General features: G+C 42.1%; 1 protein-coding gene across 2 annotated transcripts; it reads right to left on the bottom strand.

Annotated features, from left to right (window-relative positions):
* Nucleotides 1-43100: 43100 nt before the first annotated feature.
* Nucleotides 43101-130493, bottom strand: PCF11 (PCF11 cleavage and polyadenylation factor subunit). Of its 2 annotated transcripts, XM_030200099.1 has the most exons (17): nucleotides 130114-130493; nucleotides 126353-126478; nucleotides 123848-124036; nucleotides 123046-123240; nucleotides 110324-111435; nucleotides 108912-109098; nucleotides 107453-108107; nucleotides 106558-107359; nucleotides 105030-106518; nucleotides 84062-84167; nucleotides 77363-77482; nucleotides 72811-72931; nucleotides 71011-71194; nucleotides 60304-60459; nucleotides 46159-46251; nucleotides 44457-44492; nucleotides 43101-44222 (listed from the first exon to the last, which is right to left on the bottom strand). In XM_030200099.1, the coding sequence occupies exons 1-17, from the start codon at nucleotides 130279-130281 to the stop codon at nucleotides 44001-44003; spliced, it is 5961 nt and encodes a 1986-aa protein (XP_030055959.1). In that variant the 5' UTR covers nucleotides 130282-130493; the 3' UTR covers nucleotides 43101-44000. The 2 variants fall into 2 exon arrangements, with proteins under 2 accessions (XP_030055959.1, XP_030055958.1); XM_030200098.1 differs by having other exon boundaries at nucleotides 105030-107359.
* Between the last annotated feature and the right edge of the window lie 12364 nt (nucleotides 130494-142857).

The following is a 142857-nucleotide window of genomic DNA, read 5'->3' as shown; positions in this document are numbered from 1 at the left end:
TGTGGCGATGCCGGTTGTTAAAGTGTTTCTAAAGCATCTAATTCGAACAGGTAAGATAGGCAGGGTCCAACTATAAATTGCTTTCCTTGCGCTCCTCTTCTGGCTTCCGCCGTGCAAGTGGGGGAGGGGGAGTTAGGGAGGAAGTGGGGGCTGGGCAGAGTTCCAGATTGGAAAAGGAAGCGCGGCTTGTGGGAGGGAGGAAGTCAAACAGGAGTGTCGTAGAAAACGGCAGGAAGAGGACCTAGAATGTATTTGAATCGTATCTTAGCGGCTCTTCCTGGACGGCAGAGTGGGCAGAACTGAGATTTGACCCAGGCTGGAGGGAGGGGGAGTTTTCCAGATTTCCAAGCTCCGTTGTGAATAGTTCACAATTAGAACAGCATTTGCGTTATTTCATGTTTAGTGAATAAAATACTAGTGGCATCTCTCGCTCCAAATGTTAGGAAGAAACAGCCCCCCGTTTTTTCTCCCAGTATGCTTTTGCTTTAATAAATTGTCAAGTTTAGTGCATCTTCTTAAATTGAGTAGCATAGCTTAATTTGAACAAGGCAGTTATTTTCTTAGTTTCATTAAGCTTGCTTTCACCAGGGAAAATGATGCCTCTTAGTTGTGACCGTTTAGCTGCCCTGTCACTGTGTTGCAATGCTCAGATCCATGATGCATGTGTTCTGTGCTAGAAAAAAAGCAGCTAAAGCCCTTTGTCAAAAGACATTTGCAGAGCCTGGGCTAGCAGGCAGCAGAGGACTGTAAGATGGGTGCTGGCAGCCAGAGCCAGCTGGCCAACCCTAAGCAGCAGTTTTACTGTGTGTGTTATACAGTATATAAGAAATAAATGAAATTAAGTGTAAATATAGTTACAGAAACTACTAGAGGGTGCTGTGGCAGCAAGATTAGCAGAAATCAATGGAGGGAGAGGTTTGGGGGACACTGGTCAACACACTGCCAATTCTGACAAGCAGCACAGTAGATGAAGTTCTGTGCCAGAGCTCTGTACTGCTAGAGAATACTGTCAACCTTCCCACTGATATGTTACAGGGAAAGAAGTCTGCTTTTATCTGTACATTGTTTGGCTTTATAGCCTTCTCAACTTGGTTTTCGGAGTGGCTGTAATAGCTGGTTTTTACCTATGCCGGGTTTGCTTTCCAGATCCAACTTAAGTTCATTTGTTGCAAAAGGCTGGGAATATAGTAGAAGCAGGATTTTATGTGCACTTCAGTGCTAATGAAGATGTTAAATCCGGATGCTAAGAAATGCACAGAAGACGATGAACTGTTTTCTCATGGATGGGTGATATGAGGCAAAATAAAAATCTCATTCTGCTAGGGCTAGCAGTAGTAGCATATTGTGTTAAATTCTGGTCACTTCATCTCAGAAAAGATATAGTGGAATTAGAAAAGGTACAGAGAAGGGTGACGAAAATGATAAAGGGGATGGGACGACTTTCCTATGAGGAAAGGTTAAAACATCTAGGGCTCTTCAGCTTGGAGAAAAGATGACTGAGGAGAGATATGATAGAGGTCTATAAAATAATTAGTGGAGTGGAACGGGTAGATGTGAATCATTTTACCTTTTTCCAAAATTACTAGGACTAGGGGGCACGCAATAAAGCTACAAAGCAGTAAATTTAATATGAATCAGAGAAAAATTTTCTTCACTCAATGTGTAATTACCATTCGTTGCCAGAGAATGTGGTAAAGGCAGTTAGCTTGGGGCTTAAATAAGGTCTGGATGGCCTCCTAAAGGAAAAGCCCATAGACCATTATTAAATTGACTTGGGGAAAATCCACTGCTTATTTCTAGGATGAGCAGCATAAAATGTGTTGAACCTTTTTGGGATCTCATCTGGTATTTGTGGCCTGGATTGGCCACTGTTGGAAGCAGGATGCTGGGCTTGATGGACCTTTGGTCTGTCCCAGTGTGGCAATACTTATGTACTTGTTCTTCTTTGTGTGAGCATGAAGAATCCGCAATTTATTTTCTTGATTTGAAGAAAAGAATGGGTTAGGAAAAATATAAACAGGAGATGAAGAACTGAGGTGATCACTTTGTCAAATGCAGAATTAAAGGGGAGGTGCTGTAAGGAAAAATAAAACACTTGATTGCAGACATTTAAATGACATCACACAATAGTAATTGTACACAGATACACATCATACATGTGCTTGGAATTCAGCAGCCGATTCAGTATTGTGTGTCCATTTCTGCAAACGCGCACCTGTGTGCAATAGTATCTATGGTGATCAGCCTGCTGTCTTGTTTGATTTTTGCATGTTCAGATTATTCCTATATTCACTATTTTGGTTGTTTGAGCCAAAAATGTTATTTTTATGCATAATGAGATAAGGTCCTATGCTTCACCACATGGCTCTAATGCACATTGTACTGGTGGTAGGGAAATCCCTACTACTATACCTGAATTTAACTCATTTGGGGGCTCATTTTCAAAGCACTTAGACTTATAAAGTTCCATAGTTTATTTTGCAACTTTGTAAGTCTAAGTGCTTTGAAAATATGACAGTTGACGTACTAATGAAAAATCATGAGCGAAATCATAATAACTGAATTTGACAGCTTTCTTAAATTGCATAGCACTGCATTGAATACAGTAGCCATTATTTGTGAACTGTTTAAAAAAAAGTTCTGTTTTAGGGGAGTTAGTGCATTGAGTTTCATCTTGTTATGAACAGAAAAAACATTTAAAAGAAATGGGATCCAAGATCGAAATGCTAACTAGTTAATTGTCTGGTGCTGTGTATATGTCTAGAGCTAAGGAATTGTGCTTGATAGCACATTTACAGAAATCCATTGTATATTTATATTGATGCTTAGCCATTTTTATTTCAGAGCATACTTTCAAGTTTGCTTGATATTTGTGGCATACCAAATCATATTTTGCTATGTCGTCGTATTTTCTGTACCCTTTAGTCACTGGCAGCTGGTTACTTGACTGTGAGAATACCAGAAAATGTAGGCGTTGATATTCAGCATGCTTTTAGCAAACAGGAGAGTCTCCTGTCTGTTTAAAGCACACTGGGCAGGCCAGCTGCCAATATTCACTGTCATTTAATCAGGCACTACTGCTGAGTATCAGCGCTGACCACCATAACACTGTCTGGTTAGTGACGGGACGCTCTTGAGGGCAGAATCAGAGAGGAGCTGATGCACTGGCCATGTTTACTGCCAGCACCCCGCATAGCTACACAGGCAGGTAGAACTAAGTTTGTATGGTTTTATCATTGCCTGCTTAGTTATGCAGGTGCCAGTACTCAAAAAGCACTGACAGTTGCAGGCAGAATATTGGCTTGGCACTTAACTCATTTGGATGTCTTAGAAAGCTTTATATAAGAAAAATATCGGCATCATGTCAAGATCTTACTCCTGGAGGAATTCTGTGCAAAAATATTTTAAAATTCTGCATAGTTTATTTGTAGTCTATTTGTGCAGCATTCCCTCCTGCCATTTCCCTCCTCAGGGTTCAGAATCCTCAGTTCCCCCTCTCACTCCAGCTGCAGTTTTCTGTCCTAACTACCAGCAAGACCCTTAATTCTGTCTGCCCCCAAAGCTTTCTCCTGCATGCAGTACCCCCATCTCATTCTCCCCCCCCCCCCCCCCCCCCCCCCCCCACCACACACTCCTACCTCTTATTCTTCCTCCACCCAGGCACACACTCCAAAGTCTTTCCATTTCTCCTCCTGAGCTATCGTATCTCTCCCCCACCCTCCTCATGGCACACCCTCAAGCTTGATCTCTCCTCACACCAGTGGTGCACTCAGCTTGTTTTATTTTGTCCCCGCCCCTATGACACAATCTGTTTTCTCCTCGTCTCTCTCCTCCTCACCATTAGAGATCCTGTGGAAGAGAAGAGGGAAGTGAACTTCTTCACATCGAGTTACCTTGCTCTGCACCCACCCCCTCCATTTCCATGTCACACACTTGCTACCTTGCCCTGCCAGCATCAGCGGCTGGCTTCAATCTCTCTACCTCTGTCATGCAAAGACTGTGCAACAAGAAGAGAATGAAGTGAAGGACTGCCCGTTGGGCCAGTTCCTTCACCTCTGTCATCCTAGGCCTGATTATTTGAACCTTGTGGGCTTCCATACAACGCTTGCACATTTCAAATGAACTGTAGGTCTAAGGCACAGGTGAAGGAAGCAGGTTGGAATGCAACCCTTCACTTCCTCCTCCTGTCTGCAGGAGTGGGGGAGAGAGATTGAGGATGGTAGCTAGTGCCTGCGCAGAATTCTGTGTAGCTGGGGATTTCTGCACAAATTTTGTGTTCTGTATCATTTGCCCATTCCTTTGGATGTTCAATAACTGATGGTGAAGAGAAAAAAAAATCACCTTTACTCACATGAATAGATAAAATAACTAACATAGCCCCCTGTTTACTAAGCTGTGCGGCAATGCCAACACAGCCCATTCAAGGTGAATGGACTGTTGGCATTAACATGCAGCAGCTGCTAGCGTGGTTTAGTAACGGGGGGGGGGGGGGGGGGAGGATAATAGGCAGGAGAAGGAGTAAGTAGAACAGCACCACCCTGTGTAATCTCACTGACTGGTTGTGTGCAGCCTCTCTTTTTTTTAAACTACACAGCCTGTCCCTAGTAATCTGTAGCCCATTTAACACACAGCTCATCTTACCTTTGGTTAGCATTCCCCTTCTCTCTCAATCCTGTCCAGTACCAGTATCCTACTTTCCTTTCTAGGCTCAAGCAGTATCTCTTCCTCTCCCAGAACAGCATATCTCTGTCACCCCAACATACAGTCAGCATGCTCTTTTCTCTCTCTCTCCCTCTCCCTCTCCCCTCAAATATACACAGCAACATTTCTTTTACACACCCTCATTTGAAGACATTACTTTAAAAAAAATCGGTCCTCTCCTCTTTTCCTCACCTCCCAAACAGCTAGCATTTCCCTCTGTCTTCTATACCCATAGCCAGCGGCGTTTTGTTATTTGACATTTGATGTAACGCCCTTCTAGATGGGAACCAGATCAAAGCTGTTTACAAAACTTTTCCAACTATAAGTATAAACGTTATATAAGAATTGTTTTGTTAACGTTCATAAAGTTAGCAGTTGACACAAACTAGTCAGCTATACTGTAGACCTGGATTACTCCAGCCTTGCTATTACCCCTAAAAAGCTAGTCTAAAGAAATGGTTGCAATAATTTAAAAAAGAAAAAAAAAAAGGATTGAAAACACGTCTGGCTGAAGGTAATTTAGAAGAGAATTCCATAGCATAGGAGGAAAGAAGAAAAATGCTGATTCTCTTGTGGAATCTAGTTATTCTTCCCACTGCCTGTGCTAGATTAGTCTATTCTGAGAAAGTAGTTCCTTATTTGGGCAATACAGAATTAGTAACCTAGACAAGTAGTTTTGTAGTCCAGAGTAGAAAGCCTTACAAGCTAAAATTAACACCACCTATTTCACAATATGAGCAGGGTAGCCAGGGTGTTTCTTTCAATAATGGAGTCACGTGATGAAATCTCTTGACCCCTTTGATAGCTGTATTTTGTGAAGCAGGACTTTTAGACGCTGCCATTTGGGTATAGCCGTTTTGAAATCTACACACATTGGCACAACTTTTGCGTGCCAAAATGCTGATATCTAAAAGACCTCTACTGGGGATGTCTCTGTGAGGGGTCGTTGTGGAGGCATTGTCTCCCTCCCCTTCACCCCAAATGGCAGCATGCGTCTAAATATTATATGTTGCCCCCTCCCCCCACCATGAGCTTGTGTTGCTCCACTGCTCTGGGCCAAGGCTATGGCTTTTATTTACCTGGCTCGCTGGATCTCCATGCCTGTGTTCAGAGCCCTCTCCACTAGTCATTGTCACTGAGGGGCAGGGCCTGGCCTTGATGTGACATGCCAGAGCGTAGAGCCCTCTCCATTAGTCAGTGGTGCTGAGGGGCTGGGCCATGATGTGAGTTCAGAGCAGCACTGAACAATGGAAAGGGCTCCCAGCTCAGACATGTCATAGTCCCAGTCGCTGGAAGCTGTTTCCCCACTTGCACTACACCAGTGATTTCTACTTGGTTGCCAAGAGGGTAGCAGGCTGAACCCCCGCCCAGGTGCTCGGAGCCTATGACCTGCTCTCATGTCTTCCACACAACCCAGCAGACAGGAGCAGGGCAGAAGAGCTCAGCATTCTGCAGCGCACCAGGCAGGGGGGTGCTGTCACTGCACGTTCGCAGCGCTGACGCATGGAAAGACAGGTGAGGAGAACAATTCACTGCCATTTGGGCCCCACTGTGGTGCAACACAGTGTCAAAAGAGACACACTGGCCAACTGTATGTGCGCCCAGACAGTGGAGTCTAAATGGCAGCACCAAAAAGGTATCGCCCAAAAGTTGCATTCCCCGTATTTTGAACAGACTGCAAATGAGTGATGGTACATCTACGTAGTCCATTAAACAAAATTTCCATAATCAAGTTTGCTTGAAACTAATGGGTGGACTAATTTGTGCAGCGATGGTTGATCAAGATGTGGCCTAATTGGATAACGCAAAGGGAGTCAAAACAACCCTTAATGAACTGAAGAAATATGTGGCTCGGGTGACAACCTTGATTCAAAAGTGACCCCTAAGCTTTTTATAGATGTGCCAATGGCAAAGTGTGCCCTAGTAGTGTTGAGGTTATATTCAGAGTAGCAAAATCTCCTGAAATCTGAATTGGCTGAGATTTTGTAGGGTTCAGTTTTAATGGGTAAAGGGGCATGGACTTGATATAGCGCCTTTTTATGATGCAGCCAAAGCAGTTTACATATTCTATGCAGATGCTTTCTCTGTCCTTACTGGGCTCACAGTCTGTTTTTGTACCTGAGGCAATTACGTTAAGTCTGTCGTTGAAAGTAAAAAGACCTGCTGGTTTATAACCTGCCAAATTGTATGTTACCTGCAACGAAATGAGCTGTAATTCCCAAATCTTGTATTAGAAGTTCTAGTAGGCTAAGATACAATTAAACAGCAGTGGTGAAAGAACTGAGCACTGTTGTACTCCACAGAACAAAGATTGGAACGTAACTATGTGAGACGTTAGAATGAATGATTTATGAGAAATAATCCAAGCCAATAGTATACGTGGCCATAGATACCGATGCTCTTTAAATGAATAGTAATCCGTGGTTAACTAAGAAGCAGTGGACAAGTCTAGAGAGACTATAAGAGCTGCTTTATCCTTTTTCAAATGTTGCATGGATATCACTGAGCATTGATACCAATACAGTATCTGTACTACGTAATTTTCTAAACCCAGATTGATGTGGGTGCAAGAGACTTCTTTTATCAGTAAAATCCTTCAATTGTATAAATATTGCTGTTTCTACAAGTTTAGAAATAAAAGGTAAGTTGGAGATTAGTCTATAATGGTCAGGTAATGATGTGTCAAGAGAGCTTTTCCTCAAGATAGGTCTCACTACAGCTGTCTTCTATTGCTTATAAAAACACCTCTGTACTAAGACTGTTATTAATCATAGCTAAAATATAATGATGCAAAGAACAAAGAATGTATAAAGAAATTCGAAGATACAGAGTCAAACACAAAGTCAAATTGACCTGTTGTAGTAACTTTCTGAAAGCAGTATTGGGCAAAGTAATAAGGAGCTCATTTTCGAAGCATATGGATGTGTCAAATGCCGAAATGGATGTTCGTGTGCTTGAAATGTCCAAATCCTGATTTTGCAAGGGCAGAAGAGGGACATCCAATAGTGCAATATGTCCAACTAACCGGAGGATATGTTTTGGGCGGACAAAGGAGGGCCTAAAATCAGGACATCCAACAGCAATTAACAAACGGGAAGAAAAGTCCAAGTCTAAAAAGGACATAGACCTGGTTCAGTCATGAACCAGCTGCTGTGATTGAACAGCTGACCACAGGAGAGATTAAGGCATGACACCTCCTTAATCCCCTAGTGGTTGCTGACCCGCTCCACCCCAGAAAGGGGATACAAGGCTCTGGTAACTTCAGGTGTTGTGAGCATTCTTGGCAAAGCAGGAAGCAAGACTGAGGATTAGCCTAATGGTTAGTGCTGTGGACTTCACACCAAGGGATCCATGTTCAAATCCCACTTTAATTCTCATATTTTTATTGTGAGACCTCCAGAAGCAGAAAAATGCCTACTGTACCAAAATTAAGCCATCTGCAATCCTGAAGGTTATTGAAGTGATGTACATTGAGGTACAGTAGGTATTCTGTTCCTGGAAGGCTCACACTTATTACAAAAAAAAGGAGGGGATTTGAACCTGGGTCTCTTGATTTTAAAATTCCCTGCACTAGCCACGAGGCCGCCCCTCTTCTGCAGGGACATTCTTCTAAGAATGCTGCTAGACACATCCTTATGCCTGGAATAGGCTTCCTGAGCCATTACGTCTAGCTCCATCCCTGGCTGCCTTAAAATCCGGGCTAAAGGCCTACCTGTTTGATGCTGCTTTCGACTCCTGACTTGTCACTTTTATCTTATCCTTGTGTCCTTCTGTCTGTCCTTCCCTTATTGATCCTGTCTGTTTGTCCTGATTTAGATTGTAAGCTCTTTTGAGCAGGGACTGTCTTCATGTTCAATTGTAAAGTGCTACGTACGACTGGTAGCACTATAGAAGTGATTTATAGTAGTTTATAGTAGTAGACACACATCCTTGTCCTTGCTTTTTTTGCTCATAATATATTGGGACATTACAGTTCGTAAAGTGGCTGCTCATACTGGATGTCCTCACCAGATGGCTGGTCATCTCACATATTTTCAAAGGGGAAATCCTGATGTATTTCCTGTTTGAAATAATCATGAGATGGATGTCTGTTTTCAATGAGTTGGACATCTCAATGCATCCTTTTAAAAATGCCCATCTAAATGGGTTAAGACTAGATCTTCATCTCCAGTGTTCCAGTTATGAGGTGGAGAAGAGAAGGATCCACAGTGGAGGTAAAGGAATCCTGTAGGTTTGTGTTTGTTTCTTTGTGGGGGGGGGGGGGGTTAGCTTTCTCGGAAAAATAAAGAACAAGTTGATCTGCTGCCATTGAATTGCAGTTGGCCTCTAAATTGCTTGACCATTCTCTAGTAATTTGAAAAAACTATTTTAGCTGGGTAGTGACTTTTTAATTTGGGTAAAAGGACCTATTACTCAATTCTTTTAATAACTGTTAACATTTCTTGAGAAAAAAAAAAGCTTTGCAAAATCTGACATTTTCTTTCACCCTTCCTGGCTTAACTTTTTAACATGGTCAGTGCTCACCTGTCTTCCTCTTGATTCCCTTCTCCAACAGACTACCTATTTTTCTTATTTCTGATGGCTCTTGGTTTATGGGCACATGTTATCCACTGGCTCATTTTTCAACAAGAACAGCGATGGTAGCTCCTGTGCTGGCAGCAAGTGTGGGGCCAGCAGCTGCAGAAACTTCTAGCATGGCTTTCTCCATTAGCTGCACTAGTAGCTGTGGTATGATGGAAGGGAAGCTTTTGATGTCCTCTTTATTGTCAGTGGTGGTGGCTCTTCCAGAATTGTTCGTTCTTTTCTCTGGGGGAGTGGGAGGTCCTCTGGTGCCTTAGGACCGCAACAGTGATAACCTGCCAAGGATGGGGGGTTTTTTTTGCATGCAGTTCCTTCTTCCACAGTCATTTATGTACCTGCAAACCTGTGACTAACCTACAGGATTGTTGCTCAGAAGCTGAAGGAAGAAAATAAGGGAGATAGAGATAAATACACCTAGAGAACATCAACTAGTATTCCAGACAGTTCTGTATGACATAATTCATAATACAAGAGACCAGTTTGACTCCTGCCCTTGGTTCTTCTTTCTCATACTGCGGCAGTATCACTTTCGGATTTAAGTGAGACTGCTAAATATACTGATGCTAGAACATTCTTGAGAGAGCATTCGTCTCGGGCCAGAGAAAATGGTATGGGGAAAAATCATGGCTAAAAGCCAATGCTGATATTCTGTGAATGCTTACTGTAAAAGGATATGGGAAACAGGAATGACAAGATGTTCAGTAATCATGAACAGGTTGTAGTTTCATCGTCTGCAAGAGTTAATTGTTTTAAAGAAATCCTGGAATTATAGGGACCAACAGTCAGAGGCTAGCTAGGTGTATTGGAAGTACTTCCTCACCTCAGGCCCTTCATCCCAATACTGCACCATATAGGTCCAAATTCAGAGTCCAAGAGAAATATTCCAGCAGCTCCCTCCTTTTCTCAGGAATGAAGTTCTAGACTGAAGATTGGACTGGGGTGGGCCTCTCCTTGTTATAAACTGCTTGTTTTGTTCTAGCTGTGCTCCATCATGGGAATGTGAAATCTTCTCACTGGGTGGTTAGACACTAAGGGGGACTTTCAACCTTGTGGTAGGCTTCAGGGACAGTGTTAGGATGGTGATGGATCACAGGGTTTTTGGGCTCAAAAGAGAGCTGAGTCTACCTGTTCTTGGAGTCCCCTATCAAAATGGCAAAGATGTTCTTACATAGTTCCCTACATAGATACACAGGGTCATTCCCTCAAAGTGTTACCACCTGGTATTCCCAGACCATTATCTTACATCCCTCACTAAAGCTTCAGGCTCTCTTCCCTTGAGCTAACTGTGGACCCTCTACTGAGTCAGCCCAGGAGAATTTAACAGTAGCTGGATTCTGTAAGCGTGGAACCCCTTACTAGTCTCTGGCACATAGGGAAAATCTGCTTTCTCCTAAGAAAAATGTGGCCTTAGCAATCAGGGGCTCAAAACCTTACTCCCACTGTCCAAAAATCCTGTTTCCATCCCATCCCTGAGAATGGTCCTTTCTGCAGGTTTAGGCTCCAGAGCAGTGGACCTGTATGTTGCACATTGGGCTTAGAGCTATGTGTGTCTTCCCCAGTTCAAACTTCTTTCTCTAGGGAGACTGGAAGAACTAGCCTTGGAAATGGTTATTTTGCTCTACAAAAGCACACCTGATTAGACTGTGAGGGAAACTGTGGTCTAGGGCAACTGGAGTGGTGACAGTAGCCTTGATGGAGTACCATCAGATCTAAGCTATCTAGTAGTCCAGTAATCCTGGCCTGAAGCTTGGGACGTTGAAGCATGAAGTCCAGGTGATTGCCAGCTACACTATTTGCTGATAGAACAAAGCTGAGGGAAATAAACTAGCTTTGTGGTGCCTGGTAATATTTGTCATATTTGGTCTGAGATGGCATTCTCCTGCAAGACCTGATAGCAGCACACGTTGCTGACACCATTATGGGTCACGCATTTGGGACCCTGAAGTGTAAAGACCAGAAGTGGCTGTGCCCATACTAGAGGCCAAGTGGAGCACCTCCATGAGTGGATCTCGTAGCTTGGCAAAACTCTAAAACCAGCAAGCCAAAGAAAGAAAAGCAACAGCTATTGGGGGGGGGGGGGGGGGAGAGAATGCTGAATATCTGGGATTGACATCCAGCCTTTTGCACATGTTCCTGCTGGGAGCCTGGATCTGCTCTGATCTGTTTTCTGAAGGGGCTGATCAGGAGAGATTTCATTTAACTGGGGGGGGATTCCTGGAACATCCCTTTCATTCTCACATGGCTGTTGGAAGAATAGGGCAATATAGCAAGGATACTAATTTTCAAAGCACTTAGACTTACAAAGTTCCATAGGTTACTATGGAACTTTGTATAACTGCTTTGAAAATACACCACTTAGTGTTGGGTAATACAACTTTTTTTTAAATTTATGAATTTTAATTTCACATTCATGTATATACATAAATTCAGAAACATGGAAAAACAATTTGTTGTAAATAAAGCATTGCAAAGACCACAATACGGTTATCCAAGATCTAAGCAATCAAATATTATGAAAAATCAAAGTAAACAAAAGTAGAAGGCAACTTCTATGAGTACAGCTGATACATAGCATAATATTCAGGGTCTAACGAGACAAACTCTAAAAGTTTCTCAGGCTCAAAGAAAATATAATTTTGGGAGTTAAAGGCAACTACACATCGACAGGGATATTTAAGTAATAAAGTTCCACCTATATTAAGCAATCTGGTTTCAAGCTGTAAAAAAAGCTTTCCTCCTTTTCTGAGTATCCCTGGATAAGTCCGGGAAAATTTGAATCTTTGCTCCTAATAATTCTTCATTAATATGGTGGAAATATAACTTTAAAATATTATTTCGGTCTAACTCGAATGCAAATGTCACTAGCATGGTGGTTCTCTCTGTAATTAACTCTAGTGAATCTTGAAGAAATTCAGTCAAGTTCATTTGTGAAACAGGTCTCCCCGAATTCCTGCAATGTATTGTACTCTAGTTATTGGTGGCATATTCTCAATCGTGATTAGCAAAATGTCTTTCAAATATTTTTTGAACATCTCCAATGGTGGCAATAAAGGACTCTTAGGAAAATTCAAAATTCTTAAATTATTTTTCCGCATTTGATTTTCTAGATACTCCATTTTTCTAATATGAATAATTTTTTCTTTGGAGACAGATGAGGAAAAAATTTGTAATGTTTGTACCTCAGTATCCAGAGCCTCCAGCTTAGTGTCATGAGTTCCAAGTCTGGCCGAGAAATTTTCTTGATTTGATCTCCGCCATTTCTTCTTGTGTAGCTTTTGAAGTCTGTTTCAGGATAGTATGTAAGCCCTGACTAGCAGCCCACATTGTTTCAAGGGTCACAACAGCAGGTCTAATCTGATCTCCAGGTGTCTCTGGATGCGTCTCTTGCGATAATTCTGTCAGGGGTAAGACTCGCTGCCCTGACCGCTCTGATATCCCCGCAGGAGATGAGGTGGCGACGGGGCCTCCTCCTACAGCACCCAGGAGCAAATCCTCTTCGGGCGTCCTATGGTGCTGTTCAGCCGGCGCCACAACTCCGCCCCCAGGCCTCAGAGGAGCTGCGTGTGAGGGAGGACTCAAAGAGACTCCCTCAATGCTACATTCCAGATTTCCTACTGGAGTTATCAAGATATTCACAGAAGGTCCCGGTGTGCGCAGAAACCGCGTCCAGAGTCCCCTGATGCATCAGAGAAGGTTCCAGCCGAGTCGAGGAGGTGAGAGCGGGGGGGCTTCCTCTTTCATTTCCCCATAATGGGCTCCAAAAGGTTCCGGTACACCGAGGAGGCTACTGGCATTCAGGAGCTGACCTCACACACTTCTACCTCAGGTGCCATCTTGGATATGGATGTTGCATTCCTTCGGGTAATACAACTTTTGATGGTCAAAAGAGGACCACATAGGTGACTTAAGTTAGAGTTTGAAGCCTCTTTAAAGTTCAGGGTTTTTTTTTTTTGGGGGGGGGGGGGGTCACCTTGACAGATCTATTTCTTACAGACGATAGGAGGCTGACTGGGACACAAGCACAGAAGCTCCCTCACTATCGCAGATGGGATACTTTCAGGGAGTTAAAACTGCTATTTGGAACTCAGGTATAGTCCTGAAGTTCAGTCGTCCCTCTCAAGCCTTGTAGGGTAGCATCTATTGGGTCTTGGGTCAGAGATTGGCTGTCTTAGGTAATTTTAAAGTGTATATTTGCCTAACATTCTTCCCCCCCCCCCCCCCTTTGAGGACGTTCAGATGGAAGCAGATTGTTCTTCTGAGGTCAGTTGGCTGTCTGCTGAGACGGTTGTAAATGCCCAGCTTTTCCTTAATTTTGGGATTTTTTTTTTTGTTACATTTGTACCCCGCGCTTTCCCACTCATGGCAGGCTCAATGCGGCTTACATGGGGCAATGGAGGGTTAAGTGACTTGCCCAGAGTCACAAGGAGCTGCCTGTGCCAGGAATCAAACTCAGTTCCCCAGGACCAAAGTCCACCACCCTAACCACTAGGCCACTCCTCCGGATGGGTTTTTTCCCCTATAGATGTGTTCTAATAAAGTTCAGTGGTCTTTTAAAGCATTGATTCCAGGAGGAGTCAAGAAAACAATCACCCTGGACTACACTAGCAAGAGTTGGCAAGTCCCAAAGGGCTTGCTAGCCCACTCAGAACATTAGTCCTCAGGCAGAATTAGACTATCTTCCAGAGTATACTGGTATGACAGTGCCCTTGTCTCTATTGCACCCCTTCTCTGCAGGGGTATGCAGGTCTGGAGGTTTGACACCTTTATAGGAGTTCTGACAGCTTTTGTGGCTTTACTACTACTACTACTTAACATTTCTAGAGCGCTACTAGGGTTACACAGTGCTGTACAGATTAACATAAATTGACATAAAGGACAGTCCCTGCTCCAAGGAGCTTACAATCTAAAGGTTTCTCATGCTTGGTCTGGGTAGAGCTTGGGTAAATACCATTCATCTGGACTAGTCTAGCATGGACAATAAGGAAGGGGAAATGTGGACTTACCCATTAATTTACTTTTGTTAATTCCTTCCAGACCAGAACTCACCTACAGCAGTCAAGGGTTCTCAGTCTGACAAAAATTCAGAAAGCTAACAAAGAGCATGTTGTAGCCCACTCTAAACGTGATTGTTTCCTTGGTGTATGGAATTCTCATGCCTGGGTTAGTGACTATAGACTGATGATTTTGACTGTACCAGGTTTGGCTTTGTAAGTGAATTGGAAACCTAAATGATAAGAATTGCTTTCAGTAATCTTAGTTTTGATGTAGGATACCAAGGAGCTGAGGGCAGCACAACCCCCTCTCCCCCCCCCCCCCCCCCCCCCCGTAAGGGGCATGAGGTCATCTCCTGAGCTGTTTTTCTTTGGATGCATCTGCTGGCAGGGCAACATAACCCACTTGTCTGGACTGTTATGGCAGGACTCAAGGAAAGTAAATTAATAGGAAAATCCAAATTTCCCCATGTGAAACAGTGACAACTGATTTTATGTGGGGCTGAGGTTAACGTGAGTGGACACAAGGCAGTGTGGGTATTGACACCACCTCCCTTGGTCTATATCACCATTGCTAATTGGGTGGGGTTCAACATCAAAGTGATGTGGGGGGGGGGGGGGTCAGCTACCCCCATCCATGGCTTTGTCCGTGGTGTGAAATATTCAGATTTTCTATTTATGTATTTTAATTTGAATGGTGACATTACCAATGTAAGATTTATGGCCATACATACTAAAAATGTTTCTACTGCGGTAAGCTTTCCATCAGGAACATGTCAGTTGAATTCAGAGGCCTTGTACCATCAATTGGGAGAACTAGCATTACCATTCCTTAACCTTGCAGTCAAATGAAGGCTATAATGGATGCAGTACATCACTAATTACAAAAAAGGGGGGATTTGAACCTGGGTCTCTTGATTTTAAAAGTCCCTGCACTAGCCACGAGACCGCCCCTCTGTTCTGCAGGGACATTCTTCTAAGAATGCTGCTAGACACACATCCTTATGCCTGGAATAGGCTTCCTGAGCCATTACGTCTAGCTCCATCCCTGGCTGCCTTAAAATCCGGGCTAAAGGCCTACCTGTTTGATGCTGCTTTCGACTCCTGACTTGTCACTTTTATCTTATCCTTGTGTCCTTCTGTCTGTCCTTCCCTTATCCTTATTGATCCTGTCTGTTTGTCCTGATTTAGATTGTAAGCTCTTTTGAGCAGGGACTGTCTTTCTTCATGTTCAATTGTAAAGCGCTGCGTACGACTGGTAGCGCTATAGAAGTGATTTATAGTAGTAGTAGTACTAATGAATATTGGCTGTATAGACAACCAGAAGCAAATGGAATGGACAAGATGTATGTTCCTCCTACTTGACTGCAACTGTTTATGTTGCATAGGTGGTATTGTTACGTGGGATTTTTAATAGCATAATGTTAGTCTTATGTTTAATGTGTCCTGGCTCACAAGCACATCTCACCTAGCAAGAAGTGTGCATCTCATCATATGTGTACTGTGTTACAAGTGATTACTTTTGGGTCCTCATACAGGTAAAAATTATGAGAGTAGGAATAACAAATTCGTTTAGCTTCAGTTTGGGTTGAGTGAAGCACCACTCAATGTGCTGAACAAATGCTAGAGATTCTTCATCATGCCAGTATATCTATGTTGAACCTCAAAAGGAGGATAGTTAACATCATTATTGCATGTTGTAGACAGAACTAGTTAATTACAGTTTGCAAATTAGTCTGTTCTTGGATCAAAGATTTGCAAGTATATAATAGTGAAAATCCTGAAAACCAGAACGGTTTGTGGCACTTAAAAGTTTGCTGTTTTTCTTGTGAATCTGTTCTATATATTGGTGACCTGAGGAGGCAGCTTTAATATGAAGATGAGGAGCATGGGGTGTACATAATGATGCAAGGAACATGTAACGCCACTCATCAACACAACCTACATCCAAGAAATCTTTACCTATACAAGATGGTGTCCTATAGCGAAAATTAGGTAGAAACTACTTGTTTCAATAACTTGTATTTATGTTTATTAATACTTTATATACTGCCTTTACTCAACAAGACAGGTCAATGGATTTACAAACAAAGGCAAAACTGAAAAGAACGCCAATATTCATGAAGGAAAGGTAAATAATCACACTATGAATGGGGCCAAAGGCCCAAATAAGTTAAAACAACAGGCTGTAACATCCATCAGGCAAAGTGCCCATTGAACACCACAGCTATCTGCCTGCTGAAAACAGTAAGTCTTAAGAGCTGCCTTAAATTGGGCACAGAAAGTCCCCCCCCCCCCCCCCCCAATATAAGGAGGGAGAGTATTCCAACAATACTTAGCAATTCAGACCTGCCCTATAGGATGTCTGGATTTGGTTCTTGAATCTGATTTCTGTTGCTTGGGCCTAAAAACTTGGAAGAACTGAGCCATTCTTAAACAAAGCACAACTTACAAAAGAAAGGAGACTTCTTGTTGGGTCTCTCTGGCAAGGAATGTTATTTCTATTATTATAGAGTCCTCTATTTTGGCATGGAAAAGGTAGGGTGCTAGAGAACTAATGGGTACTGGAGGATTTCAAACATGCTGATTTTGGTAAAATGGGGAAGTACCTGAAGAAGGAGCTGATGGCATAGATAGGCATAGAAGTGGAAGACAGTGGTCCAAGCTGAAAGCTGCTATAAATATGGCAACAAGGAAAGTGAAAGAAAAACAGAAAGCCAACATGGTTCTCCAAACAAGTGGCTGAAAAAATATGGGCAAAAAAAGATGGCATTCAAGAAATTCAGTAGAATGTAACAAGAAGATCATGGAAAAGATTACCAGATTAAACTCAAAGAAATGAAGAGGGAAATATGACTAGCAAAACCACAGAAGAAAAAATGGCTAAAAAGGTAACGAGAGGTAGCAAAACTTTTGTCAGATATATTGGGGGAAGGATAGGAATGGAATTGTAAGACTGAAAGATGCCGAGAACAGATATGTGGAGAGAGATGATAAAGCAAATGTGCTAAACAAACATTTATCTTCAGTGTTCACAGAGGAAAATCCTGGAGAAGGACCGCAATCGGCTGTTGAGGGTATATCTGGGAATGGTGTGGATATTGCACCATTCCTGGAAGAAAGTGTTTATAAACAACTTGAAAATCTGAAAATGGACAAAGCTATGGGGCTGGATGAGATACAGTGGGGGAAATAAGTATTTGATCCCTTGCTGATTTTGTAAGTTTGCCCACTGACAAAGACATGAGCAGCCCATAATTGAAGGGTAGGTTATTGGTAACAGTGAGAGATAGCACATCACAAATTAAATCCGGAAAATCACATTGTGGAAAGTATATGAATTTATTTGCATTCTGCAGAGGGAAATAAGTATTTAATCCCTCTGGCAAACAAGACCTAATACTTGGTGGCAAAACCCTTGTTGGCAAGCACAGCGGTCAGACGTCTTCTGTAGTTGATGATGAGGTTTGCACACATGTCAGGAGGAATTTTGGTCCACTCCTCTTTGCAGATCATCTCTAAATCATTAAGAGTTCTGGGCTGTCGCTTGGCAACTCGCATCTTCAGCTCCCTCCATAAGTTTTCAATGGGATTAAGGTCTGGTGACTGGCTAGGCCACTCCATGACCCTAATGTGCTTCTTCCTGAGCCACTCCTTTGTTGCCTTGGCTGTATGTTTTGGGTCATTGTCGTGCTGGAAGACCCAGCCACGACCCATTTTTAAGGCCCTGGCGGAGGGAAGGAGGTTGTCACTCAGAATTGTACGGTACATGGCCCCATCCATTCTCCCATTGATGCGGTGAAGTAGTCCTGTGCCCTTAGCAGAGAAACACCCCCAAAACATAACATTTCCACCTCCATGCTTGACAGTGGGGACGGTGTTCTTTGGGTCATAGGCAGCATTTCTCTTCCTCCAAACACGACGAGTTGAGTTCATGCCAAAGAGCTCAATTTTTGTCTCATCTGACCACAGCACCTTCTCCCAATCACTCTCGGCATCATCCAGGTGTTCACTGGCAAACTTCAGACGGGCCGTCACATGTGCCTTCCGGAGCAGGGGGACCTTGCGGGCACTGCAGGATTGCAATCCGTTATGTCGTAATGTGTTACCAATGGTTTTCGTGGTGACAGTGGTCCCAGCTGCCTTGAGATCATTGACAAGTTCCCCCCTTGTAGTTGTAGGCTGATTTCTAACCTTCCTCATGATCAAGGATACCCCACGAGGTGAGATTTTGCGTGGAGCCCCAGATCTTTGTCGATTGACAGTCATTTTGTACTTCTTCCATTTTCTTACTATGGCACCAACAGTTGTCTCCTTCTCGCCCAGCGTCTTACTGATGGTTTTGTAGCCCATTCCAGCCTTGTGCAGGTGTATGATCTTGTCCCTGACATCCTTAGACAGCTCCTTGCTCTTGGCCATTTTGTAGAGGTTAGAGTCTGACTGATTCACTGAGTCTGTGGACAGGTGTCTTTCATACAGGTGACCATTGCCGACAGCTGTCTGTCATGCAGGTAACGAGTTGATTTGGAGCATCTACCTGGTCTGTAGGGGCCAGATCTCTTACTGGTTGGTGGGGGATCAAATACTTATTTCCCTCTGCAGAATGCAAATAAATTCATATACTTTCCACAATGTGATTTTCCGGATTTAATTTGTGATGTGCTATCTCTCACTGTTACCAATAACCTACCCTTCAATTATGGGCTGCTCATGTCTTTGTCAGTGGGCAAACTTACAAAATCAGCAAGGGATCAAATACTTATTTCCCCCACTGTACATCCCAGAATACTGAGAGAAATCTTGATGGGACCTCTTAAGGATTTATTTGATAGATCTTTACAGAAAGGAGAAGTTCCGTACGATTGGAGACAATTGGATGTGGATCCTCTTCACAAAAGCAGGGACAGGGAAGAAGTGGGAAACTACAGGCCGGTAAGCCTCATGTCTGTGGTAGGAAAAATAGTGGAGTTGCTACTGAAAGAAAAGAGAGTTAACTTTCTAAAATCCAAGGGGTTTCTAGGATCTGAGTCAACATGGTTTTACCAAAGGAAAATCCCGCAAAACAAATTTGATTTGTTTGGGTGATACAAGAACTGATTAAAGGACATGTTGCTAGATGTAATCTACTTGGATTTCATCAAAGCCTTTGATACAGTTCCTTACAGAAGACTCATGAATAAGCTGAGAGGGCTGAACTTAGGAACCAAAATGGTGACCTAGATTGGAAACTGGTTGACCGACGGGTAGCAGAGGGTGGTGGTAAATGGAATTTGCTCAGAGAAAAGGATGGTGAGTAGTGGAGTGTCTCAAGGGGTCAGTACTGGAACTGATTCTATTTAATATATTTGTGAGAGACATTGCTGAAGGGTTAAAAGACAAAGTTTGCATTTTTGAGGATGACACGAAGATTGCCAGCAGAATCCAGAGGGAGTAGAAACCATGAAAATATCAAAGGTCTGGCAGTTAAAATGTAATAAGAAGAAGCACAGCATGATGTGCTGGGGTTGCAGAAATTCAAAGGAGATGTATTAGAAGTTTTATTTATTTCATAAATTTCTATACTGTGCAATCTGCCATTCCTGGCAGTGTATTAAGAACAGATATCAATCTTCTCTATACAAACTCAATAATATCAATATGACAAACCTGAACTAGTAAAAGTAACATACTCTTCCTTATCATTAAATACCTGAGACATCTGAAAAGGCACATTGAAACAAATTAGTTTTTGCATTCTTTTAAACTGACTCAAATATCTAAGCACTCACAGTGTTGGAGGTAAGTTATTCCAGAATTCTGGACCTGTAAGTAATACAAAACATTGAGGCTCTATATTCTTCAAGACTCACTATCTGGCAAGAACGAACATCAAATAAATTGGCTGTTGCAGATCTCAGAGATCTAACTTGCTGATGTAAGTGTAAATTGGCAGAAACAACGCAAAGAACTGTGTAGTATTTTATATTGAATCCACAATTCAACAGGAACCAATGCAACTTCATCAGCATAGAAGAGAGATGATCAAAATGACTTAAACCAAATAGAATCCGGGCAGCAGCATTTTGAGGTATTTGCAATGCTTTCAGTGTTATTTTAGATAAACCAATCAAAAGCCTATTACAGTAGTCAAAAAGTGGCATAATAATACTTTGAATTAATAATCTAAAATTTTCAACAGTTAAATTTATTGATTTATTGCATTTGTACCCCACATTTTCCCACCTATTTGCAGGCTCAATGTGGCTTACATAGTACCGTCAAAGGCGTGGATAACAAATTACAAAGTTGTGCATATGCCTTGTAGCGCTATAGAAATGATAAGTAGTAGTAGTATAGTGATCATATGAGGTATAAGTGGAGGGTCAGAATGGATGAAGATTGCGTGTTGTCCTGTTCGATCATAGTCATGCTGTGTTGGTAGGTGAAGAGGGTTACGTGGGGTCGTTGGGGTAGGCCTTTTTGAAGCGGTTGGTTTTTAGTGATTTCCTGAAGTTCAAGTGGTCGTGGATTGTTTTCACAGCTTTGGGGAGCCCATTCCATAGTTGTGCGCTTGTGTAGGAGAAGCCGGGTGCGTAAGTTGTTTTGTATTTCAGTCCTTTGCAATTTGGGTAGTGTAGGTTTAGGTAGGATCTTGATGATCTGACTTTGTTTCTTATTGGTAAGTCTATGAGGTCTGTCATGTATTCTGGGACTACGCCTTATATGATTTTGTGGACTAAGGTGCAGATTTTGAAGATGACCCGTTCTTTGATTGGGAGCCAATGCAACTTTTCTCGGAGGGGTTTGGCACTTTCGAAGCGTGTTTTACTGAATATCAGCCTGGCTGCTGTATTTTGGGCGGTTTGGAGTTTCTTTTATGAGTTGTTCTTTGCAGCCAGCGTAGATTCCGTTGCAATAATCTGCATGGCTTCAGACCATTGATTGTATTAGGTATCGAAAAGTTGCTCTTGGGAAGAAAGGTTTTAATCATTTGAGCTTCCACATTGAATAGAACATTTTCTTTGTTACAGAGTTTACTTGGCTCTCAAGGGTAAGGTTGCAATCGAGTGTGACACCGAGTATTTTCAAACTGTCCGAGGTAGGGAGGGTATGTCCTGGAGTATTTATGGTTGTGGGTTTGTATTTGTTATATGGAGAGGAGAGGATGAGCCAATGTGTTTTTTTCGGTGTTCAGTTTCATTTGGAATGAGTTTGCCCAGGAGTCCATGATGTTCAGACTATCATTGATTTTGTTGGTTATTTAAATAATCCCTCAGTTGTCTGATCAGCTTCATGTCAATAGTACCACTCATCTTTTTGACATGATCTTTCATACTCAGAACTGAATCGAGAATAATACCTAAAGTGTGTATTTTCTTTACAATTTTAATCTTAAATCCATTAGTTGAAAAAGTTTCAGGTACATCTGAAATGTCACATCTAGTAAAAAAACATCACTTGCAACTTTGACATATTCAATTTTAGATGGTTTCCTCTCAACTAACATTTAATAGATCTTAAATATAAACAGAGTCCCTCAATACTATCTGATACTGATTTGTCCAATTCTGAAAAAGAACTTATATCATCTGCTTAGATTCTGTACTGAAGTCCAAGACCCCCCCCCCCCCCAAGTAATACACATAGAGGGGCATAATCGAAAGTGATGCCCAAGTTTTGCTGAGGATGTCCTCGCAAAACATCCCAATGGAGGGCTGGGGAAACCCATATTATCGAAACAAGATGGACATCCATCTTTTGTTTTGATAATACGGTCGGGGACGCCTAAATCTTGTAATTTAGGTCTTCCTTAGAGATGGTCGTCCCTAGACCTGGTCGTTTCTGATTTTCGGCGATAATGGAAACTGAGGATGCCCATCTCAGAAATGACCAAATGCAAGCCCTTTGGTCGTGGGAGGAGCCAGCATTCATAGTTTACAGGTCCCCCTGAAATGCCAGGACACCAACCGGGCACCCTAGGGGGCACTACAGTGGACTTCACAAATTGCTCCCAGACACATAGCTCCTTTACCTTGTGTGCTGATCCCTCCCAAAACCCAACACTACCATAGCCCTAAGGGGTGAAGGGGGGCACCTAGATGTAGGTACAGTGGGTTTTGGAAGGCTCACATTTATCACCACAAGTGTAATGTAGGGGGATGGGCCTGGGTCCGCCTACCTGAAGTGCACTGTACCCACTAAAACTGCTCCAGGGATCTGCATACTGCTGTGATGGACCTGAGTATGACATTAGAGGCTGGAACAAAATATTTTTAAAGATTTTTTTTTTAGGGTGGGAGGGGGTTAGTGACCACTGGGGGAGTAAGGGGAGGTCATCTGGTCATTTTGGGCACCTTTTTGTGCCTTGGTTGTAAGAAAAACAGGACCAGGTAAAGTCCAAGTTCTCGTCAGGGACGTCCTTTTTTTCCATTATGGATCTAGGATGTCCATGTGTTAGGCACGCTCAAGTCTCGTCTTCGCTACGCCTCCAACATGCCCTCGTGAACTTTGGTCATCCTTGCGACGGAAAGCAGTTGGGGACGCCCAAAATCTGCTTTTGATTATATCGATTTGGGTGACAGTGTGAGAAGGACGCCCATCTTCCGATTTGTGTCAAAAAATGGGCGTCCTTCTCTTTCCATAATAAGCCTGATAGTGGGTGCAAAGAAATATTAAATAAAGTAGTAGACAGTGCAGATCCTTATGGAACACCAATATCAACTTCAAAGAATGATGATTGTTGCTTATTTCTAACTATACAAAATTGTCTATTTGATAAGAAGGAAGAAAGTTGAAGATTGATAAGAGCTCAGGAGAGAAACCTTGGGGTGATGGTGTCTGAGAATCTCAAGGTGATGAAACAATGTCACAAGGCAGTGGCCACGGCTCTAAGGATGCTAGGCTACATAGGGGTATAACCAGCTGAAGAAAGGAGGTATTTATGCCCCTGTACTAGTTGTTGGGGAGACCCCACTTGGACTATTGTGTTCTGTTTTGAAGTCTGTATCGTGCTAAGGATGTAAAAACACAACGTGGTTCAGAAAAAAAGCAATGAAAATGGTAGGGGATTTGCAGCACAAGATGTATAAGAAGAGAGATGACCTGAAGATTTATACCTTGGAGGAAAGGAGAGAGAGAGAGTTGATATGATACATTCAAATATTTGAAAGGTATTAATATACAAACAAACCTTTTCCAGAGATGGGAAGCCACTAGAACTAGAAGACATGAATTGAGGTTAAAGGGAGGCTGACTCAGGAATAACATCAGGAAGTACTTTTTCACTGAGAGATTGGTATATACCTGGAATGCCCTCCCATGGGAGGTGGTAGAGATGAAAACAGTAATGAAATTCAAAAGGGTGTGGGATAAACACAAAGAAATCCTGTATGGAAAAGAAAATGGAACCAAACAAAATTAGCAGTACCTAGATAGCAACTCCATAAATTGGGCAGCAAATGCAATGCCAGCAGACTTCTTTGGGTTGTGCTCTGATCACACCCCTTCCCGTGCACTCCGCTCCATGGATAAATCCTTCTTATCTGTTCCCTTCTCCACTACTGCCAACTCCAGACTTCGCGCCTTCTGTCTCGCTGCACCCTACGCCTGGAATAAACTTCCTGAGCCCCTACGTCTTGCCCCATCCTTGGCCACCTTTAAATCTAGACTGAAAGCCCACCTCTTTAACATTGCTTTTGACTCGTAACCACCTGCCTCCACCTACCCTCCTCTCTTCCCGTTCACATTAATTGATTTGATTTGCTTACTTTATTTATTTTTTGTCTATTAGATTGTAAGCTCTTTGAGCAGGGACTGTCTTTCTTCTATGTTTGTGCAGCGCTGCGTATGCTTTGTAGCGCTATAGAAATGCTAAATAGTAGTAGTAGTAGTAGATTTGGATGGGCTGGAGTGGCACCACCAATTACTGAATAGCAGTCATTTCTAATATTGTTTTACTTCAGACTATGCAAGTGATTTGATTCCCCACAAGAACAGCACAAGTATGTCTTCTACATGTCTCGTTGTAACTCTAGATCAGTTTGATTCTAGTTAATGCGGTTTAAGTAAACTTGCAGTGCATTTGTGCCCCTTGATATGTACTTTATGTCCCCTCAATGATCACATCAAAGGTGGTTCTGAAAGTAAATGTGACACCATTGACCTTCCCTGAAAGGCATAAAAGCGTAAGATCCTATACTTTTTTGTGTGCACATAAGCAGGGCCGGTCTTAGCAAGTGCGGGGCCCTATGCAAACCAATTTGGTGGGGCCCCATCATAGCCCCGCCCCCAGCCCAAGCTAAACTTGTACAGAAAAACTGATTGAAATAATAAGCACAATGCTATCATGAACCCCCCCCAGAAATTATTCAGTTCAAGTCCACTACAATTAGTAGTTCCAATTCTCATAACCCCGGGGGGGTCAGAGGTGCGGACACACAATCTCTCCACTGCAAAACACTATACACAAACTTGTGCAAAAACACACTCATAACCTTACCAAATCATAACAGCACTAATTCCAAGGACAGGACGAGCTACAACCTTATGCATGGAAAGACAGCACTGTAATTACACCAGGCTCTAAAACACCAATACACTACCTCGTGAAAAAAACAAAACAAAAAGGGCTGCAAATGCTACACACTAGCAGGATACTGCACCTTGATCACACATGAAAAACATATGACACAACAGATATGAAGGCAAAATACTGAACTGGAAAATTACCTCAAGAAGTCAGACTCAGCATGCAGCAATACTAGAAAAATTGAAACTTACATGCAAAATATCACAGATGCACATTTCCAAAAGCTGACATATTCCAATTAATACATTCTGAATAAAATACTTTTTTCTACCTTTGTTGTCCGATCATTTGTTTTTTTCTATTCGCTTTGGTCCCAGTGTCTTCTGTTTTATGCAGTGTCTTCTTTCCATTTGATATTTTTCTCTCACCATGTCCACCATCCTCCTGTGTCCTGTCTACCATCTCCATGTGCATCTCCTTCCTTTGTCTTTCCTTCCCTCCATTCCTGCCCAACATTTCTCCTCTCTCCCCTGCCCTCCATGTCCAGCAATTTCTCCTCTCTCCCTGAGCCCTGCCCTCCCATCCATGCTCCTCTCCCCTGCCCCCTCCATTCATCATTCCTATCCAGCAATTCCCCTCTCTCCCTGAGCCCTCTCCCATCCATGCTCCTCTCCCCTGCCCACTCCATTCCATTCATCATCCCTATCCAGCCATTACCCTCTCTCCCTGAGCCCCCTCCCATCCATGCTCCTCTCCCCTGCCCCCTCCATTCATCATCCCTATCCAGCCATTACCCTCTCTCCCTGAGCCCCCTCCCATCCATGCTCCTCTCCCCTGCCCCTTCCATTCATCATTCCTATCCAGCCATTACCCTCTCTCCCTGAGCCCCATCCCATCCATGCTCCTCTCCCCTGCCCCCTCCATTCATCATCCCTATCCAGCCATTACCCTCTCTCCCTGAGCCCCCTCCCATCCATGCTTCTCTCCCCTGCCCACTCCATTCCATTCATCATCCCTATCCAGCCATTACCCTCTCTCCCTGAGGCCTGGCATCCATGTCCAGGTCCTCTCTCCCTTATCCTGCCGCTCCCACGTTCAACTGCCTGCCCGCCCTGGCGCCCTCTTTTTCACCCCCCAACCAAGGATGGCTCTTTGTTTTTTTTTTTTTTAACTTTACCCGCCTCCAGCGCCGGAATCCGAGCGTCACTAAAAGCGCTCCTCCTCTACCGAGTCCCCCCGACGTCTCTAGCAGAACGCAGCAGAACTGGAGCTCTTCCTGATTCGTTCATTCTCAGTGTCCCGCCCTTGAGGGCGGGACACTGAGAATGAACGAATCAGGAAAAGCTCCAGTTCTGCTACAGACGTCGGGGGGACTCGGGAGAGGAGGAGCGTTTTCAGTGACGCTCGGATTCCAGCGAGGCGGCGACGGAGGGTAAAGTTAAAAAGAAAATAAAGATCCTTGCGGCGGGAAGAGGCTGACTGAGGCGCGCCGCACGGGGCCCCCCTAAGCGCGGGGCCCTATGCGGCCGCCTCGGTCGCCTCGGCTTAAGACCGGCCCTGCATATAAGGACTGACAAGCCACTATGAAACATACTGTATTGGATTCCTGTTGCAATGCACTCAGGGATGTGACTATAGCTAATAAACTTGCTGACTGAGTGTGAAGAATGAATACAGTCTTTGTTCATTGGTCTCCATTGTAAATATGGAGGTTAGGGACTTTCTAATTAAACATAGCCCTGGAAGACCTTTAAGTGTAATGCTGCTGCATTCCTGTTCTAGCATCCTGGTACTATTACCTGCCTGGCTTGTGATTTATCTCTCATCACCCAGACTGTGGTCTGTCCATTTGTGACATGATAGCAAATGTCTGATTGGCTCTGCCAGAATCAGTGTGCCTGGCTTATCCAACTAGAGAAGCCGTTTCTAGTGCTTAGAATTTCAACATACTCTATTATTACCCATCTCTTTAATAAAGCATACCACAAAGATCAACAAATGTAAACATACATGACTCCTCCACAGATAGTCAGAACTGCCTTATAACATCTGCTTGTTATACTACTATTCTGTTATACCAGTATCATGTTACCATGATTCTTACATAAGTACATAAGTAATGCCATACTGGGAAAAGACCAAGGGTCCATCGAGCCCAGCATCCTGTCCACGACAGCGGCCAATCCAGGCCAAGGGCACCTGGCAAGCTTCCCAAACGTACAAACATTCTATACATGTTATTCCTGGAATTTTGGATTTTTCCAAGTCCGTTTAGTAGCGGTTTATGGACTTGTCCTTTAGGAAACCGTCCAACCCCTTTTTAAACTCTGCTAAGCTAACCGCCTTCACCACTTTCTCCGGCAACGAATTCCAGAGTTTAATTACACGTTGGGTGAAGAAAAATTTTCTCCGATTTGTTTTAAATTTACTACACTGTAGTTTCATCGCATGCCCCCTAGTCCTAGTATTTTTGGAAAGCGTGAACAGATGCTTCACATCCACCTGTTCCACTCCACTCATTATTTTATATACCTCTATCATGTCTCCCCTCCAGGGCCGGTCTTAGCAAGTGCGGGGCCCTATGCAGACCAATTTGGTGGGGCCCCATCCTAGCCCCACCCCACCATAGCCCCGCCCCCACACTAGCCCCGCCCCATTGATAAAATTATTCCATTTTTAGAACATTTTTTTATTTATGAAATTTCAAAGACAAATGAAGCTAAACTTGTACAAAAAACTGATTGAAATAATAAGCACAATGCTATCATGAAACCTCCCCTCCCCAGAAATTATTCAGTTGAAGTCCACTACAATTAGTAGTTCCAATTCTCATAACAAAGGAGAATAAAGGAAAAATATTAAGAAAAGATTCAGTACTTTCAAATTCCCCTATTACTCTGTAACCCATATATGCAATAAAATAAAAATGAAATGAAAAGATATACAATAAAATTAAGTGATATGTAAAATATAATGTACAATATAAAAACATATAGACCACCAAGGTATTAAAATTGTTTTAAAATATATACCACAACTCTCTGACTCAAGAAGACTCCGACTCTGTCATCCATAATTGTCTGACAACACACAGAAAAAAAATAAGTAAAAAAAAAAAAAAAAGTCACAATTAATACCTTATACACCAATATACCAGCCATACGGAAAATGCAGATTATCAACAATATGAAGCTAGCAAGGGATCATAATATCACAATTCTCATGTAGAGCCACAAAACACCCTTTTAGAGATAGAGTGTCATGATTTAGGCTCTACACCCTTTCCGATGTTTGGTGCCACCTTAGTAAGGCCAACACACAATCTCTCCACTGCAAAACACTATACACAAACGTGTGCAAAAACACACTCATAACCTTCACAAACCATAAACAGCACTAATTCCAAGGACAGGACGAGCTACAACCTTATGCGTGGCGTGGAAAGGCAACTGTAATTACACCGGGCTCTAAAACACCAGTGCACAACCTAGTGAAAAAAAACAAACAAAAAGGGCTGCAAACTATACGCTAGCAGAATACTGCACCTTCCTTGATCACACCTGAAAAACACATGAATGCAAAATACTGAACTGGAAAGTTACCTCAAGAAGTCAGACTCAGTATGTAGCAATACTACAAAAATTAAAACTTACATGAAAAATATCACAGATGCACATTTCCAAAAACTAACATATTCCAATTAATAAATCCTGAATAAAATAAAATAGTTTTTTTCTACCTTTGTTGTCTGATATACTAGCCGTTGAGCCAGTTAAAACGGGCTGGTATTGGGGTTTTCGGAGGTCGACGCTGCCCCCCCTGCGTGGTAGCCACCGCTCCCCCCCCCCCCCGCGAGGTCACCGCTACCATTCCCCCCACCCCCGGAGTCACCGGCGCCGCCAGCCCTCCACCAGGCCCAGGCCCTCTCTTCGCTATTGAACTTACATCCATTCGCCGGAACGCAGCAGGGCAGATCAGCTAAGCTGCCGTCGGCCTTCCTTCCCTGCCTGTGTCCCGCCCTCGTGTGATGTAACGTCAGCGAGGGCGGGGCACAGGCAGGGAAGGAAGGCGGACGGCAGCTCACTCAGCTGATGTGCGTGCTGCGTTCCGGCGAATGGATGTAAGTTCAGTAGCGGAGAGAGGGCCTGGGTGGAGGGCTGGCAGCGGCGACACTGGGTGGGGGGAGCGGTAGCGGCAACCTCGGGGGGGGGGAGCGGTAGAGACCTCGGCGGCTTTGCGTAGTTTCTCTCTCGGTCCCGCCCCTGTCAACACATATTGACGCGGGGGCGGGACAGAGAGGGAAGTCTCTACTGCGCATTTGCGAGTGAGTCGGTCACTCGCCGTTTATACAGTGGGGGAAATAAGTATTTGATCCCTTGCTGATTTTGTAAGTTTGCCCACTGACAAAGACATGAGCAGCCCATAATTGAAGGGTAGGTTATTGGTAACAGTGAGAGATAGCACATCACAAATTAAATCCGGAAAATCACATTGTGGAAAGTATATGAATTTATTTGCATTCTGCAGAGGGAAATAAGTATTTAATCCCTCTGGCAAACAAGACCTAATACTTGGTGGCAAAACCCTTGTTGGCAAGCACAGCGGTCAGACGTCTTCTGTAGTTGATGATGAGGTTTGCACACATGTCAGGAGGAATTTTGGTCCACTCCTCTTTGCAGATCATCTCTAAATCATTAAGAGTTCTGGGCTGTCGCTTGGCAACTCGCAGCTTCAGCTCCCTCCATAAGTTTTCAATGGGATTAAGGTCTGGTGACTGGCTAGGCCACTCCATGACCCTAATGTGCTTCTTCCTGAGCCACTCCTTTGTTGCCTTGGCTGTATGTTTTGGGTCATTGTCGTGCTGGAAGACCCAGCCACGACCCATTTTTAAGGCCCTGGCGGAGGGAAGGAGGTTGTCACTCAGAATTGTACGGTACATGGCCCCATCCATTCTCCCATTGATGCGGTGAAGTAGTCCTGTGCCCTTAGCAGAGAAACACCCCCAAAACATAACATTTCCACCTCCATGCTTGACAGTGGGGACGGTGTTCTTTGGGTCATAGGCAGCATTTCTCTTCCTCCAAACACGGCGAGTTGAGTTCATGCCAAAGAGCTCAATTTTTGTCTCATCTGACCACAGCACCTTCTCCCAATCACTCTCGGCATCATCCAGGTGTTCACTGGCAAACTTCAGACGGGCCGTCACATGTGCCTTCCGGAGCAGGGGGACCTTGCGGGCACTGCAGGATTGCAATCCGTTATGTCGTAATGTGTTACCAATGGTTTTCGTGGTGACAGTGGTCCCAGCTGCCTTGAGATCATTGACAAGTTCCCCCCTTGTAGTTGTAGGCTGATTTCTAACCTTCCTCATGATCAAGGATACCCCACGAGGTGAGATTTTGCGTGGAGCCCCAGATCTTTGTCGATTGACAGTCATTTTGTACTTCTTCCATTTTCTTACTATGGCACCAACAGTTGTCTCCTTCTCGCCCAGCGTCTTACTGATGGTTTTGTAGCCCATTCCAGCCTTGTGCAGGTGTATGATCTTGTCCCTGACATCCTTAGACAGCTCCTTGCTCTTGGCCATTTTGTAGAGGTTAGAGTCTGACTGATTCACTGAGTCTGTGGACAGGTGTCTTTCATACAGGTGACCATTGCCGACAGCTGTCTGTCATGCAGGTAACGAGTTGATTTGGAGCATCTACCTGGTCTGTAGGGGCCAGATCTCTTACTGGTTGGTGGGGGATCAAATACTTATTTCCCTCTGCAGAATGCAAATAAATTCATATACTTTCCACAATGTGATTTTCCGGATTTAATTTGTGATGTGCTATCTCTCACTGTTACCAATAACCTACCCTTCAATTATGGGCTGCTCATGTCTTTGTCAGTGGGCAAACTTACAAAATCAGCAAGGGATCAAATACTTATTTCCCCCACTGTATGTTTGTTTGTAAGCCACATTGAGCCTGCAAAAAGGTGGGAAAATGTGGGATACAAATGCAATAAATAAATTATTTCTACACATTATTGCTGTCATATCTGAGCAAGAACACCAAGAGAAAAGCATTGCACACTGACAACAAACGGGGGGAAGCGCGTGACATCATCCAGCATGGACGCTTAAGAGGTTTTTCTCCTGCCAGCTTTCTCTCCGATGCCACGATATAGCACCTAAATATTTCATTTTATCGTGTAGAACTTCACTCTCAGCGTATCTGAATAAGATGACTTCAAAATCCAATCGAAACGAAGGTTCGTACTCTCTCCACTCAGCCTCTAAAAGAAACAAAATGGACCTCTCCACACCAGAAAAGGCCTTGCAGTCACCGTTACCGCGTGACAAAGCTGAATCTCTTGCAGATGACATAAAGGCTCTACTATCTTAATGCAGCAGAATCTCAGCACCACTTCTGAAATTAAATCAGAATTAATCTCTACTCAACTTACCCAATTCAATGCTAGAATTGAATTTCTTGAAGACCATATGTTTATTTTATTTTAGTTATATTTGTACCCCATGCTTTCCCACTCATGGCAGGCTCAATGTGGCTTACATATACAGGTACTTATTTGTACCTGGGGCAATGGAGGGTTAAGTGACTTGCCCAGAGTCACAAGGAGCTGCAGAGTCACAAGGAGCTGTGCCTGAAGTGGGAATTGAACTCAGTTCCCCAGGACCAGAGTCCACCACCCTAACCACTAGGCCACTCCTCAGCTTAGGATGCACTTCATTTGGAAATGAACCATAAACTGAATAAAACTGAGCTCATGCAGCGTGATATTGAGGATTTAACTAATCGTTTGAGAAGAAATAATATTCGCATACTTGGCGTACGTGAACAAAGTGAGGGTACATAAGTAGTGCCATACTGGGAAAGACCAAAGGTCCATCTAGCCCAGCATCCTGTCACCGACAGTGGCCAATCCAGGTCAAGGGCACCTGGCACGCTCCCCAAGGATATGTTTCAGTTTTTGAGATCGTCCTTCATAAAAAATCGCTGACCTGCCTGCTGACATAGTTATAGTTATAGAGCATGCTCATCGTATTACGTTGCGGCCTACTCCGGGGAAAAATTATCCATGTCCTATCATTGTTAAATTTCTTCATCATGATCAACTTGTTACTTAATACTACTTGTTCAAAATCTCCTCTGATGTACGCTGGAGCAAGAGTTATTCTGGTACCGGATTTCTCGAAACCCACTGCAAAAAAAAAGGAAGATGTTTCTAGAAATGCACCCTAAACTAAAAGCCATAGGCGCTCAATATGGCCTGTTATACCCTGCAACCATGAAGATAATTTTTCAAAAATGATCTGCAAAAATTTCTTGATAAAGACTCTCCTACTAATATATGATATTTGATCACTTTAAAAGGCCTGAATTTCTGGAGAGTAGCAGTTAGAGAAGTTGTTTTTTTTTTAAAGATATTCACACATTCTCTAAATCTCTAATAATATATTTGCATTGGTGCTATATACAAAATCATATTTTTGCAAACTCTTTTTGTGTCTGAGTTGGTCGCATGTACCCCATAAGCAATTTTCATCTCTCTTATACATGGAACAAACGCTTTATGCTTGTTAAGATTATTATTTTTCTTGTTCCATTTATTGACTTCTTTTTATTTCTGAGGTTTTTACACCTGCTAATTATCTGCAAATCTCTCTTCATGCATGGATGTGTTATACTAATCAGTTGGATACAAGTCTTCAATATTTTCAATGATGAAGCTGCGTATATTATCCCTTAACATTAAAGAGATCTCTAATCTTATCAAGCGAAAGGAACTCCCACTTTATCTGGAAAAAAAAAAAAAAACCTCTGACATTTGCTTTCTGCAAGAAATTAATTTTATACACAAGAAAGCTCCAAACTTATAAATAAATGGTTTGATCAATGCTATATAAGCCCAGCAAATGGTCGTAAAAATGGTGTTATTACTCTTATTAGAAAATCTTTGCCCTTTCAACTAATCTCCCATATTCATGATAATGAAGGCAGATGGTCTCGACTAGAAGGCTCCTTAGAGGGCAAACCTCTAACTTTAATTAATGCCTATGCTCCAAATATAGGTGACCCTAATTTATTTCAAAAAATTAACATTTCTGGGTCAAATGCTCTCAGTTATCGCATTATGATTGGAGGAGACTTCAACTTCCCAATCGATCCTTTTCTGGATCACTCTTCACACTGCAGACCCACCAAACTCAAAGTTCATAATTCACTGAATGTTCTTATGCAGTCCAATGGGTGGGCTGATTTATAAAGATTACTCTATCCTACAGCTAGAGATTACTCTTTTTTTTTTTTTTCTGCTCCTCATCACACCTATTCAAGAATTGATTATTTTCTGGGTACTAAGAACTTGATTCCTATGTTATCTGCTGCTCAGATACATGAAATATCAATCTCTGACCATGCAGCAATTTCATGTGACTTTATTTGGTCTTCCAATAAAGCAACTTCCTCTACTTGGAGACTTAATATTTCTTTACTCTGGGATCCAACATTTCTGCAACATATTTCTCAGAAATCTGTCAAATTTTTTGATAATAATAAAGACTGTACCATCTTATATAATAATATGGGAAGCATTCAAGACATGGCTAAGAGGTGAAATAATTAGTTATGTATCTCATCTTCGTGAAACCAATAAAGCTAAACTTAATAAACTTGAGAAGGAAATTCACCAACTTGAAATGACTTTATAATCATCTAAGTCTATGCTTCAAAATCTCAAATCTCTCAAAATGCAGTATAAGTCTACACCTCTTCCCTGGGCTCACTGATCTCATCTCATGGTTTCCAGTATCATCTTTATGCTGATGACACCCAGCTGTATCTCTCCACACCAGACATCACCACGGAGACCCAGGCCAAGGTATCGGCCTGCTTATCCGACATTGCTGTATGGATGTCCAACCGCCACCTGAAACTGAACATGTCCAAGACCAAGCTTATCGTCTTTCCACCAAAACCCACTTCTCCTCTTCCTCCGCTCTCTCAGTTGATGGCACCCTCATCCTCCCCGTCTCATCTGCCCGCAACCTCGGAGTCATCTTCAACTCCTCCCTCTCCTTCGCGCATATCCAGCAGATAGCCAAGACCTGTCGCTTCTTTCTCTTCAACATCAGCAAAATTCAGCCTTTCCTCTCAGAGCACACCACCCGTACTCTCGTCCACACTCTCATTACCTCTCGCCTTTACTGCTACCTACTCCTCACTGGCCTCCCACTTAGCCATCTATCCCTCCCTTCAATCCGTTCAGAACTCTGCTGCACGTCTTATATTCTGCCTGAACCGATATACTCATATCACCCCTCTCCTCAGGTCACTTCACTGGCTTCCAATCAGATACCACATACAGTTCAAGCTTCTCCTTCTTACCTACAAATGCACTCAGTCTGCAGCCCCTCATTACCTCTCTACCCTCATTTCCCCTTACGTTCCCGCCCGTAACCTCCGCTCACAGGACAAATCCCTCCTCTCAGTACCCTTCTCCACCACCGCCAACTCCAGGCTCCGCTCATTCTGCCTCGCCTCACCTCACCCTATGCTTGGAATAAACTTCCTGAGCCCGTATGCCAAGCCCCCTCCCTACCCATCTTCAAATCTTTGCTCAAAGCCCATCTCTTCAATGTTGCTTTCGGCACCTAACCTTTATACCTTTCAGGAAATCTAGACTGCCCCTATTTGACTGACTTTACATTTGTCCTTTAGATTGTAAGCTCCTTTGAGCAGGGACTGTCCTTCTATGTTAAATTGTACAGCGCTGCATAACCCTAGTAGCGCTTTAGAAATGTCAAGTAGTAGTAGTAGTAGTAGTAAAAGAAAGAGGAGCGACTGCGAGGGTCAAAAATTTGTATCAGGCGTGGATGCTGTTCAAAAACACCATCCTGGAAGCATATTCCGTGTATTAAAAAAGGAGGACAGAAGACCAAATGTCAGCCGGCGTGGTTCAAAAGTGAGGTGAAGGAAGCTATTAGTGCTAAAAGAAAATCCTTCAGAAAATGGAAGAAGGAACCGACTGAAAATAATAAGAAACAGCTTAAGGAATGTCAAGTCAAATGCAAAGCGCTGATAAGGAAGGCTAAGAGGGACTTAGAAAAAAAGATTGCATTGGAGGCAAAAACACATAGTAAAAATTTATTTAGGTATATTAAAAGCAGGAAGCCGGCAAAAGAATTGGTTGGTCCGCTAGATGACCGAGGAGTAAAAGGGGCAATCAGGGAAGACAAAGCTGTAGCGGAGAGATTAAATGAATTCTTTGCTTCGGTCTTCACCGAGGAAGATTTGGGAGTGATACTGGTGCCGGAAATGGTATTTGAAGCTGACGAGTCGGAGAAAGTTAATGAATTCTCTGTAAACCTGGATGATGTAATCGTCAGTTCTACAAACTGAAGAGTAGCAAATCTCCTGGACCGGATGGTATTCATCCCAGAGTACTGACAGAACTGAAAAATGAGCTTGTAGAGCTATTGTTAGAAATATGTAATTTATCCTTAAAATCAAGTGTGGTACCGGAAGACTGGAGGGTAGCCAATGTAACTCCGATTTAAAAAAATGTTCCAGAGGAGATCCGGGAAATTATAGACCGGTGAGTCTGATATCGGTGCTGGGCAAAATGGTAGAGACTATTATTAAGAACTAAATTACAGAGCATATTCAAAAGCATGGGTTAATGAGACAAAGTCAACATGGATTTAGTGAAGGGAAATCTTGCCTCACCAATCTACTACATTTCTTTGAAGGGGTGAACAAACATGTGGATAAAGGTGAGCCGGTTGATATTGTGTATCTGGATTTTCAGAAGGCGTTTGACAAAGTACCTCATGAAAGACTCCAGAGGAAATTGAAGAGTCATGGGATAGGAGGTAGTGTTCTATTGTGGATTAAAAACTGGTTAAAAAAAAAAAACAGAGAGTAGGGTTAAATGGTCATTATTCTCGATGGAGAAGGGTAGTTAGTGGGGTTCCCCAGGGATCTGTGCTGGGATCGCTGCTTTTTAACATATTTATAAATGACCTAGAGATGGGAGTAACTAGTGAGGTAATTAAATTTGCTGATGACACAAAGTTATTCAAAGTCGTTAAATCGCGGGAGGATTGTGAAAAATTACAGGGATAGTGCTGGGCAGACTTATATAGTCTGTGCCAGAGCCGGTGGTGGGAGGCGGGGCTGGTGGTTGGGAGGCGGGGATAGTGCTGCTGAAGAGCACAGGTACAAATCAAAGTAGGGTATACACAAAAAGTAGCACATAGGAGTTGTCGTGTTGGGCAGACTGGATGGACCGTGCAGGTCATTTTCTGCCGTCATCTACTATATTACAAGAAGACCTTACGAGACCGGGAGACTGGGCGTCTAAATGGCTGATGACGTTTAATGTGAGCAAGTGCAGTGATGCATGTGGGAAAGAGGAACCCGAATTATAGCTACATCATGCAAGGTTCCACGTTAGGAGTCATGGACCAAGAAAGGGATCCAGGTGTCGTCGTTGATGATACGTTGAAACCTGCTCAGTGTGCTGCTGTGGCTAAGAAAGCAAATAGAATGTTAGTTATTATGAGGAAAGGAATGGAAAACAAAAATGAGGATGTTATAATGCCTTTGTATCACTCCATGGTGCGACCGCACCTCGAATATTGTGTGCGATTCTGATCGCCGTATCTCAAAAAAAGATATAGTGGAATTAGAAAAGGTGCAGAGAAGGGCGACGAAAATAATAAAGGGGATGGGACGACTTCCCTATGAGGAAAGGCTAAAGCAGATAGGGCTCTTCATCTTGGAGAAAAGGCGGCTGAGGGGAGACATGATAGAGGTATATAAAATAATGAGTGGAGTCGAATGGGTAGATGTGAAGCGTCTGTTCACGCTTTCCCAAAATACTAGGACTAGGGGGCATGCGATGAAGCTACAATGTAGTAAATTTAAAATGAATGAGAAAATTTTTCTTCACTCAACGTGTAATTAAACTCTGGAATTCGTTGCCAGAGAATGTGGTAAAGGCAGTTAGCTTAGCGGAGTTTAAAAAAAGGTTTGGACAGCTTCCTAAAGGAAAAGTCCATAGACCGTTATTAAATGGGCTTGGGGGAAATCCACTATTTCTGGGATAAGCAGTATAAAATGTTTTGTACTTTTTTGGGATCTTGCCAGGTATTTGTGATCTGGATTGGTCACTGTTGGAAACAGGATGTTGGGCTTGATGGCAGTGGCGTAGCCACAGGTGGGCCAGGGCCCACCCACTTAGGGCTCAGGCCCACCCAACAGTAGCATATGTTTAGCCGTAGCTGGTGGGGGATCCCAAGCTCCACCAGCTGAAGACTTCCCCCTGATGGTAATGAAAACACTACTTTCCACGATACCAGCACCTGTACATTCTGTTTTCAGTCATGCCTGCTTCAGACTTGCCAGAGAATGTGGTAAAGGCAGTTAGCTTAGCGGAGTTTAAAAAAGGTTTGGACGGCTTCCTAAAGGAAAAGTCCATAGACCATTATTAAATGGACTTGGGGAAAATCCACTATTTCTGGGATAAGCAGTATAAAATGTTTTGTACTTTTTTGGGATCTTGCCAGGTATTTGTGATCTGGATTGGCCACTGTTGGAAACAGGATGCTGGGCTTGATGGACCTTTGGTCTTTCCCAGCATGGCTGTACTTATGTAAGCCCGCTGCACAATCGTCAGGCACGCCCTGGCCACATAGGAGCCGCAAACTGAGGCCTCCAAACTTAAAGCAGCCGCCTCCAATCTTCTGTCTTGGGCGTCCTTTAGGGCCGTGCCACCTTCTACCGACGCCGTTTTCTTAGTCACCACAGTGATTAAAGAATCCACGGTAGGCCAAAGAAAGGCCTCCCGTTCACTTTCAGGCAGAGGATAGAGGCGGGACATAGCCCTAGCCACTTTGAGGCTCGCTTCCGGGACATCCCATTGAGCCGAAATCAAGGTGTGCATGGCATCATGCACGTGGAAGGTTCTAGGCGGGCGCTTCATCCCCAGCATAATGGCGGAGCCAACAGGGGCTGAGGGAGAGACGTCCTCCGGAGAGGAAATCTTCAAAATGCTCATGGCCTGCACTAACAGGTTAGGCAAGTCCTCTGAGCGAAAAATCTGCGCTGCAGAGGGGTCATCCGCTCCATCCAAGCGGGAATCCGTCTCCTCCAAGGAATCCCCAAAGGACCGTTGGGAGAACCCAGATACGCTGCCCTCTACATCAGAGGAGACAGAGTCCTCTAAGGCCTGGAAATCCACCCGAGGGCGTTTACTTCCGGGGGCCTCAACCCCTTTATCCGACAAGGGAACAGGGGCAGCGTTTTGCTTAAAGAAGGCCTGATGCAGCAGCAAAATGTACTCGGGGGAGAAACCCACCAGACTGTGCACTTCAGCAGCCTGGGCTACAGCCCTAGACGCACCGTCAACCGGCGCTCGCAAGAGCGGGGGAGAAACATGCTGCGCATCCAAAATGGCGTCCGGCGCGACACTCCGGGAAGAACGGCGCTTAACTTTGGCCGCTTTTTTGCCGTCGCCCAAATCTTGGGCGGCCATAGTATTCTCCCACCTCAAGGGCGGCCCAAGAAGAAGCCGTCCGAGCAGAGTGGCCGGCCAAGATGGCGGAGGCGAGCAGCGGGCAATGGGCGTTTATGGCGGGAAAAACCGCCGCACCGGAGGAAGAACCGGGACACTGACCGGCCTCCAAACTGACACCCAACAAGGGCAAATCAGACTTTAAGACACCCGCATCCCCGCTAGAAGCGCACACGCGGTCCGGGAAGCGATTCTTTGCGCCCTCGCCCTCCGGCGCCATAGGCTACGTGGAGACAGATCGGGGAACCCCCTGCCCGCTACAAAAAGGTAAAAATTACCTGCTTCTCGCTCCGAGCTGTAACGAACTGGTGACCCAGTGAGTAGCTGCAATAAACGTTGAAATAAACGCCCTTAAGGACGTCCAAAAAAATTTTTTTTTTTTAACGGAGCCAGCGGGAGGGGGAGAAAAGGAGGGACCTGGCACCACCAGGTTTGCACTTGCTCAAGAAGAGCCCTCAACCCCAGGTACTCAACAAAACCTAAAAATTAGGCTTGGAGACCTAGCCAGAGCTGCTGCTGTGTGTGACCACCACCTGCTGAGATAGAGAACATACTGAGGAGTTTCCAGCAGCACATGACCACATATAGGGAGGCAAAAGGATTGCTCTCTATCTCCACCTGCTGATAGATGGACACAACCCACCAGTCTATGCATTGATCAGCATGATGATATGGAAGGGGCAGATGCTGGATGGAAAGGGGAGAGGGAGCAGACGCTAGATGGAAAGGGGGGGGGGGGGGGGGGGAAGAGAGTTTTTGAACCAACACAATTAGAAACAGTAAATGGCCAGACAACAAAGGTAGGAAAAAATAAATTGTATTTTTAGTTTAGGATAAAGTAGTGTGGTAGCTGGGTTAATAAACATAGAAAATGGAAATAAGGTGATATCTTTATTGGACTAATTTTAATATATTTTTGACTAACATTTGGAGACTAAACCCTCCTTTCTCATGTCAGAACAGAATACCATAACAGCAGTATACTTGTCCTGACTTGATGAAAGAGGTTTTGGCCTCTGAAAGCTAATTGAAAAATGTATTTAGTTCAATAAAATGATATCATATTTTCCATTTGTTTTGTTTGCATTTAACCTATAGTATAGTGATTGAAATATGTCAGTTTCTGAAATTTGCATCTCTTATATATTTGCATTGTTAGTACAATTACAAGGGTTAAATTCATTAATTATTGGTCAATCTAGTTACCTACCACTTTATTATGACCTAATTATCTCTTATCAAAATCAACACCAAATAGTATTACAAACACATTGCTTTATTCAGCTATACCAATTCAAACATAATTATGTATTTATAAATATATATAATTATATATTTGCATGGTACAGAGGGACTGAGGGGCAGGACAGTTCAAGGAAGAAGTCCTGGTGCAGGTTGCAGGCAGCCTATAAGTGGCACTGCCACTGCCCAGGTGAAGACTGCAGCAGACAGGATTTTAAGGTACCGGGGGGAGGGGAAGGTGGAAAACGCAGCACTTGTAAAAAAACATTTTCAGCACCCCCAATCATTTTGAAAAGTTGGCTCCTATGGTACAATGTACTATTTAGACTGTGAGCCTCCTAGGGACAGACCCAGTACCTGTAAACCAATGAGAGGCTACACCTAATTACAAAGATATTGTTGCCTTCCTTTCAAATCTACCTCTTCAAAAACTATATGAATAAATATCACCACTACCTTTTCCACTTCAAATCAATCTCTTAAAAACTCTATAACCATACAAAAAAGATGCCCTCTCAACATTGCATAACACTATTGTAACTCCACCAAAATATAAATTGTAAGTCTCTTTGAACTGAAATTTGTTTTTGGATAATAGTGGGAATATAAGAATGCATAAATAAATAAAACTGTAAACCACTTCAATCTAAGCGGTATATAAATGAATGAATGAAAGTGTGAATCAGACCAATTGGTGCTTGGTTATTTTGGTTCTACTAGTTAATTAGGAAAGCTTAATGTTTACTAGTATAAAATAAATGTAGATTTTTACTGCTAATCATCACATTTTTGTAACAAATTTGCTGATTGTGAGCCCTCCAGGGACAGGGAAATACCAGTGTACCGGAATGTAACTCACCTTGAGCCACTACTGAAAAAGGTGAGCGCAAAATCCAAATAAATAAATAATAAATTTATATTCTCTGGCGACAAGCAGGGAAGACGTGGGCATACTTCATGGTGAGTTCTGGCAGATCCTCTGCTACAGATCTTCTCTAGCTAAAGTAAGCCTTTGGCTTACTGGGTATGTGCAGAAGTTCCTGCACAATGAACTGCCCCTCCTTCTTTTATTTCCACTCCTCACCCGTCACAGCTCTCCTCTGTCCACCTCAAGATACAAAAAGACAGAGGTAGCATCGGTTCTCTTGCACTTGCGGCTCACAGCTGTACACAGGAATCCACTCCAACTAAAATCAAGCCGAAGGGTGTAGAAGCACCGTGCTCAGTCTCATCACCTGCAGGCTCCTGCCTCCTCAACTGCATTGCTGCTCAGGCTTTACTAGCCCAGGTGCCATCGTTCACTCCCTCCCCGTTCAGGTCCTAGCTCCAGACACTTGGGTTCTGTGGGCAGGAAAATCCATCAAGGAGCGATGCTTGAATTGAAGCAGTGAGGCGATAAACCAAATGGCACCAAACTGAAAAGTCAATGAAGCCTTATTGTTTAATCATCAACCAGAATTCATGGCACAGAGAAAAGGACAGCAACTGATGCTTGCGTCAGGAGTCATATATGTTGTTTCACAAAGCAGAAATTGGTGATGATCAATGGTAAACAACCAATCTTGTCTGTTTGATACAACAAATTCAAATGTGTGCTGCACTTTGAATGCCAGCACTACTCTAAATAGTTGAATTCCTTTGTCACGCCTCAGCCCAGAAGTGCAGATCCTACCTTCAATGCACAAGGACATCCGTAAATCTCAACTTTTTGTCAGATTCAATCCCAACAATCCGGGTCCTCCAACCTCCAGGCAGCCCATATCCGCATGGATATCCAAATGTATTGCCTTTTCCTACAGCAAGACTTGATAAAGCTCTTGCAGGTCACATGGGATCTCACCGATGCAGAGCCACTGCTTCCTCAATAGCCCACCTCAGGACTACACCTCTGCAGGACATCTGTAAAGCTGCCAGATGGTCCTTGCCACTACTGTTTGAATTACTCCACGATGGATGTTTGGCCAGTCCATCCTTTGGCACTTGTCTCAGAAAGAGCAGCATATCCAGCATTAACTAGTGGACTCACCACGGAGTATGCTGCAACTCTCTTGTCTCCAGAGAAAGAAAAGTTGCTTACCTGTAACAGGGGGGTTCTCTATAGACAGCAGGGGAATGTTCACCAAGAAAAACGGTCCCACTTACTCATCCAACATCCCCATTTAAGAGACAGCTTGAAACATAGCTGAAAGGAGGATCAGTCCACAGCATGGGAACTCCTGCACATACCCAGTAAGCCAAAATGCTTACTGTTTAGCTAAAGACTTCCACCACATAGGATCCATCAGAAGATATCACCATGAAGCGTGGATGCATTCCCCTACTGTCTACAGAGAACTTCCATTACAGGTACGCAACTTTTTCAGAACTAGGTATGATACCATCTTATTGCCAGCAATATACACAATAGTCTGACCACAGAGCAGGTGATGTCATTACATAAATTGTGCCTATAACCCCTTCTTTAGTTTAGAAGTCATGGTCAGTGTATGTCTCAAAGATGGTGTAAAGTACCTTGCATTAATGCAGTACAGCTAAACTTTACTGCCATATATATATTGTTCATAATTTTTGGATGGAACATAAGCGATATTAAATATCTGAGAGGAGGTGGTGTGGTTTTGAATACTTTGGTTGTATGTCAATGGAAGGTTCAAATCCTCAAAATAATATTATTTGAAGCTAACCTGTCTCCATCAGGCTATTTCTCATTTTTCACACCACATCAATACAAGGGTGGAGATAAGAAGTGAGAGCCCACAGGAGTGGCTTTTTTCTCTGTACCTCAAGTTTAGTTATGCTTTAGCTGAGGTGGAAACATTTTTATTATGTTATCTTCATTTTTTGAAATGTATTATTTTTTTTAGTACCTTATTGTAGGGCTGAATGTATCACTGTTGGTGTACCACAAACATTTACCGTTTCAATTGTACTCTGTAGGATAGATTAAATTTGGCTGCTTTAAGATGTATGTCTGCAAAAATGATTTAATCATGGTTAAAGCAGTACATTAAAAATTTAGCTTCATTGCTGCTGAAGAAAAATTCTTTTTAGGCCTTTGCTTTAATATTAATGATTTACTCAATTTTCCTATTCAGCCTCAGCAGCAAGAGTATGTAAAGCAAAGAGATGGAATTAATCTCTGCAGCTTAACACCTGTTGCACTACCAAAGTCTTTTGATTTCTGTATTTTTTTCTGCTGCATTAACAGTTGGAAACACACATCATCCTTACTTAGGGTAACATGTAGCTTCATGTTCAGGGGGGTTCAAACTGAGCTAGACCTGGTTTTAGCTTATCACACGTATGAAGACATAGGTCTGTGCTCACCAAGAAAAGTAGAGCTACATTTTCCTGCACCCGTGTAAAACCAGACCAGACTTTTTCACCACACAAACAAGTTTACACACATCCTTTTTACCAACTCTTAAGTCAATTTGCCACACACATTCACTATAGAACGCTACATACTCACAAAACAGAGACCAAAACTTAAGTATGCACTATTTTGTTTATTAGAAGAATTCAATATTAACATCCCAGTGTTTCAGATTCACCATCTAATCCAATTGTAATCAACAAAGGCAAAAAATGTAAATGTTGCAAAGAATTTTCTTCCAATCACGTTTATAACTAGAAATAAAATGTGTGTGAGGTTTTTTTTTTCTTTGTGAACCATTTGAAATAAAGTATCATGTACTATGCAAACAAAAATTCCTCTCCTTCAGCAGGTGTGTCAGCTGCCCAGAATTTTTATGATGTACCAGGTACTGTATCTGCATTTTATAACCCTCAGTTTGCTGCATTATTAGTTTGGTTTTGTTTTGAGTTTATTTTTAATAACTATGTGAGGAAATATCACCCTATATATTGAAATGACAACAAAAATAACTAGGTATTCTGTTTGGGAAAGATCCTGACTCTTTATTGCCTTTGTAACCTTTTCTATATCTTAAAGCTCACTTTCAGTCATCTTAAGTGTGCCTACCAGAAAAATGTCATGTTTCATTGTTGTTTTTAAACCAAAGAAAGGAAAATAACACTTGTTTTGTTATGGTGTGCATAAATATTACACACCATATATAGCAAAAATATCTTTTATTTATAATTTACAGCTCCATAAGTGAAATCTGTACAGTTTCTTTTTACACTTACAATTTCATTTTTTGTTTTATCTGCACACATCTACAGAATTCTCACACAACGAACACATGAAACTGTGCAGGAAATAGGAAATTCAAATACAAAAATGTATTTATTAACCAAACTATAGCTGAGGGCCCTGCCTCAGTTAAACTTTTTATATAAAAGTTTCCTTAGCCTTGTAGGATTTAGTTCTTTTGACACAGCAGCTTTTCTTCCTTAAGAAAAAAAAAAAAAAAGTTTGGTAGTGTAATTCAAACCAATTCAGCAGCTTTAGGCTCTGTTTTAACCTCTGTTTCCAAAGGTTTGTCTTCCTCTGTACAGGCAGTAGGGGTGTCCTCAGCTGGCTCTTCTTTAATTTTAGGCTTCTCCACTGGTTCTTGCAATTCCTGTTTGACAATGTTTAGCAAACTATTTAAAGGATTTTCCACAGGGGTTTTGCTAGGAGAGGGTGTACAGTCTAAAAACGACGATGTCTGCAAAATGAAAACATTGAGCTCATAAAAATATATGCTTGAGAAAACTAGTAAAATTCCCACCAGAAACCTGTTCCATTCCCTAATTTTTGTGTCCTATCATGCGATACTAATTCTGCCTCTATATTAGTAAACAAATGTATTTCAGTGGAGAGTTATTCTTTAAAAGAAAAACAAAAAAGGCAACTATAGCAAAAAAACTAAGTCAATAGGTTGTATTAAAAACACACTCACATTTTGGTAATCTTCATAACATGATGGATGATAAATCTAGAAAAAGAAAAGTGCAGTAATTATAGTTTTATATACATCTTCAGTATCAGAGATTCTGATAGGCAACACAGAAACAGTTACTATGCAGAGAAGTTCTTGATAAACAAGACTGACTTCTAGGTGGCTGCTCCAATCTACTATAATAATTTGCACCTCCAATGTTCTGAAGCTGACTGCCAGGAAGTTGAAGCCCAGTTTGGAATGTCTGAAGCCTTCCAGTGACGTCACCGTGTTGCCTGGGAAACCGCGATGCAACTCAAGCACGGGCGCTACAAGTTCGCACCACCATCTCCATCCCCTCCCAGTTCAGCAGTCCGCCCCCTTCCTGTCTCCTGTGGTCTCCGAGTGCAAGGAGGACATGTGCGAGAGCCCCAGCTATTCGTACGTGGCAGCTGCTGTTTAAAAAGATTTACCTCCTGCTCGGCCGGCAACAAGTCCACCAAGTACAGACGCCGCTTCAGACAGGCTGTGGTTCGCTGTTCCTGTGGTCCCGCCCTTCCGCAAACAGGAAATGAGGGCGGGACCAGAGGAACAGCGAACCATAGCCTGTCAGAAGCGGCGTCTGTACTTGGTGGACTTCAGTGTTGCCGGCCTAGTAGGAGGTAAAACTTTTTAAACAGCAGCTGCCACGTACGAAGGGCTGGGGCACTTGCACACGTCCTCCTTGCACTTGACACAGAGACAGACGGAGGGAGGCGCTGGGCAGCAGAAATCGGAGAGGTCCTGAGACGAGGGGGGGGGTCCTGAGAAGAGAGGGGGGGAGGGGTGGAGGTCCTGAGACGAGAGGGGGGTCCTGAGACAAGAGGGGGAGGGGTCCTCAGACGAGAGATGGGGGGGTTGGGAGGGGGGAGGGGCCCCTGGAACCTTGCTAGCGCCCATTTCCTTTCTGTTGGAAACGGGCCTCTTTTACTAGTTCTATATATTTTAACCACAGCTCAATGGAAAATCTCTGGCATCGAATAATTAACAGAAAAATTTCAGAATGGCTTGCACCATTTGGAGATATATTGGGGAGTGGAAGGCAACATCAAGACACCTATAAGGGGAGTAAAGTCAGCTTTAAGCTTGTTCTCTGTCTCCATCATCTGTACTGATCTGACCCAGAGGATAAGGTTGACAAATTTTTGAAAATGGCTTCCGAGGTGAGTGCATTTCTAAAAATGCACATTTTGAAAAAGAATTGAAGTCAGGTAAACAGCTCCCCCCCTTCAACTCACCTAAATCCCAACAAATAGCTATACAGAAAGCCAAACATATCCCAGACTCACCAGGTCAATGTAGTTTTGAAAAATGATCTTAAATGCAAAACCAGGTATGTTTCAGGAGGAGCTAATGTGACAGAAAGCAGCAGCTTCATAGCTTTTGACTTTTATTAAGTTCCAATATGCAATTACCTGGTGTCAACATTGAATCTATCTTTAAGTGATTAGTAAAAAAAAAAAACCAACGATTTCCCCCTGAAATATATTTTCTTCATTATACAGAATCTTTCCATATATGGTAGACGTTATCTTAGTTGAATTGATTCAGGAAGATGTACGACACTATTATATACCTCCAGGTATCATGTGAAATTACTTGACCCAGTACAACCGATGTATTCTTCTACAAATGTATGGCCAACACCTGCAAAAGCAATACAATTCAATAGAATGCAGGTTACCTTTTCTTCTACACGAATAGCATTCTTTAGATGCCATTCCTCTTCCTCCTCATCCCAGTACTGCTCAAATTGCTCTTGACAAATATCACAACTCTGAAAGGAGAGGAAAATATGTATTAGCTAAGCATATTTATACAAACTAAACTTCTGAATCTTTGAAATCTTAACTGAGCTTGTCTTCTCAAGCGCCTCATCCTAGCAATGACTATTATCAAAAAGAATTTATAAAAGAGTCCACTTATCTGTCTCAAGTACCTAATGATAATTTTGATATAGATTTTCAATCTGAATTAAAAAATATCACCCTCTCCAAGCTTTCCAGATAGCTGGCCATCAATAGGAAGAAAACATACAATACCAACACAAGACAGCTTTAAAAAAAAAGTCTAACAACCTCAACACTCATCAGATCTACACCATACATTTGCCGTACTGGGAAATGTACACAGTATCCATTGTTTTTGTTTTTCCCGCTGTGATTTCTTTATTGACCTAAGTAGTGGTACTCTGTATAGTGTAGATCTGATGAGTACCATTACTTAAATCAATAAAGAAATCACAGCGGGAAAAACAAAAGAAAAAAAAACCCAATGGATACTGTGTACATTTCCCAGTACGGCAATGCTAGATACCTTTTCCCTCCCTCCAGCTCTTCAATATGCGCTCTCACATCCCCCCTTTCCTCTTAGGTCAGGGCAGTACGAACCATAGGAGCCAACGTTTCAAAATCATTAGGGGTGCTAAACCGATGGAAATTACCTCTCCCTAGACAGAGTCAAGGAGTTCATTCAATATTGGGGGTGCTCAAGCACCCAGAGCAACCACAGACCTGGCTCCTATAGTAGGAACACTTTTACCTACTTTGCCAATATAAGAAACTCAATTTCATAGTTTCCATTTCTGCATCTCCCCCAGCAGAATGCACCTTTAAGTATGCAAGAGATCTGTAAATGTAAATCATGAACCAGGAATGGGATTCCACTGCTCCCATTTGGGGATGGGTGAGAAAGACTAAGAGAGAAAAGGTTGCTGAAAGGAAGCAAGTGAAGAGGAAATAAAGTTCTGGAGAAAAGGAAAAAAAAAAAAAGACAGAAAAAAGTAAAGCTAGATTGCTTAATTCTATTGAGCCTGTCTCATACAGAAACATGTCATAAAGAGTCTCATGCACAGAAGCAAACAGGCTCAGTATTTTCAACATGAATCAAACTGATTGATACCTGCTGACTCTGCGTTTTCACTTCATCTGCAGCAGTATTAAGTTTTGTTTGTGTGACGATAGGTCTTAATTCAAATCTAATGAAAGTAACTAATTCAGATACGATTTTAGTAGTTGATTATGAATCCTAGATAATCATGCACTTGGATACTGGATCACATGGATTTATTTTATACGAGATGTACTCTTGATAAACAATCATCCAGGCAGGGAAGAATGTGAACTCTCTGTTTGTGTAGTTAAACTGTGATGACAGCTAAGCATTTTCTGAAAACCCATGGAGCTGATGCAAGGACAAAAAGGTTGTACGTAGTACTGGAGGTGCAGAGCCCACACAAATAATCTGAAATGCATTATGTGATTTGGGTGTCATTCTTCCTGATTCCCACTGTTTAAAAGTGGGAGAGAGCAGTATCCAAGAAATCCTCAACTTTTTCTCTTTTGAGGAATTTAAGGTTCTAAGGTCTCGGATGTGCCAGAATCCGTCATTCTTTTGGGAGACTAGGAAGTAACCAGTGTAAAAACTCATCTCTGCTGCAGCAGTTCAGGTTTGATTAATTTTGCAAGTGAGGACATTTATGACCTTAGCTTATCAAAACCAGAACTTTCTAATAAACTTTTGTGAATAGTGGAGTGGATGAACCATCAATAGATGTAAACTGTAACCATCCTTTATAATCCATAGGGTTCATCTACTCAAGGTTTTAATGGGCTAACGGCTTACAATAAATGTAAGACTCTCCCCCAGATGGCAGTCTTCCAAGGAAAGACTGAAAACACTGACTATTTTCCTTAAATCCAGCCAACCTTGGTTTAGATGGTGTATGATGCATTGGTTCTCTAAGCTCTTCTGATTTGTGATAGCAAGGTCTTAAGCTCTAACTCAGAATCCTTCTAATGTATCTTAAAGGAAGGCTATTTATTCAGGAAAATACTATGATGGCTTAAGGATGCCAAAAGCAACTCTGATGTAATAAGTGGAGAGGGTTTGAGGTGTTGACTGTCTGTCCTTTATCTTTCAAAATATTTCCCCTGCAGCACAGCTCATTAGCCAGCCTTTCTTGAGCGCCTTCACAAATGTCTGAAACTCTGAACCATGAGAGTCTGTGAACACCTATGGCCATTGCAGGGCTCTTAATGCCATCTCAAGTCATCCAAATTAAATGTTTCTCATAATCTTTGCATTTCTCACAAGGAAATGAAATTTGTTTTGCTTCTTTTGAAGGAGACAGTCAAAAAATTCTGCAGTATCTTCTAAAAACCTATGCAGAAATTCAACCATACTAAAAAGGGCAATTTTCCAAGTACATGCATATTTTTGTTTTAAAAATTACCTCAAAGACCTTGTTCTTGCATTTAGACATGTTCTCTGCCAAGAACAAATTTTCTGTAAATGCTACTAACCCCTTCCCAGAGGGGGTACTTTTAGGGCATATTCAAAAAGCAGATTTGGTATGGTAGTAATGACTCACTGAATCCCGTAACTACCCATATAAGACACTATGGCTACCTTCTTTACCACTGGGGTATACTGAGTGGGGTTTTCCCATATCTTCTTATACACATCGTTGGAGAGTGTTTGGATGGGCACTGCCACCAGCACTTTTGAAAGGAATCAAAGTATTTCAAAACACCAAGTAAAATGTATGCTGGACTCTCCTGCAACGTCCAAATCAAAAGGGATGAATGCAATCATTCTTGGAAAGACACCTGAGAAGGAATGCATACTACTTTAGACACTGGCAGTGCACTGACATTGCATTCAGGTAAAGTATGCATTTTTTCCTGTAATAAAGATGATTGCGAGGTATCTGGAGAGTGATTCCCTTCAGGTCTAATATCTAAGCAGTAACATTCAGAACTCCAGGAAACCCTGAGTTCTAAGATGATTAGGAACAAAAGAGCACGAAGATTGCTCCAGACCAGAAACCAAAGGTGCAACTGGGCTCATCTTGGGCCAAATCTTAGACCAAGATTGGAGAAGAAACTGGCTCACACTTCTTGTAAAGCATTACTAAGCCTGAAACTCAGCTCCACAACATACTGTGCCAGAGGAAACACATCTACTGGTAGGTCACTCGACTCATCTGTTTGGGAAAGCAAAAATAAAATGCTTCAAAGTTCTGTACTGATACTGCATCCAGCCTCACTGAAATTCTCCTTTCCAACTCTGCATCAAAAAATGCACATGACAACAGGGAAAGAAGGAGATTATCTTGGATGATAAGAATATAAGAACATAAGAGTAGCTATATACTGGTTCAGATCAATAGTCCATCTGGCTCAGTATCCTGTTTTCCAAACAGTGGCCACTCCAGGTCACAAGTACCTGGCAGAAACCCAAATCATGGCAACACTCCATACTACAAATCCCAGGGCAAGCAGTTGCTTCCCATGTCTGTCTCAATAGCATACTATGGACTTTTAATCCAGGAATTTGTCCAAACCTTTTTTAAACCCAGATACTCTAACCGCTGTTACCACATCCTCCGGCAAAGAGTTCCAGAGCTTAACTATTCATTGAGTGAAAAAAATATTTCCTCCTATTTGCTTTAAAAGTATTTCCATGTAACTTCCTCTAGTGTCCCCTAGTCTTTGTACTTTTGGAACGAGTTAAAAAAAAATCGATTTACTTCTACTCGTTCTACACCACTCAGGATTTTGTAGACCTCAATCACATCTCCCCTCATCAGTCTCTTTTCCAAACTGAAGAGACCTAATCTCTTTAGCCTTTCCTCATACGAGAGGAGTTCCACCCCCTTTATTATTTTGGTCGCTCTTCTTTGAACCTTTTCTAATTCTGCTATATCTTTTTGAGATATGGTGACCAGAAATGAATGCAATACTCAAGGTGCAGATGCACTATGGAGTGATACAAAGGCATTATAGTATTTTCGGTCTTATTCACCATCCGTTTCCTAATAATTCCTGGCATCCTGTTTGCTTTTTTGGCCGCTGTCACACACTGAACAGAAGATTTTATCTACGACGACACCCAGATCTTTTTCTTGAGCGCTGACCCCCAAGGTGGACCCTAGCATCAGGTAACTATGATTTGGATTATTCTTTCCAATGTGCATCACCTTGCATTTGTCCACATTGAATTTCTTTTCCATTTGGGCGCCCAGTCTTCCTACAATATTTCACAATACTTCACATTCCGCACAAGTTTTGTATCATCTGCAAATTTGATCATCTCACTCGTCATTCCAATTTCAATATCATTTATAAATATGTTAAATAGTACCAGTCCAGGTACAGATCCCTGTAGCAATCCACTATTCAACCTCCTCCATTAAGAAAAACGACCATTTAACCCTACTCTCTGTTCTCTGTCCAATAACCAATTCCTAATCCACAACAAAACCTTGCATCCTATCCCATGACTCTAATTTTCTCAGGAGTCTCTCATGAGGAACTTTATCAAAAGCTTTCTGAAAATCTAGATATACTACATCAACAGGCTCACTATTATCCACATGTTTATTCACGCCTTCAAAGAAATGAAGCAAACTGGTGAGGCAAGACTTCCCTCGGCTGAATCCACGTGAACACTGTCCCATTAAATCATGTTTGTCTATGTGTTCTGTAATTTTATCCGGCACTGACATCAGGCTTACTGGTCTATAATTTCCCAGATCACCCCAGAACCCTTTTAAAAATCAGCATTAATTAGCCGCCCTCCAATCTTCAGGTACTATGGATTATTTTAATGACAGAACAGCAGATCAGCAATTTCATGCTTGAGTTCTTTAAGTACCCTTGGATGTATGCCATCCGGTCCAGGTGATTTACTACTTTTTAATTTGTCAATTTGGCTCAATACATCTTCCAGGTTCACAAAGATTTCTTTCAGTTCCTCCGCATCATCACCCTTGAAAACCATTTCCAGTACAGGTAGATCTCTCACATCATCTTCTTTCATAAAGATCGAAGCAAAGAATTCATTCAATATCTCTTTTTACTCCATACCTTACTCCCTCCCCCATGCAACATCATGTAAATTTACCCATCTTCTGAATTTCACTTGATGCATCTGATGAAGTGGACTCTGGCCCTCAACTTCTCATGATTTAATAAACAATTCTGTCTATAAGATGCAAACTTGCCTCTGTCAATTTTGCTACACTAGACTAATACAGCTAGCCCTTTTAAAGACTGACTTGCAGAGTCTCAGCAAGATTTTTCTGCACATCTGATCTAAGGTCTAAGGATCAAAGCCATGAAAGTCTGTGAATGCTAATCCCATGGAAGGGTACTTAAAGCAATTCTGAAAACATCATACGTCAATATGACTAAACGTTTTCCACACACCTTCTTGACCACTAAAGTCTCCATCAAGAGAAGCTAACAGTTTAAGAGATCTTTTAACTACTGCAGATATCCATATACTGGCTCCATGAAGAGCTGATAAGACATGAGCACAGCAACCTGTTAAAATATAGTAATAACTTCTTCAGATACATCAGAAGCAGAAAGCCTGTGGGGGACTGTGGTCTTCTCCTTCCTGAGTGCCCCTTTTGCTCCTTGATCTAACAGTCCCACAGTGGAGAAACTGAAAGAATTCTTTGCTTCAATCTTTATTGAAGATGTACGAGATGTACCTGAAATGGTTTTCAAGGGAGACGATGAGGAACTGAAAGAAATATCTGTTAACTTGGAAGATGTACTCAGCCAAATCAACAAATTAAAGAGTATTAAACCACCTGGACTAGATGGTATGCACGCCACGGTACTGAAAGAACTCATGAAATTGCTGATCTGCTGTTAGTGATCTGTAACCTGTTGTTCAAATCATCTGTACTACCTGGAGGGCGACCAATGTAACGCCAAAATTTTAAAAATGGTTCCATTAGTGATCTGGGAAATTACAGATCGGTAAGCCTGACTTCAGTGCTGGGCAAAATAATGGAAATTATAAAGAATAAAATTACTGAATATATAAACAAACATGGTTTAATAGAACAGAGTCAGAATGGATTCAGCCAAGGGAAGTCAAGCCTCATCAACTTGCTTCATTTCTTTGAAGACGTGGATAAAGGTGAGCCAGTTGATGTAACATATCTACATTTTCAGAAAGCTTTTGACAAAGTCCCGCATGAGAGACTCCTGAGAAAATTAAAAAGCCAAGGGATAGGAAGCAATGTTCTGTTGTGAATGGATAGAAAACAGAGGGTAGGGTTAAATGGCCACTCTTTCTCAGTAGAGGAGGGTGAATAGTGGAATGCTACAGGGATCTGCACTGGGCTGGTGATATTTAACATATCTATAAATGATCTGTAAATCGGAACAAGCGAGGTGATTAAATTTGCAGATGACACAAAATTATTCAAAGTTGTTAACACACATGCAGACTGTGAAAAACTGAAAGAAGACCTTAGGAAACTGAAAGGCTGGGCATCACAAGACAGCTATGAAAAGGGAAGTACTACTAACAAATGATTTTAATACACCAGACATTGATGGCTGCATCCCTGCTGCAGGTTCATCTAGAAGCAAGGGGATCTTGAATTCTCTACAAGAACTGTTCCAGCAGTTGGAAATGGAACCCAAGCAGGATGAAGCTATTCTGGACCTGGTGCTTACAAATGGGGAGAGTGTTTCTGATGTTACAGTGTGTGATCACCAAATGGTGTGATTCAATATTAAGACACAAGAGGAGAGGGCTTATTCAAGATTGAAGGGTCTAGACTTCAAAAGAACTAACTTTGTCAAGCTGGAAGAATACCTCAAGGAAGTGTTAGCTGGATGGGAATAGCTGAAGGAAGTAGAACAGCAGTGGGCAAAACTGAAAGGAGCTATTTTAAAGGTGACAAATCTTTATGTTAGAAAAGTACACAAAAATAAGAGGAAAAGGCCCATCTAACTCACTCTTTATAATTTTACAGACAATGTTGAACATCCAAAATTAATCCCATTACAACAATCACATTTAGATGCAATATCTCCTTATCAGAGTTTCTAAATGCAATGAAAGTTACCCAAAAATAAAGCTCCCAGAAACGATGGCCTAACGATTGAATAAGATCATCCCACAAATTTCTCAATCTGCTCTTCCCCAGCTGTAAAGGACTAAAATACAAGCTGATACACGCCACCACCTTCTCTTACATGAGCACGCAGCTGTGGCATGCATTACCTACAACCCTGAAAGCTATTGACGAAATAACCAACTTCCGCAAATCTTTGAAGACTCATCTCTTCAACAAGGCCTACAAAGAGAACCCATAGCCTCACAAAACTACCTCACCAATCCTTCCAATTATTAAAGTCCACCTTCATACTATCCTGCCTAACACCTTCCTTTTCTCTTCCCTTACTTAATCTCTATACAATACTAAGTGTATCTGATATCATGGAATGACTATGTCATAAACTCTGTAAGCCACATTGAGCCTGCAAATAGGTGGGAAAATGTGGGATACAAATGCAATAAATAAATAAAATTTTACATAGCTCTTTCAGATTTGCTAGGCCCAAATCTTCTTACCCTCTACCATCATATGCTCCACCATAATGGCGGCAAGGGGTCCTTTTTAGAATCAAACATCATTGTTATCCCTAAGCCAGGAAGAAATCTCACCAAAGTGACCAACTATAGATCAATTTCATTAATATAGACAATAAAATATACACCAAAATCCTAGCTAACAGACTTAAATGTATTATAACTGCCCTCATCCACCATGACCAAAATGTGTTCACTCCCAGGGAGATTACCAAATGATAATATAATGTCCCATTCTCAAGATTTAGACCAATCTCTGGTGGTCCTCAACGCAGAATAGAGTGGTCTTTCCTTTTTAAAAATTTACGGTTTTGGAGATAATTGCATTAAAATAATACAACTTAACAGTATCTGCTGGTATGTGTTTGCCCCTATAATTGCCTATGAATCTGCAGAATGTGTTGCTTCTGCCTTATATCCTGAATTTTTTTCTAGGTTTGGATACAGTATTTTCCTCTTTTATAACGTACGCATATAAAATATTCAAACATGGTACTAAACGAGGTTGCCCTCTTTCCCCTCTCCTTTTTAATCTCGTCCTTGAATCCCTTGTCTTATCTATTCGTGCAAATTACATCATCTCTGGAATCCACATTCTCAACGAACAACATAAACTATCAATATATGCGAATGATATTCTACTCTATTTAACCTTAGATTCTATCCCGCACCTACCATTGTATTCATTCTTTTCATTAATCTGAGGATAAAAAGTTAATTGGACTAAATTGGCTAACATGTCATTGTCTAAATTCGTACTCAAGCATCACGTTTCACATTATCTCTTCATATGGGGAGCCTTCCGAACTAAAACACTTATGTATTTGGTACTGTAGTGCCCCCGATACTACTCTTAAATTGAAGGCCGAAACAATTCTTCAGATCTCCTCAGACTTGCTAAATTCATGGTCTTCTCTTTTCTCATCTTGGTGGGGAACGATTGAAGCAATGAACATGGTATTGGCACCAAAAATAAATTATTTTGTTAGCATGATCTCTCTCCCCTTTTCTGGTTCCTTTTACAGAAAACTTGATACACTTATTTCTAGGTTCATATGGCACTCTTCCACTCCCAGTATAGCATTAAAAAAATTAGAAGTACCCCGTAAATTTGGGGGAGTCAATCTTTCTGACTTCAAAAGTTATCACATGGCATTCCAAATCTCTCAGGCTAAATATTTGTACCATCAGGACATGACCCCAAATGTTCCTTGATGGGTAACCTTTGAAAAAGATGAAATTAATACTACCGTTTAAATCTCCTTCCATTCATGAATAAATTTCAATATGTGGATGACTTATATGTTTTGAAATTCACCTCTTGTACAATCAAAGTAATGTCTCTCTTAACTTACAAATGGTCAAATACTGTTGATGTTTCTTTATGGTACAACTTCTCATTTTGATTCAATCTTCCTCCTAAGATACAAAAATTATGGTGTGCTGCTAAAATTTGGTCTCCTGCTCAATTAATCTCAAATGGTAGATTAGCCTCTCTTCAGGATGTATGCCAATGATTTGGTCTTCAACCTAACAGAAGTACTGGCAACAACTCTCTCAGGTAATTGACAATCTGTATTCTTTATCCTCTCAAGCAATACCCCCCCCCCCCCCAACATTTAAATTTTCTGTCAAATTTTATAGCAAGCTCCTAAACCTGCTTCCAAAGTTCATAGAATCGTGCAAGCATCAAGGAATCATTTGCGCTCCAGCATAACTATAGACTGGGAGAAGGATTTGGACACTTTTTTTGTCCTCTATGAAATGGTACTTTAGGACCAAAACTTTACATCCCTCACTATCTGCTGCATTACTACAATCCTTATATTTTGTTACTCACAAAGCCTACTGGATCCCAACTAAAGGTTCAAAGAAGAGCTACCAAAATGAAAAAGGGGATGGAACTCCTTTCTTAAAAGGAAAGGCTAAAGAGGTTAAGGCTCTTTGAAGAGAAAATTGAGGGATATGTTTACAAAATCCTGAGTGATGTAGAATGGGTAAAAGTGAATCCATTTTTTACTCTTTCAAAAAGTACAAAGACTAGGGGTACTTGAAGTTGCATGGTAATACTTTTAAAACAAACAGGACATTTTTTCACTCAATGAATAGTTAAGCTCTGGAACTTGCTGCCAGAGGATATGGTTACAGTGGTTAGCATATCTGGGTTTAGAAAAGGTTTGGACAAGTTCCAGGAGGAAAAGTCCACACTGCTACTGAGATAGACACAGCAGAAGCCACTGCTTGCCCTGGGATTGGTAGCATGGAATCTTGCTATTTGGGCACTGCTGTAAATAGGATACTGGGCTAGATGGACCACTGCTCTGACCCAGTATGACTATTCTTACGTTCTTATACCTTCCTATTACAATGCAGTACAAGGAGGAGGGGATCTCCCACATTCCCATCTGGTTCTTATCTATTCCTCCTTAGCATGGAGGGTGCAATCATAATACGCTTGGAAGGGCTTGGGTATTGATCAGGAACTGGAAGATATCTACATTAGCCCTGTTGACAGAGGCAAGGGGGCATCTTATAGACTACCAAATTATTGAGGCATGAGCTTTTAATAACCAGAGTCTACTTCGTCAGATGCATGAAGTCTAAGACATGTGTACATGTAAGAAAGATGCATAGGGGAGGGATACAATGTTAAAGTACTGGAAAATGCAGGTCGGGGTGTGGAAAGGTAGAGATCAGGGCTGCATAATTCAGATAACAACCCTAGGCTCTGCTGCATCCTCTCACTGAAAAAGAAAGGTCTCCCATGCTTTTTAACAAAATTGCCAAAGGAAAGTTCTTCCAGCAGAGACCTCCTCTTCTCTTATAGCGGCGGGGTTTCAGAGGGGAGACCTGTTGATTGCTCCTAATGGCAGTAGTCCTCAGATTCATAGTCATAAACTCTAAAAATAGAATGACTTGTATCATGAGTTGGAGAAGCCATCTGAGTCCGCTTCTTGCTAATGACAAAACCCTCAAAAAGGGTTTTTGCTTGACTTGAGTGGAGGGAAGAGGGGATGCCTTACATTCTGATGCAACTTGATGCACTATATAGATATTGACACTAGTGCAACCAGTACTGATTATCAATGACATCTGGGCCACTAGTACCAATAGGACAACATGAACTGCAGTCAAAATCTCCATCAGTTGCATCTCTGTCTGAACTACTATCAATGTTGTTATATCAGCATCTTCCTAACATCAATGTTATCACTTCCTTGAGTCTCTTGTTCAACTCTTCTTCATAAATGTCCCACACTAAACCAGCAAGGGTAACAGAAGTAGCAGCAAAATCATCATCAGTCCTCTTTGAAGTATTGGCAGTAGTAACCTGTGTCCTCAGACTGATACAATCCCCCTTATTTCTCAAAGATGACTGGCTCTCTCTACGGGAGAGAGGACGTATAGCTGTAGCTAGTAGTTACCTGCTATCAACACTGTGAATCCAAGGAAGCTGATGTCAATGCTTCTTTGTCTTCACTCAGTACTTTGTACTGGTAACCCCAAAGCCAATGAAGTGGGATTCACCACTTTTATCAGGTGAGAGAAGCTAGTGGATGTAACTATCTCCAGACTATCATTGCTCAAAAATGCTTCTTCAATGTCAATGCACTGCCAGTGTCCAGTATAGTTCTAGGTCTCTTTCAGACTATTCCCCTAATTCCAAAGCTTTTGGATCAGATTTATTAGAACAAAAGAGCCTCTCAATGCATTTTTTTTTTATTGTTTAGATCCCAGAACCCACTTCCAGGGTCAGTGTGCTTGGCATGTAGACACAGCACTAGATGTGGGGGTCAGTGGCTGAGATGCAGCTGCACCAAATGTACTTTTTAAAGCAGGAATTATTTTTTTCCATCTTCTGAGACACTGACAAAGACAAAATAGTCATTTCACAGCAGCTACTTTGGAAAATACACTGATCAATATACCCCTACCAAAGCAAAATGTTGTTGAGAACATTTGAAATGTCTACAGATAAACTTCAGAAAATAAAATAAAAGAGAAGCCAAATTGAGGGAGGTAAAAAAATAAATTATTTCAAAAACAAACTAAATTATTGTGAAGAAAAGCAGCTGCTTGGCTCTGTGAAAAAGCGAACATTTTAGGAAGGGGATGGATCTCTATGTGAATGCTGCTCATGCTCAGAGCATGTCTGAACGTTATAACCTGTTCTGGCCCAGCCTCTCTTTAATGGTGTCAACCACGTTTAAAGGCTGTTCTCCGAGGACAAGCAGGCTGCTTGTTCTCACGACTGGGTCAGCGTCCACGGAACAGAAATCTTCAATAGCAACAAAAAAAGTTTGCCAGAGCCTTCCAGCGTGCAGGGCGCGGCTATCTTCCCGCCCGTCGTGCGAGAGCCCCACTCAGTTCTTTCTTTTCCCGTGGTAGAGAGTGGCTGCTTGTCGGTCTCTCTCCTCAGCCCAGTGAAAGAGCCTTCGGTTTTTGCTGTCTATTTCGGCATATTTTTTCTTTCCCTTTTAGTTTATTTCTTACCCTGTCTACACAGTTTAAAAAAAAAAAAAAAACTCCTTTGTTTGGCCCCTTTAAGTTTCCTTTCGTTTTCTGCGTACGCGTTTCTCATTTTTGTGCCTTTTTTATTGGCACAATCGAGAATTTTGACTTTGCCGCCGCTATTTTTCCGTCCATGTCATCGAGGACTCCCAGCAGCTTCAAGAAGTGCACTCGGTGCAACCGGACGATCTCAGGTACCGACCCCCACATGTGGTATCTTCAGTGCTTTGGGCCCGACCATCGCCCAGATGCATGTAAGTTGTGTCTTAGCTTGAAAAAGTGGACACAGGCGTCGAGACAAGCTCTTCGGGACCGACTTTTCGGAGCTTCGTCCGGTTCCTCGGCGTTCCTATTCTACTGGTCCTCTTAGGAAAAAAAAAAAGATTCTACCAGAAATTTCTAGAAAATTTCATTTGACGTGCAGTCAACATGATCTGATGAAGTCACATGTGGCTGATGAACTTGTTTGTCTTAATACACAGTTGAAATTCCAGTGACAGTTAGTGCTTTTTTATAAATGAAGAAAAAGCCCTCAGAAACCGTGGGTAAAATACCCTAGGTTTAGTGTACGGTCATATAAATTTTTATGGCACGTATCACGATTCGATCATAGGGCTAAAAAAAACTTCATTCTAGTGAGCTTTCAAATTTCTAGCTTCTTACTATAGTGATAATTTTTTCAAGAGTTTTTTAATTGCTTTTTCTAATGCAATCTTCTTTTTTCACAATGAAATAATTGTTTTAAATGTTCAATTACTCAAATATAAAGTATTGTGTTACTTAGCTTTTTGATTTGTGGATTCAGGCGCTTTCATTTATCTAATCACACTGCTTGACTTTAGAATTCGGCACTCTCCATTATCCGTTCTACGGGAACCCGTTTCGCCTAGAAACGTGGCTTCTTCAGGAACGGAGTGCTTAACAAATGGCGCCATTTTTTGAATCATGTTCATGTCTCTTTGAATATTTGTTAAGCACTCCGTTCCTGAAGAAGCCACGTTTCTAGGCGAAACGGGTTCCCGTAGAACGGATAATGGAGAGTGCCGAATTCTAAAGTCAAGCAGTGTGATTAGATAAATGAAAGCGCCTGAATCCACAAATCAAAAACCTAAGTAACACAATACTTTATATTTGAGTAATTGAACATTTAAAACAATTATTTCATTGTGAAAAAAGAAGATTGCATTAGAAAAAGCAATTAAAAAACTCTTGAAAAAATTATCACTATAGTAAGAAGCTAGAAATTTGAAAGCTCACTAGAATGAAGTTTTTTTAGCCCTATGATCGAATCGTGATACGTGCCATAAAAATTTATATGACCGTACACTAAACCTAGGGTATTTTACCCACGGTTTCTGAGGGCTTTTTCTTCATTTATAAAAAAGCACTAACTGTCACTGGAATTTCAACTGTGTATTAGGTTACTGCTCTTTTTCCAGTGTTACTGCTACGTTCCATTGTTTAAACTTGTTTGTCTTCACAGAAAGGTTTCGATGGCATCCTTACTGAAGAAATGGATTTCAGAACATGATCTGCATTATGGGGAAAAGGTTGATTTCAAATCCTCCACTCAGTAGAGAACTAAGCATTTTCCTAGTTTACTACAGAGCTGATATTCTGCAAAAGAGGGGGGGGGGGGGGGGGGGGGTCAAAATTTGAATTCTCATAAAGCTTTTTTGAGCCTGTAGATAGCCACAAATAGGTACACCACGTGGACCAAGTGGTCCCTCACTATCAACATTGTGGTAGCAAACTGTGAAGTCAATTCATCAATCTTCAACACTGATCCAAAGATAATACATGTTAGAAAAACTGCTAAACTACATAAAGCCCCCAAAACAAAAATACAAAGGAAAAACAAGAGATGATGCAACTAGTATTGACCCAGATTCTAGTACTCAAAACTTACTTCATCTGCTCCAGCTGGTCCAGCAGGCACACTCTGAAACTCTTTCTCTTTGGCTGCTTCTTGAGTCTTCAGAATCACTTCTTCATGCACTTTTTCAAAGAACTGGCTTTTAGCACGCTCTTCTAGATCAGCTATTTCTTCAAATTCAATCCAATCCTAAAGAAAACATTAAAACTGTTTGCTAAAAGAAACTGGTTTTGATCTTCCCAACAGTAAACATGTTGATTTCATAGTCTGCAGTTTGAATATGGTCACGTTTTAAGTGAACTAACAAAGGCTTTATTATAGGACAGACCTTCCAAACTTGGCATGGTGATGTCAATTTTCATATAATGAGGGCTCCAAATGTATGCAAACTGATCTCATGAATACTATGATCATCTTGAAATTGAACTGGCTTGGGGGGGGGGGGGGGGGGAGGGGGGGGGGGGGAGAGAGGTCACAAACACAAGTTTGGAAAGTCCTGATATAGGAATTTCATTTTAAATCAAGGTGTTTAGGATCTCATAGCATCTTCATTGTAATGTCCTATTCTACACAACCACTACAAAACCTTCTTCAGAATGGTCTTAAGTTAGGATACCTTAAATATCTTTAAATGATGAGCCATATTTGTCACATGCTCTAAAGTATTTAACTCAACAGAAAGAACATGCAAAATCCAGAGCAAGGATCAATTTTTTATGCACCTAGGGTAGATATTCAGAATTACACATTCATTTCTCCACCCCTCACTTTTTTTTTAAAGCTTTTTTTTTTTTAGTTGTTAGGGTGGAGGAGGGTTGACTGTATCAGCATTTCTCCTCAAGGGACTAGATCAGGGTTGTGCAACCTCAGTCCTTGAGGGCCACAATCCACACAGGTTTTCAGGATTTCCCCAGTGAATATGAATGAGATCTATTTGCATGCACTGCCTCCACTGTATGCAAGCGTCATGCATATTCGTTGGGGAAATCCTGAAAGCCTGACCTGGCAAGGGCCGAGGTTGACATCCCTGGACTAGGTATTTTGTCAGTTAAGGTGGGGATGGGGAAAACAGCTATAACAATGGCGTGTCTACACATAAGAATTTGGGGTTGCAATAGTGGGGGCAAGCCAAAGTAACATTTCCCCATCATGCCTAGCACCACAACCTCTCCCCCCTGCCTTTAAATTATCTATAAAAAGACAGCACAAGAAAGTCCTAAGGGCCTTCTATACATAAAGAAATCCCCCAGCCAGATTCAGTCATCCAGTAAAACTATTATAATTGATAGCATCATTCAGCTAATTATTCTATATGGGGGCGGGGGGGGGGGGGGGCGGGGGTAAAGTCTTCATTCTATATAAGATTAGAAACATCTCAATATAAAACTTGCAACTCATTTTGAAACTTAACCTCCACCCCCCCCCCCCAACTATGATGCGGAGAAACTAGATCTTACATGCTAATTTTCTTTTATTTAGTCCCTCTAGTCCAGTCACGTGGGTTTATGCACTCTTATCAACAATGTGACTCTATAAGACCCAGTGCAGCCCACATCCAGCCCATATTTTGCTACCAAAGCCCTATCCCCTACAACCTGTTTACATTTGTGTATTCTTTTCCTCTTCTTCAGCCCCCCCCCCCCCCCCCCGACTTTTTAAAGAAAATCAAAACCCCTCATTTTAGGGGACAATGAGTAAGAAACCGTTCTCTTCTTTTTCTTGCCATATTTTTTTAATGAGGAAAAAAAGCAACATCTGTCTCCAGTGAAACGTTCCACTTCTTATCCTGATCCCCAATTGTGAAACCAGGTGAGTCCTGGACTGGTTTAGAGGGACTAAAGGAAAGAAAATTAGCAGGTAGGAACTAATTTTTCTTTCCTTACCATCCCCTCTAGATCAGTCCAGATGCATGGGAAGTTCCAAAGCAATTACCTTCACTGGTGGGAAACCGCTAATCCTTGCCCCAAATGCCACGTCCTGATGAACCTGTACATCCAATCTGTAATGCTTCATGAAGGAATGCAAAGATGCCCAGGTTGCTGCCCTGTAAATATCACGAGCAATAAGGCCACATTCTGCCCAGGACACTGCTTGAACCCTGGTCAAAAAATGAGGACAGTACCAGGTGGCCCTTGAGAATATAGGAAGAAGCGATAGCCTCCTCAATCCACCTTGCTATTGTCCCCTCAAAAGCTGTTTTCTCCCTTCTTCTGTTCTCCAAACAGGACAAAAAGAATCTGATTGTCAAAAGTCCTCCATCCTTCTGAGATACACTCGCAGAGCCCTTCTGACATCCAGGGAACGCAGCTTCTGCTAGTCCTAACTATGCCTCAAAAGTAACGGAATTAGAAAAGGTACAGAGAAGGGTGACGAAAATGATAACAGGAATGGGATATTTCCCTAGGCTCACTGGAAAGACAGTTTTGCCTGGTCAGCTAGGTGAGGAGCTACTAACTTGTCATCTTGTTCTTCCACCCCTCTGGCGATGCTTTCTCCTGCTTCCTGCAGCTGAGTTTGACATCTGTGGCACAAGCCTCCTCCCCCCCCCCCCCCCCCCCCCCCCCCCCCCGATTGACATCAGACGCCTAAGATCTACAAGCGGGCCGGCAAGCAAAGCAGGCAGGCCTTCCTGCCGAAGGGCCCTTTGTGTAGCTCTTTGTGTGAAATGACCGAGGTACTCTTATGGCCCCTCTGTTGATTATATAAACTATTATGCAGCGAATTTGGGTTGTTTTTTTTTAATTGAACTACTTTTTTTTTTTTTTTTTAAAGCTCACAGGGACTATGGTTTTAAGACTTTGAATAGTTATTCCATCCAGTAGTTATAACTGTAGATCGAAGAATTAGGACAAAGAAGTCTGGTTCTATTCCTTGTTGAAATGTTATTGATGTAAGCTCTGCCATCTTGCTGTATTGAAACTAATTGGCAACAGATCATATCGGAGGTTTACTTGTCGCAAATGGGAGACAAGGAAGATGTTTAAAATTGGTTAAGAAAAATTGCAATTACTTTTTTATCCAGAGATGTCACTCCTATGCCACCTCTGTATTTTAACGCTAGATCGGTGAATAACAAATCTATTTTAAATTTATGATTTTGATTCAGAAAAAGGATCCTGGAATGGTCTTCATAGTAGGAATCTGGCTTTCTGATTCTAGTAGTAATGTACTCCTCTCTCATCTATCCCCCCTCAGAGATACAGAGACGTATTTTCAAAGCACTTAGACTTCCAAAGTTCCACAGCAACCTATGGAACTTTGTAAGTCTAAGTGCTTTGAAAATGAGCCCCACAGTGTCATATCAGGTAACAGAATAGACAAGAGGGGAAAGGGCCTAGGCCATAATTTTTTAAGAGTTTTCTTAAAACTTACATTAGTTAAGAAAATCATTTCTACTCTTGAATTACTTATTTGTCAGATATTGGATGATGCTTCAGTGAAACTGGGCCCAATTGGAATTATTCTATTTTATTGTCCCCATGGTATTTGGACTACAATTCAAGATCTGTTTTTGTAAACTATCTTTTTTTTTTTTTTAACAAGAGTTTTATTATTTGGAGATGTCAATCTTCATATAGACAATTCCTGTAATTTTGAGATAAAAAGATTTCTGAGATTCTTTTTTAAACTTTGCCAATTCAATCTACTTGCTGCTAGACCTACTCATAAGGGTCATTGCCTAGGTTTAATAGCTTGTGGGTCCCAAGGTCTAGTGATTTCAACTGTTTGGCAACCTGTTCCCTGGTCAGATCACTAGAAATTAAGGTTTTATTTCAATGTTTCTCTTTCTAAAGTAGAAATATTTAATCAAACAAAAACAGTTTTTTTAATAGAAAAAAAGGTTGATAATTCTTTTTTTCTGGGATCAGGTAATAAAAAAAATTTATTATGAAGAAATAGATCCCATAGTAATGTTTTCTAACTGGCATTCTTCAGTTAGCAGTACTTTGGAAAATATTGTTCCTTTGACGGAAAAAAAAAAATCGGCGAGTCTTAGAAAACGAGCCTCTTGGTATAACAAGAGCTAATTACATTTAAAGAGAATGCCATCGTTTGGAGTAGGCTTGGCTCAAGTTCGGTGACCCTGATCAGAAATTATCCTGGAAAGTACAGTTTACTTCTTACAAATCGAAGGTAGAGATGGCTAAGAAATCCTACTATGCTACTCAGATTGAGTTCTCAATTGTATTCTAAGACAATTTTTCAAACTGTTCGTAAGTTGTCATCTCCTCCCTCTGAGGGAAGGGAAACGATATTAAAACAGCCTACTGCTCAAATACTGGCAGATTTCTTTTGCTCTAAAATTGAGAAAATCAGATCAGAATTGCTAAGTACTGATATCATTGGTAGAACTCCCGATAAGGATTTGATTGTGTCCCTTGATAACATCCTGGCTGATGGATCTTGGTCTAGGTTTCACTATGTTCCTTTTTTACTGGTTCAATCACACATATGTAAAGTAGTGAAATCTTCTCCTCTTGACAGCTGTCCTGTTTGTCTGAAAGATGCTCCTCCTTTGATTATCTACTGGATAACTTTGTTGATTAATGCTATTCTTTGTTCGGGTAGCTATCCAGTCGATATGGGTCAGATCCTATTAACTGCCATTCCTAAGTTAGATGGGTTGGATCTGATGCCATCTTCAAGCTTTAGATCGACTGCAAGCATTCCTTTTCTTTCGAAGTTGATAGAATCGTTGGTTAGATTGCAACTTTCACAATACCGCAGATACTTACCTGTTGCAGGTATTCTCCGAGGACAGTAGGCTTCATATTCTCACAAGTGGGTGACGCTGATCTGCGTCGCCCGGTCCGGCATTTTGCCAAAGTAAAGAGTAGAGCTTTGTGGAGAACTAGCCGTGCTCCACCACGCATGCGCGATTGCCTTCCCGCTTGATGGTATTCAAGCAGGGTCTGTGTTGGGCAATCTAAGGCCTTTCTCTCACACCAGTCAGCAAACCTCCTCCATTTAAGAGTAACACCTCCGTAGTATTCGCCTAAAATCAATCTGCACCACAAGGAAAAACTTGGTTCCACTTTTGGGGGGCAATCCTCAGGTTTCAGACCACTTACCTTTGTTAAGTAACATTCAATTTTTGCCTGGGGTGGAGAATGCTAGCTTCTGTCATTGGGCAACACTGGAAATTATATATTTACAACAGTTACCTGGCAGATAGGGCTCAGAGGCTTAGCTGGGAATCTTTACTTACTAGAGACGTGGCAGAGTCATGTGATTTATTTGCTTATAGACAGGTAAGTCATTATATTAAGAGCTTGAACCCAATAGATCCTACGTTCTCCTTAAAAGCTCGCTTGCTAGAATTTTTTGAGCCTTTCCAGGATAGGGGTATGTTTGTTTCTTCTCTACACAGAGCTTTGAGAACACCATCTTCAGTTCCCGATAGGGTGGAACTTCGGCCTCGCTGGTGTCGAAATCTGGAAGTATCATCGGATTCTCTAGATTTTGATAAGCTGATTCATCGTGTAACTACCATATTGATTAATGCAGGGCTCAGTAAGTGTCAATTCAGAGTGTTACATTGAGCATATTTTACCCAGGAAAGACTTTAAAAGGCAGGAGGGGTGAGATCGCCCATATGTCGAAAGTGCCATCAGGATGTTAACTCACTTTTTCATACATTTTAGAATTGTACAACAATCAAATCCTTTTGGATGCAGGTGATAAAGATATTTGGAGACATGTGGACGGGTCAATCCCAGTATCGCCTGTGGGTTTCCTTTTGGTCAAGTATGAAGCTCTTGGAACTCATAGTCACTTTTCTCGTCTCTTGATCCGCAAGGTTGGAATGTTGGGCAAACAAATTATTTTAGAAGTATGGATCAATGACGAAGCACCATCCTTCTGGCAATGGAGGCACCGGTTTCATGCCCTGATGTTACTGGCACAAAAATATGCTCAATCTTCCTATTTTGTTTTTTCAATCTCACCCTCTCGTGGTGTGATGGGGTGGGGGGGTTCAGGGGAGTCTTGGCTTGCTATGTATGATAAGGTAGTTTGCCCTGTGCAGTTCCCCATAGGGTGCCTTTTTTTTGGGACACAAAGCCGGAACTAGGGAGCAAATCTGCTCATATACTCTTTTCTGAATCTGTACTACTATGATATATCTTACATCACTGATTGATATGCATTATTTCTGTATATTTAGCTTCCAACATTTAGGGGCTTCCCTAATTTCATATTGGCAGCTCAACATTGTCTTTTTAAGGCCACTTTTATATGTACATAGGCTGTTTCTTGTTTTTTATATGTACGTAGGCTGTTTCTGGTCTCCCCCCTCCCCCACAACTGAGGAGGAAAGCATCTGATGCTAGCCTGTCGTGGGCCTGAAGCCTGGAACAGAACTGAGGGACCTTGTGATTGCATTGAGTGGTGAAAAAAATCCACCGAGTGCCCCATGCTCAGAAGATCTTGCGGGCTACGCCCATGGACAGACCACTCGTGCAGCTGCATTATCCTGCTCAGCCAGTCGGCCAGGGTGTTGTTTGCACCCGCCAGATAAGTGGTTTGAAGGAACATACCGTGCTGGTGAGCCCAATGCCACATCCGGACTGCCTCCTGACACAGAGGGTGTAATCCGGTGCCCCCCTGCTTGTTGGTGTAATACACTGCAACCTGTCTGTTTGAACTAGAATAATCTGGTGAGACAGTCAATCTCTGAAAGCCTTTAGAGCGTTCCAGATCACTTAAAGCTCCAGAAGGTTGATCTGAAGATTAGTTTCCTGGGAGGACCAAGCACTACTACTACTACTACTAATCATTTGTATAGCACTACTAGACATATGCAGCACTGTACACATCATATGCAGGTACTTTTTCTGACCCTAAAGGGCTCACAATCTAAGCTTTGTACCTGGGGCAATGGAGGGTTAAGTGACCTGCCCAGGGTCACATGGAACTGGAGTGGGAATTGAACCCAGGTCACAAGAATTAAAGGTCACTACACAAACCATCAGGCTGCTCTTCCACTCCACCTTGACTGTGAAGCCCATCTACATGAGCGCCTCAACCCAGGAGAGATGCTTCCATCGTCAGCACTCTTTGAGGCTAAGGAATTTGGAATTAAAGTCCCAGAGTCAAACTGGATCGAATTGTCCACCACTGAAGAGCGTACAAGCTTGGGGGACACTTGGATGACATCTTCTAGACTCCCCGTGGCTTGAAATCACTGAGAAGCCAGGGTCCACTGAGCTGATCTCATGTGAAGACGTGTCATGGGTGTAACATACACTGTGGAAGCCATGTGGCCCAGAAATCTCAACATCTGCTGAGCTGTGACCTGCTGAGAAGCACGAACCCTGGAAGCTAGTGAAACAAGATTGTCCGCTCGTGTCTCCAGGAGGTAGGTTCAAACCTTCTGTGTGCTGAGCAGTGCTCCTATAAACACCAATCGCTGAACAGGGTGGAGATGGGACGGGGTAGTTTAAAACGAACCCTAGTAGCTTGAGATCGTTAGGTACCATTAGGAAAGGAATAGATGATAAAAATTAGGACATTATAATGCCTTTGTATCGCTCCATGGTGCGACCACACCTCGAATATTGTGTTCAATTCTGGTCACTGCATCTCAAAAAAGGTAGTAGAATTAGAAAAGGTGCAGAGAAGGGCGACGAAAATGATAAAGAAGGTGGGGCAACTTCCCTAAGAGGAAAGGCTAAAGCGGCTAGGGCTCTTCAGCTTGGAGAAAAGAAGGCTGAGGGGAGATATGACAGAGGTCTATAAAATAATGAGTGGAGTGGAACGGGTAGCGTGAAGCATCTGTTTACTCTTTCCAAAAAATACTAGGACTAGGGGGTATGCAATGAAGCTACAATGTAGTAAATTTAAAACGAATCGGAAAAAAGTTTTCACCACTCAACGTGTAACTAAACTCTGGAATTCATTGCAACAGAATGCGGTAAAGGTGGTTAGCTTAGCGGGGTTTAAAACAGGTTTGGATGGCTTCCTAAAGGAAAAGTCCATGGACCATTATTAAAATGGGAAAAATCCACTGCTAATTTCTGGGATAAGCAGCATAAAATGTTTTGTACTTTTTTGGGATCTTGCCAGGTATTTGTGACCTGCATTGGCCACTGTTGGAAACAGGATGCTGGGCTTGATGGACCTTTGGTCTGTCCCAGTATGGCACTACTTATGTACTTATGAGCACCCACATAGTCATCTGCATAGACGCCCCAGCACCGTCCTCTGAGGTGCTCTTCACCAGCCAATTGTCGACATATGGGAACACATGGACTCCTAGTCTGCGTCGTTAGACACTTAGTGAAGACCCTAGGAGCTGACACGAGGCCAAAAGGCAACACAATACTGAAAGTGATGTGTTCCCAGGGGACCTGCACAGCAGGAGGCCTCGAGACAGGTTGAGACCCACTCAACACTTCACTGCTCCCAGTGTCTAAGGGTCTCGAAGTAGTCGTGCTTACCGACTCTCTTGATGCTGGTGTGACGCTCGACATCGATGCCTCCAACCTCGATGCCGATGCCAAAGAACCGGGCTTAGCTCCAAAAATCTTCTCTTGTTGAGCCTCTCAGGAAACCTAGGTCCTCTTCTTCATGCGAAGACAGGGAGCACAGTTAGAAGGGCTATGATTGGGCCCAAGACACTGCAGACACTAAGAATGAGTGTCCTTTTCCCGTGGTCGTCTGACTGAACCGGGTACAGCACTTGAAGCCACTGGGAGTCTTCGTGGACATGGACGGGAAAACCTAGTCGGCCAAATTAAATGATTCGATGGTGCCTAAAAAGAGGCAAGGCACAGAAAAAAGAAGGGAAGAACCCGACCGGAGTCAAGGCCTAAAAGACGGTCCTATGACATCGAAAAAGAAGGAAACTTAAACCTGGGCAAAATACAACTAAGAAAATAAAGGACAGGTTTAAAGGGAAAAAACAAGAAAACCACAACGAAAAATGAGGAAAAAAATAGCCAAAGGGCACCAAAAGCTCTTTTGAACCGGGCGAGTGAGGAGAGGCTGAAAAAGCGCACCTTCTCCTCACACGGGAAAAAGAAAACCATGATGGGCGACACTGTGCTTGCACTCCAGAAGGCTCTACTTTTTACTTTGGCAAAATGTTGGACTGGGTGACGCCGAGATTGAAGCCTGCTTGTCCTCGGAGAAATAGATAATCATCTTTGTTTACACTGTTCTCAATTTGGTTTTAGGTCCTTGCACAGTACTGAGTCGTTGATTTTGGTTTTGGTAACTAAGATTAAGAAAGCTTTGAGCCTGGGCAAATGGTGTTATTACAGTTTGACATATCTGGTGATTTCAACTCTGTGGATCATGCCAAAATTTTATTAAGTGAACTAGGTTTGGAGGGTTCAGTATTTAGTTAGTTTAAGGAATTCCTGAAACATCGTATTTATAAAGTGCTGAAAAATGGTGTTTGTTCTGAAATTTGAATAAAGTGGTTATGGTAGCCATGTTAGTCCACTTTTAATGGAAATAAATAGAAACAAATCAAAACAGAGAAAACAAAATAAGATGATACCTTTTTCTATTGGGCTAGTTTTATACATCTTTTGATTACCTTTCGAAGGTAACCCCTTCTTCAGATCCCATCAATAGTTCAAACACCATACAAGGAAACCCATAATACCACTTTTTTCTACTTGGTCCCCTGGCCTACTATGAAATTCCCTCCCAGTTTTGTTACCTACTGAATCTTCCTATCCTAAATTCAAGACTCACTTTTCAATGAGGGCCTTTGAGAGACAAAGGCTAGGTTTTTTTCCCCTTTCCTCTTTTCCTGTACCCCATTTTCCCAGTGTAATGCACTGCAGCTCAATATCAGAAACCCTATTACATCCTTTTTTCTCTTCCTTTCTTGATGATTATGATTATTGTACACCACTCTGTTACATCCCTCTTGTGAACATTGATTTAGTAAATGCTGGAATAAACTAAATACAAGTAGAAAGAACAGGGGTTGTCAGGTGGGGAGGAGGCACTTGAGGAGGGGGTATGAATCTAGTTTAACTCAAGCCTTGAGAAATTTTCTTTGGATCTAGGAAACAGCCCAAGAACCAGAGTTAGAACCTGAGAGCTCTTCCAACCCCTTCAGCAACCTCACTCAAACAATTAGTGCACATTGAGTTTTCCCTCGGAGGTCAGCAACCTTTCATATAGGGCCTGTGATTTACTAAGACAGTTTTTACCCTATGTCTCAGCCATCTCCTCCCCCCAAGCATGCATCAGGAACATGCCGGTGTCCTGATAGGTAAGCAAATCCCCACAAGGCTCCCTCTCTGTTTTACAACCCTGTCCCGACTACCCTCTCTCTTTTTCAATCACTCCAGCATATCTTCAGCCAGATTCTCATCCCCTATCCTGTCAGTAATCTCCCCAGCAGGCTCAATACATTCAAAACCATCACCACCACTCTTATCACCTAATCCTTTTCTCCCTTTCTAGTTTTTTTAATTTCCCTTCTCTCCCTAGCCTAATTATTCGGTCTCTCTTCTCTCTATTTTGTTAACCTCACAGAAACCAATTTTGGCCCTTGCAGTATATCAAACTAAAATAAATAAATAGCTGAACAGCATTCATCTAATCCCCATCCCAGTCAACCACCACATCTCTCCTCAAGCTAGCCACTCATCCTATCTCCTTAACTTGCTAGCTAGCTTTAAACTACCCTCCCAACCTGACAAGGTCTGATGTACCCGAAGCCAAGCTGCTAAATTCCTGCTCCATCAACAGTTGGTAAGTAATGTAACTTACCGTCAAACCATAATACCATCTTCTGTGTGTTATTTTTCTGCTAACATCCTTTTCAGTTCTGTTTTGCCGATAATGCCAGTCCAAATGATCTGCATAAACATCTGTCTGTGACGCTGTAAACCTCATTCCACAGGAATAACACTGAATGCCAGTGTACAAACGATTTATAACAGTATCATAACGCCTGTTTGTGGAAAGATTTGAAATTACAATACTGAACAGAAACATGCAAGCATTTCTTCAAAATATTGCTGATTCTCAGTAGCAAGGGTTCCATTTCTGCAATACATTCACAATTATAACAACACATCTGTGTTAGTGTAGTGCATTCATCTACTCAAACAGAGGGTACATGAACCTTTGTTAAGACTACGGGGTACTGGGTTCTGGCTGTTGTCAAATCCTGGATCTCTCATTTGCTTGCTGCTCCAGACTTTTATTGTTCTGCTCCATTCTGCTATTGTTTCCTTATTTACCTATGCCCCTAAGTAAGTAGTAACATAGAAGGCATAATACTTCTTGTGTGAGAAGGAATATATTTACCCTAAATTTACAACTTCTCCCCTTCACTGGCTATACATACCACATAAATAATTCTTTGATGCCACATCTCGATTCACACCTTAACTGTTAAATTAAAATGGTCAATAGTCTTCATCATAAAGCGTATGGGGACCATGATCTCAATATGTATTCTTTGGAAGAAAGGTAGGAGAGGGGAGATACGATAGAGACATTTAAATACCTATATGTACTAAGTGCTGTACAAATTATATGCAGGTATTTCCTCTGTCCTAAGAGGGCTCATCTTTTGTACCTGGGGCAATGGAGGGTTAAGTGATTTGCCCAAGGTCACAAAGACCTGCAATGAGAATCAAACCCAGGTGACCAGGATCAAAGCTCACTGCACTAATCATTAGGCTACTCCTCCACTCCTATGCGGCATAAATGCACAGGTAAGTCTCTTTCAATTGAAAGGAAGCTCTGGAATAGAGAGACATAGAATGAAGGGGAAAGACTCAGAAGTAACCAGAGGAAATACCTCTTCACAGAAACGGTGGTGAATTCGTGGAACGGCACCCCGGGAGAAGTGGGGGAGACAAAAACAGTATCTGAATTCAAGAAAGCTTGGGACAAGTACAAAGGATCTCTAAGGGAGTGATAGGAAGAATACATGACATGGATGGGCAGACTGGATATGCCATATGGTCTTTATATGCCTACATTTTTCTCTGTTTCTAATGTCTCCTGCACAACAGATTTTACTTAAAAGCAGTGGCACATGAATCTTATGCTTGCCAGTGTTCAGATAAAAGAACTAAATGTGAAGCTTATGTGGATATAGTATGTGACTTCCAAAAAGAAAACTCTCTAAAACATTTCTAGCACTCATTGGACATTCACTTCAAAACCTCCCGTCTTCTATTATAACCAGTGTGCAGTGCAAACCCATAACAATTAATTTGAATTTTTACAAAAGGCACTTAGCTTTAATAAATTAATCTTTATGAGGCAATGAGCGCTAGAAATGTTTTGGTGAATTTTCACTGAGCACGGTGGACTTTTGATATCTTTTTCTCCATGGTTTTTGAAATATAAGGTAAAAATGCTTTAAGCTCTTGATATTCATATCCAAAATATTTCTGTTAGAAGATATAGTATGTGAACCACTGTAAACAGTATGTTTCAACTAGTTTTTGCTTTTTTTTTTAAATATTTGAGCCTACTATATCGGAATAACTTTGAATGCACATCAGGTATAGAAATGGTGCCATGAAAGTACATTCTTAATTTACTTACTGTTTCAGCTCTTCTATTGTAAAATTAGTGAGATCTGGTATATTCTGATCGTCATTCTGATCATCATCCTCTTCCTCTTCTTCCTCCTCGGGGACAGGCTGTGCAGAAACGTCACTTGGTTCTTAAAAGGAAAAATAATGTAATAAGATTATAGTTTTAGATGTTCACACTTGTTACTTTAACTTTATAACTACTTCCTTAATTCTGTGTCCCACAAATAGCATATAAAATAATTCTGCCCAATTATTACAACTGCTACGGTTCATTATATATATTTAAATGATTTTATTGATCAAATAATGATGCAGTCAACAAACATTCAAGTTGTCCAGTATTTTATATTATCATCATTCCTTTCCCTCAACTACCCAGCCCCACCCATCCCTACAAATTAATAACTTCTTCTACCATATAACAAATCGTCCACTTGGCCAGGATGAAAAGACAGATGCAGAAATCTTATCACAAATTAGGGAGACTAACAAAATTGGTAACACAATAAGAGTGGGTGATTTCAAATATTGACTGCGTAAATGTAACATCAGGGCATGCTAGGAAGGTAAAGTTCCTTGATGAAATCAAAGACTGCTTTTATGGAGCAGCTGGCTCAGGAACCAACAAGAGAGGGAACAATTCCAGAAACAGTCCTTAGTGGAGTGCATGATCTGGTGCAGGAGTAAATGGTGCTGGGGCCACTTGATAACAGTGATCATAACATGATCAAACTCAATATAATTTCTGGAGTAAGTACATACAGGAAATCCACAGCAAACAGTATAGGGAATGGCAAGTCAAATGCAAAGCACTGATAAGGAAGGAAAAGAGACAAAGAGATTTGAAAAGAAGACTGCACTGGAGGCAAAAACATATAGTAAAATTTTTTTTTAGATATATTAGAAACAAGAAGCTGGTAAAAGAATAAGTTGGACTACTAGATGACCGAGGGGTAAAAGCGACACTCAAGGAAGACAAGGCCATAATTTTTTTTTTTTTTAATATCTAAAGAGAACCGAGAGAGACTAAAGGGCTCACCTCCTTCCACCTGCTGGAGACTGAGATTATTGAATCTAAGGTCTCTTGGCCAGGGCTCTTATTGGCTCTCTAGAGTCAGAAGTTCTCAGTCTCCAACTGCTGGAAGGAGTGCACAACCCATCAGTCCAATCCTGGGCCAGTCCGGAGGGACGCTAAGGAAACCAGTGCCAGAAATGGTATTCAATACTGATAAATCAAAGAAGCGGAAACAAATCTCCGTAAACCTGGAAGATGTAATGCGGCAATTTAACAAATTGAAGAGTAGCAAATCAACGGGACTGGATGGTATACATCCCAGAGTACTGGTAGAACTGAAAAATTAGCTTACAGAGCTATTGTTAGCAGTATGTAATTTATCTTTAAAGTCGAGTATGGTACCAGAAGATTAGAGGGTAGCCTATTTAACGCCAGGTTTTAAAAAGGGTTCCAGAAGTGATCTGGGAAATTATAGACTGGTGAGCCTCACATCAGTGCCAGGCAAAATAGTAGAGACTATTACAAAGAACAAAATTATATAATATATACATAATAATATAATATATACGTAAAATCAAAATGGATTTAGTCAAGGGAAGCCTTGCCTCACCTATCTACTACATTTCTTTGAAGGGGTGAACAAACATATGGATAAAGGTGAGCTGGTTGACATTATGTATTTGGATTTTCAAAAGGCATTTCACAAAGTACCTCATGAACAACTCAAGTAATGTCCTATTGTGGATTAAGAACAGGTTAAAAGATAGAAACAGAAAGTAGGGATAAAAGGTCAGTATTCTCAATGGAGAAAGGTAGATAGTGGGGTTCCCCAGGGGTCTGTGCTGGCAGCACTGCTGTTCAACGTATTTATAAATGATATAGAGATGAGAATAACTAGTGAGGTAATTAAATTTGTTAATGACAAAGTTATTCAAAGTTGTTAAATCGTAAGAGGACTGTGAAAAATTGCAAGAGGACCTTATGAGAATGGGCATCCCAATGGCAGATGACGTTTAATGTGAGCAAGTGCAAAGTGATCCTTGTGGAAAAGAGGAACCCAAATTATAGCTACGTGATGGAAGGTTCCACATTAGGAGTAACCACCCAGGAAAAGCATCTAGGCGTCATCATTGATGATACATTGAAACCCTTTGTTCAGTGTGCAGCAGCAGCAGCTAAGAAAGCAAACAAAATCCTAGGAATTATTAGGAAAGGAATGGAAGACAAAAATGAAAATGTTATAATGCCTTTCTATCGCTCCACGGTGCAACCGCACCTCAAATACTACTGTGTGTAATTCTGGTCCACCACATCTCAAAAAAGATATAGCGGAACTAGAAAAGGTACAAAGAGGGAAGGGAAATGGGATTTGATATACCGCCTTTCTGAGGTTTTTGCAACTATATTCAAAGCAGTTTACATATATTCAGGTACTTATTTTGTACCAGGGGCAATGGAGAGTTGTGACTTGCCCAGAGTCACAAGGAGCTGCAGTGGGAATTGAACTCAGCTCCCCAGGATCAAAGTCCACTGCACTAACCACTAGGCTACTCCTCCAAGAGCAACAAAAGTGAAAGAAGATGAGACGAGTTTTTCTATGAGGAAAGGCTAAAGCGGCTAGGGCTCTTCAGCTTGGAAGAGGGACGGCAAAGAGAAGATATGATAGAGGTCTAAATGATGTCGAGTGGAACTGGTAGATGTGAATTGCTTGTTTATTCTTTCCAGAAATACTAGGACTAGGGGCACGCAATGAAGCTACTAAGTAGTAAACTTAAACAAACCGAAGAAACTATTTCTTCATTCAGTTTCTTTATTCAACATGAATAAAGTGGTGTGGTAGCCGCCGCACTAGTCCACTTTTAAAAGGTAATAAACAGAAATAAAACAAATCCACTTTTAAAAAGGTAATAAATAGAAACAAAACAAATCAGAGAAAATAAAATAGGATGATTTATTGGACTAACAATACATTTTTTGATTAGCTTTCGAAGGTAACCCTTCTTCAGTTCAGAAATGAGCAAATATCATAATATATACGTAAAACACAAAAGCATTCCAATGACAGTCTCACAGGAAGAGGGTGGGGGTGGATTAGGTGACAAACAGGGAAAGCTGGGTAGGTAAGTAATGGAGAGATGGATGGTTGATAAAGCAATATAATTTTATAGTTTATAATGGGATAGAAAACCTAGATCATTGATAAGTCCTGTCTGGTAGGTGTTAGAATACTAAAAAGAAATTTTTAAGATTATACAGGAACATAAGACCTTAGAAGTCAAAATGATGAAATATTTTAACATCCACCAGACAGGATTAACAGAGATCTGAATTTTCTATCCTATTATAAACCATAAAATTATACTGCTTTATCACCCATCCATCTCTCTCTGTCTCTCATTCACCCAGCTCTCCCTGTTTCACACCTAACCCACCCCACCCTCTTCCTGTGAGACTTGTCACTGGAATGATTTGTGTTTGTGTCTGATATTTGTCAACAATTGCTCATTTCTGGTCTGCTATTTTGTTGTTCTGTATGAAAAATTTAATAAAAATGCTAACACTAAAAAATGTATTTATTCCAATAAAAAAGCGATCATATTTTTTTCTCTGTTTTGTATTATTTTTACTACCTTCGCTCAACGTGTAATTGGTAAAATGGGAGAATGTGGTAAAAGCAGCTTAGCATGATTTAAAAAAAGGTTTAGACAATTTCCTAAAAGAAAAGTCTATAAGCCATTATTAATATGGACTTGGGAACACCCACTGTTCATGTCTAGGATAAGCATCATAAATTCTGTTTTATTCTTTTGGGAACTTGCCAGATACTTGCAACCTAGTTAGGCCACTGTTGGAAACAGGATACTGGGGTTGAAGGCCCTTCAGACTGTCCCAGTATGGCAAAGCTTATGTTCTAAACAGAGTTATACCATCTATAAAGCATAGTTCATCATTTTATAAAACATTACACCTCTAATAAGGTACAACTTTCAACAGGACATGAAAAACTAAATCAAGGGCAGAAAAATTATAAAAATCTCTTGCTATAATTTTACATAATAAATATCAAGTTTTTCTAAATGTATCAGTTTACTCATTCCTATGGGGAATGTAAACGATTGTAGTTAAGAAAAGTCAAGCCTTAAGTTCCCAGGGGAGAAAGAGGTTGTATACAGGACACTACTGTAATTTGACTGTTAATAAAAGTAAACCATGTGAGAGAAGCTTGGGTCTCAAAACAACCTCACACACTAAATCATTTGTCATCTTACAGACAGAACTTATAATCTCATGAACAAGTAATCTCATAAGGAAGGAGAATAACATGTGCTTTAATGAGTGAAATCAGTCTACAAGAGACATACATAGTAAATGATGGCAGATAAAGACCTGTACGGTCCATCCAGTCTGCCCAACAAGACCAATCTTACTTCTGTACTGTAGTGCTTTATTTTTTTTTATCCATAATTCAAACCATTCATATTTTTCATCATTCATTTTTAAAGCTATCTAAAGCATCTAAATCTTTGTAAAAAAATATACTTACGAGCTGAAGAAGAGTCAGCCTGTGATGATTTAAGAATTCCTGTTGAAATTAGTTTTGAGAACAACTCATTTACATCAAGCTGACCAAGATGATTCTCAGAGTATGGAAACGAAGGACCACCTTAAATAGAAAGGATTCAGTTATAATCACACAGGACATAGGGCTTATTAAACAGTCCAGCAGTCACCCAACCTGCTAATTTGCATCCTGGCAAGGATTCAGAAAGGACATGACAGATACAATCCCTGCTACTCTTCAGGAAGAGCTACCTGAGCTCTATTTTTCCAAATTCAAGATGACATAGTGAAGAAAAGTAGGGTGATGGGTCACTGACCATGCTGGTGTGCCATAGTTTAGAAATTCACAGCTCTGTCTCAGGACAAAAGTGCTAATATGTTTTGAGTCGGAGGGACGGGGAGGGAATAAATGTTTTAATCATTTATAGCTGTCTTTACTTGAAGGCAAGTTAACAATCAAATACCTAGCAAATTGTGAGCAATGATGTCTATGGTGCCCCATATGTTGTTTGTATCCATGTTTGACAATCACTTCCCTTGCCATGCCAGGACAAAGGACTCACTGAAAATTAAACGGAAAACCAGGCATCTGGGTCCTGAAGTGTCTCTTGGCAAACTATTATTTCTCACCTGTAACAGATGTTTTCCATAGACAACAGAATTGATCATCCAACAGCCCCAGAATGAACAGATCCACCAGATCTCAGAACTAGTGTAAAGGTTTTGAGCATATGTAGCGGTCTTCTCAGTCCCCTCAGTTAGTTCCATAGCTCAAGAAAGAATGCAATTCTCATGGAGGTAGGAGGGATAATGTGCCTGATTTTCTGTTGTTTAAGGAAAACAGTTGTTACAGGTGAGAAGCAATGCTTTTACCATCAACAAGGAAAACCCAGTCAGGCACACAAATGGGGAATTCCCAAGTTCAGCACTGCTCAATTTAGCTATAATGTGCCTCTTGGTCAAGGTAGCCACTGTCATAAGGAAAAATGCAACAAAAGAAAAATGCTACTATAACAAAGCCAGGTTGGCCAGCCCAACTCAACTAAATGCGCTGTCTCCAAATATGGATTGTTCCAAGTAGTAGTGCAAAGGGAAAGTACGAACTATGAAGTGAGGACCAAGTCGCTACCTTGAATACAGTGTCCAGCAAAGTAGATCTTAGGAGTCACAGTAGCTGTAGTGGCTCCGATTTGTTAATTCACATTGCTAGTTAAAGTAGTATTAGTTCGTAACAGAATGCAAAATGTTAGCCAATTGGCCAAAGTTTGCTTGGCTACAGAAAACAACTCTGTTGGGATCAAAGGAGACAAAGAGATGCAGACTTTCTAATGGATTCAGTTCTTTTGAGGTAGTAAGAAAAAGTGTGGAGAGACTTCTCGTGCAGATTCTTATGAGGTTTTGGGCAAAACATTTCCCCCAGTTATAAGGAAAGGCGAGATTGGTAAGAACTTAGGATGAGCAGATGGCTCAGAGGTAACTAAGGCTAAGTTCACTTATTCTTCAAGGAGAATTAACTGTTAGAAACTCAAGCATATTGCCATTGGTCCAAAAGGTGGCTTTATGAGTGATGCAAGACAACATAAAGGTCCCATGGCAATCAACTGGTTTCTGCAGTGGTGGCTTGACCTGAAGCCATCCTTTCCTAAATCAAGAAAAAAATGGACATTGAGAAGTTGGGAACCTATTGGTGGTAGTATTTTAGACTTCATGTCTGCAGAAATAAGCTCTGATGGAAATGTACAACCAAAGCTGGAAAAGATGCTCAAGCAGTACAGACTGGAGTTGGGAAGGCACTGGATAGGGCTGTGACCGTTTATGAAACACCAGATGGAAAAGCAATATTTCAAAGAGTAGATACGCCTAATGTGTGATTTTCTTGCAGGGACCAGTATGTCCCATATAGGCATCAGAACATCTAGCATGGAAACTAAGCACCACTCAATTTCCAGGTTGTTAGGCCCAGTGATTCAAGATTTGGATGAAGAAGGGTGTCCTTGATCTGTGTGGTCATTGATAGAACTCTCTGAAATCTACATGGCATAAAAACCAGAGTATTTTGTGAAGAGGGAAATAGTTCTGTCAAGACCAATATGGTGCTATGAGAATCACTGTACCAGGCCTCTTTTATTGCAGTCTTTATATGGGGAAAAATTTGGGAAGGGGGGGGGGGAACAGTGTTTATGACCAACACATCTGGGGAGGGGGGTAAGCTTGTAAAATTGTATAAATTTGCCAGTTTAGAGACAAGTTGTGAATTAGAAGAACACTGCTGAGTCTGTCAGCTAGCTGATTCTGAACACCCAGGATGTAAGTTGTTTGAATCTATCATTTGCGATCACAAAGTCACAAATTCTTTCTGCTTCCCAGTAGACAGATCATGTTTCCCCTTGATTCTTGACAAGAAACACTGCAACTTGACTGACCATCTGACCTAGCATTGAGCAATCTTGAAGTTGATGCACAAATACACAGAGAGTAAACAAACCCCTCAGATCACCAGATAACTTTCAGACTGTGACCCGGTCCTCCGTGTAAGCTGGGATCCGAGATGGGCTCCCCAACTGGTGTTGGAAACATACACTGTGAGGACCACTTGATGCAAATGGGACACCTTGATGAGGCTGCATTAGGACTTACACCACAACAACATAGTGGGAAGTGAAGCTCATAAGTTTGGTACAGTGAGTCTATGTATGCTGATTTTACTAGAATCTGAGAACTCATTGTAGCTCTCTCATTTTCAGGCAAGGAAAAGGCATGAAAAATACCACAGTAGCCATATAGCCCTACATGTGCAAGTAGGTCTAGTTGTGATGATGAAGAAGAAATTAATTTTCTGGACCCTGAAGCATTAACTTCTGCAACCTGTGCTGTGGTACAAAAGCTTCAACTTCAACTCTGTCGTGAATTGCCCCTATTAACAAAATGTTATTTGCTGGTTCACGTATAGACTTCTCAAAGTGGATGATACCACCCAGGATTTGAAGGTAGAACATTGTTAGATCTGGTGATTAGAGTTAGGTTCTCAGAGCAAGCTGCCAGAAGCCAGTTACTGAGATATGGAAAAACTAGCTGACCCCACTTGTGTAAGCAGGTAGAGACTATCATAAGGCATTTGGTGAAGATTCTAGGGTCCAAAGAGAGGAAAAAAATGAGAGACTTTGTACTGACAGTGTTTGGTATGCAGAAGGAAATTATTTTCTGCAATGTGGATGGATCAGGAAGTGTGCATATGAATCTTTAAGATAGTTAAGCACAGCCTGTCTCCCTTCCACTGACGAGGACCACCTAGAGCATGAGTTGAACTTTTCCTTGCATAGATATAGGCAGATATGAGGCACAACCTGTCATCTTTGTGGGAGTACCTGTAAAAAAAATGTTGATTCTTTTAACAGGTTCTACTGCACTGAATTTCTTCCTGCAGTTCTTCATGGAACAGGGATGGGCTTACAGCATCAGCGACCAAGTCAAAGGTCAATCTGATAGATGACTGAAATTTGAGGAGGTATTTCACTTTTATGACAGCGACAACCTAAGAATGTGTTGTTATCTGTTCCCAATGCTGAAGAAAGAAGTTTATCCAAACACCCTATAGGTAGGGCAAGATGTGTATTCTGGATTGACATTAGATGTGACTATGGGAGACAGTCCCAAAAAAAAAAAAAAAAAAAAAAGAAGGTTGCTTCAGTTGTGGAGGCATGGCCTAATTCATTTGCTCTCTCTCTCGCAAGTGAGACGAAGTAAAAGTGGGACAGAGTCTGCTATGGTTGTCTGGTGATAGAACAAAACATATACTATGACAGTAGAAAGTTTTGTAGTATTGGGATGCACTTGATTGTCTACAAGATGACAATAACAATGGCAGCACAGTCAAGAGATGTGTAAAGTAGAGCAATGGTCCTTCAACGGACCCATGCTTTCCCTTAATCTGCCACCATAGAGGGAGGCTCCAGTACAGAAAGCATCTGCTAGCCTCAGATAAACAACTTCTCAGAGACTAGAAGTATGCAACCACATAAAATGTACAACAGAATGGCAGCAACTAGACAATATACATATGCTGAGCATATAAATGGGTTCCACATCTGCCTTGGCCAAATATCTGCCAGTTCATACTGTGAAGGATGGCTGGATAAAAATCTTGCACCCTTTGAAAAACGGAATGCACATACTGTACTATACACAGCTGATAAGCGGGAAACAGGCTGAAAGATTAGTGGAGATTCCAACATGAGAAGCTGTTGCACTCATAAAAGGTCATGAATTGGTATAGCTACAGTGGCTTTTGAGATCTCTATGCACTTTAAGAGCCCAAAGGAATCTTGATGTAGCAGAAGGGAACCTCTGAAATCTCAGATAAGGTCAGAGGGTATATTCCTGTAGATGGAGTACTTCTCTCTGTCTAAGTAAAACGCTAGAGAAAGAAAATTGCAATCTGGGTAGTTCTACAGAGTGCTTTAAGGGCATTCCATTAACATTAGAGAGTAGGATGGAGAGAAAAGTACCTTTGTGGTTCAGAAGCATAAATTGTAAAGAGACTATTGGATCTTGAGAAGAATAAGTGTCTATCTGCACAGGATTAACACTGTGGAGTGAGATAGCATTATATTGGGCTGTTGACATTTAACAGAAGGTAGATACTTACAATAGCCCTTGAAGAGATATGATAGAGGTCTATAAAATAATGAGTGGAGTGGAACGGGTAGACATGAATTGTTTGTTTACTCTTTCCAAAAATACTAGGACTAGGGGGCATGCGATGAAGCTACAAAATATTTAATACAAATCGGAGAAACATTTTCTTCACTCAACGTGTAATTAAACTCTGGAATTCGTTGCCAGAGAATGCGGTAAAGGAGGTTAGCTTAGTGGAGTTTAAAAAGGGTCTGAACGGCTTCCTAAAGGAAAAGTCCATAGACCATTATTAAATTGACTTGGGGAAAATCCACTGCTTATTTCTGGGATAAGCAGCATAAAATGTATTGACCTTTTTTGGGATCTTGCCAGGTATTTATGACATGGATTGGCCACTGTTGTAAACAGGATGCTGGGCTTGATGGACCTTTGGTCTGTCCCAGTGTGGCAATACTTATGTAAGAATTTGTTGAACATCTTTTGCAGGGAAAAATGTGGCTACTTCAATACAGACAGAAACAAACGGAGAACTCATTGCCTTGATTAGTACTAATGTTAAATGCATTCTGAGGCTGCAGAGGTGACTGTTGTGCAAGGGATTGACTGAGCTTCAGTCAGGGAACAACAGGATATGTACTAAATCTTTGCTATTGGTGTGAAAAGAATCTTGCACCAAGACCATCTGTACTGTCTCAGCCCTGGTGTGTCTGCATGGACTGGCTGTCACAAATCCTGCTTTGATAAAGAAAGAGACTGGTTAAGTGCTACCATATGAATGGAGTCTCTTTACTACTACTACTATTTAGCATTTTTAAAGTGCGATGCAGACAGTGAGGAGACAACCGAGAAGGCCTGCACTTAAGAATGTGGACAGGAAAACCTCCAAGGGGCACTTAGAAGTCTTTTCTCTGCTTCATAATGACTGAACAGCTGGTTTAGGCTTGTGAAGACAACCCTGCACAACCTGATTATATTTGAGCCCAGACAAATTAGGCAATGTTCCAGAACATCAAGAAACTACCGTATTTTTCGGACTATAAGACGCACCGGACCATAAGACGCACCTAGGTTTTAGAGGAGGGAAATAGGAAAAAAATTTTTTTCCTTTTTCCCTTCTCTAAAACCTAGGTGCTCCGGTGCGTCTTGTCCGAGTTTTGGACCGCCGTCCTGTACTTACACGATTCCATGTTCCCTGGTGGTCTAGTGACGTCGGGGCAGGAAAGAGCCCCCTCTTTCCTGCCCATCGCGCTGCTCTCCGTGCTCCTCACTGCTTTCTGACGGTCTCGGCGAGATTCAAAATCATTTTGAATATCGCCGAGACCGTCAGAAAGCAGTGAGGAGCACGGAGAGCAGCGCGATGGGCAGGAAAGAGGGGGCTCTTTCCTGCCCCGACGTCACTAGACCACCAGGGAACATGGAATCGTGTAAGTACGGGACGGCGGTCCAAAAACTCTACCTTCGGACTATAAGACGCACCCCCCATTTTCCTCCCAAATTTTGGGGGAAAAAAGTGCATCTTATAGTCCGAAAAATACGGTAACTAGTCTGGGTTCAGACAAATTAGGATGCTGAAGTTCTTGATATCTTCCACATTAGGGACATGAGCAGAACCCAGACTTTTTCTGGGATGTTTTGACAAGAAAAAAAGCAAATATGTGGGGTTTTTTGTTTGTTTGTTTTTTTAGCAAGAAGACTGACAAAACATAATGGATCACAAACACAGGCAATAACCCTATTGAATATGAAAGAGCTCTGCTTTTCCATCCATTTGGCAGAATGGGAAAAACACAAAACCGAGGGGAGCGAATAGATTGCGCTACGTAGAAAGGGCCATATGCTCAGAACTCTGCATTAGTTTTGAGCTATTGGCTAGCTCTTCTGTCCTGGAAACCACCAGATGACATCACCTACTTGTGTGCCTGACTCAATCCAGCCTGTTGATGGAAAACTATTATTTTACTTTTTGGACCTGAGCAGCAAATTACTGTCTGCGCCACTCAGCCACACACTGTCTGCACCAAACACACACACAAATTGCTGGCACTACCTGTTTGATTCTGAACAAAGGTTCCTGGATTTTGTACTTGGGTTGGCAAAAATGGTTGGCCTTGATTGAAAGGCCCAGGTTGATTAATTCCATGAAGAACAGGCACCTGGAAAAAGCAAAATTTTCTGTCAGTTTAATTTCTTTTCCTCTGCAGTCGTTTTAAACAAATAGAGAAGTCTGCATAACTTACAGCTAGAGATACAAACACAGGGTAAGTAAAAACATTATTACTTTCAAAGAACATTCTGGACTGAGAAAATGTGTCTCCCACAAATCTACCAAGAAAATTATTCCAAATTATTCTAAAGTTTCTATCAAGACTGTTTAATATTTTCATAACCGTACTGATGCATATCTTTTACAGGAATAGTTTTCCATTGTTTGGCTTTCCAACAATAATCAGATTCCACCTACTTAAAACAATATTTGCCAAATATGCACCTACAATGTTATATTCACATATACAACTAGAACTTTATATTGTGTTATATTTTAAGCACACATCTACTACATTGAAATACACATCCCTTATATTCCATGCCAGACCAGGTCTGCCTAGTGGGTTATGTCCCTCTGCCAACAGCTGTACCCAGAAAAAGTTCAAAGCCAATTTCACTCCTTTTACTGGAAGCAGCCACTAGTCAAGCTTTTTTCAACCTGTGTGCCGCAGCTGCTTCCAAGGTGTGGCACGGAGATCCCAGAGATATGCTGCATCTTCCACCTGAACTGCATGCCCCTTGCCTGAACTGGCATCTTTCACTCACACGCCCCCCCACACTGAGGTACGCCAACTTTTTATTCCTTTCCTCCTCCCAACCTTCTCATTAAGTACCAGCAGTGTCAGCAATCAAAGCAGGCCAGTCCTGGAAGCTTTCTTTCTGCAGCTCCCACTTCCTCTGACTTCCTGTCCCCACATAGGCGGGAACTATAGAAAACAGCTTCAGGGAGTGGCCTGCCTGGATCGTCGATGCTGCTGGCATTGAATGAGAAGGCTAGAAGAGCGTTAGGGACAGAAGGTATAAAAATAGTTGCTGGACCTCGTGGGGGGGGGGGGGGGGGGGGGGAGGGCGTGGGTGGGCACAGGTGGAAGATGTCGGTTCTGGAGGTGCATGGACATGGGTGGAAAGTGCTGGTTCAGGGAGGGGAGGGGCAAGGGTGGAAGATGCCAGTTCTGGGGGGGGGGGGGGGGGAGGAGATGCCTGAACTTAGAGGGGGAGAGGAGAAAAATGTTGCCCATCAGCTGAGCAGAGCAGTACAGTGTAGGCAAGGAATCAAAGATGCATGACCATGAGGCAGGGAGGGAAAGATATGCTGGGGAGGGGGGTGGTGACCTGGAGATAAGAGAGAGATCAGTGAGAAAGAGTGGGAGAGAGGTTGGTGGAGTAATGGAGGGAACGGGAGAGAGATGCTGGGGGGGGGGGGGGGGGGGAGGCAGGTGAGCAGAGGGAAGAGAGGGAAAGTTCCTGGACCCAAAGATGGAAAGAGAAAAATCAAGAGAGATGCCTGTCCTTGGATGGGGGGAACGAGCTGGGCAGTAAAAGGTGCAGGGACATAGGGGGAGGGATGGGGATACAGTGAGCAGGTTCTAGAGAGGACAGAGTTGAAAAAATAGATCAGTGGCACACAGATGTAGAGATGGAAAAAAAGAAGACGAGAAAAGAAATGGAAAAGCAAACCTAGGAAATAATTTTGAAGACACGCAATGGGTCAAGGAAGGAGGGGTTCTGTATGAGGAGCAAGGAGGGAGGGCAGTGCTACATCAGGGGACAAGGAGGGAGAGAGGTGTTTGGCAGGAAGATCAGTTAGGGAGATCCAATGAGTTGGGTGAAGAGAGGGGTAGTGGAGAGGGAAAGAGGTGCTGGACTTCGGGGGGGGGGGGGGGGGGGAGGAGAGAGCTTCCAGGACCTGCAGGGAAAGGAGGAAGAGAGACAATACCACAGTAGAAAATGCGTAAAATGTTGCACATAAAGGGAAGGGAAGAGTGAGGACATGCTGCACATAAAGTGGAGTGGAGGAGTGGCCTAGTGGTTAGAGCACTGGTCTTGCAATCCAGAGGTGGTTGGTTCAAATCCCACTGCTGCTCCTTGTGATCCTGGGCAAGTCACCTAAACCTCCATTGCCTCAGGTACAAACTTAGATTGTGAACCCTCCTGGGAAATATCAAGAGTACCTGAATGTAACTCACCTTGAGCTAAAACCGAAAAAGGTGTGAGCAAAATCTAAAATAAATAAATAAATAAAGGAAGGAAGGGAAGGAAAGAGACTGGCTGCACAGAAGGGAAGAGACTGGCTGCACCGAAGGGAAGGGAAGAGAGGAGACAGGCTGAACATGAAGGGAAGAGGTGAGACAGGCTGCACATGTTCACTCTCTCATCTCAAGCTATTCTTGATCCACTTCAATCTGATTTCACCTTAAACAACTGAAACAGCACTTGCTAAAGTCTCCAATGACCTGTTCCTGGCCAGATCCAAAGGTCTCTATTCTATCCTCATCCTTCTCGATCTACCTGCTGCTTTTGAAACTGTTGATCACAGCCTACTTCTTGATACGCCGTCCTCACTTGGATTTCAAGGCTCTGATTTTTCCTGGTTTTCTTATCTCTCTCATCGTACTTTTAGTGTATACTCTGGTGGATCCTCCTCCACTTCTATCCCACTGTCAGTTGGTGTACAACAGGAACCTGGCCCTGGGACCTCTTCTTTTCTCCATCTATACTTCTTCCCTTGGTACTCTGATCTCATCCCATGGTTTTCAGTATCATCTTTATGCTGATGACTCTCAGATCTACCTCTCCACACCAGAAATCTCAGCAGGAATCCAGGCCAAAGTATCAGCCTGCCTGTCTGACATTGCTGCCTGGATGTCTCACCGCCATCTGAAACTAAACATGACCAAGACTGAGCTTCTTATCTTTCCTCCTAAACCAACCTCTCCTCTTCCCACATTCTCTATTTCTGTGTATAACACTTTCATCCTCCCTGTCTCATCAGCTCGTAACCTTGGGGGTCATCTTCAACTCCTCTCTCTCCCTCTGCACAAATTCAGCAGACTTGCTAGTACCTGTCGTTTCTTTCTCTACATCATCACCAAAATTTGCCCTTTCCTTTCTACTAAGCACACTACCAGAGCCCTTATCCACACTCTTATCACCTCTTGCTTAGACTATTGCAACTTGCTTCTCACAGGTCTCCCACTTAGCCATCTCTCTCCTCTTCAATCTGTTCAAAATTCTGCTTCACGACTTATATTCCACCAGTGTCACTATGCTCATATTAGCCCTCTCCTCAAGTCACTTCACTGGCTCCCTATCCATTTTCGCATACAGTTCAAACTCCTTTTATTGACTTATAAGTGCATTCACTCTGCAGCTCCTCAGTACCTCTCCACTCTCATCTCTCCCTACACTCCTCCCTGGGAACTCCATTCACTGGGTAAATCTCTCTTATCTGAACCCTTCTCCTCCACCGCTAACTCCAGACTCCATTCTTTTCATCTTGCTGCACAATATACCTGGAATAAACTTCCTGAGCCGGTACGTCAAGCTCCATCTCTGGCCGTCTTCAAATCTAGGCTAAAGCCCACCTTTTTGATGCTGCTTTTAAGTCCTAACCCTTACTCACTTGTTCAGTTCCCTTATTTTATCATCCCCACCTTAGTAATTCCCTTATCTCTTATTTGTCCTGTTTGTCTGTCCTAATTAGATTGTAAGCTCTGTCGAGGAGGGACTGTCTCTTCATGGTCAAATGTACAGCGCTGTGTACATCTAGTAGCACTACAGAAATAATAAGTAGTAATAGTAGTAAGAGAAATGGAAAACAAGACAGATTTGAGGAGGCAGCAGAGAAACTGATGAAAGCTGAACACGAAAGGTCAGTGCCAAACAGACATAGGGAATTAGGTGAGAAAAAAAATTGCAAACGGAAAGGAGACCCTGTAAACAGAGTTAAGAGCACAGAGGAAAGCAGAACCAAAGATTGGGAACAAGATGACTGAAATAATAAATTCACCAGACCACAAAGATAGGAAAAATGATTTTATCTTCATTAGTTATTGAATTATGTTGGTGTTGAGAATTCACATCTGTCGGCTTTATTTCTCTGGTACAGGAGGATATGCATTTCTTTCTAGTTTTCTGATGTTGCAAGACATGTAGAGTCTATCTCTGCTTTCAGTTTTTGCATGTTTTTTTTTTTTTTTGCAGTTCCTTATTTTGTATCAGGTGAAAGTCATGTTTGCATCTGCAACTGAGGTGAAGGATTCTGCTAGCATGTGGTGTCTGTGTAGGAATCTGTAGTCTGTCCTGTTCCAGTTTTCCAGTAACAGGTATATTGGTGCTCTAATGTATTTCAGTAGCATAATTAAACAAAATACTTCTGAAGGCTACAAGTATGGGTGGGGATGGAATAGATCTTAGCGGGAACGGGCAGGTATGGGTTAGATTCCAGTGGTGTGCCTCCACAATTTTTGTGCCTTGTGTGCCGCAAGATGAAAAAGGTTGAAAATCACTGCACTAGTCCTTCAGAATTCATCTATCTCCAGCAGATGGTGCCGCTCATCTGGACTGATGCTGTAGCAGGCTTTACAGGTTAAGGCTGTGATTAAGAATCTGTTTTTATAAAAGCTAGGTACAGTGGAGGTTGAAACCTTTTTTTTTTTCCTCATAATGACATTCCAAACGTTCAGACACTGGTTCTATCAGGTCTTTTGACTACTGTAATTCAATCTACTTCAAACTGCGTGCCACAGCTTTGCACCCATTTCAAATGGCATAGAATGCTGCTGTCTGACAGATAACTGGAGCACAGTGTTTCATCATATTTACTTTGTACTCTTACAGTGATTTCCTGTACAATGAACAAAATTTTACGTTTTGATTTTAATTCATAAGGCTTTAAGTGGCAAGGAAAAACTGTCTTACCTGGTAATTTTCTTTCCTTTAGTGCTACCAGACCAGTCCAGAACAAATGTGTTCTGTCCAACCACCAGAAGAAGACGACACAGAAACAAAATTGTCCCATGAGAATCGCCCCTTAAGGTAATTGTGCAGCCCTAGAATGTTCAGTATGTCAAACAGCCAGGCAGTGAAGCTCAATATATCATTATAATACACAATACAACCAGAAATAAAGTTTATCATGGCTTGTAGCAACCATTGAAACAGATGCTCAACTGGCACATAAGTAATATCACCAAGTCAGCAGCTGTGTGATAATGAGAACATTATATAACCCTGAAGGCAGAAGCCAGGAAACCTGGAAGGTAAACTGACAGAAATAAGTGCCATAAGGGATGGTTTCTGGACTGGTCTGCTAGGACTAAAGGAAAGAAAATTATCAAGTAAGGCATAATTTTTCCTTCCTCATCGTCCATACCAGAGCAGTCCAGAACAAATGGGATTGATGTAATATTGTAAGCCACATTGAGCTTGCAAATAGGTGGGAAAATGTGGGATACAAATGCAACAAATAAATAAAATAAATGTAGCACATTAGTTCTCCTAAGATGAATGGGAACCAAAAAATGGAAATTCCGGAAAGACTTAAGGAAGAATGCCTTAAGTCACTCGAAAACCTGGCCAATAACAGTAGTAGCGGACCCCAAAGGGATGGGCGAAGGACATGAAGGTTTGACTAGAATTGGGTAAGAAAGGGTCTGTGACAAGGGCAAATTCCAAGGTTGATGTACGGCACATTCACAACCAGGACTAGCAAGGAATTAGAAATCTGTGAAGAGCACAGAGTAAGAAAGATTATATTCTGAAGTATCATTGTGCTTCCCTTTTCCATGTGTTGAAACCCAGTGGAAAAAGCCAAGAAAGCAGTAGAATGAAATCCCTTGGATAAATGGAGTTAAAAGACCGATCCCAAAGGAAAAGCCAGGACAGACGCAAAAGTTAGGAAGGACTGCCAACTTAGCAATACAGACTGGCCAACCAAAACAGAAATGTCTAAATCACAGATGTACAAACCTGGATAGTATAAGACAGTACATATTCCACTGAGAACCTTAGGAATATTGGCAATCGCCAGAATAAAATATACAGAAGAACTGAAGCATCTCCAAAGGACTATAATGCCTGGAAGAAATGGAACAAAATGCTGAAAGCATACTAGCAGGTATAGAAGGAAAAGAGACCCCTTGCCAATACGAGAACACCAAGGGGAAGATGCACTGAAGACTCATTAAAACCCTTCCCTTACCGATTCCCTTAGCGAATTGGTAAGAAATGGGCATGCATCAAGGAAAAGGAAAACAAATGAGCTGCTCGTTGTAGCTCACTTGCATTCTCTATTCCACCGTTAAACAGTCGGCCGGTCGAGCATGCGCAGGACAGCCAAGTGTTATGCTGGCTGCTCTGCGCCTGCCAAGGACGTCCCTGACGAGCACTTGGCTTTCTTTGTTTTTCCCCCTTCCGCGGCCGCTGCCCCCCCCCCCCGGGGTCGCCGTCGCCACTCCCCCTCCTTTGAAATCACAGCTTCCTGCAGCCCTGGCCTCCCCGCCATCCTCCGCGTCCCGCCCCCCCCCCCCTTGAGGTTGAGGTCGTCGCCGCTCCCCTCCCCCCGGACCCTCACAGCGCCTCTCACCTCCGTGTGAAGGCGCTGCAGAACGCAACAGCAGATCGCTTCCCTTCGGGCTTCCCTCCTTCCCTCCCTGTGTCCCGCCCTCACAGAACTTACGTCAGACGAAGGTGGGCCAGGGAGGGAGGGAGGGAGGCCCGAAGGGAAGCGATCTGCTGTTGCCTGCTGCAGCATCTTCACAGGTGAGAGGCGCTGTGAGGGCCCGGCGGCAGACGGGGGGGGGGGGGGGCCGGGGGAGCCAAGTGCTTGTCTTGGATGTCCAAGTTAGGCACTTTAGGAGGACGTCCATGACTAACACGTGGCTTCTTTTTCCCCTTCCCTCTTGCTCTTCTGATCACCTATTGGACGTTTTTTTTCCCCCTTTCCGATTCCCTCACAGCAGCCCCAACGAGAGGTGCAGACCTCCCGTTAGGTTTTCCACGGTAAGGGGATCAGAAAATGCCCTTTTGTGTATGTCCTGGTTTACTACTTGTACGTTAAACTGGTTAGAACCAGTTTAAAACCCACGTTAATGGCTCGTTCATTTTAGTGCATCTACCCCTAAGTCATGTGGTGAAGTGAAACTCACAGGTTCTCAAGGCAACATGCTCCACTATAGCAGAGACAGCTGGAATCAATGAAAAATTGCTGGAACATCACAGCACAAGAAGACAGCTGAGAAAAGAGCCAGACTTCAGTCCCATTAAAAAGAAGATAGCCTAAACAGTATGATTATAGAGAGGACCGAATCTGTGTTTCTCATGTGGCTAGGAAAGAGCAACCTGTAAACAACCCTGTACTCCAAACAAGAGGAGCGTAGAAGGCCTCAAGCACAGAGGGGTTGAAAAAGAATGCCTGAAAGAATTATAGTTCCATCATCAACCAACTCAGCAGAAATGTAATGGCAGATATCAGAAGACCATACAGGAAGCTGCAGTAACTGCCAGTAACCAAACAGTAGTCAAATGTATTGAAGAGAAAGCTAAAAGTGGATTCTCATGCTGTTCATGTTTTGAACAATTGTGGGTAATGTGTCTTAAGAATTCCTAATATTTTTGTCAGGTTCTTGCTAGGGTTTTACATAGTAAGGTGTTACTAATTAGCATCCTTGTATAATGCGGTGTTTGTTTAATTTGCTTATTTTTTTATGTATTTTTGAACCCCACCCAGACCTGTAGATGGTGCTGCTTTGAAGATGCTAAGATAAATAAAAATAAAACAAATGACTAGGTGGCATGAGTACCTTTGTATGAGATATTTGCATGCCTATCACCTTTATCATATGCAAATTCCTCTTGTGTATTCATTAGGAATATCCTGAAAACCTAGCCCATCAGTGGCCCTTGAGGACTGGGAATGACCACTAGTGTTCTAGGGCCTCAAGGCACCTGCCAGACACAATGAACAGATCTAGGGTCACTCCCTGAGCTTTCAAATGCATGACCATTTTAAGCACTGTAGCTCCACTGCTGCTCTGGTATTACGGAAAGCAGGGTGACATTGCTCTGAATTCATGGGTTCAGGTCAGATCAACTTCAACTATGCCCTAGAGTTTTTTCTCCAGTCAGACAACTTCATTGTGTCCTGTGGTCAGTTGCCCATATAGAGGGCTATAACAGGGGATCTTGGAATACCTCAGAAAGACATTAGGAATATTATCTCTCTTTTTCATGGTTCAAGGAAGGTGGGCCTCTCTACCCTATGTTGGAGCCCAAGCAGTTCACTGCTTTCCCCCATATAGAAGCCTTGCAGTCAGACACAGTTGCAAAAAGGAATTCCCCTTCTAACATCATCAATGATAGATTTACTCCATAACTTTTCTGTTTTTTTATTCTCGTTTTCAGCTATAGACCCAAACACTCCTGTTCTGTATGGCCACAATTCCAAGGATCTTCCAAGGGATCGTGATAGTGGACTTCCTCCACAGGAGATAAAATGGTCTATACTCAGATAACTGATTCTTCAAGCCTCATTCAGAGCAGGAGAGCAGTCTTCTCACAGCTAGGTTTATTCAGGAGATTAAATCTCTACGCAGGGTGAACATTTACAAGAGCAAATTGGTTCCATCGCAATTTCAGAATTACCTGAAGTCTTCTCACCATCAAAGGAAGAGTATATTTGAGCATTGACAGAATTGGATGACTCCTCTTCTGGATTTGGAATCTCTTGCTCCTGTGTATCCTAGAGCCCACAGTGACAATACTTTGAATGGGATTCAAATACATCCACCAGAATTTGCCCTCATCTTGAGGTAGTCTCCTCTGCCCCAGAATCCAGAGATTTCTCTACTTCTTCTAAGGGGAATTGGAAGGAGTATAATGTAGTGGTTCTTTGTGGACAACTACTAGAAAGGATGATTCTCCAATACTGCCCCAAGATCAAGTCACAGGGTGGTGGTCATTTTGGTCTTCCCTGCTATGGGCCTTGTGGACTGGGGAACTCATTGCAAGGCACAAGTGACACTGGTCAGTGGTCACAAACAGAAAGGGACTGGTTCAAAGCAAGCACTACAAACTTTCAGGTACTAGAGGACGTGTACCTGCTCCTGCCCTAGGTGGTGACTCCTGCAGAACCTATGGGTACAGTATTGCCTGCATCTATAACAACTAGGCAGAATGAAGTCACCATATCAAAGTCAATATTCCTCCTACTTGTGAAAATAGGTGGAATGGACCTCAAAATCAAACCAAGATGAGAATGTTCTTCAAACAAAGAAAGATAGCAGTAGTCATGGATTGGATCTCCTGGTACAGACGATCATCAAGTAGTTTCCTATATATTCTCCATTGTGGCCTTTGAATGGCCAGACAAAACAGTAAATCAAAATTCATCTAGTTCTGCTCAAATTGTTTCACTCTGACATCTTTAGCATACCTTCATAGTAGGGGTACAGTCATAAAAACAAAAGAATAGCCATACTGGGTCATACCAAAGGTCCATCTAAGCCTAGTATTCTGCTTCCAACAGTGGCCAACAGATAATGGCAACATTCCATGTTACCAAACCCAGGGCTAACAGTAGCTTCCCCATGTCTGTCTCAATAGCAGACTATGTACTTTTCCTCCAGGAACTTGCCCAAACCTTTTTTAAACCCAGATACGCTAACCACCGTTACTATGTCCTCTGGTAAAAGAGTTCCAAAGCTTAACTTACTTGTTGAGTGAAAAAAATATTTACTCCTATTTGTTTTAAAAGTATTTCCATATAATTTCCTTGAGTGTCCCCTAGTCTTGAACAAGTAAAAATAAATAAAAATCAATTGACTTCTACTCGTTCTACACCACTCAGGGTTTTGTGGACCTCAATCATATCTCCCCTCTCTCTTTTCCAAAATGAAGAGCCCTAACCTCTTTAGCCTTTCCTCATATGGTAGCAGTTCCATCCCCTTTATCATTTTGGTCATTCTTCTTTGAACCTTTTCTAATTCCGCTACATCTTATTGAGATATGGCGACCAGAACCAAATGCAATACTCAAGGTGAGGTTGCACCATGGATCGATACAGGGGCATTATAATATTTTTGGTCTTATTTACCATCCCTTTCCTAATAATTCCTAGCATCCTGACTGATTTTTTTGGCCGCCGCCACATACTGAACAGAAGATTTCAGCTTATTATCTACAATGACACCTAGATCTTTTTCTTGGGTGCTGACCCCCAAGGTGGACCCTAGCATCAGGTAACTACGATTCAGATTATCCTCTCTAATGTGCATCACTTTGCATTTGTCTACATTAAATTTCATCTGCCATTTGGATGTCCAGTCTTCTAATTTCTTAAGGTCTTCCTGCAGTTTTTCCACAGTCCGCATGTTAACATCCTTGAATAGTTTTGTGTCATCTGCAAATTTAATCACCTCACTTGTCATTCCGATTTCCAGATCATTGATAAATATGTTAAATAGCACTAGTCTCAGTACTGATCCCTGCGGCACTCCACTGTTCACCATCCTCCATAGAGAGAAATGACCATTTATCCCTACCCTCTGTCTTCTGTCCAATAACCAAATTCCTAATCCATACCAGAACACTGCCTCCTACCCATAACTCTCTAATTTTCTCGGGTATCTCTCTTGAGGAATTATGTCAAAAGCTTTCTGAAAATCTAGATACACTACATCAACCAGCTCACCTTTATCCACATGTTTATTCATGCTTTCAAAGAAATGAAGCAAACTGGTGAGGCAAGACTTCCCTTGGCTGAACCCATGCTGACTCTGTCCCATTAAACCATGTTTATTTATGTGTTCCGTAATTTTATTCTTTATAATACATTCCACTATTTTACCCGGCATCGAAGTCAAGCTTACCAGTCTATAATTTCCCAGATAACCCCTGGAACCCTGTTTAAAAATCGGCATTACATTGGCCACCCTCCTCCAATCTTCGGGTACTACGGAGAATTTTAATGACAGATTACATACTACTAACAGCAGACCAGCAATTTCATGCTTGAGTTGAGTACCCTTGGATGTATGCCATCCAGTCCAGGTGATTTACTACTCTTTAATTTGCCAATTTGGCTCAGTGCATCTTCCAGGTTCACAGAGATTTCTTTCAGTTCCCCCACATCATCACCCTTGAAAACCATTTCTGGTACAGGCAGATCTCTTACATCTTCTTCTGTAAAGACCGAAGCAAAGAATTCACTGGGTTTCTCTGCTATGGCCTTGTCCTCCCTGAATGCCCCTTTTGCTCCTTCATGATCTAATGCTCCCACGGATTCCCTCGCAGGTTTTCTGCTTCTGATATAGCTGAAAAAGTTGTTACTGTGAGTTTTAAACTCTGTGGCAAGTTTCTCTTCATATTCTCTTTTAGCTTTATCAATGCTTTGCATCTAACTTGCCAGTGCTTATGTTGTTTATTTTCTTCATTTGGGTTCTTTTTCCATTCTTTGACGTACATTCTTTTGGCTGTAGTAGCCTCTTTCACTTCACCTTTTAACCATGCTGGCTGTCATTTTCTCTTCTTTCCACCTTTGTAAATACGTGGAATGCATCTGGTCTGGGCTTCCAAGATGGTATTTTTGAACAACATCCATGCCCATTTTAATTGTCCTAACCTTTGTGGCCGTTCCTTTTAGCTTTTTTTTTTTTTTTTAACCATTTTCCTCATTTTAATTATACTCGCCATTTCGAAAATGAAATGCAGCTACAGTAGATTTCCTTTGTGGCTTCATTCCAGATAGATCATGTTATGAACACTGTTTCCCAGGGGACCCTCGTAATATGCAAGGACTAGATTTAAAATGGCTCCCCCTTCTTGTCAGTTCCTGGACCAGTTGCTCCAAGAAGCAGTCTAGAAATTTTATCTCCATGGTGCTCCCTGACGGTAACATTTATCCAGTCAATATTGGGGCAATTGAAAACAACGAGGAGTTTCCGAGTGATCTGATGTCTTTTTCCTCCACATTTTTCTTTTTTTTACTTTTTCTCACCTTTTGTGTGCCACTGTTACTCTCAAATATGTTGTATATAAGGTAGGAAGGTGTAATTTTGTTTGGCAATTGAAAACACCCATTATTACACTGTTGCACAATTTGACAGCTTTCCTAATCTCTGTAAACAATTCATCTGTCTGTTCGTTCTGTCCCGGTGGATGGTAGTACAGCCCTACAAGAATACTCCTTCCCTTCACACATGGAATCTCTACCCATAATGATTCCACGCTATCATCTGTTTCATATGGAAGTTTATTTTGACTCAATTCCTTCGTTAATATATAGTGCAACCCCGACTCCCAATTTGACCCTATCATTGAGATACAATTTGTTCTCTGTTAACAGTGTCCCATTGATTGTCCTCTTTCCACCAAGTCTCTGAAATGCCTATTATATCTACCTCATAATTTAGTGCTATATACTGTAACTCTCCCATCTTATTTTTTAGGCTTCTAGCAATTGTATACAGGCACTTCAAATTGTTTTTTTCCTTGCATCTACAAGCTGCTTAGAAGTGGACGGGAATAATGTGCATCCTTTATCCTGCTCTCTCCTTAAACACACCTGGCTTTCTTTCAGCATTGGTGAAACCTCTCTACTGGGATTCCATGAATGTCCTATTTCAATAGTATCCTTCAAGGATACTCCATACTGAACCATGAGCTCCTGGGTGACTGTCGGCTTTCCCCCCATTCTAGTTTAAAAGCTGCGCCATCTCCTTTTTAAAGGTTAGTGCCAGCAGCCTGGTGCCATCCCGGTTAAGGTGGAGTCCATCCTTTCAGAACAGTCGCCCCCTTTCCCAGAATGTTGCCCAGTTCCTACCAATTTGAATCCCTCATTACTGCACCATCCTCTCAACCACACATGACTTCTAGACTTTCTTTTAAAGGGGAATGAACAAAAGTCTTACCATCAACGCTCTCAAGGAAAGGTACTGGTTCCGCTTTAATACAGGGGTTAACAGCATTCCCTTACTCTTAAGTTAAGCAAATGGAACCTCAATTTGGGCACAGCCCCTAGTTAGATCCTGGTCTCTCTTTCATTTGAGCCTCTTAGGATAGCATCTCTAATAGACTTTTCTCACTCAAACAGCCTTCCAGGTAACCACAGATGTATTCTGTAATTGTTAATCCTCCTAACAAAAAGGTAGTTCTGTACCTACTATTCTCCTTCAAAGATAATGTCCCATTTTCTGTAGAGGCGGTTCAATCTGACATTTGACTTTAAAGTTGACGTCTGTAGGCAAGGACAAGAACCTCATTCCCTAAGGATGCATAGGGTCCTTTTAAGAGCCCCAAAGGACACCAGAGTCTCTTAGAAACTGAATAGAATTTTTTTTTGTTCTTTGTAGCTCAACCTGAAATATGAAGACAACCTTCAAAATATTAATTCCTAGATGAAACAATGCACTAAACGCTGTTCCCCCCTTCCCACCAAGGCATACATCAGCAAAGGTTTACAAATCCTAGACAGCCAAATAGGCTATAGGTGTCCTCATTAGCAGAATTCAGATCCATCCATTTCCACTTCTTAAAACTTACTAAACCACCTTAGTCACTAAAGCAAATCAAGGCAGAGTACAATAAAACAAAAATATTATCAGAAAGGAACTTCATAATGTAAAAGGACAGATCAGTCAACCAAAATTAGCTGTAATAAGCAGCCTCTCAACCAGGAACACCCTTTAGAGCAGTGGTTTTCAACCCAGTCCTCAGGACCACCTGGCCCAGGTGGGTTTTCAGGATACCCACAATGAATATGCATGAGAGCTTTGCATTCCAACAATAAGGCTGCCAAATGGATCCAGATTTGCAGGACAGGGTTGATCCAGTCCTGGGTTTACAATGCTGCATGCAGGGACTTGTAGTTCTGATTTCACATTGCATTCCCTAAGAAAAGCAAGACAAGTCCCAGCATGCAGCAGGGTAAACCAAGGACTAGATCAACCCTGTCCTGCAAATCTGGATCCAGCTGACAAACTTAACCAAGAAGGCAGTGCATATTCATTGTGGATATCCTGAAAGCCTGACTGACCGGGTGGTCCCCGAGGACTGGGTTTATAACCATTGTGTGAAGAAACTGTATGTTTTAAGCCTGTAAAATGTATTGGATATTCTCCTGCTTTAATTATGTCCTGAAGTGTATTTCTCCCATTTGGCCAGCAGGTGCTGTGTGTTTGCTGTAAAGCTGTTACAGGGAACTGAATGTTCTTTTTCTTTAACACAAGCACCAGTATACTTTTAAATCTTGTTGACTGTGCTCTGACTGGCCCAGGAGCTCATTTCCTTTAGTGTGCTGGTTTTGCCTCCAGTCTCAGCCAGGAAGAAAAGAGAGACAGATCTCTTTGCTGAGGCTCCATGAACAGTTATATATCCTGATCTTCCCAGGTACTGTTTAGACAGTATACAAATGTTTAGTCAGTGTTATAATTGATCCATATTTCAGTTACCTGTTATTGTTTGCTGAGTGCACTTCTTTTGGTTAAATGTTCAATTTTTAAAGACAATAAACATTCCTTTTCAGTTTACTGCCTCTGCCTGTCTGGACTGATAAAGAATCCTGGTGGTTTGTGTGCTGGGCCTGTAAATGCTTTCTGAGAACTGTGGGACCACTAGGAGTGTGGTCTCCAGTTACCTAGAAATCAGTGGGGATAATTTGAGAGCAAGAGACTCGCCCAGAGGCAGTTGTGACAGTCAGTAGGAGGAGGATGCCAGTGTAGAGCACGTGGCAGGTGCAGGTGGACCTGAGCTGTACTGGGGATAGACCCTCAAGTGGCCACAGGGTAACCCCCAGGTGGGTGGCTAGGTGTTTCATGACACACTGCTTTAGAGGGTATTCACTGAACAGCAATCTAGGTCTTCACTGCACTTCCTATCTATGCATGATAAGCAGGGTAAGGGGAAGCTCTGCCTTTGAAGAAGGAGCCCTGAGAGCTACCTTGCCTTCTCCAGTATGGTTGGAGCATAGAAAGATTCCTCTCATTTGGACTGGTCTGGAATAAAAAAGAAAATGTTTTCCTAGACTCCTGCCAGAACGAATTAAAATATGAGCAACTAAAAGCATATCCTTTCGAGCAGGCCTTCCCTGATGTATAAAACTGTACTGCTAGCATAGTAAGTAGGTGGCTAGATTATTTTTATTTTGTGAGTTGATTTAAGATATTGCAGTTTGATGCTGTGTCTGTTTTATCATTTTTATTTGTATGTTTAATATTTTAATGTTTTAATTTGTACTGTATTTATGTTTCTTTCATCAACTTAATTATGTTAATTTGTTACCCACAAACATTTTATAACAGGATATAAATTTGTAAATACATAAACAAACAGACAAGTTCAGAAAGTTATCAGGGCTGATCGTACCCTTAATCTATGGTATTTTCTCATTGTTGGACTTATTTGTCAGGTGAGAATTAGGACTTAAATGTTATTCTTCTTCCTTAAGTTGCTTAAACTTGGAATTCTTATATTTGATACAGCTGCTTATTTCTGGGGGTTTTCTGTGCCACTGCAAAATGTAGAATTTATAAAGGACCTCCTTCCTGTGCAGAATTTTAAATAAAGACCAGCAGCGGCAACTCAAGAGAAAAGTTGCAGCATGGTTAACTCTCTCCCAATCCCTCTTCTGGATCCTCCCTCCCTCCCCCTCTCCAGATGCACCAATCATACACTAAAAGGAGGAGGAAGGGAAAAACGTGTCGAGTCACGTCTTCCTCCTCTGTCAACCAGGGTCTGACTGTTGATTTGAACCACATGGACACTATGCAACCAGCCAGTTGTCAGGAGTCAAGCCCAGTCTTGTGTGCAGCTGCTCTCCTCCTCCACATCTTGATGTGCGATCAATGGACAGCAGGAATAAGGAAAGAGACTGGGAGGTTACACGGACCAGCACTGAGCATAAGTGAGAGTGGTGGAGGGGGGGGAGGGCAGAGAGAAATCTGGGAGCAGCCATAAGTCTAGTGGGGTAGAGAGAGGTAAAGAAATCTGTGGGGGCAAGGAAGAAACAGGAAGCTGGGGGTATCGACATTGGAGTGGGGTTCAAGATAAGCTAGGAGGAGAGCGATTTGGCAAAGATGGAGATTGGGGCAGGGGAGTCATTAAAGGGAGGGGATTCTATACAAAAACTTACAAATAAAATTAGACGAACGTTGCAGAATGTTCAACTGTGTCAAAATTTAACAATTTTGCACTGAACATTCCTAGAAGCATACTTAAGAAATCATGACTCCACCAGCATCCTACAAGGAGAAAAAAGTCAGCTATGAGCTTTTTTTCCCCCTCTATCTCCGTCTGGACTAGTCTGACAAGATTCAAGGAAAAGAAATTTACAAATAAACTTAAAATTTCACCCTCCAGTAATCAGGAATTGTTAATAAAATTAACACACATCATTCATAGCTATAAACATAACCAAAACTGCAGCATTGGTAAATAGTATTTAACTATAAATCTTTCCCTCCATTATCTACCAATCAAGGAGAAATTAGGTCTTACCTTATAATTTTCTTTCCATTTGTTTTTCTCACTACTCCAGAACCTGTTGGGATAGCTGTGTCCAACAACCAGCAGGTGAGATAGAGAACTGAAAACTGAGCAGATACCACTCACTCTCTTGGCATTCAGTCCAGTTCCTCAGTATTTACGTAGAGTAGCAGAAAGGAGAAACTCAACAACCTTAAATAACTCGCTAACCTAATACTAACCAGACAAGCAAACATGTGTGGACCTCTCATCTCCGGACAACTTGTAGAGAACGAGAGATGCTGGAAGCACCAGGCAATGTGGAAATTGTTATTTGACCCATTACACTTTGCATCTACAGAACATCTCAGAAACCTTGGGTGAGCCACTGGAATAATAGGAAGGACTAATAGGAAGAAAATTATCAGGTAAGACCTAACTTCTCCTTCCAATACGTAGCTTCCCAATATTCCAGAACCTGTGGGATGTTCAAAAGCAATCCCTACAATGGGTGGGCTCCTGGCACCACTGCCCTGAGGACCAAAGCCCCAAAACTAGCTTCCAAGCACACCGCAACATTCACCTGTACTGCTTGACAAAGGTATGCAGCAAATAAGCTGATGTGACAGTCTCTTTCAGTCATCTAGCAATTGTGGGGTTGAACGCCATAAGGCCAAGCCTGTTTACCAAAAAGCACAGTGTCCAATTTGTGAAACTCATTCGTGGCTTACAGATATCTAATGAGGACTCTATGTAACATCGAGAAACTTTAAGGGAGAATATTGAACCTCTTTGTCCTCTCTGCGAAAAGACGGAAGCTCCACAGACTGTTAAGAAAGGAAAGGAACCATGTGCAGAGAAATCCCCGCCTCTGAAAAGTGAAGAAAGGGATCCCAACAAGAGAGCCTGAAGCTCCAAAACCCTAAGTGTCAATGCAACAGCTACCAAGAACGCAGTCTTTAGCATAAGATCTTTCAAAGCGGCCTTCCAGTGCTCAAAAGGAGGCGTCTGAAGAACCCAAAGGACTAAATTAAGATTCCACTCTGGACACAGTGTACAGAAGAGAGGCTGCAAGCAGCCTGCTACCCACAAAAATCTAATATCCAGGTGAGCCGAAAGACATCTTCTGTAGTCAGCCCCTGAAACAGGCCAAAGCTGCAATCTAAACTTTTAGAGAACTCCCTGAGCCCATACGCCGTGCCCCCTCCCTACCCATCTTCAAATCAATGCTCAAAGCCCACCTCTTCAATGTCACCTTCGGCACCTAATCACTACACCTCTTCTCAGGAAATCTTAACTACCCCAACTTGACATTTCGTCCTTTAGATTGTAAGCTCTTCTGAGCAGGGACCGTCCTTAATTGTTAATTTGTACAGCGCTGTGTAACCCTAGTAGCGCTCTAGAAATGTTTAGTAGTAGTAGTAACTCAACGCCAATCTATTTTGAAGACCTGCCTGAAAAAACACTAGGATGCGTGCAATCTGAATAGAGAAGGGAGAAAGTCCGCGCTCAGAGCACCAGTCCTCGAACATCCTCCACACTCTCGCATACGCCATGGATATAGAGCATTTCAGAGCCTGAAGCAAGGTAGCAATGACCAAATCAGAATAACATTTTCATCTCAACTGAGCCCCTTTAATGACCAAGCTGCAAAACTAAAGGGCACCGATCCGGACCTTGCTTGTTGTCTGGCCAGGGCTGCAATGGGTCATCGATCCTCACCGAGCTTGGTTCATTCCAATGGCTGAAGAACTTGGGCAGTTTAGCATTCCTTTTCGTTCCCATCAAGTCCAAAAGTGGAGAACCCCATCGGTGCACTATCAGCTGAAAATCCTGGCTTCATAGTTCCAGAACCCACTGATCCAACATGATTTTGGCTCACTCCTCCCAGAGACATCCTCCCACCGGAGGAAGAGTGAACCAGCCTCACATCACAACGAAGCTCTGGAGGCATTAGGCACTATAGCTGGCATGCCTGAAAGCGGGACTTCTGACCATATTGCTGACAACCAGGTCAGTACCATCTGCTTTCTCAAAATCAAGAGCCCCCTGAGAACAGAAGCCCAGAGACTTTTGACTTATCCTCCGGCAACAGCTGTGGATTAAATTCCCCCCCGTTCTTTTACCAAGATCTTCTCCAACAGCCACTTGCCCCGAAAGGGCAGTTTAACTAGACATGACTTTGATGCTGGATTTGCTGTCCAATGCCACAACCAGAGTTGCCGATGTGCCATGAGAACCAAAGTCATACTGTGAGCCATAGCAAGTCATAAATAGCATCTGCCAAGTAGGCGGACCACGCTTCCAGCTGGGCATTATGGCACCCATCTTGTATTACCAAGTGCTGATGCCACTTCAGGCATACTCTTGTCACGAACTAACTAAAAACTGTAGCTCAAAGGCACAAAGAGGCCTCTTCAAAGAGCTTTCTAGCTTCCTATCCTGTAGGTATTTAGGGCAACGCCCCCTTCCAATGGCAAGGTGGTCGTCTTAGTCACCGCCTTAATTAGGGAGCCCACCCTGGGAAGCTGCAATTCATCTTTCTCCTCCAGAACGGGTAGAGGTGAGTTATGGTTCTTCCCACTCTCAGCCCCACATCCAGTGAGACCCATTCTGCTGTAATCAGGTCCTCAATGTATGGATCCATTGGAAAGGTCTTAGAAGGATCGCTAAGCTCCCTTCATGATTGACGAAGATGGAATCCTTGACGCTGAAGCAGAAGGCTCCTCAATGGAACGCACCACCAGTGCCTCAGAAATAAAAGTACTAAGCTCTTAACAACCTCAATACTTTCAGATCACCTCCCTCCTCTAATGGCTCCTTCAATGATGACTCCTCTGAATAGACAAGGCCACATCTGATAAGGAAGGAGAAGCAGAGATAGCCTCATCTGCCCCACTCCTGGAGGTCTAAACAAGATCTCTTAGGAGCTGGAGGGGCAGGGCACAAGAAAGTGAAGCACCTTGTGGCAAATCTGACTGTCCCTGCTTCAGTAAATAGGCCTGATGTAAGAGCAATATACATTCTGGAGAAAAAGATCGTAATGCAGCTGAATGCTCCAACAGGCCCCAAGGCTGTAAAATGGCAGCTCTGCTCCGTGAGTGATCAGAAAGAGGCTTCTCCTCACTGCCAGTTGGCCCTGACCAAATGGCACCAATTCCTGCGTTCTTCTGCATCAAACTGCGCACCGGCCCTGCTGGAGAGCCCAAAGACCCCAACATATTCGGATGCTGTGTCAAATCCAAAGATGTGCTGCAACTAACCATTTCCTCCACTTCCTACGGGATTCCCGGCTTGCATGCATTGCAACGCCCTGACACCAGCCGGCGGGTTCCATAGCAGGAGTCGCCATTCACCTCAACTGTCAGCATCGCAGCACTTGTCCCAAGCAGTGAATCAGGCTCCCTCCCCTGCACCATGTAGAACTTCCAGCCCTCCAAGTAGTTCAGAGTCAAACTTTAGTTGGACTTACCACTGCCGGCTGCTCCCCCAACCAAGCTCATAGTCTCCACAAGTCTTACTACAGATGAGAAAAGTTTAGGATTGATACTCTGTCCCACGTTCTCCAGAAAACCTCTTTCCTTCTCCTCTCTTTTTTTTTTTTTTTTTTTTTTAATAAAAAGGTTGTTGTACTGGAAAAGGAGAGCTCCACAGGAAACAGGGGAGAGGTGAAGGGCGGGAAGTAGTAAATTCGCAAGGCACCACAGACAGGAATCTGAAGATCTCCAGATATGACCACAGACTCAAGCCACCCATAAAGCTCAACTGGGGACTAGCTGACCAACTTGACCAGTATATCCATCCACCTGCTGGAGATAGAAAATACCAAGAAGCTGGACTGGATGCAAGAGAAATCTCAGCTCAGTTCTCTATCTCCACCTGCTGGCTGATGGACACAACTATTCACACAGGTTCTGGAGTAGTGGGAAGCTATGTAAAGGAAAATTATTTTCTTAAAATTAATGGAGAAAGCACACTTAAATGACCAAGGACACTGACAATTATTATCTAACACTCCAAAAAACATATCAAGAAATAATGCTTTATGTTTTAAGTCAATACTTATATAATTTAAAACTCCTATGAATCTTAAAGTTTCAAACTGAATTACTGTGCCTAATGTTAGCCACCCACAGTATTTCTGTTTCAAGCAACATTTTTAACAATAGATAAAAATACAACACAAAACTAAACTGCTGTTTAAGGTAAACCCTATCATGCTTCAATAATACAAATCCAAATAAAAATAAAAATAAATAAAACACTCAAAACTCACTTATACATATATCTGCCACAAGCAGCACCCCTCCCCCCCATACAGCCCAACCCAACTTGTACATATGAATCATTAGCGAAAACAATGCAAAACAGCTTTTCTACTCTATACTCGGCCAAGAACAACCAATTAGAGCTTCCAAGGGAAAAAAATTAATTAAGGCACTGGTATTTTAAAGGATTTCACTTACAAGTATGACAGGAGAAAGCTGTAGTGTAAGAAAAAGGCTTCTTACCTGCTGAGGGGGCTGAACATTTCCAACTGGCACAGAAGCTGGCATACTACTAAAATTTCCAAATGGAGGACCATGAAGATTCTTGTCATCAAAATAATGTCCAGATGGTCTGTTGAGTGTATTAGGAAAATTCTGAACTCCAGAAACAGGTGGTCCATTGAAATTTGATCCCTGAAACTGCATACTTTGAGAGGGTCCATTAAAGATATTGTTTGGTGGTTCATTATACGGACCAGTCTGACCATATGGTGGCGTATCAAGCCTTGGGGCAGGATGCGCAACTACAGTTTCAAACCTTGGGCCTTGAAGCCCAACAGAAATATCAAATCTATTTGTTTGCTGGTGTGATGGACCATCAAATCGTTGTGGGACAAGTGCATCAAACCTTGGTTGAACTGGCTGAACCACTGACGCATCAAATCTTGGAGGAGTCTGCTGGCCAAGTGGTCTATCAAATCTTTGGCAGGGTTGTCCATGTAATCCCTCAAACCTTGGCAAGTGAGATGATTGAGTAGGCTGACCATCAAATCTGTTAACATGAGTGCCTTCAAATCGTGGACCAGTCTGGCCCATAGGGCCTTCAAACCTCTGGACTGGTTGCGTGCCAGGTCCACTTTCAAATCGAAGGCCTTGGTGCATTTCAAATCTTGGGACAAGGGGTCCTTCAAATCTCAATGGACCAACTGGCTGACCAGAAGGCCCCTCAAATCTTTGAGGTGCAACTGGCTGCCCCGGAATACCTTCAAACCTTTGTAGTCCCATCGGCTGCCCTGGACCACCTTCAAAACGCTGTGGCCCTAATGGCTGAACTGGTGCCCCTTCAAAGCGCTGTGGCCCCATTAGCGGTCCAGGAACCCCCTCAAAGCGCTGCATCCCCACTGGCTGTCCCGGTGGCCCCTCAAAGCGTTGTGGCCCCATTGACTGTCCTGGCGGCCCTTCAAAGCGTACTGGCTGTCCCGGCGGGCCCTCAAAGCGCACTGGTTGTCCAGGCGGGCCCTCAAAGCGCACTGGTTGTCCAGGCGGGCCCTCAAAGCGTACTGGTTGTCCCGGCGGGCCCTCAAAGCGCACTGGTTGTCCCGGCGGGCCCTCAAAACGCACTGGCTGTCCCGGCAGGCCCTCAAAGCGCACTGGCTGTCCCGGTGGACCCTCAAAGCGCACTGGCTGTCCCGGCGGACCCTCAAAACGCACTGGCTGTCCCGGTGGACCCTCAAAGCGCACTGGCTGACCTGGCGGACCCTCAAAGCGCTGTGGCCCCACTGGATGTCCCAGCGGCCCTTCAAAGCGCTGCGGTCCCACTGGTTGGCCCAAAGCCCCTTCAAAGCGCTGTGGCCCAATTGGTTGGCCCGGGGCCCCCTCAAAACGCTGCGATCCTACTGGCTGGCCCGGAGCCCCTTCAAAACGCTGCGGCCCCATTGGCTGACCCGGCGTCCCTTCAAAGCGCTGCGGCCCCCCTGGCTTACCCGGAACCCCTTCAAAGCGCTGTGGGCCACCTTCAAAACGCTGCAGCCCCCCTGGCTGTCCCGGAGCCCCTTCAAAACGCTGTAGCCCTATTGGCTGTCCTGGTGCTCCCTCAAAACGTGATGGTCCCACCATCTGCCCCGGTGCTCCTTCAAAACGCTGTGGCCCTGCTAGTTGCCCCTGTGTCCCTTCAAATCGCTGTGGCCCCGCTGGCTGCCCCGGTGTCCCTTCAAATCGCTGTGGCCCCGCTGGCTGCCCCGGTGTCCCTTCAAATCGCTGTTGCCCCGCTGGCTGCCCCGGTGTCCCTTCAAAACGCTGTGGCCCCGCTGGCTGCCCCGGTGTCCCTTCAAAACGCTGTGGCCCCGCTGGCTGCCCCGGTGTCCCTTCAAAACGCTGTGGCCCCGCTGGCTGCCCCGGTGTCCCTTCAAAACGCTGTGGCCCCGCTGGCTGCCCCGGTGTCCCTTCAAAACGCTGTGGCCCTGCTGGCTGCCCCGGTGTCCCTTCAAAACGCTGCATTCCAACTGGCTGTCCTGGTACTCCCTCAAAACGCTGCAGCCCAACTTGCTGTCCTGGTGCCCCCTCAAACCTCATACAAGTTTGTGTAACAGGGTCATCACCCGTTGAGCTAAGATTAGAAGTTCCTTCAAGAACTTTATTGGTCTGCCCTTCTCTTTTACCAGGTTGTCTCTGAGGGCCATCCAATAACGGTCTGACTTCATCAATCAGTACACCTAATTTCTGATTTCCATCTTGGGATCCAAACTTAGTAGATCCTGGACTTTCTATATATGCAACCTTGTCAGTGTCTTCATATCGTGGTCTCTTGTGCAAAAAACGTTCACTGAATGGAGGTCTTTGTTCCTCTCTTGCACCTTAAAAAAACAAAACAAACCCACTATAATTATGTGCATTCTTCAAAAACAATTTAAAATTTAAAATTGATAATAAAGCAGAAAACACACTACCTTGTTTTTCTTCTTTATCATCATAGTCACAAAACCCATCCCCTTCTCGGTCAGCTGCCTGAAACTCTGGTGCACTTCTTCCTGGATGTCTGGGTGAGTTTCTGAAGTCATCATTTTTATCTACCCAAGTCTCATAAGGCCCTCTTTGATCATAGTTTTTATTAGTTCTTGACCCCTTAGCAGAATCTCTTTGATCAAGTCTTCTACGATTTGCATGTGGAAGATTATCTACATAGGGTCTGTTTCCTGTCACTGGAGAATGTCGTCTTGATCTTTCATTCCATGGTTCTTTTCTATCAAACTGACCTCCACCTGTTCTACCACCATGTTTATTTTTGCCATGATCACTTTCTCTTCCAGATAGCACAATATTCTCCCTATCATAATCAAAAAAGTCATCACTGTCTGAATGGTCAGACCTTGAAAAAGCATGTTGCACCTGTGTTCTTTTCAACGTAGCTTTATGCTCATAGTAAGTTAACTCTGCATTTGACAGAAGAGGCTTCTTCTTTAATCCACTTTTATTTTCTTCTGTAGGGCTATCCCACGTATATCTGTTTTTTTCTTCCTGATACTGAAACAGCTGGCGAATCTGATGGGCGACAACAAGAAACTCATCCTGTGTTATTTCACCAGACGTCAAACGTTCATTTGCCTAAATTGAAACAAAAAAAGGCAATTCAGTATCAGACATTATCCACTTCCTATTGCAGCTATGCACTTTCCATCCAAAGTATTATTATATTACATCAGGTCTATCTAGTATTTCTAGACAGATAAATCTACGTTACACAATTACAGTACGATAAAGCAAGCACAGGTAAACATATGTGACTGCATCTCTTTGCATATGAACCTTTCCTCCTTTCTGAATAGTAATACATTTTATGTAAATAAACATCTTGAAGCTGAACTTAAAAGTGGCTTTATTAAAATAGCCCAACACAGCCACATTTAGCCCACTCCAGGGGCTGCATAAGGGGATAAAACTGAAACCTAGAATAAAACACACAATTATAATCTATAAAACCTTATCAAATAACATACATTTAATTTAAAAATGAGACACTCAAATGAACATTTATAAAATTGTAATTTAAAAATTCAAATTAGAAATAATAGCACAAACATGGCTAGTGATCAACTTTGTTCTGCTATTGACTGTTTTGTACAATATTATACAACTATCCATATTAAAGTTCAACTGCTTAAATTTCTCTAAATAAACTTGTGTTGACAACTAAAGACACTTGAAATCATTTCAGACACATGTGAAGTAAGATTACCTTGAAAATGATTTTAAAGGAGAGAGTTAACTGAATCAATGATGTGACCAGAAAGAACATCACAACTCTAAACTTGATAACATGGAGAAGGCCTTCAATATTCATAAGTACATTTTATAAAAGGAAAAATATAACCAACAAAACGTATTTTGAGATCACAATAAATATGCTACCTTTTTAAGTAAATCTGCCTTGCTTGCAGATGTTAATTCTTTGGGAATTTGTAGGTTAGCATCTACACTTAAGCGATGCTGCTGCTTTGGAGTTCGGGGTGATAAAATTCCTTTATTATTCTGCCAGCTATCCCTATGCCTTGGATGAGGTGGTTTGTTCAGTCCTTGGTCTTCACTCTGTTGTGAACTAATAAAGAAAATGAAAGTAATTTTAAATTGTACTCTCTCAGATATTTAATTTCATTTTTCATGTAAAAAGAAAAGAATATATTTGAAAACACTTCAATTCACTGTGGTTTTTCTAGCTTATATCCTCATTAAAATGGTTCAGAAATATTGTACCATGTAATAGATCAATAACATTTTCCAGATAAACCAGCATACTGTCTGACATATTGTGCAGTCACCACACAACCACAATAGTGTCCAAGTCATGTGATAACTGCTTACTATGGAAAGGGATGTGAAAGAGGTACAAAAACGGTTGATTATGGGCACAGACAGCACCTTACAGTTAGCACCTAGTAAGTTACCATGTGCTGTCACCATCGCATGTAGTGCAGATGAGGAAGCTGTAAATGCAGTTGCACTATGGCAATGTTATTACTGTGACCAGTGGAGCTAAAAAGAATCCCCCAAACCGCAATGGCCCCTCATAAACCTTCACTTCCTCCTTCCAGCAACTCCACCTGGTTTCCTTTGGTAGCTAGTGGGAGGCAGAAGTGATCCCTAGATGCTAATGCCCTGTTGCCACCCAAGCTCAAAGGGGCACTTTTGACCCCCCAGCTGTAATCACTCGGTATGACTGCCTAATAGACTTCCCAAGCCTGTACGTCTAGCCCAGTCTTTGGCCGTTTTCAAATCTAGGCTAAAAGCCCACCTCTTTAACGCTGCTTTTGCCTCCTAACCAATACTCACTTGCCCTGTACCCTTTATCCCCTCTTTAATTCCCTTACCTCTTAGTTGTTCTGTTTGCCTGTCCTATTTAGATTGTGAGCTCTTTGAGCAGGGACTGTCTTTTCATGTATGGTGTACAGCGCTTGCGTATGCCTTGTAGCGCTATAAAAGTGATAAGTAGTAGTAGTAGTAATTTGACAACTTGATCCCTAGCAGTAGTAATACAAGACAGAATAATCAAACAGACAAAATGTATACAAATCTAATCTTAGAAAACAGGATGCTGCAAGTCAGCAAACCTGGATCTCCAGCAATTAGCAAAGAGACCACAACCATAGCATAATTCCGTTAACTAGTACTACTAATCATTTCTAATGCGCTACTAGATGTATGCAGCGCTGTACACTTGAACATGAAGAAACAGTCCCTGCTTGACAGAGCAACATTACTATTCCACACATTTAAAACAAAGTTTTTTTTAAACTATTCTTTTTATTTGAAGTTAAAATACTTACTTTTTATTTTCTTCCCAGCCAGACTTCCATCTTTTGTTAGACTTGGAACTATGCCAGTTTTCCAGGTTCTCTTTAGGCTCTGCAGAAGATTTAACTGAATGTTGGTTTGCTGTATCTGGTTGTCTGTCCTCTTGAACTTTTTTTGGCCTCCTGATATCTCTAGTATCAGGTTTAAGGCTCCTTTTATTTGAATTTCTTTCTTCTCTGGGATTCTGTGTATCTTCTGCATGAGACTGCTTAAGACCTGACTGCCGCCCTTTTCCCATTTTAAGAGAAGGGGAGATACTTCTCTGTCGTCTTTTAGGCGATCTCCTTTCTCTCCTTTTGGGAGAGTGTGTACCTGGTGATCGAGACTTTGGTGAGCGGGATCGTGATCTTTTTCTATTACTTGATCTTCCTGATTTTGCTTTTTCTTGTTTCTCAGTCTCTTCCATATGAACATCCTGTTTTTGAACAACTCCATTCACAATTTTATTTCTGCTTCCCCCTGTTCTATGTTCAGAAGATTTACAATGCTCATCTTTCTCTTTTTTTTCCACACCTTTTCTCTTATCTTTAGTTTCATCATCTTTTTCATCTGGTTTATCTTGAAGATGCTTTCTTAGTCGTGGATCTTTCTTGCTATTCTCTGGCTCTTTTGTGTTCTCACCTTCTTGGATTTTAACATCTTTTGGATAGGGTAACTTATTTTTCAAAGGTGATGGCGATTTTGATTTAGATTTCCCTTCATGAGGGTCAACTTCTCTTCTTGGAATTTTTTCAGTTAATTTTGGTCTTTCTTGTTTTGACAAGTTTGGTTTTTCCACTAGTACAGTTTTAGTTACTTTGTTTTCAGACAAATTAATCGTACTTATTGGAAATTCTTTTTTCTGGCTTTGATCTTTACTATGAAATGCATGCTGGCTTATTCTATTAAGGCGAGGATCTCTAGTTGGTGCTTTAATGTCTTGAAATTGGGAAGAGGGCATCAGCCGAGATTTTTCTGGATGAGTAGAAATTTGATGCATAGTTCTAACTGGTATGTGTGGGGTCATCTGGGAGACATGCAGTTTGGAAGGTCCCGAAATAGCTCCCACATTAGCTATCCCGTGCTGAGCACCAAGAGAGACTGCCTGAAATGCAAACACAAATCTTTAGAACATTCATCTTAACAATAAACTCTTCAAAAGTGTAAAAATTCCAGCAACATTTTTCAGTATCCTAGACATAGACCAACAATGAAACCATATGGGACACCAATTAAATTGTCACTCTAGAACAGGGGTCCACAATCCTGTCCTCAGAAAACATCCAACCATTCAGGTTTTAGGATCCCACAATGAATATGAGATAGATGTGTATACAACAAAATCTCTTGTGGCGGAACAGGGGGCTCCCATGCTTTATAATTTGTATTGCTGCCCTATGACACTTTTTCCATTCAGGGTATTTCCCCTGGTCAGCCAGCAGGTGGTGTTTGACCTCTGCGTTTTCTTTTTAACTACATTTCCCAAAAGTGACCTGCACTGTCATTGGTCAAATATCCTCAGTGCTAATGCTCTGTGCCCTGATTGGCCATGAAGCCAAAGACCTAGCCCAGAATGTGCTAGAAGTCCTCAGTCTCAGATGGGAGTGTGGCGGGAGTAGACCTCTGCACTGAGGCCCTGTTCAACTCCTGTGAGCAGTTACTTTTTCTGATCTCCCCAGGTACTACTCAGATAGTAAAAAGTGTCCAGCTAGACTCAACACCAAATCCTTGTTATTTTACCTGTTCCAACTTTTTACCATTCACTTTCTATTACAACTTTTTACCATTCACTTTCTATTACTGATAATAAACCTGTTAGTTTGTTAGCTCTGGTATCCTGCACTGACAAAGAATCCTGGCAATTTGTTCATGGTCTGTGGGTGGTTGGTTCTCCAAGAACTGTGGGGCCCCTGGGATTGTGGCCCCACTGCGCCTAACCCTCCCCCCCCCCCCCCCAGTAAATTACGTCACAATACAGAACATACAACCAGGAAAATCAACACACAGCTCAATAGTGAAATGGCATTAAGTATATCATGTTAAAGAAGTAGACCAAATGCACTATATGTACACCATTACTAAAAATAATTTAATATAGGGTACTGGCTCTAAGGAGATAATTCCAGGTGCTGTGTTCCAGCAAACTGACAACATTGATAAGAGAATTTATTAAATGAACAAAGATACTAGAAAACTATCTAGTCTTCCTTGTGTATGCTAATATTCAAACTAGGGATTAAACAACATTTTACTTAAAAGTCATCCATTCCACAGAAGAGTAAATAGCTTTGTACGATCACATACACTACTAGATAAAGGCCTGCAATCCTGTTCAACCACGAGAAAGCCCTCAGACTGTTGCCCTAAAAGGGGGGGGGGGGGGGGGAGAGAACCCTCTCAGACTATTCTACCAGGAGCTGAGAATCTTGCTTGCAGACAATCACACTGGAAATCTGATATTGATCCTGCTGCACTCAGGAAGATGGACTGGTGACCACAATCTTGCAGCCTAGCTATCCTGTTGCACCAAGCCACATTTGCACCATCTGCTGGAGACAAAGAAATGCTGAAGACAAGGCAGCTGTACCCCCCCTCCCCCCCAATAAGGAGAGTGAATCAACTCTGAGCTTTTCTTTGTCTCCATCTGTTGGCATGGGAATATAACTTACCTGTCTGGACTGGTGTGGCATAGATGATAAGGAAACAGGAATTTCATTACCATCAATTATCTTCTTATTCACACCTATAGTAATCACAACCAACTGAAAAGGAATGAAACTAGCAGCACCAAGAAAGAGCAAAATCAATTCCTGTGCAGGAATAGACATCACCCAGCAATATCACTGAAACAAGACAGCTATCCAGGTGGGTCAATACTAATTGCTGTAACAGAAGGTAACTGACAATAAGAAAAAAATCTTATTCTACTACGCTCCCTAGCAGTCACGACAAATGCAGTTTAGTTTATACAGTAATACTTCCTAATGTGAGAACTATTGTAATCTAAAAAGTACCCTCCTTCCAAAGGTCTTATCTGTTGACACACGTTTGTTCACCCTGCAGCTTTGATGAAATAGCTAAGTTATTTACCTGTAGGAGGTATTCTTCAAGGACAGCAGTCCAATAATTTATTCTCACATGTGGGTGACGTCATCCATGGAGCCTGGTGCAGAAATGCAACCTAGCGTATTAATGCTTTAAGAGCTCAAGACAATACTCCCACCACGCATTAATGGACAGTATATGAGAATAATTGACCTACTGTCCTTGGAGAATACCTGCTACAGGTAAAGCGAAGATACTTACCTGTAGCAGGTATTCTCCAAGGACAGCAGGCTGATCATTCTCACAAGTGGATCGACGATTCGCGTCGGCCCAGGAATCAGCATAATAGCCAGCAAAAAATCTTCTAGAGCCTTCTGGTGCGCACCACCGCAAATGCACAGAGTGCCTTTCCGCCTGCAGGGCAACCGCTGCGCCTCAGTTTAATCCAACAACATAAAGAAAGAGAAAAACAACTCCAAGGGGAGGTGGGCGGGATTGTGAGAATAATAAGCCTGCAATCCTCGGAGAATACCTGTTCACTTTCTCCGAGAACATGCAGGCTGAATCGTTCTCACAAGTGGGGTATCCCTAGCATCCAGGCTCAACCAAAACAACAAACATTGGTCAACTGAGCCTTGCAACGGCGAGGACAAAAAGTGAAGATACATACCTGTAGCAGGTATTCTCCGAGGACAGCAGGATGATTGTTCTCGACTGGGTTGATGTCCGTGGCAGCCCAGGAAACCGGCAAAACTTTGCAAGCAAAACAAAAATCTCTCCAGAACGCTCCAGCGCGCGGGCAGAGCGCACCGCGCGAACGGCTTCCCGCCCACAGCACGAGCGTGACATCGTCAGTTTAATAAAAAGCAACCAGAGAACTAGAACAACTCCAAAGGGGAGGTGGGTGGGTTGGTGAGAACAATCAGCCTGCTGTCCTCGGAGAATACCTGTTAAAGGTATGTATCTTCACTTTCTCCGAAGAGAAGCAGGGTGTTTGTTCTCACGATTGGGATATCCCTAGCACCCAGGCTCACTCAAAACAATGAACATTGGTCAATTGGGCCTCGCAACGTTGCGAGGACATAACAGAGATTGACCTGAAAAGAAACAAAACTAAGTGAGAGTGCAGCCTGGAGCAGAACAGAAATGGGCCTAGGAGGGTGGAGTTGGATTCTAAACCCCGAACAGATTCTGCAGCACCGACTGCCCAAACCGACTGTCGTGTCGGGTATCCTGCTGAAGGCAGTAATGAGATGTGAATGTGTGGACTGATGACCACGTTGCAGCCTTGCAAATCTCTTCAATGGAGGCTGACTTCAAGTAAGCCACTGACTCAGCTATTATGAGCCATGACATGGCCCTCTAGAGTCAGCCCAGCTTGGGCATAAATAAAGGCTATGCAATCCGCTAGCCAATTAGAGATTGTGCGTTTTCCGATGGCGACTCCCCTCCTGTTGGGATCGAAAGAAACAAACAACTGGGCGGACTGTCTATAGGGCTTTGTCCGCTCCACGTAAAAGGCCAATGCTCTCTTACAGTCCAAGGTGTGCAACTTGTCCTCACCAGGGCGGGTATGTGGACGGGGAAAAAATGTTGGCAAGACAATTGACTGGTTCAAATGGAACTCCGACACCACCTTCGGCAAGAACTTAGGGTGAGTGCGGAGGACTACTCTGTTATGATGAAACTTGATAAAAGATGCTGTAATGGAAGTGAATTTTAAAAGATTGCTTTTCAACCCTGTCTTGTACGACCATTGCACCTGGGGTCTGTGTTGTTGATTAGAAGTAATTCTGTTTCATTCATTGTTTAAGTGTCATCTTAAAGGATTGCTTTTCTATCCTGCTTTTCTCCGATAATACCCTTTGAAATCTTGTTTTTCTGACCAAAAGTAACTTTCCTTGTGAATATAAAAATAAGTTGGAATGTGAAAGATAAGGCATGTCTCTAACCGATTCAGTTTGTGCAGGGGGGAAGCAGGATATGCTCGAAGCCAATAGACAAACCACCTGGCCAGTGGGCTGTTTACTTGGGCCGGAAGCATGTGACTGCATCCTCATGTACATTCTGTAGTTTTCCGTTAGAGGCGTTCCTGTAACTTTCCATAGTTTTGGACATGAGATCAGCGCCTAATAAAAAGGGAGGGCTTGTCACAGCACAGTGGGGTTCATCTGTGAGCAAAGTACGGGCTGCGCAGAAATCTGTTGTTCCTGGTCAAAAACTCCTAACTCTTTTGATAACATGAGCTTGGATGATGAGAGATCAGTGATGTTCCTGGTCCAAAAAGCTCCTGGCTCTCGCCACAACGGACCCCCGGCTGATGAGATAAGGGCCTGAGCTCCCAGAACCAGTGATGATTGTATGTATGTAATTATTGTTTCTTTCCTGGTCAAAGAACTCTTTGCATTGCTTAGATGTAGAGACCAGTTATGTCATGATTGTTTATACAGCTAACCATTGTGTTTCTATAGTTAATTACTGTATATATGTTAACCAGTATATATATATATATATATACATACATACATACATACATATATACATACATACATATTAACCAATTGTAGAATCTAGCTTTCTCTAATAAAAGGTTTCATTTACTCACTACGAATCCAAAAGGATCCACGGTAATTATTGGGTAGTCTGTGTTAGTGAGACAGGCTGTAAATCCATAGCAGATCAGGTGCAATCACTACCAGGGCTTGGAGCTCACTGACTATACAAGCTGAAGTAACAGCCACCAAGAAACTGACCTTCCAGGTCAAGTACTTCAGATGGCAGCAATTCAGAGGCTCAAAAGGAGCTTTCATCAGCTGGGTGAGAATAATCCCATTTCAAACTAGACACATGCCCAAACAACCTCATGAAATCTGCTCCTCAACAACTCAAAATAGACCTAACGAACCATGTAAACTTCATGCTACAAACGGACTTTCCCAAAGAAAAAGGAAAAATCTTACTCACCCCAATACCTAAAGATACAAAGAAAAGCACGAGTGAATTAACCAATTACAGGCCAGTAGCATCCATACCACTAATAAACAAATAAATTGCGACTGGCAACAATATACTCCTCCTACAATTTGACATGTCAAGTGCCTTCGATATGGTAGACCACGGAATCCTATTACACGTACTTGAATACTTTGGCATTGGAGGAAATGTCCTAAATTGGTTCAAGGGGTTCCTAACCCAACGTTCGTATCAAGTCACATCAAATTCAACCACGTCTAAGGCATGGACACCTGAATGTGGAGTACCACAAGGATCACCTCTCTCACCAACCATTTTCAACCTAATGATGATCCCTCTGGCAAAACTCCTATCAAACCACAACCTCAACCCTTATATATATGCTGATGACGTGACAATATACATCCCTTTCAAACAAGACATCAACGAAATCAATAAAAGCCTACACATCATGAACACATGGGTAGAGGCATTCCGTCTGAAATTAAATGCTGAAAAAACTCAATGCCTGATACTCACCTCCCAATACAACACAAAGGAATTCACCGCTATAAACACACCAAACCTAAACCTTCCAATCTCAGAAACGCTCAAAATCCTTGGAGTCACTATCGACCGCCACCTAACACTTGAAACTCACGCAAACAACACAACTAAAAAGATGTTTTACTGCATGTGAAAATTGAAAAGGATAAGACCATTCTTCCCAAGATCCGTCTTTCGCAGCCTAGTGCAATCCCTCGTACTCAGCCACCTGGACTACTGCAACTCACTATACGCAGGTTGCAAAGAGCAAACACTGAGGAAACTTCAAACAGCCCAAAATACGGCAGCCAGACTCTTCATTGGAAAGCCAAAATATGAAAGTGCAAAACCATTACGAGAGAAACTGCACTGGCTTCCACTCAAGGAACGCGTCACTTTTAAAGTATGCACATTAGTCCACAAAATCATCCACGGCGAAGCCCCAGCATACATGTCTGAGCTAATAGACTTACCACCCAGAAACGCCAAAAGATCATCCCAAACCTTCCTCAACCTCCACTTCCCCAATTGCAAGGGCTTGAAATACAAGACGCTACAAGCGTCAACCTTTTCTCACATGAGCACGCAGTTTTGGAATACACTGCCGCGCAACTTAAGAACGAACCACGAGCAAGCTTCCTTCCGCAGATTATTGAATACCCATCTTTTTGAAAAAATTTACGGAAGGAGCCAAAACACATAAAATCCACACTTACTGTTTATTAATGCACTATAAATCTACTTCTGAACTCATCCCCCGTAATCCCACATCACTCATACCTTTACTCACAGAAATATTTATACCATATGTCTTTATGCCTTAGTATTGCCCTTTAAGCTCCCATTGTCTCCTTTCAATGTTCAATGTTTGTTTTCCACTGTTACACTCCTTAACGACACTTCGATTGTCTCGCATAATTCTGCACAATGTAATCCATAACCAATCTGTAACAAATTGTACTTCCATCATTCATTTCTTATTGTAAGCCACACTGAACCCGCAAAAAGGTGGGAAAATGTGGGATACAAATGCAATAAATAAATAAATAAATAAAATAATGTTGAGAGCCCATGACACTGATGGAAGTTTGACAGGGGGCTTTGACAAAAGCAAACCTCTCATGAAGCGAACAACTAAAGGCTGTCCAGAGATAGGCTTACCCTCTACACGTTGATGATAAGCACTAATTGCACTAAGGTGAATTCTTACGGAGTTGAAGACCAGACTGATAAGTGTAGAAGGTATTCAAGCACGGTCCGTGTAGGACAAGAAAAAGGATCTAGGGCCTTGCTGTCACACTAGACGGCAAACCTCCTCCATTTGAAAAAATAACACCTTTTCGTGGAATCTTTTCTGGAAGCAAAAGACTCGGGAAACACCCTCTGAAAAACCTAAAGAGGCCACTTCTAAGCTCTCAACATCCAGGCCATGAGAGCCAGAGACTGGCGGTTGGGGATGCAGAAGCAACCCCTCATTCTGGGTGATGAGGGTCGGAAAACACTCCAATCTCTGCAGTTCTCCAGAAGAAGAGGGAACCAGATCTGATGAGGCCAGAAGGGAACAATCAGGATCATTGTTCTGCGGTCTTGCTTGAGTTTCAACAAAGTTTTTCCCACTAGAGGTTATCGAAGGATACACATACAAATGGCCTGTTCCCCAATGAAGGAGAAAGGCATCTGATGCTAGTCTGTCATGGGCCTGAAGCGTGGAACAGAACTGAGGGACCTTGTGATTGAGTTGAGTGGCAAAAAGATCCACCAAGGGGGTACCCCATGCTCGGAAGATCTTGCGGGCTATGCCCATGTTCAGAGACCACTCGTGAGGTTGTATTATCCTGCTCAGTCTGTCAGCCGGGCCGTTTTTTACGCCTGCCAGATAAGTGGCCTGGAGAAACATGCAGTGACAGTGAGCCCAGAGCCACATCTGGACAGCTTCCTGACACAGAAGGCAAGATCCGGTGCCCTCCTGCTTGTTGGTGTAATACATCGCAACCTGTTTGAATTAGAATAACTTGATTGGACAGCCGATCTCTGAAAGCCTTTAGAGTGTTCCAGATCGCTCAGAGCTCTAGGAGATTGGTCTGAAGATTCATTTTCTGGAGGAACCAAGCTCCTTGGGTGTGAAGCCCGTCTACATGAGCTCCCCACTTCAGCAGATGCATCCGTCGTCAGCATTTTTTGTGGCTGAGGAATTTGTAATGGTAGTCCCAAAGTCAGATTGGTCCGAATTGTCCACCACTGAAGAGAGCGCACAAGCACCGGGGACACTTGGATGACATCTTCCAGACTTCATGTGGCTTGATACCACCGAGAAGGTAGGGTCCATTGAGCAAATCTCATGTGAAGTTGTGCTATGGTTGTAATATATACTGTGGAAGCCATGTGGCCCAACAATCTCAACATCTGCCAAGCTGTGACCTGCTACTATGTCCGAACCACAGGACACAATGAAATTGCATGGAAATAACGTAAAACAAATAGGAGAAAATGTTTTTTTCACTCAAATAATAGTTATGATCTGGAATTCGTTGCCAGAGAATGTGGTAATGTCAGTTAGCATATCTGGGTAAAAAAAAAAAAAAAAAGGTTTGGACAAGTTCCTAGAGGAAAAGTCCATAGTCTGTTATTGAGATGGACATGGGGGAAGCCACTGCTTTCCCTGGGATTAGTAGAATGGAATAGTGCTACTAATTGGGTTTCTGTAAGGTACTTATTACCTGGATTGGCCACTGCTGGAAGCAGGATACTGGGCTAGATGGACCATTGGTCTGACCCAGTATGGTTATTTTCTTATCCTCATATAACTGTGTGTGTGTCTTAGTCCTGCCTTTATGTTATTATTTGTTATATTTGTATAACCCACATTTTCCCACCTATTTGCAGGCTCAATGTGACTTTCATAACACCGTAGGCGTACGCCAAGCCGGTAAAGAACAAATACAAAGTGGTAATATGATGGAATAAGATACATGTATTACAGACACATTGTAGAGAAGAGGAATTGTGTTACGTTCGATTACTAGCTTTAGATAGTTGTGTAGCAGGGTTCAGGCTTTTAGGTTATGTCAGTAAGGTATGCTTTTTTTAATAGGTAAGTTTTTAGTGATTTCCTGAAGTTTAGATGGTCGTATGTTGTTTTCACGGCTTTTGGTAATGCATTCCACAGTTGTGTGGTTATGTAGGAGAAGCTACTTCCATAAGTTGATTTGTATTTGAGTCCTTTGCAGTTTGGGTAGCGAAGCTTTAGGTATGTTCTTGTTGATTTGATCGTGTTTCTGATTGGCAGGTCTAGGAGCTCTGTCATATACCCTGGGGCTTCGCCGTAGATTTTGTGAACCATGGTGCAGATTTTGAAGGTGATACGTTCTTTGATTGGGAGCCAATGCAGTTTTTCTCGGAGGGCTTTGGCACTTTTGTAACGTGTTTTTCCAAATATTAGCCTGGCTGCCGTGGTTTGGGCGGTCTGTAGTTTCTTTGTAAGTTGTTCTTTGCATCCTGCATAGATGCCGTTGCAGTAGTCAACATGGCTTAGTACCATTGATTGTACCAGGTTGCGGAATGTTTCTCGCGGGAAGAATGGTTTCAGACGTTTGAGTTTCCACATTGAATGGAACATTCTCTTTGTTGTAGTTTTCACTTGGTTCTCTAGGGTGAGGTTTCGGTGGATTGTAACACCGAGGATGTTCAGGCTGTCAGATAGGGAGGGTGTGATCTGGGGTGATTTTAATTTATGGGTTTATTCACGTTGTATTGGGATGAGACTGTTTTTTGCGTATTGAATTTTAATTGAAATGCGCTTGCCCATGAGTCCATGATGTTCAAACTTAGATTTATTTCATTGGTTACTTCTGTCGGATCGTGTGTGTAAGGAATGTATATTGTGACATCGTCGGCAAAGATGAAAGGGCTGAGGCCTTGGTTGGCTAAGGATGTGGCGTCATCATTAAGTTGAAGAGGATCGGTGATAATGGAGATCCTTGAGGTACTCCGCAGTCTGGTTTCCATGGTGAAGATATATCACGGTAATTTAATCTATCCTTGCCTGGGCAATCTTTGGTCACTCTGCAGAGAATGCCAACAATCATGCTAATTAGCACCAAATGAAAGGCAGTTTTGCTGATTTGGATACTCATCCACCGGTTCATTTCACACAGACCATGTTCTTAAAATAGATTCAATGTGATAATCAAGGGCTATCAAGATGATCATATTAACTTCCATCCATAGAAAGAGTAATTTTCAAAGCCATTTCTGCAGGTAAATCAGTTCTGTTCCCATATAAAAAAAACTTAACTGCCTGCACATAAGAGCTGTTTCACATATACAGCTACTGGCTGTAAGGGGAAGTATTCCTCAGGTTGGGTGGAATATGAACTAAGCACACATTTTGAAAATACAAAAGTATATGCATATCTTCTTTCTTGGGATAAGAGTCCATACAAATCAGATGTAAAAATGTGTGGGGGTACTCTTCCTGAGATAATTTTCTACCTGAAATTACTTGTGCTTTTCTTTAGAAAATTCTACAAAGTCAATGGAGTGAAAAGTACACAGGAATAGCAAAGAGGTGCCAAGTGTCTTGCAACAACAGAAAAGAAACAGAAAGCAGACACAACGTCCAAACCGGTTCTTTTTCAATGAAAAGTACACATGAACTTTTCACCACTGAGAGCAGTCATAAAATATGCTCAAGCAAGTCCCTATAAAGTTCCTCTAGGGGCTGCATTTCCAGGTGACTGTTTTGTGCACGCCATGACAGTAATGAAATTCCCTGCCAGGGTATGTGGATTTGATCTCAATCTCTCAAATATTTGCTGTAAGTGTTTCACCTTAGTACTTCTAGTAGCAAAAAGCTTCCTTCTGAAGTTCATAAAATGTAATATGTATAGGCCACTTATCAAGTTTAATTTGGAAATTCTTTTTAATCAAAGATTCTATTTGAGGCAATGCTTTGATTCACTGTTACAGTAGCCCTCTATTGGATTTTAAGCTAATCGAATACTGCAGCATTCACAATGCTATAGGAGGTTACTTGCTAATATAGATGTAAAATATCTGAATAAACAACAGTTAAGATTCTTCACACTATCAACCTATACATTTTCCCCATATGGCCTCATTCCTAGCAGGAATCAACGAAACAATCAGAAATGCTTTACATCATCTCTAACCTAAGCATCCACCTGCAAGTAAACTTTTTAAAATGACAACTCAATAAAATCCAAGCACATACAAATAACTGGGTAAGGGGCAGACTTACAATCACTGTGATTTTGTCAGCTACTTCTAATTCTAGATGCATTTTTTAACATGTTCTTTGAAAACATGGGGTACCTGTAAAATGAAACTAACCACTTAGGTCTAAGCAGTATATAAATACTAAAATGAATGAATGAACTATAGGTAATGCCCTGTATCTTCAAGTTTTCTTAAATGGGTTCAACATTCAGCCGTTTATGATGTTACTACTACTTACTGCCCATGTATCTTAGAGTGACAATACTTATGAATCCTAGAATTCCATAAAGATATTGTGAATGGTCTTCAATCAGTTCTAGAAAAGATATCACCCCGAGACAAACCCCAGAAAACTGAGGTAAAAAGTAATTAAATCTAGCACCCACGCTATAAAACACAAAAAGCTGCTCCACAGTATACAAGTCCGAAAGGCTAGTCACACTTGAAGAAATAAACTGAATGCAATCACAATATACTGACAGGACAAAAAGTGAGGGTAATTTTATAAATAGGTTACCAAAGACCACCCCTATTTCTGGCTTATTTAATAAAGACACATACATCTACGTGTTTTTATAAAATGTACCAGCTAGGCTGACGCCATGGACATTTACACAGAAGCAATATGCTTTTACATATTTTATAAAACATGCGCAGAAATTGTGACTCCTGCTTGCATACTACCCTACAACACATCTACATGTGGATCACATAAAAGTATGTTTTCTTAGTAAACATACATAACATAGTAGATGACGGCAGAAAAAGACCTGCACGGTCATATACTTACATGGGATTCCCCTAATAATTTCATAGCTATTTATAGCATTACCCCCAATATGTATTCACCAATAAAATTTTAAAACATTGTTTAGTGAAAGTTTCCATTAAAATAAAATGCATTCAGGAAATGCAGAAGCTCACATCCACTTACCAGCTGGGCCTTTGTTTGTTCCAATTCCAGTTCTAATTTCTTCTGCTGTAGTTCTAACAACTGTTTTTGTTTTGCTAGCAGCTGTTGTCTTATTAATTGTTCTTGTGTCAAATTCTTTTGTACCTCAGGAACATTTGGAGTAGCTGGGATACCAAGGGTACTAGCTGATGTACTAGGTGGAATAGCTTCCTCAGGCTATAAAGGAAAATTGTTTTTTAAAAAAAATTACAGTTTATGGAGGGGCTGTGGAAGAGCATTGATAGCTTTAAAATATTAATTTTATAAATGTTAATTTCTGTAGTCATAATCTCAGCATTAAAATTAATCAGTGAACATCTATGCAGGCTTAAGGAGACACTAGAGCACAAATCTCTTCTTAATTACTGTAGTGTTGGGTTAAAGTTCAAAGCAACCCTAGGAAAAGTCTGTTAAATGACAGCCATCTTCGGCTGGCTGGACAAACAAGTCCCATGCATAAACTGCTTGCAATAATTTAACGAGATTTGCTCCATGAATTTTAAAAAAAATACTGCTTCATTACATGTATTTAGGAACACAAGAAAAGGTTTATAGCTATGTAAAACAAATCTTTCTAAACAGGGACTTCTAAGATTTGCAGGCTTTTGAAGAACTTAAGCTAAGTATCTGTAAATAGCGCTATGTTATATTAGCTACATCAACTGAAGTGCATGCTCAATCTACTAACATAAGACATTTTATAGAAACGGGAACTCATTTACCACACTGAACACAAGCTCTGTACAATACTTGCTTCTCATACAATTATTCAAGAAAAACTTACCGATTTATTTAAAAATTTAGGATTCACATGGATGCTAGAGGTATTCACATTTGGGGGCACAGGTTTAATTGGCCAAGCAGGATCTAAAGAGTTGACTCTGACATCAAGGGCAAAAAGTTTCTTCGATGGGAAAATTTCATCCCAAGTAGAGCGCAATTTAAATAAACTTTTTCTAGTATTTTCATCCACCTAAAAACAACAAAACAGTTCTACTGCTTGTTAAAAATAAATGTGAACACATTTTGAAAATAAAATTGTCATTTCAAGGATTATGTATTCTATTTAAAAGAGCAAACCGATCCTAAGATGTGCCATAAGGTTTGATACATTTAAGAATGAGTTGCATTTTGCATTATTCAGTGACTTTCCTAGTGGAAATAAGGTATGTGTCGATGTCTGTGCTGTTACAAAATACATCTTTGTAATGGGAGCTTCTATAGCATAATACACCCACTCTGAAGTATCTGTGTGAGCAAGAGAGCCTTATTTCTGGAACAAGGATTCATAGAATATGGTAGGTAACGAGGGGTACATGAGTTTTCCATGTTCCTTAATTTTAAAACAAACAAAAAAAAATGTCTATCATTTTTGTCATTTCATCACATGTTGCCAATGGTACAATGTATGGCGGTCAAAATTTTAGAAGACTATTTTTAAAGCAGTTACTTCTGAGAAAGCTGAACATATTTGTAGTCTCAAAGAACCAGTAAAACCCCTACAATTTCTTCAAAAGGCTAGTTTGATTTAACAACCGTCAACTGTTTAAAAATCAAATTCTAAAAAAAGGCACCAACTCCTATATTTAAATAATATGTTTCTGTTGTGACCCTCCTTATAAATGTACTCTCTTAATCACATCCTAACAATGAACTTTGCATATATTATGTGCTAATACGGAGGAAAAAGCCTCAACTGACTCCTACCCTCCTTATAGCCAGTGAACAAACAGAAAATGCAGAAACGGGGAAAAAAACGGCTGGAATGATTTCCAACACAATTCAACTTAGGGCCGTTTACTAAGGTGCATTAGTGTTTTTAGCATGCCTACACTTAGCGCGCATGCTAACCATGTAGGTAGGCCCCTATAGGGATACTGTAGGCATGTATATGGTTAACACGCATTAAAAACTAACGCGCCTTTAACGCTGCTTAGTAAACAGGGCCCTTAGATTCAAAAACAATTTTTTTTAAACAATAAGAGACAACTTTCTGTCACACACTACTGGGGCAAGAAACTATTGCTAAAATTAAATGTAAGGCAGTGGTACCTTGGTGGCTACATCAAAGATGAAGTGTTCAATTCACATTTTTAATTAAACTTTTCTCTTTTTACTTTATCTTGTTATATTTCTAACAAAACCTATTTTGAAACAACTAATTTTAGACAATTATGCCAACTACACAATCAAGAACCATTTGCCACTTTTTCTAAAGTATTCACCAAGGCCTAACACTAAAAGAGTTTCATTATATAAACGCTATAAACCTAATTCTACACTGGAAAACATACCAATGTACACAGATGAAATAAGTTTACCATCTAATATTGGTTTTACACAATTATAAAGTAAAACCAAATACACTGCAATGTTCTTCAGCTTCTCATTGCTGATCTCATCCAAACTATTCAAAACTGGGGCAAAGACCAACCTGGAGACCTTATGAAGAACCAATGATACAACAAAAAAACAAGTTATCACACATTCAATACAAGTCTTTGTTCCATAACTCAGAAGATACTATTAAAAAGGGTTTGTTTGGGGGTTTTTTTGGAAAGGGGAAAGGTGTAAATTGCCAGGTTTTCCACATATACATCAACTATTTAGATAACATGGGACAATGCTTTAAACGACTAGATTTTACATTACTCAGAACAGGGCAATTTTCTAAAAGGATGATGGCTGTCCAACAGCAATACAAACGCCAAGATATTTGGCCTGTTTCTTTCCTAACCCAGCTAATGCACAATTGTATGATGATAACAGCACCATGGATTTTTTGCATAACTGACCAGTCTTAAAAAAAAAGAAAACAAAATTGAGAATACTTTATTTCATGTTTTAACAAATGTCTGAACTACTTATAAAAACTAAGATTTTTAGATTAAGCTTACTACACTAAAGCCAGTTTCCTCACCATCCCCAAATCCACTCCAAGAGCCACAATCCCCAGTCCAGTTTTCAAAATTTCCACAATGAACACGCATGATACAGTTGCATATTAATGGAAACAGATTTCATGCATCTTCAGCATGGAAATCGTGATTTGGGGAACCCCAAGAACACCGATTATTTTAAAGAGATCTTAACAACCAAGAAAAAACATTTACTTCAAATAAATCAGCACAACAGGAGAAATGCAATACCACATAATATACAACACAGACTCCATTACCGTCACCATTTATATTTTTAGTCAAAATGAAAATAACAATGAAAAGCAAATATTTATTTATACAGAAATAAAAGATTACCACACAATACATTTTTTTTTAAGTTTATATACCTTTTCAAACATATTTACAAATGTAGAAACTAGGTTTTTAGAAAATGCAGCAAGATATTCTCTTCCAACATTCTTGACAATGGAATCCATGAGGTACATAACAGGAAGCTTCTCTGAAGAGGGAGCCTGGATAACAGAAGAAACTGAAAAATTTAGTATAAAGACACACAAAAGCCAAATTTAAAGAAAAAACTAGTCTCTGAATTCAAACCTAAGTAAATTTCTTAATCTGTGTCAAATGATTTGGGTACAAAGATGAAATTTTGGCTGGGATTTGGTATGGAAAAAAAGTAATTTTTTACTTTGTTGATATTACATGTACTGTTCCAACTTGGTCTGGACTCCATCTGTAAGAGTGTGAAATTACCTTCCATTCAAGGCAAGTGAAAATCACTATAATAGAAAAAGGATACCATTAGCTCCTGCAATTCCAAAGACTTTGACTGGAACTAACAAGCTGTTTATCCAGAATTCATGTAGAAAAAGAAAAAGGCCAAAAACATGTGAATTCTTGATTACATTTACATAGCACAGATACTGTACATCTGGATGACAGTATGTTCAAAAGGAACAGTGACAATCATTATCCTCTACCCTTTGAATCTTCCTTTGGACAATGGAAGATTCTCAACCTGGATGCAAAACATTAAGTCACAGAGCCAAGTGAAACTGGAATGGACAAAAAATTAGGCTACAAAAGCAGCTATGAATTTTTGACTGAAGATTATTTCCAACAACAGATTCTCTCCATTAACAAAGGAGCAATCCAAGAACTAGTACTAACAGATTCTCTCCAATAACAAAGGAGCAATCCAAGAACTAGTACTATGTTCTTATGTTCTAAGTCTTGGTGCTTGGAACAACCCATCTAAAGTCTAAAAAGAAAAGCTTTCAGCAATTTTGGTAAGTCTGCAGTCTCAGCAGCCCTCAGGTAAAAGGCAGCAGACCCATACTTGTGAAGAACCATTATAGGACAAATCAGGATTCCATGATCTGCTTCACAGCAAAAGTTCATGGTCAAAGCTGGTATTTCTCCACTTGACACACAGGTTAGCAGCAACCCCTTGTTGGTCAATCCCCAAGTGTTGATGCATAGATGCTTCTTCATTTCACAAAATCATTCCAGTAGCTGAACAGCAAGTGAAAATGTATTTGCTCCACGTTTTTAATATGAATACACCTGGCTAAGACTTTAGGAAAAAATCTCTCCCAAAGTATTAAACTGATTTTTATCTTTTAAGTTTGTTTTTTTTTATGTGAATACAGGAATGTCATCACAAAGAAGTGGTGAAAATCTCAAAGATAATGTATTAATTTATAACGATTTTCTGTTTTTTTGCTGATGAAATTAAGGGCAGATACAGTTTGTCTTCAAAGAGCACTGTACTAAAAAAAAAGTTTAGATTATTTTTTAATCTCTTTGCTATTTTTACTAGTTTTAGATTAATTGTTCAGTGTGGAAGAATGATTTCAGAGATACAAAACCTACTGTAACAATGTACCCCATATCAGAAGAAAAATAGTGTAAAGATGTATGGCTTTAAAATCCTAAAAGATGAATGAATTACCACTGGGCTACGAGAGAATGAAGTTTAGAAGTTTTTCCCAACACGTATTGAGGTACCTCAGTTATTTATACATGCGTTGAAAAACTGTTAGCAAAATATTTTAAAACCTTGCATATTTAATCTCCTGATAACTGCAGGACTTTGTGATTTTCATGCAAGTGTATAAATAACCAAAGCAGTTGCAATATTCATAGCTGTCTCAGTAGTACTCTTGCCAAGAGCTACTGCCACAGAATGTGCTGCTTCTTTCCCTACTACATTGGTACACAAATAACTAGCAGTAGACCCAGTTGCCTAAGTATCCTTAGGATTAACCAACTTTATGACAATTGGAAATGGCCAACACAATTTTAAAATATTTTTAGTATTTAAAACTGGCCAACTATAAAAAAAATGGAAATCAAGGGGAGATTGTTGTGTGTTGGTTTGTGCCAAAATTGTCAATCGGGGAAGTCCTGACCAACCACAGTATGCTTGTGTAATTTGTTTAATCTATTCTTTTATAATACTTAATAATTTTTCCTCTGTCATATCTAATTCATCTATGCCCTTATAGATTTGAGTTACCTCTTTTCTGAAGTCATCTCTTTATTAAACACTGGACCAGTGCTAAACCAGTGTAGTGAACATTTGAAGGACAAGTATGCTTTGATCTTCTTTTCACAACTGTAATGTCATTTTCTAAAGCACAAAATTGGCAAAAATAATAAATGGGGTAGGAGGCACGTCCAATGTTTATCTTAAGTGTTTCAGCCTTAAACTGAGAAACCATGAAACCCCTTAATTAAGTACTGTAAATTCATTGTTAACAATTCTGTTAACATGTCAGTCTATACAATTAACACATCAATTAACATACCATGTTTATACAATGGTAAATAAAAAGACAAATACATAGTGAATATGTTTTATTTACAGATTATATAATACCAGTCACACATTTCATAAACCATTTATTAAAGTATACCACTCAGTGTTACACTAAAAAGGGGAAAGAGAATAAAAAAATAATAAAAAACAGAAATCTGCAGTCAAAGGAAAAAGGAGCAGCCTTTAAAACGTGCCTGTCGTGGTTATAAATGGTTTTAGATTTGCGAGAATTACCTTTACTACACCACTAAGATTTAAAAGGTCGTACAGATTTGAAAGATAAAGATGAAGCTACTAACGTGCAGCATTTTCCAGCCCACGTGATATATATACAACTGGAAGCCTGGCTCAGAGAACTCCCTCTCCCTCCTTCTGAACCCAGGCTCCAGAGATTCCATCCAAAGGCTGCCTTTCATTTTCAGATAAGACTTTAGAAATTCTATCAAGTGTAAATGTGAATGATTGATTAGTGGATACAGATTTGGGGACTACAGCTGGGGAGCCGGAACTTAATAACTTCCTGGGGGTACAGTAGGCTCGTCACTTAAATGGCATCTTGGCGAGTAGCTCTTCTCAATACTCTAAATACTACAGATCGGATGAATATACTGTTGTTTCGTTTTAGGGATCGGTGTGGAGGCGACCTGGGGGAACTACATATATCTGGCACCACCACAGAAGATTTGGGGGGGGGGGGGCAGAGCTGGCTTCTCTTTAGTGACCGAGCACAGCCCTCACACCCAGGATGTCACCAGCCGACCACAGTGGGCCATCATGTGCCTTTCCCTGCGCCATGTTGTTGAGGGAGTGGATAGTACATTTTAAAAAAAAGTATTAAACCGGGGGCATTTGAAGGGCAGGAAAAAAAAAACCAATTACCCAAGGATAAAGGAAAAACACAACTAAAAATATACATTTTAGATCAAATGAGTTGTCAGCCAGGTATACCATAAATTAAAAATGTTTCCCTCCCGTCTAACTTTTTGATTTCTTTTAACCATCCAGTCCTGAAATACGTTATCATTTGTAATCAATAATTAACCATCCCATTTCTTTCATGGTTTTCAAATTCCGATTTTATATCAACACTACAGACGAACTACCAAGATCTGGGCGAGGTGCGCCGTCAGCTCAGGCAGCCATATTGGCTTTTTAGTTTCCCTTCCATTAAACTTATTTTCTTAATTTTTATAGCTCTCATTCCAATTTGTCATCTAGGACGGGAATGAGGGGGAGAGAGAGGGTTTTTCTTTTTTTAAAATTTTGATTCGGAAAGGGGGGGAGGTAAAAAACGTAAAATAAAATTCTTTGTTTTATAAAAACCTTGGCGATTTGTGCTTCAATAAGAATGACGATATCCTTGGCGAACTGCACGTTCTCCTCGGCCAGGATGGTCAGCATATTGATGTGAGGTTTGCTGTTGAAAGTCAGATCATCTAGAGACGACTGGTAATCCCGGCACGCATCTTCCCTCGCTTCCTCCTCCGACATCTTGGTGGTTCGACCCCGTCCGTCGGCTCCCTCTCGGGGGGGGGAGGGGTCGTCTCACCGCGAGAAGCTCCGCTTGTCAAGCTTTCAGTCTCTTTACTATTTTATTCCATTTACAGCATTCTTTAAGGCCGTTTTTCCAGCGCTCGAAAGCGACGGTTCTTCCCTCGTCTCTCTTTACTTCTCGCCGCCTTCTCTCGCACACAGGAAATGGCGGCCACCAAAAAAAAAAAAAAAAACTACAGTCCACAATTGCGTCAAGTAAAAAAAAAAAAAAAAAATTATTTAAAAGGGGGCGTGGCCTTGTAACGCCTCTTTGTTTCTCTCTCTGTTGTCATTGGCTCGCGGAAGACGTAACGCCCCTTTGTTCCTCCCTTTGTTGTCATAGGCTAATAGTGGACGCAACGGTCAGGCTTTTTCTTCTAGATTTTTAGCCCCGCCTCGCCCTGCTTTTTTCGACTTCAGACCTTGCTGCCTATTGGCTTTCTTTTTTTTTTTTTTTTTTTGCATTGCACACGGCTCCCTGTTCCTGATCCTTCAAGTTGGGTCGCCTGGCAACGTGATCGTGGCCTTAAAGAGGCGAAAGGGGTGTTGTGATTGGTGGGGGCGGTTTCTGTCGGGCTGGCTTGGTGTGTTAGTAGCCACCCAGTAGTTATGGCTGTGGTTTTCGAGAGTATGTGGGTTAACGCCTGTTTCGTGTGTGTCAGTGTCGTGAGTGACTGTACTCTGGTTGTGTTGTATTCAGTATCTTCTTTGCGGCACGTTGGGGGTTTTTTTTCTGTCCTGTTTCCCCCCATGTAGAGACTAACATGGTTTTACTGGAGCTTAAACCTCTTATTATTCTGTCGAAAGCTGAGGCTTTAGTGGCAGAGGGCCGAGCATTTTGTTAGTATTTTATTTTCCTGTTATGTGATGGTCAGGGTATAAAGATGGGGGTCTCTTTGGAGAGAGAAAATAGCTGCTACAATGGGTGGGGTAAGAAACATCGTAAAAATATCTGGGATAACCAGTCTGGCTCAATTAAAAATAATGCCTATTACGTATTGGATAACGAGTACTTTTTAAAGTGCTACCTGTATGTTGACTACAAATAGGATAGGGTAGACCTTTGGCAAATCCCCAAACTAGTGGGGAGAAGTACAGCCATTTGCATGAAGGCCCAGGCATGTTAAAAGGAAAGGTGGAATTAAGTCCTGCTTTTTCTTCATAGCTTATTCTGTTTAGAATAAGTTGCGAAACACTTGCTCAACTGGTTAGATATCTGTAAGCAATCCAGTGGAGTAAGAATGTTACTGAAAATACTTTGCAAGGTCTTGTATCGGACCTATTAAGTACTATTGTGTGCCCCCTCTAAGCTTCTGTAGTGTTAGCTACTATAGTGGAGGGGTGGGATTTCCCTGGTTGCCCTCTTTGTGATGAAATGGAATGAAAGAATAAATATTAAAAAAACAAAACTATAGAATACCTAGTGGTTAGAGCACTGGTCTTGCAATCCAGAGGTGGCCAGTTCAAATCCCACCGCTGCTCCTTGTGATCTTGGGCAGGTCATTTCATCCTCCATTGTCTCAGGTACAAACTTAGATTGTGAGCCCTCCAGGGACAGAGAAATATCCAGAGTACCTGAATGTAACCCACCTTGAGCCACTAGTAAAAAAGGTGTGAGCAAAATTAAATAAATAATAATAGGAGCTAACAATAGGATAAGGCTAGCTAACAAGCTTAAATGCATATACCATAATATTTGTTACATTTGTACCCCTTTACCATCAGGAAGAGCCAACACAGCTTCCTCCTTCATCAGGTTCTTGTACTTTGCTGGGATGATTTCATTGACCTGCGAGTCTAGGGCAGAGAACAGGCACTAGCTAGTAGTGGATAGAGAATAAAGGGGGAGGGAGAATGGACAGTGCTTTCCAAACTTTATTCAGTATATCCCTATTTTAACATGTAATGGAGGTATAGCCTAACTGATTAGAGCAGTGTGCTAGGTAGGGAAGCTCTATTCAAATCCCACTACAATGCTTTGTGATCTTGGGCAAATCGCTTAACCCTCTATTGACTCTTATACAAGCTTAGGGCCCCTTTTACAATGGTGCACTAAATGTTTGAGAACATCTATTCCTATGGGCATCTCTAGCATTTAGTCCATACTAATCATTAGCATGAGTTAAAAACGCTAGTGTGCTTTTGTAAAAGTCCCCCTTAGATTGTAAGTCTTGTGTGTAGAGAGGAAAGTATCTGCTGTACTAGAAAAAGCTCATCTTGATCTACAACTGGAAAGGACATGAGCCCAAAATTCTGTTCCTTAAGAAGTCATAAGTACATAAGCACTGCCACACTGGGAAAAGACCAAAGGTCCATCAAGCCCAGCACTCTGTCTCTGACAGCGGCCAATCCAGGCCCCAAGAACCTGGCAAAAACCCAGAATTTAATAACGATCAATGGACTTTTCCTTCAGGAATCTGTCCAGACCCCCTTTAAACTCAGCAAGGCCAGCTGCAGTCACTACCTTCTCCGGCAATGAGTTCCAGAGTCTAACCACACACTGAGTAAAGAAAAACTTTCTCCAATTTGTTTTAAACCTACCACATTCTAATTTCATCTTGTGTCCCCTAGTTCTATTATTGTTAGAAAGCGTAAACAAATGCTTCACATCTGTCCGCTCTACCCCACTCATTATTTTGTAGACCTCTACCATATCACCCCTCAGCCACCTTTTCTCCAGGCTAAAGAGTCCTAGCCGTCTTAACCTCTCCTCATAAGGTAGTCGTCCCATCCCTTTTATCATTTTTGTCGCCCTTCTCTGCACCTTCTCCAATTCCTTTATATCTTTTTTGAGATGAGGCGACCAGAACTGAATACAATACTCCAGGTGCAGTCGCACCATGGAGCGATATAACGGCATTACAACATCCTCATGCTTGTTTTCCATCCCTTTTCTAATAATACTCAACATTCTGTTCGCCTTCTTAGCCGCCGCAGCACATTGAGCGGAAGATTTCAACGTTCTAACCACGATGACTCCCAGATCCCTTTCTCGGTCCATAATTCCTAAAGCGGAACCTTGCATGACAAAGCCGTAATTCGGGTTCCTCCTTCCCACGTGCATTACTTTGCACTTGTCAACGTTGAACTTCATCTGCCATTTGGACGCCCAATCCCCCAGTCTCACGATGTCCTCTTGTAATCTTTCACACTCCTCCCGCGACGAGACAACCCTGGATAACTGTGTCATCTGCGAATTTAATTACCTTACTAGTTACTCCCATCTTAAGGTCATTTATAAATATGTTAAAAAGCAGCGGTCCCAGCACAGACCCCTGAGGGACCCCACTAACTACCCCTCTCCATCGAGAACACTGACCATTCAACCCTACTCTCTGCTTCCTGTCTTTTAACCAGCTCTTAATCCATAATAATACACTGCCTCCGATCCCATGACTCTCCAGTTTCCTTTGGAGTCTTTCATGAGGCACTTTGTCAAACGCCTTCTGAAAATCTAGATATACAATATCCACCGGCTCCCCTTTGTCCACATGCTTGTTCACCCCCTCGAAAAAATGCAGTAGATTTGTGAGGCAAGACTTCCCTTCACTAAATCCGTGACTTTGTCTCAGCAGCCCATGCTTTTGTACATGCTCCGTAATTTTTTTCTTAATAATAGCCTCCACCATTTTTCCCTGAAACCGACGTCAGACTCACCGGTCTATAATTTCCCGGATCTCCTCTGGAACCCTTTTAAAAAATCGGCGTTACATTGGCCACCCTCCAATCTTCCGGAACCACACCTGATTTTTAAGGATAAATTGCATATTACTAACAGCAGCTCCACAAGTTCATTTTTCAGCTCTATTAATACTCTGGGATGAATACCATCCGGACCTGGCGATTTACTACTTTTTAGTTTGCAGAACTGCCCCATTACATCCTCCAAGTTTACAGAGAAATCATTTAGTCTTTCCGACTCGTCCGCTTTAAATACCTTTTCCGACACCGGTATACCTCCCAAATCCTTGGTGAAGACCGAAGCAAAGAATTCATTTAATTTCTCCGCTACAGCTTTGTCTTCCCTGATCGCCCCTTTAACACCACCGTCGTCCAGCGGCCCTACCGATTCTATAGCCGGCTTTCTGCTTTTAATATACCTAAAAAAATTTTTGCTATGTGTTTTCGCTTCTATCGCTAACTTTTTTTCAAAGTCCTCCTTAGCCCTCCTTATCTCCTTTTTGCATTTGGCTTGACATTCCTTATGCTTTATCTTATTGTCTTCCATCGGTTCCCTTCTCCATTTTCTGAAGGATTGTTTTTTGGCTCTAATAGCTTCCTTTACCTTACCGTTTAGCCACGCCGGCTGACGTTTGGTCTTTTTTCCTCTTTTTCTAATACGCGGAATATATTTGTCCTGTACATCTAGGATGGTGGTTTTAAACAGCATCCACGCCTGATTCAAGTTTTTTACCCTTTCAGCCGCTCCCCTCAGTCTTTTTTTCACCGTTCTCATTTTATCGTAGTCTCCTTTTTTAAAGTTAAACGCTAGTGTATTTGATTTCCTGAGTTCACTTACTTCGTAGCCAATATCAAAACCGATCATATGATCACTGTTATCAAGCGGCCCTCGCACTGTTACCCCCCGAACCAGATCATGAGCCCCACTAATGATTAAGTCTAGTATTTTCCCTTCTCTCGTCAGCTCCTGAACCAGCTGTTCCATGAAGCCATCCTTGATTTCACCCTCCCTTGCGTGTACCGATGTTTCATTCACCCAGTCTATATCCGGATAATTGAAGTCACCCATTAATATTACATTGCCCTTTTTATTCGCTTCCCTAATTACCCTTGTCATTGCCGCATCCGTCTGCTCGTCTTGGCCAGGCGGACGGTAGTACCCTCCTATCACCATCCCTTTTCATGTGGAATTTTAATCCACAAGGATTCCAGTCGGGGTTTTGTCTCCTGCAATATTTGCAGCCTGAGTCAAGGTTCTCATTTACATACAGCGCTACCCCTCCTCCAATCCTATCCACCCTATCGCTGCGATATAATTTGTAGCCCTGTATGACTGTGTCCCATTGGTTATCTTCCTTCCACCAGGTCTCAGAGATGCCTATGATATCCAGTTTTTCATTGTGCGCAATGTACTCCAGCTCTCCCATCTTATGCCTCAGGCTCCTGGCATTTGCGTATAGACATTTCAATGTCACCTAACACTAGCTGATGGATGTGTACTGTTTTGTTTTCACCATTTCCACCCACCACCCTTATCCAAAGTGTGAAGGTAATAGTAGCAGAAGTCCACACAGAGTGTCATTTTGTGCTTACAAACTCTGTGGTTCGGGTTAGAGTGGAAACCCATGCATAAAGGAAGAGGAGCACACAAATAACAACAAAAGAAAAACTGTTCCACAGTTAATCACCGAACAAAGAGAATGGAAGGGTCCAAAATAAACCAGCGAGTTCACTTTATTTCGTCAAACCAATGGAGGTATTAATAGTACAGTCTTCACATGCAGTATACGAGATGCACTTGATAGAGTCCCAATACAGTCTGTGTTTCAGCATAAAATGCCTTCATCAGAGGCCCTTTCAGGTTACAACAGCAAAAATACTACAAGTTGCTGAAGTGTCTCAAATACCAATATATAATGCGCTAATCTGGAATATGTCCATCAGTGTATGTAACAAAGTAAGTACGAAGTGTCTTAAACTTTGTTTTGGTGCTTTCCACTCTCCTTGTTTGACTGATTTTTTTTTTTTTTTTTTAAGGAAGAGGAGAGCAGTGCAGATGAATATTTGTTGACTCACTGGACCCCATATGCTGACTGTTGCTACTGAACTTAAGTCACAGTGGAGATCATAGGAAGAAGGGTAGCCCTGTTTTTGTGACTCTTAAATATGGCCTCATTTGGGAACTAGTGGTGTGTAGAGCAAGAGGACTCTGCTCTCTCATCCAGAGAAGCCAAAAAGCATATGGTTTGAGGGAGATGCCGCTCCCTTGCTCTTTCTAGGTGTTGTAGACAACACGCTGAAATCTTCTGCCTAGTGTGATGGCAGCCATAAGAGCAAACAAGATGCCACCTTACCTTGAGTATTGCGCTCAGTAGTGGAATTAGAAAAGGTTCAAAAAGAGTGATCAAAGTGACAAAGGGGATGACTTCCTCTCCGATAAGGAAAAGCTAAAGCTGTTAGGGCTCTTCAGCTTAGAAAAAAAGATAGCTGAGAGAAGATAGAGATCTACAAAATTCTGAGTGGTGTAGAATGAGACGTAGCTGCTTTTGTAGCCTTATTTTTGTGTCCATTCCAGTTTCCCTTGGCTCTGTGACTTAATGTTTTGCATCCACGTTGAGAATATTCCATTGTCCAAAGGAAGATTCAAAGGGTAGATGTTAATTTTTTTGTTGTTGTTAATAGACTAGGGTGGGGGGGGGGACACTCAAAAAAGGTTTGGACAAATTCCTTGAGGAAAAAGTCCTTAGTCTATTGTGATAGATATGGGGAAGCCACTGCTTGCCCTAGGATTGGTAGCAGGGAATCTTGCTATTTGGATTTCTGCCAGGTACCTGGGACCTGAATTGGCCACTGTTTGAAACAAAATACTGGGCTAGATGGACCTTTGGTCTGACCCAGTATGGCTATTCTTATAAAGTTTTGTGTGGGGGCAAGAGACATCACATTCAAGCAGTGGTTTGTAACCTGGTCTTCAGAATACACCTAGCCAGTCAGGTTTTCAGGATATACACAATGAATATGCATGAGCATGCAAATTTAAGTCATGCATATTCATTGTAGGTATCCTGAAAACTTGATTGGCTAAGTATGTCCCCAGGACTAGATTGAAAAGTGCTGCATTGAAGGAACAAAGTGCATTGTTTTCTCCCACTGAGCTGGTACTAGTTTATTAGCTGCAGCCAGGAGCAAGAAGTAGGAGGGAGGGTAAGTTTTCATTCCTTTCTCTCACCCACAGCATGATTTGGGTGGGGGGAACATACTCAAGTGGCAGGCAGCTTGAGGGAATTATTTACAGGTTCATTATATTGGTTGAAGGCAACCATGGCTTACCGTTGCAGATGGAAAAAACTGTGCATGGAAGATAAAATCAGGAGTTCTCATTTCAGTGGGTAGACTCAGGCACTATAACTGAAGCAGTGCTTTGGGAGGCAAGTTCAAAACCAGAACTGGCCAAAATGTCTCCCTCTTAGTTCTATGCTGTTGATGGTACCAAGGGGTGAAAATGACAACACAGATTATGGGAGAAGTGAAAAGATGGCTTTGAACAATGAAAAGAAGAGCATCTGTAAAAGTGGCACCTCTCTCTAGAAACTGCCAGAGGACAGCAAAAGTGTTGCAAACAGGAAAAGTCTGACACTCCAGCTGCTTACGACCAACTGGTGATGCTCTGCAGCCTGCTCCTATGGGAGAGAATCTACAAGACTTAGTGTACTGCGGAACAAAGACTATAACTAAAGGCTTGTGTAGAGCTGGTAGAACTGGTTGCAGTTAATAAGCATAGAAGCCTGAAACCCTTTCCTCCTAAGAGGCACGAGTCCTGGAAAGCCCAGGGTGCTTGAGGGCGGATTCAACCACCAGACAAGGGTGAGGCAGCTGGATCCTCTCAAATCCAGGAGCCTTCTGGATATGATACTGCATATTCGTCTTTAGGCACAGCATGCACCGAGAGGGGAGATTTCCAGGTCTTCATCAGTGCATCTTTAAGGATAGGGTGCAATGGTACTGTGACTCCTTCCCTAGGAGACTCGTCTACAGTTAACATTTCTGCCCTAAGCTCTTCCTCTGTCTCTAACTTAAATGGGATGGCGGAAGACATCTACCACACAAAACCAGCAAGAGAGAGAGAGTCCTTCAGGTGAAAATTTACAACTCTCTTGGAGATGGGGGAAGGAGCAGAGGGTATCCCATAAAACTCCTCCTAAGTAGTAGTGCGGGTCCTCTTCTTAAGTCCCATGAAAGGTCTCACTCAGATTCTTCACCATACTCAGAGCTGGCTGAATGAGCCTGTGCCTGCCTCAGCTCAGTGGTACAACTCTAACTTCTGACTCTAGGGAAGCTTCCTCCCCTGATGTCGAGAGCGATACCATTTGTGTCAATGTTGACATCCTTCAAGATTATGGTGTCTAGGATCTCTGTCCAAGCATGGGCTGAGACTTGAAGAATCCAGGACTGATCCGCAGCTGGTGCAAGCGCCTTCGCTGCTTAAGCAGTCTGCAGCTGTAGTATCTGTACTAGGTTCCTCCCTGAACATGGCTCAGAGCCACTCATCAAAGGAAGGCATCGGCAAAGGTGGGGAGAACCAGGAGGGAGGTAGCTGCGAAAGCATCAGTTCCAAACCAGTAGCAGGGACCTGGCTACCCGGAGATATGCACACTGGCACCTCTTCCAAAGGGGGAGGGGTTGCTCCTGGTTGTGGACCAATGCTTGTGCTTCTTGGGCTTCCTTCGATGCCGACAACGAAGACATTGAACTGGAATATGTACTGTGTCTGGTCCAATGCTGAACGGTCCCAGTGACTGCTCTCAGCACCCACTGTCAAAAGAGGTGGAGACCACCTCCATGCCGGTGCACTTGCAGTGGATGTAGAAGCCTTGGCAGCCATTGAGGTCGATACTTCCAACCCCAATATACCGGCCTTCGAGAAGCCAAAAAGTTTCTCTTGTTGGACCTGTCACGGCTTGTGTCCTCAACTACATTTTTAAAACAAATATTAGGCTCGTGGTCAGGCCCAAGACACTAGATGCACCAAGAATGCAGGTCAGTCACAAAAATCACCCAATTACATTGGGTGCACTTCTTGAAGCCACTGGGGGTCTTCTCTGACATCAAGAAAAGAATCGCGGCAAAATTAAATTCAATTGTGAGCTGAAAAGGGGGCAGCCTGCAAAGAGGTGGGATAATGTGGGATACAAATGCAATAAATAAATTGAGGCTGGTGCTCTAGCCTAAATGGGCCTAGCAGCTCATGAAAAAAATAAGAGGAAACCTGAAGAGCTGAAAAAAAAAATAAATAAAAGGAAATTTGAAAAAAGGCAGAATAAAAAATTGCCTAGAAAAGGGAAAATACTCACACGGGAAGGCAAGACAAAAGAGAGTACACTGAGAATACAAAACTTGTCCCTGCTCCGCAGGAAAAAAAAAATTTAAAGTCAGGGACCAGCAAGCAGGAACGCACCACATGTGTGGTGAGACGCTGCTAGAAAGTTCTATATTAATCTCACTAAGCGTCCACAGCGGGCTCTGTCAGATGACATCACCTAGCTATGATGATATAAAGGCCTGCTTGTCCTCTGAGAACTACACATTCCTTAATTATCTGGCCTTTATACACAGATTTTCTCTGCTTCATCCAAAATATTAAATCACACCATATATCTACTTCCTTCTTACAGCTTCTTCTCCATGCCTTTACCCTACTGGACCACTCTGATGCTCTCCCCATCTCTCGTCCCTCAAACTTGTCCATCACACAATGTAACCTCTTCCCTGTAATCCATCTATATGTGGATGTGCCTTGCATTCAAGGATAGTTTTATCCATACAAACCTTCCCTATAATCACACACGGTCCCACAAGCAGTCTCGTCCCTTTTTGCACTCTTTAAACTGTTCTTAAGCATTCTTTTCAAAGGCAGAAGAGACCTGGCAGTTGATCACAGTTCAAACTTACCCCTGTATAATTATTTGCTGTTTGCATGCGGGTAGAGAGGAGAATTGGTGGTTTTCTTGTTGGTTCACACCTGAGATGTTATGCTCTTGGTCATGAGGTTAGCTCTGCTAATGAGGGAAGGTGGGTCAAATGCAAAGACTGCACTATAGGAAGCTGGAGTAGCACCTGTCCTCATAGTAAATGCTCTTTTTACTATTTCAGATTACAGAAAAGTTGAGACAGGAAAGGCATATTAATGCTAGGCCCCTTACCCTTAGAGTAGCCACTAGAGAATGACACGGGAGCGGGTAATCATGGTAAACTGCAGTAAAACCACAGGAATGGGGGAAAATTTCCAAAGTTTTACCGTGGGTGCAAAAAGAGGTTATTTCCCTGCAGGAGTAGTAATAACCCCTGCACCCGCGGTACAACAGACGCCTACTCATGGGTGTCATTTGGGGGGCATTGCCCCCCAAACGCAGGGCTGGCGCAACGCTGCAGGCAGCTCTTCCTACCCTCAGCTCCCGGACAGGATTCCTCTTTGTTCCTTCCTGCCCCCCCCCCTCGCGTTTAAACTTTTTATTTTCCTTGCATCAACGGCAGTGAACCACACAACATAGCGGGCTCGCCTCCAGCCTTTCCCTTCCCTTACTCAGTGTCCCGCCTTCTTGCAATGATGTATTGCCTATTTCTGTGAGGGCGGGACACTGTGAGGGAAGGGAAAGGCGAGCCCGCTGTGTTGTGTGCTTCACTGCCATTGCTGCGAGGAAAATAAAAGGTTTAAACGCGTGGGGAGGGGGCAGGGAGAATCGCTGGACTGGGAGGGGAGGGGGAGAGAAGAGATCACTGGATGTGGAGAGGGGGGGAGAGGAGAATTGCTGGATATGGAGAGAGGACAATTGCAGGACATGGATAGATGATTGGAGGGGGCAGGGATAATCGCTGGACTGGGAGGGGAGGGGGAGAGAAGAGATCACTGGATGTGGAGAGGGGGAGAGGAGAATTGCTGGATATGGAGGACAATTGCAGAACATGGATAGATGATTGGAGGGGGCAGAGGAGAGCAAATTTGCAGGATATGGGTGGATGGAGGAGAGGGCAGGGGAGAATAGACAGTTGCTGGACATGGATGGATGGAGGGGGCAGGGGAGAGCAAATTTGCTGGATATGGATGGATGGAGAACAGGGCAGGGGAGAATGGAGAGTTGCTGGACATGGATGGAGGGCAGGGAAGAGAGAACTGCTGGATGTGGAGGGGAGGAGAGGGAAGGGGTGAGGAGAACTGCTGGATGTGGAGGGGAGGAGAGGGAAGGGGAGAGCAGAACTGCTGGATATGGATGGAAGGGAGGGCAGGGGAGAGAGGACAATTGCTGGACATGGATAGATGAACGGAGGGGGCAGGGGAGTGCAAATTTGCAGGATATGGGTGGATGGAGGAGACGGCAGGGGAGAATTTAGAGTTGCTGGACATGGAGGGGGCAGGGGAGAGATGCTGGACATGGATGGAGGGAGCAAGGGAGAGCAAATTTGCTGGATATGGATGGATGAAGGGGAGGGCAGGGAAGAGAGGAGAATGGCTGGACATGGATGGAGGGAGCAGGGGAGAGAGCAAATTTAAGGATATGGGTGGATGGAGGGCAGGGAAGAATGGAGACTTGCTGGACATGGATGGATAGAGGGAAGTCAGGAAGGAGATGCACATGGATGGAGGAAGGAAGAGATGAGAAATGCTGGATATGGAATGGAGGGCAGGGAAGAGAGGAGAAATGTTGGACAAGGATGGAGGAAAGGAAAGCAACACCAGACTTTGTGGAGGGTGAGAGGGAGGGAAAGTGACATCGGACCTTGGAGGGAAGGAAGAATGGAGGGAGAGTGACACGACCTTGCAAGGGTGAAGAGTAACGAAGGCCATGAGGTATAGGGCCTTGGAAGCATGGGAATGAAAGAGAGAAACGGATGGAGCTGGGGACTGATAGGGTGATGAGATCCAGTGGAGGGTAGATGAGGGCTAATAGGATGGGAATGAAGGCTAAAGAAGTGGGTGAAAAAAGATAGGGTTTAGGAGACTGGATATTAAGTGAGAGACAGAGGGAGCAATGTTAAAAGCTAGTAGGTAGATGAGAAGTGAAACAGAGATTAAGGTGAGAGAAAGGGGGATAAACACAAATAAGGGGGGGGGGGGATATGAAATGAAAGGTCACTGCCAGACAGATGTAGAGAAGGAAAGGACAAAGCCAAGAGAAGAAATGGAAACGCCAATGTGGAAAAGAATTTAGAGAAGACGGACACTTAGAAAGTGGAAAAGAGACTGGGACCAGCCCAATTAGAAAAATAAAGTGCTCGGACAACAAAGGTAGAAAAGAAATATTTTTATTTAATACTTTTTAAGGACTGAGATGTGCCTGCTTTGTGAAATGTAAGTCTTTTCTATTTTTGTATTTTGCAGAGTGCAGGAGAAAATACATTTCTGTTTCTCTTTTACCAGTGTTTACCTGGCTTTGTTGAGGGAGATCTCTATTTCAGTTTTTCTGTGGTTCTCTGTTTTGTATAGTGAGAAAAGAATTAAATGTGCTTGGAGTTGTAGAATGATTAGGAAAAATTAGTGCTCATTATTGCTTGTTATGTGAATGAATATTCCATCACTGTTTCATTATTGCTTGACAGACCAATCCAGTATTATTAAATTTTAAGGGCATTTGTTTTAATTTGTGTATTCAGTCCTTACATGCACATGAGGTAAATCTTAAGTGTGGTTAAACAGCGAGGATTCTGTGGATAGGGACAGAGTTCGCGGGGACGGGGACAAACTTTGTCCCCGTGTCATTCTCTAGTAGCCACCCATTACCCTAAAGCTCTATAGTACTGTGGTGTCCTGGTACAAGCCTCTGTTGGGAGAGGGGGGGGGGGAGAAAGTATGCACTTCTG

Source organism: Microcaecilia unicolor, chromosome 4 (assembly GCF_901765095.1).
Source record: "Microcaecilia unicolor chromosome 4, aMicUni1.1, whole genome shotgun sequence".
Lineage (NCBI taxonomy): Eukaryota > Metazoa > Chordata > Amphibia > Gymnophiona > Siphonopidae > Microcaecilia > Microcaecilia unicolor.
The sequence above is the reverse complement of the archived record's forward strand: the minus strand, read 5'-3'. Positions and strand labels throughout refer to the sequence as shown.

Excerpts from the sequence above, each read along its gene's own strand:
- PCF11 (XM_030200098.1), bottom strand. The coding sequence starts at position 130,281 with ATGTCGGAGGAGGAAGCGAGGGAAGATGCGTGCCGGGATTACCAGTCG. Across the intron at positions 72,932-77,362 it reads GGCTGACTCTTCTTCAGCTC|AACCAAGTGACGTTTCTGCA; the intron begins GTAAGTATATTT and ends TTTCCTTTTAAG. Across the intron at positions 71,195-72,810 it reads ACAATAGAAGAGCTGAAACA|GCGTTATGATACTGTTATAA; the intron begins GTAAGTAAATTA and ends TTCCACAAACAG.